Source organism: Ovis aries, chromosome 25, assembly GCF_016772045.2.
Source record: "Ovis aries strain OAR_USU_Benz2616 breed Rambouillet chromosome 25, ARS-UI_Ramb_v3.0, whole genome shotgun sequence".
NCBI classification, from domain to species: Eukaryota; Metazoa; Chordata; class Mammalia; order Artiodactyla; family Bovidae; genus Ovis; species Ovis aries.
In genome coordinates this window covers 26,562,307-26,686,554 of record NC_056078.1, presented here as the reverse complement: position 1 = coordinate 26,686,554, position 124,248 = coordinate 26,562,307, and the positions used below count along the sequence as shown (strand labels likewise).

Sequence of the window (124,248 nt, the reverse complement as noted above, 5' to 3'; positions counted from 1 at the left end):
GTAAAAGCATCCGCCTGCAATGCAGGAGACCTGGGTTTGATCCCTGGGTTGGGAAGATCCCCTGGAGAAGGGAAAGGCTACCTGCGCCAGTATTTTGGCCTGGAGAATTCCATGGACTTATAGTTCATGGGGTTGAAAAGAGTCAGACACGACTGAGCGACTTTCACCTTCACATGTGAGGAACCTGGGGTGCTGAGAGAGAGCTTTTCAGAGACACACAGCTGATAAACCACAGAGCCAAGGTTCAAATTGTCGCCTTTCTGCCTCCTGAGCTCAGTCAGGGGTTCCATCCAAGGTGGTTTGGAGTAGGGGCGGGGGGGTGGAGGAGTGGCTCACATAAACTCATTGCTCCAAAGCCTGCAAACCTGTAGGCAATTAAGCAATAAGAGCCTGCCCAGAAGGCGGGCCACCACTGGAGGCGGAAGCCTCATCGGGCTGATGCTGCCACCTTGTGGCCCTTCCCTGTCACTGCTGTTCTCGCGAGCTGGGCTGCCTCAGCGCACTTCCTGCTTTCTAGGATTTCCTGGGCCCCCAAGCAGGGCATGTGGCTCCTGGGAGATAAAGAATTATCCATAACTGCTGACCCATAACTCTCTGCGCCCACATCACTAGCTCAAGTCCTAACCATCTCTCTGACTTGAACCACCGCTCCTTTGCTTTGCCTAACTGCTCCCACTGAGGAACGTTCTGGACCTGCTGGAGACTCCAGCCCTGACCCGTCTCTTCCCTCCATGCATTGGGCATCTTCCTTCCACTTGGAGCCATCTTAGATTACATGGCTCATCATCTCAGTAACATCTTGATAACACTCTCAATTCTCACAGCCCTCGACTCCCAGTGGCACTCCCTACGCCCAAGTGGATGAGCCTTCCTGCAGAAAGTCCCCAGCAGGCCAGTGGCTCCACTTGGAATTCAAGTTACCATCTGGGCTGGGCATCCAGGATTCTGGTAGTCCCATGGCAGTCCTAGCTCCTGCTCTCCATAGAAACGGCTGCCATCTTCCTTCTCCACTCATCTCAAACATCTGAACACGTCCCACCCTGAGACGGCCTTGCCTCCTGCCTCCTACCTGGCAGATAAAACGGAAACCATCAGGGAGGAACTTCCTCATTTCTCAGCACCAAATATGCCCACCGTCTGCTCCTGTTTTTCTCTTTCCAGTTACAACAGGAAAGTTCTCCTCTTTGTCCTAGGTCTACCCTCTATGGCCCCAGATCCTAAACCCTCCGCTCCCCCCAGCTCAGGAGCCTTTCAGGATCCATCAACGCTTCTTTTTCTTACACCTTTAGTCTAACATTCCTTAATGCATTCTTTCCACTGCTTCTTTTGTTTCCTTGTTTGACGTTTTCTGATGGAAGTATAACCTACAAATTGTAAGTGTAGCGTTTATGAATGACCACACAATGGATGTATTTATGCCATCAGCACCTGGATCAAGAAATGGAACATTAGTAAGTGACACAGGCTGGAGCCTGGGACCCTCTGCTGCAGTGCTCGCACCTGGACAAATGTCTTCTTGTCTCCTCGAGCAACAGAACACCAAGAAACTACAAGGGGCTAAAAAGTAACTGCAGGCATGCACAATTGGGGCAAATCAAGAGCAACAAGATACAAAAAGGCCAAAACCCAACCGCCACTTCTGAGGTGCCCAGAGCAAAAGCAGGGTTCTGCACACAGCAGCTCCAAGGGGCCAGGCAGAACACCTAAGCCACCTCTTGGGCCCCACCTATTGATACACCCCTGCCCTCATCCCATTGAAGGAACCAGCTTGCCCTCCATGGAGAATGAGCAAGGGTGCCTGTTACTTGTTCTTGCTCTTTCATGCTCGCCTGAGTCCCAGTAAAGCCTCACTGGAATTCCTCACCTGGTCTCATCAACTGCTATTGTTTAAAGAGTCCGGCTTCCCTGGTAACTCAGCTGGTAAAGAATCTGCCTGCAATGCAGGAGACCCCAGTTCAATTCCTGCATTGGGAAGATCCCCTGGAGAAGGGATAGGCTACCCACTCCATTATTCTTGGGCTTCCCTTCTGGCTCAGCTGGTAAAGAATCTGCCTGTAATGCAGAAGACCTGGGTTCGACCCCTAGGTTGGGAAGATCCCCTGGAGGAGGGCATGGCAACCCACTCCAGTATTCTTGCCTGGAGAATCCCCATGACAGAGGAGCTTGGTGGGGTGCAGCCCATGGGACCGCAAAGTGTCAGACACAACTGAGCTACTAAGCACAGCACACAGCACAAAGAGTCCAAAGGTCTCAAAGAGTAGACACAGCTTAGCGACTAAACACCACCACCAACGAGTCTAAGAACCCAGGTCAGAACACTGGCAGCCGGGAAGCTCCTGTGTTCCAGTTACTATGGCTGCAAAATGAATGACCCCAAAATGTCATTAGAAAACAACTGTTTATTATATTACAGATTCTGTGGGTCAGGAATTTGGTTTAAGCAATTGGCTCAAGGTCACTTGGAAAGCAGATGATGGAGTCTGGGTTCAGACCTAGGACAGGCAGACCCCTGAACTTGTCCCCTTAAAGCCACAGCTGAGATGGGGCTATGGGTAAAATTAACTATTTCCTGAGCCTCCTCAGTGCCATCCCTCATGCTTGGCACCTCCCAGTTGGTGGCTTTTATGCCTCCTGCACCCTAGATGTGGGCACCATTGTCACTCCCTTGTGGGAGTCCAAGTAGCAGAGGCAGGTGAGCAGGAACCTAGGGAGCACAAACCACATGGGGACGCTGAGCTGCATCACGTGAGGGCCTGGGAGCATTTGGTTGGGGAGAAATGGCTCCAGGGTGGACCACGAGGGCTGTTTTCAAATGTTTGAGAAGTTTTTAGGGACTAGAAGACTTTAGACTTATTCTTATTGGTTCCTGAGGATAAAATCAGCCCCTTACAGTGAAAGGAAGTCAGCACTCAAATGCCAGCCATTATTACTGTTAGTAAGTGATAAGTTCACCAACTCTGAAAGTATTCAAGCAGAGATTGGTCAAGCCCATGTGTAGGCCATTGTGAAGGGAATGCTGGCATCGGGTGAGGGTAGATTAGCGAATGGTCAAGAACCCCAGCTCTGCCATCCTAGATGTCTGTGAAATGGATCCCAACGAACCCCTGCAGTCCGCAGGGACTGCCTCTGCCCAGTGTAACCCCCTTGGGTAGTCATGGTATTTACTGGTGTGAGTGCAGGGCATCTGTGCCTGAGTTCCTGGTCATGGGGGCATTGCTGGGACCTGAGGGCTGGCAGCTTAGCCCTGCCCTTCCTGGGGAGAGGAGCAGCTGAGGCCGCCATCTGGTGCAGGGATGCAGGAGGGGGGCTGGGACAGGGGCCACTGTCCCGCTGACACAACCTGAGGAAAGCAGCGCCCAGGCAGGGCCTCTGGCAGTCTGCAGAGAGGACCAGGGGCTCAGGAGCACGTCCTGGGTGCCCCTCTCAGCCTGGCTTCTGCCCGATCCTGGTGTACCCACTGTAAGAATTTGCTTTTCATTCTGTTGAGCTGTTTGAGGGCAGAGTCCAGGTCTGATTCACCCCTGTGTATTCCCTGTGCTGTGTCAGTCTATGGATCAGACCAATAAATATTGATTGAATTTCCAAATATCCAGACCTTCTCCTTGAGGAAGCTCCTTGGGCTGAAGAACTGGGATGGGCAGATTCAAATCCCCTGCAGTGTGGCCTGGGCTGGGCGAACCCTTCCCCACTGCAGGAATAGCAGACTCGCTGGTTCCCCCTCCCACGGACTCTCCCCCACCTCCCTCTCCCAGGTTAGGATCCTTAAGGGGACACCAGCCCACCCACACCCCTCACACTCACACACACACACACACACACACACACACACACACACACACACACACACACAGGGCCCTGAGGCCACCCCAGCACCTCTGGCAGACAGCAGCCTTCACATCTGGCCCATCACCTGCTAAAAGGACATCAGCACCTTCTCTTTGTAAGAAGTTTCATTAAAAAAAAAAAAAGTTGCTGCCGACTTTTGCCTAAAAGCATCTTCCACAAAATACATAATCAAGAAACTGATTCAGAGACACCAACCATAGCGTTCTAAAGCATCATCATTCCATAAAGTCTTTGTGGAAGCTCCAGGCTGAGTTGAAGCTTCTGTGGCCCCCTTGCCCATCTGTTTCCCTGTCTCCCCCTCGGCATGGCTCTGGGGGCAGTGTGTGCTGCCCGGACTGGTCCCCAGCAGTGATGGCCCCTGTACCCAGTGAGATGTGCAGCAGCATGGGGCCACTCCCTGCCCCACCAGCTTGTGTTTTGAAATATCAGGTCCTGGCGGTTCCTAATCTCGAATGCCTCCTGTCCCTGAAACGATGGTCCAGGGCAGGGATTATGGTTAGAAACGGCAACCTGTGGATAACGGTTGCTAGATCCGCCCCCGCGTCCACTTGGAGAAGGCTGGGGTTTTGGTGTGAGATTCGGGTACCTGGTGCAGGAGGCGGCAGCTGGTTTGATGGCAGCTTTTCGGATGAAGTGACACGGGTGGAGGTTGAGAGGAAGGAAGATATCCGGAAATTGGAAGCTGGGAGTGGTTGGCAGAGGCAGTAGAGAGGGGAGGGCGAGGGGAAGGCGCAGAGAGCTGGCAGCACAGCCCCCAGTGGCCTGTAGAGGGCGCTCCCAGGGACTTAGCTAAACGTGGTTGGAGTTCCAAGATGGACGGGTTGAGCCTTAGCAACCAAAATGAATCTGTCTTAATAACTGCAAGGGAGAGAAAAGTTAGGGACCTCCGTGGAGACATCGTTAAGGGAGTTTGCTATCCAGCGGGAAAGACGGTGTCAACAAAATGAATATCTGAGCAGTTATTGGAAAAATAAAACTAGTTCATGTTTATACCTTGAGGGGTTGAGACTCTTGGATCAAACCCATTATATTTAAATATTTACATGTACAAATATATGCGTGCATATGCATAGATCTTCCTGAGGGGATATATAAGAAAAGTAACAATTGTCTCTATGGGGGAAGGACTGGGAATGGGAAGGGTGGCAGGGGAGGGGCAAGACAGGAGGAGGTGGGGTACCTACTTTTCACCTATTCGTTTGTACCTTAATTTTTAAACCATAGGCATTATAGCATTTTTAATTAAAATGGGCAAAGTTTCAAAAATTTGCCAAACAGAGATGGATGAAGACTTCCTGAGTCTGGTCTTAAGCTGTCAGCTGGGGTTGCAATGGACTTTCTCTCCTTCTGGCCCCTAGGGAAGGAAGGGGCAGCTGGTGAAACCTGAACCCAGCAACCCTTCCAGGGCAACAGCAGGTGGCCTGAAGACCGTGGCTGTGCCAGGTTGGCTGGCATGTGCGGCAGCCTTGTCGCCTTGCTGCTCTGCTCTAGAGCGTCCCACTGGGGCCACCCGGTTACAAGGGCAGAACTGGCCCGTCTTCTGCCTGCTCCTGGTTTTCCATCATCCACCCTGGCACAGTGACAGAGGAGGGTCCAAGGGGTGCGGCTGGCACCTCCCTTCCCCCAGTTACAGAACCACACCAGCCAGGGAAGGCCTACAGAGCAGCAGGTCTAGGGCTGCCATTTCATTCACGGGGAAACTGAGGCTTGGGAAGGAAAAGTGACCCCCACAACATCAGGGCCAGAGTCCAGGGCCCCTGCCTCCCAGGCTGGAACTCTCTGCACCCCACCAAGGAGCAGGTGGCAATCAAGGCCTTCCTGCTTAGGTGATGGGCTAGATTTAGGGGTTTTAAATGGGTGACTCCTGGGGGGACTGCAGGTAACCTACCTGCCTATGGGGGCTACTTCCCACCCCCTCCCTGGGCTGCTGCCCACCTCAGGCTATACGCTCTTTCCCTTTGTATACACACACAGACACACACACACACGTGATGGCTCACAGTACTCCTGGACTCCAGGAAAGGATGACAGTCTGAGTCGGAGGTCTATGTGCGTTATGCATATGTGCCTTGTTTATCCCGCCCTCCCCACTAGGCCATAAGCTCCTGGAGGACCCAGCCCACAGGTGCTCCCAACCCCCAGGGGGACAGCCAGGCCATCCTTGGCACACACCCCAGAGCCACAGGTCCCTGCAAGTCAGAACTGTCAGGACCCTTCAGGGCATGAAAGGTTTAGAAAAGGGTCCCATAACAGAGAATAAATAAAGACCTACTGTATAGCACAGGGAACTCCACTCAATACTCTATAATGGCCTGTACAGGAAAAGATTCTGAAAAAGAATGGATATATGTATAGCTTATTCACTTTGCTGTATTCCTGAAATGAACACAACATTGTAAATCAACTATGCTACAATAAAAAATTTAAATATAAACATAAAAAGTATCCCATGGCCAAATACATGTGGTACACCCTATAAGACCAGCATCTTCACACAGGCCTTCTCAGAGCCTTCAATTGCTATGACTCTCTACCACGAAGCCAGAGGGCGCTCTCACCCCAGAATTCAGAGATCGCAGAATTCATCTGCACAATAGGCAATGCATGCTGGAAAATGCTGGGACCAGACTCAACTCACACAGGAGACCTGAAGCCTACAGGGCAGAGGGGTCAGGGCTGCTGTGGCTGTATGCCACCTTTGTGCAAATTAGAAAAAACATTCCCTTGAGACATTTTCGTCTGCAGGAAAATTAGTACCAACATACTGATGTTATTAGAACAGTGCCCTTTACTGCCCTCTGCTGGAAATATCTCATAGTATAATAAACACATAAATTTTCAATCTGAGTGGGAAAGGCACCACCTTCCCCCTTAGATACGGCTTTCTTGTTCAGTATGTAACCTGCCCAATGATCACGGCAGCCGTGGGTACAGTCACACAAGCCCAGCCTGCCCATCATTCCCTTTCTGCTGGCATGATTTTGTCTCAGGTGAGTGCTCTCAACTGACCTGAGCCTCGGCCCCAGTTGGAAAACACGCTTCTGAATGTCTTACAGGCAGACAAGAACGCTGAGGGCTTCACCTCTGTTGTTCCTCCCACTCATCACCTAGCCCATGACAGGCTCAAAAGACTGACCCCCTGACCACGTCCCGCACATGCTCACACACTGAGAGCGCTGGCTGGGGAGCAGGGACTGCGATCAGAGTCAGCGTGGGCTCTAGCTTGCTGCGTGACCATGGGGAAGTTCTCAGTCCTCTCTGGGCCACCTTTCCCTTGTATAAAATCAGGCAGTTGCACTTGACCATTTCCAGGAGCTCAGAGAGCTCTGGCAATGACCCCTTGGCCCCAAACTCATGGAATTTTGAGAAAAGCCGGAAAATCATTCCCAACTGCTGACAGAAAGGCAGTCAAAAAGACAGCAGACTACAACCTGAATTTTTTTATTAGACTAGGAAATATAATTTATTTCATAAAAATTAATTTTGTTACAATAGGAATGCTAAATGTTATTTACAGGTTGTAGCACAGAATAAACAGAGGTGGGACTGGGGCCAGCCCGGCAGCCCTCGGGCATATAACCATGTCCACTGCCCAGGCGCGTGGTACAGCCCTTGGCCCGCAGGAGAGCTGCTCCCTGCACCCAGGCTCCTGGTCACCTCTCCCCAGAGGGCCTGTTAAGGGAACTGGCTCAGCTGCCTGGTTGCTGGGGGAAGGAGACCAGAGGGCCTTGGAGCTTCCAGGAGAGGGGAGGGCCCCTCTGGAGCCCAGAACCCTACGAGAGAAGGCAGAGGGAGGGGCACGTAGAAGAGACACCTACTGACCCTGTGTACTCAGAGAGGGCAGCCTCCAGGCGGCCCAGCGGACGCGAGGAGGGCACACACGCACACACGGGTGGGGGCTCGTTCCCGGAGAGGCACGCGGATGTGCCCACAGATAAAAGCACACGCATACACGCACAGATGTGCAAGCACACCCCAGAGACGAGAGAGACGTCAACACAGCACGTAGGCCCTGCAGTGAATCTTAATCTGTGCCTCTCAAGGTACTCGGGCTGCGTGGGGCTGCCTCTCAGGCCTGAATAAGCCGAGAAACCTCCATGCCACCCTGAGGCGGGCAGTGTGCAGACACAGTCACAGGAGCCCAAGCAGATTGATGGAGCCAGCAAATCCTTTCCAGGCTTTCTTATAAAGCTGGACAGTTTGAGCCCTCCCAGGAGGCTTTAGCCAATTGGTTCTGTGCTCCAGGCCCTAGTACACAATTTCTGGAAATCAGGTCAGAAATGGCACCTGGATAGCTGGCCTGGCCTCATCTAACAAGAGCTCCCATACTGGGAGCTAAGGAAGCTCTCAGGGTGGGGCAGGGAGGAGGGGCAGGGAGGAGAGAGAGGGAGGAGAGGAGGGAAGGAAGGGGGGGCAGGGAGGAGGGGCAGGGAGGAGAGGAGGGAAGGAAGAGAGGAGGGGCAGGGAGGAGAGAAAGGGAGGAGAGGAGGCGCAGGGAGGAGAGAAAGGGAGGAGAGGAGGGAAGGAAGGGTGGGCAGGGAGGAGAGGAGGGAAGGAAGAGAGGAGAGGCAGGGAGGAGGGGCAGGGAGGAGAGGAGGGAAGGGAGGGAGGAGGGGCAGGGAAGGAGGGGCTGGGAGGAGGGACAGGGAGGGAGGAGAGGAAGGGAGGGAGGAGGGGCAGGGAGGAGGGCCATGGCAGACCACAGTCAACTTCAACCCACCAGGATTCACCTCAGAAGCCTAGAATGATGTATCAGAGACCAAAGGGCCTCAGACAGCAGCTGTGGAGCCTCCTAGGTCTAAAAAGGAAAAGAGGCCTTGAGAAGGCAGTCAGATGCCTGAAGTCACACAGAGGCCTCATAGCAAAGCTGGAGCTTGAACGCTGGTCCTTGGACTTCAGACTGCCCTTATGTGACCACACAGGTCCACAAGGCTCAGACTAGGAGTGGGCAGGGAGACTGAGCCCGAGGCGGACGGCACTTTTGGCAGGGAAGGCTCACCGCTTTTGTTGAGGCAACGTCCACACAGGCACTGGGGTAAAAGTAAAAGGCTGTGGTCTCAGCCTCAGGGGCTCAAGCCTGATGCACGCCTGGCCCCTTGAGCAGCCTTGATAAAAAGGAACCTCTCTCAAACCCAGCAGGCCCTCGATGGCCGGCTGGTAGCCCATTCCCCAGGGGGCTGTGGGGTGGTGAAAATCTCACTGTCTCCACATGCCCCCAAGTACATGGCTGGGACGCCAGTCTTAGGACCCTGGCTGGGACTACAGCCCCCTAACCTGCTCTTCTCCCAGGAGATCAGACTTTCAAAGGCCAGGATACGCCCAGGCTGGTCCCAGCAGCTGCTCCTGGACCTGCTGGGGCAAGCCCTGGGGTAAGTGCCCAGAGCTGGCACTTGCTTTGGCCTGGGTGCCAAGGAGGAGAGGCCTTTGATGTGGCCTCTGTGCCAGCTCATGAGTCTGGTTTCAGCTATCACCAGACAGCTAGAAAGTGACCTTGATGGCCCCTCGGAACCTCCTGGAATAGGCAGGCTGGAGAGGGGGTGCCACAACCCGCCTCCACCCTGCTGGTCAAAGCTTCCTTCAAATTCTCCCAGACAGCAGAAGCAGAGTGAGAAGAGGGTTGCAGGGAGGTGCCTGGGGAGATCAGAGCTGGGAAAACAGCCCTCCACCCCTCCTCCTCCACTCCAGGCAGGTGTGCAAAGCACAGCCAGACCAGCCGCCTCCCTGCCTCCCACGCCGCCCACAAGGCTGGCTGCTCACACGTTCCTCAAAGCCACACCACCCCCAGGAGCTCAGGCTTCTGAAGCAGGAGAGCCCGTCCTATCCTCCCTTTCTGTTTTACAGAAGGAGAAATGGAAGGGAATCTGCTAGGGAAGGGCAGATCCTGGATTCCTGGGCATAAGAGAAGGCCCACCTGCTCCAGCCCACCTGGTCTAGAGGCTGGGGTGTCCTAGCTGGCCCCGCCTTGGGGTAGGGGAAGAGAGGTGTCCACAGGGGATTCTCATCCCTGACTCCTTTCTCTGCAAGGACCCTCTCTGGGCCACGTCCCTTCTCCAGGAGCCCCCAGACCATAGTACTCCCTGGCTGGGCTGGCCCACCCACATTTTCCATCCCAGATCCTTTTAATCTGGATTCCTGGGAACCCGGAGGAGCCATGGGGGCACCTGCCTGGGGCTATGAGAGGGAGGCAGGACCCCACCCCAAACCAGACCTCAGGCCTCCTTGGCTTTACTGATTCAGCATCTGTTTAAGATTTCAGAAACACGGGACCACGGCTCAGACCTCATCTGACCCTGGAGAAGTGTGGAAGCTGAGGGCTTGTTAGAATTTAGCCTAAGATGGAATCATTAGCAGCAAAGGGTTCCTATTCAGTCTCTCTCTCTGATTCTCTCTCTCTCTCTTACACACGTACACACACACAGGCTGCTGGCCAGAATCACAAGCACACCCACACCCACACTCAAGAAAAGCGTTTTCTATTTTTGTGTGTTGTTTTTTCATTTTCTTTTTTTTTCTTAAAAAGAACTTATCCAAATATCTGGATAATAAATCATTTGCGTTTCCTAAGAAACTGGGTTTTCCTTTCCCTTGTGGTTTTGTTGTTTTTCTTTTTTTTTAAGCTTTCTTTCTTTCCTCTTCCTTTTCACGTATGGACAGGAGAAAGCAGTTTCTCTGAATTGTACTTGACTCTTCAAAGAGGAAAACGGTGTGAACAGAGAGGGAGGAGGGAGAATCAATAGCCGAGGAAGAGAATAAAGAACACAATTAAAACAGCTGCCCCGAGAGTTCCCGGGTCTGAGGGCGGGAGGGCCACCTCCTTGCTCCCCTAGCTGCCTCCAGAGGGCCTGGCCCCTCCCGCTTCCTGCACAGAGGTCTGAGGTCAGGAGAGACAGCATGGGGTGGAGAAGGACCGCCGAGTCCTCCCAACAACGAAGTCCATGGATCTCCTAAGGCTGGTTGTGGTCTGCAGGTGGGGCAAGGTGGGGGAGGAGGAGGAGGGGCGATTCTGGCTGTGAGCTCGGGGGCAGAGAAGGCCCAGCTGCCCCCCAGGAGGCTGCCCCGGGCCTGCCTGTGCCCGCCTCCTGCTGGTGCCTCCCAGCCTGCAGGTGCAGGCCAGCTCAGCACTCCCCATCGGTGGCCATAGCCACCAGCATCTCGCTCTTGCCCATCTCCTCCAAGGCACTCGCCAGGCTGTTGAGGTCCCCGTCGTCCTGCTGCAGAGCTTCCCAGAGGTCCAGGATCACACCCGTGGGGCTTGCTTTGGTGGCAAAGTAGTTCAGGTACCTGACGGAGGGAAGGAGAAGGACCCTGGGCTCCCCAGATGCTCAGCCCCTCCCAGGGGCCGCGGGTTGAGGGGCCCCTGGGAGGACTTCCCCAGAGCACCGGGACTGTGGGTCTGGACCCCCACAGTCCTGGGTCTGAGTCCCAGCCCCTCTGCTTGCAGGCTGTACGGCCCCAGGCTATACACTGCTCCTCTTTGAGCCCCACTGAGGATAACTATTGCCATTATATTTGTCCAGCATTTTAAGCTCTCCAGAAGAGTTCTGACACCTCGATGGATTCTGCCACCCAGCAAGCATTTCCAGAACACCTGATGTTCTGGGCACAGGGCTGCTGCTGCTGATCACATCTGGCTGGTATCCTGGCTTGACCTCATTCTCATGGGCTGGCACTCTGAGCATGATGCTCTTCAAGGAACCACTATCAGGCTGGTTACCCCATGCGGACACCGGGAGAGGGGCAGCTGTGGTCCCAGCCTGGCAGACCATCTTCACACTCACCGGTCCATGGAGAGCTTCTGTGCCAACAGCCGCCAGTCGTTGCCACGTGAGTTGGGGGCATCCAGGCTGTTGCATATCTTCTGGCGGATGGACAGGGGGATCTTGAAGGCATAGGGTCCCAGTTGGGTGGTGGCCACACTGCTGGGGGCAGAGCAGAGGGCATCTAGGGAGCCAGCGGGCGTCTGGAAGGACAGGAAGCAAGGGTGAGATGGGGAGAGGGCTCCCTGTGTGCAATGCCACTGGGCATCTGTCCCTCCAGCCTCCCTGCCCAGGGACTGTGAGCTCGGGGAGTCTCCGGCACCTCTCTGTGCTCTGGGTGGGCTCCAGCTGCTCAAAGGCCTCGTCGCCTGGAAGGTGAGCTCTCCAGGACAGGGGCGGGACATCCTTCCACAGCCTCAAGGCACGTGCTAATGCACGGCGGGCCAGTGCTGATGCGGTCTCGTGATTACAAAGCCACGAGGGCCTCAGCCACAGTCTCATCCACATGGACCCACTTTTACACAAGCAAAAATGAAGTCTAGAAAGGGGAAGTGACTATGGTCACACGGTGAGTCAGTGACAGGGCTGAGTCTAGACGGCTTCCAGCACTCTCTCCATTGCACGGCAGGGAGTGCCCAGCACTGTCCCCCGGGGTGCCTCAGGTTTTATAAGCCTCAGTCTGGGTTATAGTGCTGGAGAACTGCAATCTGGGTTATCATGGAGATACAAGAGCCACGATCCCTGCCCGCCACTAAATCTTTTCTCATCTCCCAGGTGGGAATCCTTGTATCTGTCTCCCTGGTGGTTGTGAAGATGTGGTGAGATTTGGTGCAGGTCACGCCCAGGCTTGCACTCAGTAAGTCACAGCTGTTGGCCAAGAGTGAGCACATCCCAGCTCAGACATGGGGGGTGAGGGCACAGTTCTGTGGGAGGTGGCTCTTCCCCCAGATGAGGGGGAGCCTCGGGTCTGCACCCTGTAGCGCCCATCCCCACGGGGTGTCTGCACTCTGGCCCTCACCTCTGCCAGCGTGGTATGAAGCTGGAATATCTGGCCCTCCCCCTCCACCTGCCGCACGCAGATCTTGCAGGTGAGCTCCGTGGAGGCCAGGCTGTGCCTCTCCAGCGTGAAGGTGCAGTGCAGGGCCTTCTGGCTGCCACTCCAAATGTGATAGAAGGGGATCTCCTGGGGGAGGCAGGCAGGGTTAAGGAGGTGAGGCCAGCTGGCCCTGCCCTCAGGGAACGGAGGCATGGGCAGGGGAGGGGGCCAGCCTCAGGGAAGGCTAGGACCTTCCCATCCAGGTAGGCAGAGGAAGAAGAGCTGAGCAAGGGCCCTCCAACTGAGAAAGAGAGTATACGGGCAAGAAGGCACGAGTCTGAATATATGACTCTATGTGTGTGTGTGTGTGTGCTTATGTGTGTGTGAGACTGTGGGACTGGGAAGCCTTGTGGACTCGATAGCTTCACACAGATGGGTATGGGCAGAGGAGTGCGACCATCGGAGATTAGTCTGGACAATCTGGCTGGCATGAATGCTCTTAGAGATGGTAAGACCTCTTTACAGATGAAGCATACAGACAGTGTGCGTGGCAGTGTATGACTGGGGTACCGGGGGAGAAAGAGGGAGACACCAGGGTGGGTGTGGGGACCAGGGCTGCAGGTCAGAGAGGGAAGGTGGGAGGAGGGATTGGTCTTCTCTGGGCAGCCCCTCCCCAGCTCCACCCCTCCCCCTCCTTAGGCCCAGCCCTCACCTGGTACTTGGCCAGCAGCTTGCTCCTCCAGTGGGCATGGGGGATGTCGTGGAGGGAGAGGCGCAGGTTATGGTAACTGTCCTTAAACAGCAAGGGTTTTGGCTCCTCCACTAGGTAGCCACCCAGCGTCCGTTCCAGCTCCAGAACCTCCTGTGGGCCAGGGAGCGATGAGAAAGGGGAGCCCATCACATTGGGCCAACAGGCTCTTTCTTGCTGCAGGTTTGAGACTTGGGGACACATGTGGGCAGAGGGAACCAGGCTGTAACATTGAGAGCAGGGTCCATCCAAGGCACAGGACTGGACATTTGGTAAGTACTCAAAGAAAACTTACTGTGTGGGTGGATATATGGGTGGATAGACAGATAAATGGATTAATGAATGGACAGATAGTGGGACAAGAGAGGATGGATGGATGGATTTATAGATGACCAAATAGACACATGGATGGCTCAATAGACAGGTTGACAAATAGATGGGTGGATAGATACAGACAGACAAAATGATGTGTAGATGAAAATACAAATGGATGGGTGTGTAAACAGAAGGAAGAAAAGATAAATGGATTGGTGAGTGATGGCTGGATGACTGGATGGATGGACAGAGACTGAATAAACAAAGGATGACATCAAACCAACATGTGGCAACTTCCCTCTTGATCTCCATTCCATTCTCTGACCATAACTGGATGTTAGCCAGTGCCCTAGTACCAAGAGATCCAGGCTGCAAGAACATTTCCCCAGAGTCTCTAACCCATTACAGGCCTCCTGGAATTTCAGGTCAGCCTGGTCTCAGGAGGAGACTCTCTCCCATGAGGCCTTTTCACCTGTGTTGCATCAGTCAGCAACTTGGAGTCTGAGACAAGTCACATGAGACCGGGAAGCAAAGGAGCTAGAAGAGCCCACAGCCCTTGGGTGGAAGAAGCCACAGGAGCCCTTCCCTGGAGCCACAGGAGCGGAGGAGGCTTCACAGAGCCGGGAGACGGAAAGATGGAAAAGGAAAAGGGGTTTAAACAGGGCCAAGGGTCTGTGCTCTCCCACTGTGGCAGGATGAGACTGAGGTCCTGGGAACCGCTGGGAGGGTGAGCAGAGAATGGACAGGGTCTTAGAGGCTAGGGAGACAGGGAGGTACTAACACCTGCTGTTATCAGGTTGCAGGTGCTGGAATCCTCTCTGCCTGCCCTGAACCCCTCCTCATCTGCCACGGCCCCCCTCACTTAGGGGCACTATCCACTGTTCTGCACACACTAGGAGCTTGGCTGTCAGTCCTGACCCTTCCTCACCTCCCCTTACTCTCTCCACTGATCACTGCTTCTGTCCATTCTACTAACTAAACAGAGCTCAGCCCCCTTGCCTGCCTGTTGTCCAGGGTCCAGCGGAAGGCCTGGCTGCAGCCTCCCAGTCTTTTGTCTATCCACCCCCACAATGTAGCTTTCAAGAGAGCACCTGTGAATAAGTGTCCACCAGGTTTCTGCCCTGACCCACTGGATGGCTTCCAAGTTCCTTGGCATGACCCCAAGGCTGTTGGGAGGCGGAGCCCTGCCATCTCTCGAGCCCCGGCTCTCATACCCCAGCACGCTTTGGCACACAGGACACCACACCTGCCTCTGCTTAAACTGTTCTGTCTGCCGGAATGCCCTTCTCCCTTCTCCGCCTGGAGTTCCCACCTGTCCTTGCGAGCTTAGGGCCAAGGTCAGCTCTGAGAAGGCTGTTGGGCAGACCCCCTCCCCAACAACCAAGCCCCGCCAGCCTGCATCCCCAGGCTGATGCTCCCGCAGCCCTGCATCAGTGATGCTCAGGTCTGGCTCCACCTCTAGCCCGCAGCTTGGTGAGGGCTAACTGTGCCCGACTCATCTCTGTATCACGAGGGTCTGATGCCATTTCAATGTTTGAGGAATGAAGGAATGACTGGATGAGGCTGAGGCTGGCAGAGGGTGCCTGGCAGGTGCCATGATCCTGGGGAGGGAGTACTGGAAGGTACCAGGCAGTGGGCTGGCTGTGGGCGAGGCACCTGCAGTGTGTGGGCCTGCGCGGGCGTCCATGGTCTGGCCTTACCTTCAGCGCTACAGGCGTGTCCTCCAGGCAGTAGACTCTGAGGCTGTACTCCAGGGAGGTGCAGAGGGCCGGGGCAAAGATGGCCAGCTGGAGCCGCTTGACTGCCGAGCGGGAGTAAGACTCACCCGTGAACACGTAGGTGCCCAGCTGGTCCAGCAGGATGTGGCAGGACCTGGCCTCCAGCTGGCAGTAGCAGGGAGTATTCAGGGTCTCCTCATCCAGGGTCACCACTTCCTGTAGGGTCACAGAGGGTGGGGGTGAAGTGGTCGGGCTCCCTCCAGCCAAGGCCCTGGAAGGGGTCCATCCAGGTTGGGCCAGGATGAAAGGGGCTTTCAGATCCCAAGGCCCCCCAGCCTTGCCTCCTCACCTCCCAGTGGCCCTGATGGGCCTGGGTCTTGAGCTGGAAAATCCAGTTGCCAGCACTGACTTCTGCACAGTGGGGCACTGTGAGGATGACGGGGCGGCACAGCAGGAGGCCCGTGGGCCCGCAGGTCACTGCAGGGCTCAATACTGTCTGGGTCCCTTCTGAAAGCGGGCTGGGGCGGGGTGGAGGGTGAGAGGGAGGCAGTGAGGAAGCGGGGCTGGGCTCCCCCCTGCCCTGGCTGCTGGGGTGAGAGAAGGCAGTTCTGTATCCCTGGGGCTCCCAGAGTTAAGGAAAAATGGCACAGGCCTTGAAATCGTTTCTAGATTTTTGCTATTACATTGCAACATTCTCATAGCCAAACCTTTGCTCCTATTTTCAAAGATTCTGCACTCTGCAGATGCTGTGGATAGGTACTGCTAAAGAGCCCTCTAGAAAACTGGTACCCATCCACACTCCCACCAACGTGCCATGGGAGGGCCGTGTTCCCACACTCTTGCCAGCATGAAGGTACTATGACATTTGAAAATATCTTTGCAAATTCACAAGCAGGGAAACTTCCAGTGCCTCATAGCTCTTTCTTTACCTCTTCATACAGTTAGGATATTAGCTCTTTGTCATACTGTAGCCAGCTGGTCATCTGGCTTTCAGTTTTATGATTTGTTGAGCTGGTTTTGCATGACTTAAATGGGAACAAACATCGAGCAATGTCTTCCTTGGAGAACTATCTCTGGTCTTGGCACTGGGTTTAGAAGGGGATATACTTGAGCCCAAGGTGGGCAAGCAGCAGGGAGACAGGCTGGGGCTGCGTCTCTCTACTCACAGGGTGTTTTCTGCCTTGTTGATGAGGAGGTACATCTCATAGAACTTGCCCTGGGGGATGGCTCCATTGGGCACCAGCAGGCTGACCCCTAGTGGGAGAGAGAGGTCAGTAGGGAGGGGCTAGAAGGAGTCCAGGACCTTAGCATAGGGGATGAGGGGTTGGCCTCCAGCTCGGAATAGAGAGAGAAAGACATCTTCTGAGATCCTGGTGGTTACCAGCAAGGCATGGGGAGAGTGGCTGGGTACCAGGAAAGGCCCCTGGCCTTTCACTGACCACAGTGGGGCTGTCCAGAGGGACCGCACAGGGGAGGCATTGCAGTGGGATATAGAGATAGGCCAGAGTCCTGGAGGCCGAAGGGGTGGTTCCAGCCCCAGCCTAGCTCAGGGTATGACACGGGGAAACTGTCAACTGCTGGCTGTGCAACCTGAGCTGGGCAGCCCTGTCTTTTTAACAGCACCCTGTGGTTTCTTGACTACATGGCAGTATTCTTTCCCACTTACTCGATAGTGAAATTGAGGTTTATCGAGATTGCCTCCCCTAGCGAGGCAGAGGCAGGCCTGGACCTCAGGTCTTCATTTATCATCACTTTATCCCCTTGGGCCTCACTTCTCATGTCTGTGAAATGGGACCAGGAAGTCCTATTTTTGGCTGGGTGAATGTTGGACTGTCTAGAGGGAAACATGCCAAGGCCAGGCTGACGGGCCAGCAGAGCGGGGACTCACCTGTGCCAGGGATGCTGAGCCTCCCGCCCAGGCAGCCAAAGGTGCTGCTGACACTGCTCCCCGGGTCACGGGGCAGACCCAGGAGCTGCTGGGAGCCGAGGCTGGCACTGCGCAGGTGCAGGAACTGGGTGTCCCGGGAAAAGTCACCAGGGTACGTGCCGGGTGGCAGGACTCCCAGCAGGTCGGCCCCGTCTGCCAGGCCTGGCCCAGAGCCGGTGGTGCTGGAGCTGTAGACCTTGATCTTGAGGTTGGGCAGCGGGTCCAGCAGCGGCGAGTTGGTCATGGGGATCTTGTCGGCTGAGTCCTGCAGGGCGTACTTTGGCCCGCGGTAGATGCTGGCGCTGGCAGTGAGGTCAGGAGGCACGGATGGGTGCAGGAGCTGTGGGTTGTCTGCAGGGCGGGGCCGCAGTCAGACTCAGCCTGAGGTGCCTCCCTGGCCCCATCCCACCCTCTGCTACGGTTGGGGGCCCTTCTTTCACAAAATCCCACCCAGATTCCAGCTCTGAAAGGTTCCACTGCCAGCTGAGGCAGGAAGCTTAGGGACTTGCCCCCTGAGTTATTTTTTCTCTTTCCTGCATCGCTCTTATCCATACTTGTCCAGTGATCTTTATTTAAAAAAACTCATGTACACCTGTGGTGGATTCATGTCAGTGTATGGCAAAACCAATACAGTATTGTCAAAAAATAAAATTTAAATAAAAAAATAAAATAAAAAAAAACTCTAGAGAAACCTCAGGAGGGAGTCAGGCGCCTCTGCTCTGGTCTGGCTCACCTGGCTGCCAAGCCCCCTGGGGACCCTGCCCGCACCCACCACCCCAGGTGTTCCCAGGTCCTCACTGGGCCTTGCAGTCTTGAAGTTGACTGGGTGGAAGCCGCCGGTGAGGGCGGCAGATGAGTCGGTGATGTCGGTGTCAAAGTCCCGGCAGTTGCGGCGGTACACCACCACCGCCACCACTATGAGGACAGCCACCACCACGAAGATGGACACCACGAGGCCTGCATACAGCGCCATGTCCCCCGAGGTCTCCAGGACTGTGGGGACAGGAGGGCTGAGTGAGGGGCAGGGGGCAGAGACCCAGGCCTTGGGGGAGCCAGAGATTCCCTTTGTCCCCGGGAAGAGGCAGGGCCTGGGACAGACTGGCGCTATCCTAGGTTTAAATCTGAGCCCTGCCAGACAGGCTGGTGACCTCAGGCAAGCCTTGAACCTCTCTGAGCATCAGTCTCTATAAGTGTACCAGTCTAAATGCCCCTGCCCCCATGCTCTGCTTCCTTCCCAGTGTAGTAAGGAGAGGCACAGGCACTCTTGGAGTGGATACTCCCAAGAGTGAAGTCACTGCTCTCTGCTCAGGAGGTGACAGGGCCTGTGGCTCAAAATCAGGGGGCCACAGAGTGAGAGTAAACCCAGGGCCTCAGTTGCAGCCTGCAGCAACCTCCGTAGGACCCAAGGTCCTGGTTCCCAGAAATCTCTACAAGTAGCCACTCTGAGCTCACTTCCATTCTGGGCCGAGGACGGGAGGGGGAGGGGAAGCAGGAGGAGAATGAGATGCATGGTGATGGATGGAGAGGAGGGAAGGGAAGGGAGAGCTGGAAGGGAAGGAAGGGGCTCAGGGAGGCAACCCCAGGTTATACTCCCCAACCCAGACAGGCTGCTAGGCTGGAGGACACCCCACTCTGGACGGTGGGCAGGGCAGGCTGCTGCACAGCTAGAATCAGCTCCACACAGCCAGGCAGAGAGGTGTTCTGTCCAACAGAACTTTCTAGGATGATGGCGTATCCCATGTCTACGCTGTTTCCCATGACAGCTGCCAGCCACGTGCGGTTATTAAACAACTAAAATGCGGCTGGCTTGGCTGAGGAAAAGAGTTTTTAGACATATTTATTTTCAGCTAAGATAAATAGAATTTTCAAGCCACACACGTCTAGCGGCTACTACACTGGACAGCGCAGCAGAGCCAAGACAGCTGCCCCCACCCTGCCCCATTTCCTCTGGGAGCTCTGGGAAGCCCCTGTCTACCCTCCCCCAATCCCCAGGGCCCTCAGAGAGGGAGGCCGGCTTTCCTGCCTGAACTGGGGGGAGGCCTGAGCTTCAGCAAGGTGGGGCAGGGCCCTCAGCCCTGAGGTTTGGCTGATTCCACCACCTATTGGACCTCCATCTCTCCTCATTCTTGGGCTCCCTGGGAGAGCTGCCAGAGAAGGTCCCCAGGGCTGGGCTCCCATTTTTCTGGGGGCTCTGCCTCATCACATCATCGCTATCATGGGGGTGGTCACTTGCCTGGTGATTTACAATATCTAATCAGTCACCCGTCTGCCCCCGCTGTGAGCTGCATTCAGGGCCTCACTACCGATTTTATAATTCTGGAATTATTTGGAAATTGTGGCTTAATTACTGCAGGCCAATCTGCCCAAGCTGCAGCACAGCCCCTGGGGGCTGACGCAGGGCAGCGGGTGTCCCAGGGACCTAGGAGGTGTCCGTCGGCTGCTGGAGGGAGCGGTGAGAGGCACTGGGAGGGGTAAGTGTGGGCCTGCCTGCCAGCCCCACCCCGGCAGAGGAGAACCGAGGGGTGGGGCTAGGAGCAGCTCTGGCCAAATATTTAGGTTCCAATCGTAACTGGATCCTCGGGTAAGTCCCTTCTCTCTGAGACTCAGTTTCCTCTCCTATAACGAGAGGGCAAGACAGTGCCTGGGGGCCCTCCTTTCAGCCAAGGGTCTGCCCGTCTGACGGTGATGGAGACCATGCCACATGCAGTGCTGGGCGCTGGGAGCCCCACAGAGCTTGTAGGGGGCACCCTCAACTCTCCCTGCCCCTTGCCCTGCCCTGCACTCCACCCCTTGAACAAGTCAGCCAAGGAAAACCCGGGGTCCCCCCAGAGGAAAGAGGACAGCCATGAAACGGGACTTACGGTGGCTTTTGGGGTCACTTAGAGTTTTCTTATCTGTTGAGGGAAATAAAGGGAAAGAAAGACAATGACACAGATGACAGGGAGAGGGTGGCAGAGAGGGTGATGGGGAGATGCGTGGGCGAGATGACAGCCGGGCAGGGCCCAAGGGACTGCTTCAGTGCAGGCCAGGCGGTGGGGGCTGCGTGGGGGGCTTATCTGGCTCCAGAGCCGCCACCCCGGGCCCCGCCCTCTGGAGACTCACTCTGCACGCACAGCCCATCAGTGCAGTTCTTGGAGTCGAGCAGTGTCCCGCTGCAGTCGCGGCCTCCGTTCTGGGGTGGGGGCGCCATGCACTCGCGGCTGCGCCAGTGCGCACACTCGGTGCTACAGGCTGACCACTTGCTCCACTCTGTCCACCCGCCGTCGACTGTGGGGACACAGCATGTGGTCCATGGGCACATGGGCACGCACAGGCGCCTGCACACACGGCCACATGTGCACAACAGCGGTGCACACACACACACAGCACAGAAGGCAGGGCCGGGCGCGAGTGCGGTGCCACCTGGCTTGCAGCCTTACCTGGGCACACGGTGGTGCAGGCAGTCTTCTGGAAGGCCTGGCCCTCGCAGAAGGCGCCTCCGTTGAGCGGGGCAGGGTTGGTGCAGGTCCGCGTGCGCTTCTGCCAGCCGCGGCCACAGCGGTTAGAGCAGGGCGACCAGTCTGCCCAGCTGGACCAGCCACCATTCACTGCGAGGGTAGTAGGTGTCACCCAGCTGGCCTGGCTCTTCACCCTGTGGGGCCCCCAGGCCCCATCCCACAGCCCTGAGGAGGCCCCTCTACTGAAGACTGGCCTTCTGGAGTTGGACCCTTCTGCCATCAAGGCTGGGGACTCAGACACCAGCGGGCAGACCTGGGTTGCACTCAGGACCAGAGGGGAACCAGTGACTCCCTGCCTTTCTGTACAATGGCAAGTAGAGGTCCAGAGAGGGCTGGCACCCAAGGTCTCCCTTTGAGGAATGGGGGTTGTCTGTAACTTGAACGCAGTACAGGGTTCTATCTACAACACTCATCTCAGCCATGGCTCCACCCTCCCACTCAAGGGGACAGCAAGGAATTACTGAGGGGCCCAAGCAGCAGTCCCGAACTCTGTGCTTGGGGATAGGGACCCCAAGTGGGCCCTGCCTCAGCCCTGACTCCCAGAGAACTGGGTCTTCTTCAGGGATAAGCAAAGGGCTTGAGAAGGGGCGAGTGACCCTGGCTGGGGGCTCAGGAGTGCCTGGCCTCACCGATAAATTTGCTGTGTGAGCTTGGAGAAGCTACCTCTCCTCTCTGGGGCCTCCTCCTCCCCACCTGTTCACCAGGGTCCTGCTGGCTTTTGGGTAGAACAGGGTCAGGTGGGCTATACAGCCCCCGGTTCCCGCCCACCTCCACCACGCGCCCTCTCCCCAGCGCCCACTCTGGGCCACACCGTAGACAATGACGGTGGCCGTGGTGCTGCGGCGCTTTGCCACGATGTTCTTGGCCACGCAGGTGTAGTTGGCCGTGTCCGACAGGCGGGCCTGGCGGATAATGAGGTTGTGGTCGATGGTGAGCAGGAAGTTGGTGTCCTGGGTGGGGTCGATGACGTCCTCATTCTTGAGCCATTCCACCTGCAAGGGAGAGGTTGGGGGTGTGAGGGCCAGTGCCTGATCCCTGCACCCCGGAGAGTGGGCCCTCTCTGCAGGGGGTAGGTGGGGAAGGCTGAACTAAATAGGCCAGCAGTTCTATCCCTGTCCAACCTTGGTGGTGACCCAGGAAGCAGGGCCTCTACAGGCCAGGCACTGTGCGGGACACTGCAGAACACAGTGGTTAAGAAGACCACCCACCAGCTGGCAGCCTTGGGAAGGGACTTCCGCTCAGCCTGTTTCATCAGCTATAAGTTGATATTCAGTAGCACTATCCAAAGGGCTACTGTGAGGATGAAATGAACCCATATATAGAAGTGTGGAGCACATGCCTGGCTCACAGTAAGTACTAAATAAATGCGTGTCTTCATCATTAACTCTGTAAACCGACTCCCTTAGTCGCAGTAAGAGGCCTGGCAGGTGATTAGAACCAGGGTCCCCATTTTAGCAGCTCTGGGTGCGCAAATCCCAGCTCCACCACTCACTAGCTGGGTGACCCTGGTTGACCGCTTCGCCCGTCCCAGTGCTGTGCTCCCAGCCGTAAGATGGGATGACGTGGGTTGCTATGAGGACCACTGTGCCAGGTGCTGGGCACATGTGGGAGCCCCACGACGGTACCTGTCATGAAGGGAGTCTGAGTTCATTTCCAGATGGTGGCCTGGGCTGGGGGGAGTGATTAGAGCCAAGATTCTGCTGTCTGATTCGGAGCTGGAAGCCCAGGGGTCCATCTTCCCCAACCCTGTGCTACTAAGGTCCCCGGCAGCAAAGCTGTTTCCCCACGCCCTACTCTGACTCCAGGACCACCGGTGCAGGCAGTGGGAGAGAGGGAGCAGGTCTGGAATACAAGCAGGGCAGTGAGGGGACAGGTGGGCATCACCCAGGGATGCACGTGTCACCAGAAGGTGTAATGAACTCAGACACGCGCGTCGTGAGACTCTTTGGTGTCCATAAAGCTGGGTTCTTGGCTTCTGGGAGATGGTGTGTGCAGCCACTTCCCTTGCAGGAGACCAAGCCTGGGGGTCAGCCCAAGGCGTCCTGGGGGTTCCTTCCCCAGTTCTGCCCCATCCATGAGGTTAGATTATGCCTATGGAGGGCCCAGCTGGGATCTGGGATGTGCCGAGTTCTAAAGAGATGGCAGTTCTTTCCTCTGTAAAACGGGAGGGCTCTGGGAGGCTGAGTTTCCGTGGCTGGCGGTAAACACCACACCTGGGTGGCCTCTGCCATGCCCAGTATTTCCCACGCCCTCACTCACCTCAGCCACAGGCACACCCTCTGGTGGGCGGCACTGCAGGAGAACTTCATGGTCCAGGGGCACTTCCTTGCCCAGAGGCTCCTGATCAAAGTTCTTGCGCAGGTCTGGGAGAAGGGAAAGGGTTCCAAGGCACCGTCAGGCCAGGGCAGGGGGGAGGCCAGTCAGGCAGAGCTGGATCCTGAAGTGCCCCCTTCTAGCCACGAGGTGGCAGTACACACCAAGGAAATTTCACCAGGACTCCCGGCCTTTACCAGGGGAATCTCTTCTCCAAGATAGGGGCCTTACCAGGTAGACTGAGGGGAACCAAGTTCCCGCCCTAACTCTGGGATCCTCTGCACATGATGACTAGGGAAGCTGATGGCTTTGTTATATAAATAAGTAGGCAAAAAAGGGTCATTAGAAATTCTGGCCAAAGGTGGCACAGGCTCTGGGTCTTGGAGCCTTCCTCTGAGCTGGTGGCCCCCGGGCCCTCATGTCTGTGTGTAGAACTCTCCCTCCAGGATCCACGGGGAAAGGGGAGAGGGCCCAAGGGAACAGGGTTGGGGCGTCTGGGCAGCGTACATGCGATGCGGACGTAGGCCCGGCGACTCTTGGTGGTGCCCGCAGAGCTCCAGGCTACACACTGGCACCAGTAGTCCTCCAGCCCGAACAGCTCCTCTACCTGCTGCCGCGACACCTCAATCTGCACCTCTCGCACCTGCAGGCCTTGGGGGAGGAGAGAGGTGTGGTGGGTGGGGGCAGGCCTGGGAGGAGGAGAGAGACGCGGGGGGCGGGGGCAGGTCTGAGGGCAGGAGACAGGCTGTGGGACCATGGCATCTCACTCCCCACCCTCCAGTCCTGGGGGCTCCTCTCCCACTGCCTCCTGTCTCCCTTTTTCTCGTCTCTTCTGCTTCGAGCCTGGCCCAAGCCACCACCACAGCTCACCTGGAAACTCAATAATGGCTAACCCAAGCCCTCTGCCCTCATCAGTCCACTTGCCATCCTGCAGACAGCGCGTGCTCTCTGAAAGGTCCAAGTGGCATGCCGCTCCCCTGCTATGTCCCTGCCATCCCAGTGTAAAGACTGAGACCCTCCATGCGGCCTCCAGGCCCTGTACGATCTATCCACTGCAGCCTCATTGGGCGTCTTTGAGGCCCTCATGCTCCCCCAGCCTCCCTAGTCACAGAGCCTTTGCTCATCTAGTCCCTTGCCTGGGACTCTTCCTCTGTCCTTTCTGTGTCCAGTGAACTCCCAGTGAGCATCTGCTTCGGGCTAGGTCTCACTTTGGAGGGAAGCCCCTCAATGCTGGCCCACCCCCACCAGCTCTCAGAGAACCACTCAGCACTCCCATGGGTGCACTGGACACTGGTCTCTGCAGTTACCATTCCCCACCCAGCCCGACTCCCTCATGGCGCTGCCATGGTCTGAAACTATACTATGTATTGCCATGTTCAGGTATTAACTGTAACTCCTGCAGGAGAATGAGGTGGGGCTTTGCCCTGTTCACTGCTATGGCCCAGGGTCTGGGACAGTCAGCGAGCTCAACCAATATGAGGTAAGCGTGTGGTCTCTGGTCACTGCTCAGGAGACTGCAGGGCTGAAGCTAAGAGGAGGCCCCTTTTCCTGGGAACCCTCCAACCTCTCAAAGGCTCCTTGTTGGGGCCCGAGGGGTTCCCTGGATAACTGGATCCATCAGCACACACAAAAGGAATCATTTACTCTTTTGCCATCGCTCCCTCAATGACAAAATGCTCTACGTTCAAGTAAGGGATGAAGCCTCCTGGATGAGGGTGTCCATCTGAAGCTCCTCCCAAAGCTTGTGAAAGAACTGAGACTGCCTCCTCCAGGAAGCCCTCCCTGACTGCCCTGTCTCTCCTCCTTGACATCAGGTATCTCAGTTCATCCTCTCCTGGTTGCACGTGGGTTCTGATAAGCCCCTCGAGGGCAGGAATGTTGAGTGTACACCTTGTGGAACTATGGCATGCTGGTTAGGTGGAGGACTGGATGGGTTCTTGACAGGTTTGAAGCCTAGCCCCACCCTCACTCCCCATCTGTGTGACCTTAGCTAAGTTATGGATACTTAGCCTCTCTGAACCTTGGTTCCCTCATCAGAGTAAAACACTCAAGGTAAATTCTAAATGAGTCATGGCAATTACAGCACCCAGACCAGGCTGGACACACATCTACTCTGGCAGCCCATATGGATCTCATTCAATTCTAGGGAGAAATTGAAACGCAGAGATGGTAGGTGGCAGGCCCAAAGTCCCACAGCAAGTTGCCAACAAAGCTGAGATCAGCTACTAGGCATCTTGCCCCAGTTAGAGCTCTGCCTGGTAATAAATGACACCTCTCTGGACCTCTCCCAATGAAATCATTGCCTTAACTCTCCTGCATCCTGAGGGAGGGGGGCCCTTATACTGGGAGCTGAGGCAGTAAGGAATCCCCTCCTGATGGCAGGGGATCTAAATTGGGGGTGGGGGCTGGGAGTTTGCTAGCAGGGAGCACCAGGAGGGGAGAGGCTTCTTGCAGAAGGTTTTCCGGGGGGTCAGGGGAAGCGGTGCCTGGTCCACAGGCAGCCGCTGCTGCCTAGAGTGCTTGCTCCCAAGAGATGCTGCGTGGTCTGGGGTAGGAGAGTGGGGCCCCGCCCTTTACTTACCAGGCTGGGAGCCTGGAGGAATGGCCTCTCTCAAGGGGGCCATCCATCCAGAAGGTTTCAGGAGCACCCAAGAATTGGACAGACAAACCACCACCCAGTAGGGCTGGACACCTTGGCAGTGGTCACCAGCAGGAAGACAGGAGGCCAGGGGCCTTCAGTCTTCTGGACTTGGGCCCCAGATGAGGTGTCCCCCAGCACGACAGGCAGTGCCTGACCTGACACCCAGGGTTGGGCTGCCTGCCTCGATCTGGCATGAGCTACTGGGTGGGCTTGCTCTGCCTCTCTTGGCCCCCTCTGTCATCCTCTGTGTTTCCAGGGCTTCAGAGAGGGCCAGGGAGGGCCAGGGGTGGGAGCAGGAGGAACCAGCCGCAGTGCTGCCAAGGGTGTGGCCTGCTGGACCATTGTCCATTCTTTGTAGCTAATGGGGACAACGGTGCCTTGATTTCTAGGATGGGCAGGGCTTGTGTGCCTGGTAGCAGAGGACTAAGAGCCACCCTGTTGCCAGTAGTCACAGGGTCTGTGAGGGGCCTTCAGGGCCAGAGGGGGTCAGGGGGACAGAGAAGGAACAACAAGTTTCCAGAGGAAAGAGGCAAACAAAAACCCAGAAGGAAGATGGAGGAAATGGGCACTTATTAAGCACCTGCCGAGTCCTGGCAGTGTGCTCAATGCTGTGTAGGCACCACCTTGCTCCGTCCTCACTAGGGCCTTCTGTTAATATCCCAGTTTATAAGGAGAGGAACCGAGGCATAGAGAGGTTGAATGACTTCCTCAGGGTCACACAACCAGAGCATGGAGGCAGCTGGGATACAGGTTATTTTTTCCTTTTAAAAATTCTTCTTTTAAGATTTTGGGTGAGAACGGGATTCCAAATCTAACTTTTTAAATTCTTGAGATTCTTTAAAAAATTTTGGTGAAATATACATAAACCTACAACTTACCATTTTAACCAATTTTTAGGATATAGTGTTGAGTGGCATGAAGTACCTTCTGGGGTATGATTTTAAACCTGAATGGTTCTGAAATCTGTCAGCTTTTCATAGAAAAATAGAAGTTGAAGAAGGAGAGAGAATGAAAGAGAGTATGTCAGGGGAGAGACACTAGAATGAAAAAGAGAGACACACAAAGAAAGAGAGACATAAAGAAAAAAGACAATGTATACAATAAAGAATCTACAGTATAGCTCAGGGAACTCTACTCAATGTTCTGTGGTGACCTAAATGGGAAGGAAATCCAAAAAAGAGGGGATATATGTATACATGTAACTATCCACTTTGCTATACAGCAGAAACTAACACGGCATTATAAAGCAACTATACTCCACTAAAAGTTAGTTAAAAGAAAAAAGGAGAAAAGGCAGACACAAAAAGGAGACAGGGATGAGAAGGGAGAGGCAGAGAGACAGCAGGAAGGAGGGAAGGGATGAATAAGGAGGAGAAAGAAAAGATCAGGGAAGAGAGGTTAAAAATGAAATCAAAGACAAGGCAGGCTCTGGGGTGAAGGAACCACCTGGAGGCTGGGGTTGGCTGGCATTGCATAAAGCTGGCCACCCACAGGCAACCAGAGTGGACGGCCCGCCTTGCTGGCCTGAGTCTGGGAAAGGCTTTCCACCCCCAAGGGTCCTGTACTGTAAACAGGGGCTGGGCTCATGAGATGAGAGGAGCCTGGGGCTCTGCCTCCTGCCCGGAGTGGGGGGTTGCCCAGGGAGCCGCACACACCTCACTCTTCCTCCTCGTTTCCCACGCTTCTGTAGCCCTCCTTTCCTGCAGGACTCGGGTGACATCCTAGCACCACCTCTATGGTTATTTACGTAGTATTATTAAGCTGGGTTTTTAAAAAATTTGTTTATTGAAGGATAATTGCTTTACAGAATTTTGTTCTTTTCTGTTGAACCTCACATGAATCAGCCATAGGTATACGTATATCTCCTCTCTTTTGAAGCTCCCTCCCATCTCCCGTCCCATCCCACCCCTCTAGGTTGATACACAGCCCCTGTTTGAGTTTGCTGAGCCATACAGCAAATTCCCGTGGCCATCTGTTTTACATATGGTAATGTAAATTTCCATGTTACTCTTTCCATACATCTCACCCTCTCCTCCCCTCTTTCCAATTCCATGAGTCTGTTCTCTATGTCTGTTTCTCCACTGCTGCCCTGTAAATAAATTCTTCAGTACCATGTTTCTAGATTCCATTTATATGCATTAGAATACGATATTTATCTTTCTCTTTCTGACTCACTTCACTCTATATAATAGGTTCTAGGTTCATCCACCTCATCAGAACTGACTCAAATGTGTTCCTTTGTATGACTGAGTAATATTCCACTGTGTATATATACCACAACTTCTTTATCCATTCATCTGTCGACGGACATCTAGGTTGTTCCCATGTTCTGGCTATTGTAAATAGTGCTGCAATGAACAATGGGATACATGTGTTTTTTTCAATTTTGGTTTCCTCAGGTACATGCCTAGGAGTGGGATTGCTGGGTCATATGGTGGTTTTATTCCTAGTTTTTTAAGGAATCTCCATACCGTCTTCCATAATGACTGTATCAATCTACATTCCCACCAACAGTGCAAGAGCGTTCCCTTTTCTCCACACCCTCTCCAGCATTTATTGTTTGTAGACTTTTTGATGATGGCCACTCTGACCAATGTGAGGTGATATCTGATTGTAGTTTTGATTTGCGTTTCTCTAATAATGAGGGATGTTGAGCATCTTTTCATGTGTTTGTTAGCCATCTGTAAGTCTTCTTTGGAGAAACGTCTGTTTAGGTCTTTTCCCCACTTTTTGATTGGGTTGTTTTGAATGGGGCAATATACAATTGCCCCATTGTATATTCTTGCCTCCTTTGTCGAAAATAAGGTACCCACAGGTGCATGGGTTCATTTCTGGGCTTTCTATCTTGTTCCATCTGTCTGTATTTCTGTTTTTGCCAGGACCATACTGTCTTGATGACTGTAGTTTTGTCCATTTCCTCACTGAGTTGTACAAGCTGCTTGTATATTTTGGAAATTAACCCTTTGTCAGCTGTTTCATTTGCTATTATTTTCTCCCATTCTGAGGGCTGTCTTTTCACCTTGCTTGTAGTTTCCTTTGCTGTGCAAAAGCTTTTAAGTTTAATCAGGTCCCGCTTGTTTACTTTTGTTTTTATTTCCGTTCCTCTAGGAGGTGGGTCATAGAGGCTCTTGCTTTATGTCATCGAGTGTTCTGCCTATGTTTCCCTCTAAGAGTTTTATAGTTCCTGGTCTTCCATTTAGGTCTTTAATCCATTTTGAGTTTACCTTTGTGTATGGTGTTAGGAAGGGTTCTAATTTTGTTCTTTTACATGTAGCTGTCCCGTTTTTCAGCACCATTTATTGACGAGGCTGTCTTTGCCCCATTGTATATTCCTCCCTCCTTTGTCGAAAATAAGGTACCCATAGGTGCGTGGGTTCATTTCTGGGCTTTCTATCTTGTTCCATTGGTCTATACTTCTGTTTTTGCGACGTACTGTCTTGATGACTGTAGTTTTGCCTGTTTCCCCTTCATTTATTTGGACGTGTGTGTTTCTAGTTTGTTCCTTTATTTATGTAGTATTTCTCTGCCTTTTCATCATTCTTTTTAAGTTATTGTATTTGAGGTCTCCTTTTCCCGGGCTTCAAGGTTGAATTCTTTCTTCCTTTTGGTTTCTGCCCTCCTAAGGTTGGTCCAGTGGTTTGTGTAAGCTTAGGGTGAGATTTGTGCTGAGTTTTTGTTTGTTTCCCTCTGATGGGCTAGGCTGAGTGAGGTGGTGATCCTGTCTGCTGATGGTTGGCTTTGCATTTTTGTTTTGTTTGTGGTTTAGCATCCTGGCCTCCTGCACAGGGTGCTCCGGGTGGTTGGGTGATGCCTGGTCTTGTATTCAAGTGGTTTCCTTTGTGTGAGTTCTCACTATTGGATACTCCCTAGGGTTAGTTCCGGAGAAGGTGATGGCACCCCACTCCAGGACTCTTGCCTGGAAAATCCCATGGATGGAGGGTCCTGGTGGGCTGCAATCCATGGGGTCGCTAAGGATCGGACACAACTGAACGACTTCCCTTTCACTTTTCACTTTCATGCATTGGAGAAGGACATGGCAACCCACTCCAGTGTTCTTGCCTGGAGAATCCCTGGGATGGGGGAGCCTGGTGGGTTGCCGTCTATGGGGTCGCACAGAGTCAGACACGACTGAAGCAACTTAGCAGCAGCGGCAGCAGCAGCAGGGTGAGTTCTCTGGCAGTCTAGGGTCTTGGGGTCAGTGCTCCCACTCCAAAGGCTCAGGGCTTGATCTCCTTCTTAATACTCTCTTCTCCTCCTCTTTCACTTCCTGCTACCCTTATCCAAGAACACCTGCACCACTGCACTTGCCGGGCCTCTCTGCGCCTAAGCTGGTTTGCTTTCTTTAAAAAAAAACCTAAACCAATTAATTTCTATGAATGAAGTGTTGCATCAGTATCGTGAACAGAAAGCAGTATCACTTCTCACAAACCCAGAGGACCTGGTCGAGAATTCTGGTTGGGGCTGGGGGCAGGGCTGTGAGACAGGACCAGCTCCTCTCTCTCAACAGGGAGCAGAGCAGGTGCTGGGGAGAGGGGGGAAAACCCTAGTGCCGGACTGGACCTGCTCTCTGATGCAAGCAGAGGCTGGAAGGGAACTGGAGCAGGGAGCAAGCACTCAGCAAGCGATGTGGTGCTGTTTCAGCTGGTCACCCAAAGTCAGACACTGATCCAGGGTGAACCCGAGGGGAACCCGAGGCCCTGGGGGGACTGTGGCTGTGTGAGGGCTCACACGGAGCCAGTGTGGAGCCAGGCCCAGAGCCCTCCGGGCTCGGAGTGGCCGGGGGGTGCCGGCGGGGGGTGGGGGAGGGTGGCGCAGGCTCACCGGTGGCCTCGTCCAGGCCCTCTTGGGTGACGTGGCCACTCTGGCTGACCCACTCGCCGTTGCACTTAAAGTAGATCTGTGTGGCAGGGAAGGCGCGGCAGCCCAGCTCCACGGGCTTGTTCTTCACGATGTAGGCGTCCTGCGGCTCCTGCAGGAAGTGGGGCAGCGTCTCTGCTGGCGCCGATGGGAAGGAGTCGGGGAGCTCTTCCCTGCCCGAGTCAGTGCCTGCGGAGAGTGGAGGGCTCTGTGAGGCTACAGGTGGGAGGTCCCAGGTCCCTTCCATCCCCTGGGGGCTGGGACAGAGAGAGGAGCTGGGGGGAGACAGAGGGGTGGGTAGCTGGAGGAGGCCTGCCAGGATGCCTGCTGTGACCTAGGCAAGGTCTGGCACTTCTGGGGCCTCAGTTTCCCCACTGTGCCCTGCTTTTAGGATTGTGTATTTTGGAGCCAGTCCCAGCTCTATGATGCTATGTGAGTCTATTTCTTTACAGATGGAGGAGGCAGGGGAGCCCAGGGAGGTGAGGCAATCCATCAGGGCAAGGACACCCCTCTCCGGTCCTCTCCAGGATCCCCTGCACTGGCCTTCCAGGGTCTTCCTCCAGTTTCCCATGGTGATGCCACAGCATGTGAAAAGCTGGAAACGGGCGTGAGGCTGGAGCGCAAACCCAGCCAGCTCTGCCCCGAGGCCACAGCTGCCCTTTGCAGCCCCAGCCAGGCAGGCTGATGGACATGGGAAGATGAGCCAAGTCCCGCAGGGGTGAGGGGAGGGGTGAGGTGAGGTGGCAGCGCCAGGCTGGGCTCCCCAGTGCTTGTTCCCAGAGTGCCTCCTCTTCCCGGAAGTCCAAGGCAGGCAGCAACGTGGAGGGGCAGACCACGTTCCTTGCAGCCTCCCCCCCACCCCCTCCCCTCCTCTGGTCTGTGGCTCTGATCCACCCGCTTCAGCCAAATCCACACCCTTGGCCTATGGATGAGGACACAGGGAGGCTGGGAAGTCACTGAGGCTGTGCCGGCAGCCATCTCCTCCCCCAAAGGGGCCAAATGGAAACCCTGGCCCTGCCCGCGTCCCTGGAAAGAACAGCACCTCGGGAGGTGAGACAAACAGGAAGGGAGAGGGGCCTGGCCACCACCAGCATAGGGAGGGAGGAAAACCAGGCTGGGCCAGGTGACTAGTTTACAATCCACTTAGGAAAATTGACTTTCCAGTGCCAAGCGCCAAACAATCAGTTGGCTGGGGACAAGCGGTGGGGGGCTTGTCCTCCTCTGCTAACTGCTCCCGAGGAAACAGCAAATTAAGCTGCAAGGGTGCGTGTCTGCCCAGCCCCTTGCCAGCCTTCTGCACGCCTGTCCCTGTCCCAGCGCTGCGTCCCTCAAGTGCAGCTGGGGTCCCAGGAGGCCAAGGGTGGGACACACTCTAGGGAGTCCCCTTGTGGGTAGAGCTGCCAAAGGGACACCTAGCTCTTCAAGAGCAGAATGAACAACATGTGCCCGCCATGTCTAAGCCATGTCATCTCCTGGGGGACCATGAGCTCCTGCTAAGATGTGGGCTCTGAGAAAACGCACAGGTTGTCACTGGCTCTCAGCTCTGGGGCCTGGGTGGGGTGTGTGTGCACGGTGGGGGAGTGAAGGCGAAGTCAGCAAGGAGGAGGAGGAATCCAGCTCCATCTGGCATGTACGGGACCCAAGGAGAGCCCGTACTCTGTCTCATTACTCCGACCTTATTTCTCTGTCTCTCAAGTGAACGGACAAATGAACACACTTCCTCTCTCTGGGCTCTTTTGAGGATCAGGTGAGATAAATGAGCATGAGTGCCTAGGAGAAGAGGTCTAGCACCATAGGTACAAATTGCTGCATCAAAATAGCAACGAATGCTTCCCTGGAATTAGCTGCTATGTTTTTAGTTACACAGTTAACTTACCGAATTCTTGCAACAACTTTGTAAGGTATGATATATTGGTCCCCAGTTTATTGATGGGGGAAGCTGAGGTTCAGAGCAGTTAAGCAACCTGCCCAAGGTCACACAGCTAGCGAGAGGCAGAGCCAAGGTCTGAACCCAGGAAATCAGATTTCAGTGTTTGGGATGCTGCCTGTCCCAAAGAGGACTCCACACTGCCTATCCCTGGAGTAGCTTCATAACACTGTGAGTGTCCCCGTACCTGAGAATCCTAATAGACCCTGACACTGGCCAGGTGTCTACAATTATGGGACTCTCTCACAAAAAGACTGGGCTTCTCCAGTGGCTCAGCGGTAAAGAATCCACCTACAATGCAGGAGACACAAGTTTGATGTCCGGGTCAGGAAGATCCCCTGGAGGAGGGCATGGCAACCCACTCCAGTATTCTCGCCTGGAGAAAGCCACGGACAGAGGAGCCTTGTGGGTGACAGTCCATAAGGTTGCACAGAGTCGGATGCAACTGGGCATGCACACATGTACACCAAAGGGCTAGCAAGGCCAGGACTTGTTTTTCTTGTTTCAAAGTTGGGGAAGTTGAAGTCCATCCAAACTAATGCACGGTCACCTGGTTAGTGGGCATCTAAGCTGCGGATTCCGAAGGCGAGGCCAGGACTCCCCCACACTTGCTTTCCTCTGCCAGACAGGGAGACACCTTCTCTGCAGGTAAACTGGCAGTCTAGGGTCTAGGAGTGTGGGCAGTTGATGGCGAGATGACACAGTGCCCAGGGAACTGGACACTGTGGCCTGAGAGCTGCTCACTGTGGCCCTCCCGCCAGGCCAGGCAGTTTTAGGGAGAGCAGGGTGGAGCCAAGAGGACTCCACACCCACCTCCTGCCACAGCATCCTGCATCAGTCTTGGGACCGAGGAGTGTTGGGCTCAGGCTTCAGACCCAGACACCCCTTGGTCGCAACCAGTCCTTACTGGCCTCAGGAGCGTCATCTGTGAAACGGGGGGAATGGGCCTCCCTCTGGGGATGGTGGCCACAAGGGCAGCTCATGGGTGCAGTTACAGACTTGCCCTGCCTCCTAACCATGCAGCCCCCAGCTGCCAGGTGACAGAGCCCTGGCTTTACGTGGCACTGCGGGGTGCGTTTATGACTTTGTCTTGTAACCCTAATGCAGCTCATTTGTAAAGCAGGTGCAGACTCGACTGAGGAAAGTAAACGTGAGAGATCTATTAGGGCAGCAGGCCTGAGTCTGGTGGCCCCGGGGCCCCCGCCCTGCCTACCCCACCCCTCCTCTCAACCCTGGCTCAAAGACTCTGCTCTAGTCTCGGCTGGAGGATGCCTGGGTTTTCTCGTCACGGCCTCCCCGTCATTCAGGGCAGTGCCAGTGGCTCTTGACGCAGCTGCCCACTCGTCAAGGTCCCTAGCTCCAGGCGTCCCAGAAGACAAAGAAGAAGAACCAAGGGCGACCTGAGGTTCCTATCCCCAGGGCCCCATCAGCAGACTAGGCGCTGGCTGGCACACAGCAGGTGCTCAGTGAACACAAATGAAAGGGGTGTGTGTGTTGGGGGGCGGTGCTGCCAGCCCCGGGTAGCGGTTGAGTTGGGCCCCAGTCCTGACCGGTGGACACATCACCCCCTCTAAGGGCTTGCTGGCCCTTAGTGGCTGAGGAAGGCTCCTCAGGGATCCTTGGGAGGGCTACCTGAGCCTGCCGTCTCCAGCTTAAGAGGGGAAAGAAGAATAAAGCCTTGGAGCTCCTGGGTGCTTCCTCTACCAGAGGCTTTTAGAAGGTATTTTCAATGAACTCACTGAGCCCCTCAACAATCCTAGACCAAACTTCCCAAACTTTTTTGGTCTTCAGTGTTTTGGTCATTTTTACCCAGTAATTTTACCCCAAAGCCAAAAGAAATTCCTAATGGTTCTGTTTATTAAGTAGTTAAATCCAACCAGCTTATGTGCCTGTGTGAGGGTGTGATCTCCTAATAACTCAGTAGCATTGGCAGGCAGATTCTTTACCACTAGTGCCACCTGGGAAGCCTATTAGAATAAACAATACTCATAAATTAAAAGAAAAAATAATATTAGTATTCCATTTCTAAATGGCCACACTGACTTATAATGAGGATGTATGTGTGCCTGTTGGACATGGCACAATACCTCAAATCTTAGAATCATAGCAGACACTGCTACCTCATAATTTGCCTTGGGGTACTCCCAAATGCCAAAATTCCCAGCTTTGCAAAGGCATGGTGCCATGTAAAGGAAAGAAGTGTGATGTGATGCTAAAACTGTAAGCCATCTTGAGCTAGTAGTCGTTGCAGTATCTGGCAGCTGTCCAGTATCGCTGTGTTTCTTTGAAGATTCAAAATAGCCCACAGTACCCCTGTGAGTTTGCTATACCACCCTAAGGTGCCTAAGCACACAGTTTGAGAACCACATCCCTCTGGTAACAACATCTCTATCAGATAGGTACTATAATTATCCCCATACTACAGATGAGGAAACTGAGACCAAGAGAGTTTATAAGTAACCGGCACAGGGCTGTAAAACTATATAGCAGAGTTGGGAAGCACATTCAGGCAGCTGGATGCCTGGATCTGACTTCTACACTGGGAACTGGCATTTGTGTCCACTGTTTGGGGGATGTTGCAAACAGTTCTCCTAGGTGAGCATTATCTTCCCATGTTACAGATGAAGACACGGGGCATCAAGGGACTTGCCTGAGTCACCTGGTCAGTGGGAGGAAGCCACTTCTGCAGGCTCAGAGTTGTAGCCCTTGGTCACCATCTCCCTGGCTTCTCTACCGCTCTCCGCACTGCCCCATCTTCACAGGGGAGAATAAAATACCTTTAAGAGAAGGTCCCTGAGGAGGAGGCTTTGCTACTGCCAGGCCAGATCTGGATTTCCTCCTGGTGGGAAAATGACTCACATAAAGTGTAGTTTTCCAGTAGCAGAATGCATTTGAACCTATAGTTGCAAAAATGCAACCTGCCTTTACAGCTGCATCCACAAATGGCCCAGCTAATTTGCCAACTAAGGTCCGTCTAGTCAGGGCTATGGTTTTTCCAGTGGTCATGTATGGATGTGAGAGTTGGACTGTGAAGAAGGCTGAGCACCGAAGAATTGATGCTTTTGAACTGTGGTGTTGAAGAAGACTCTTGAGAGTCCCTTGGACTGCAAGGAGATCCAACCAGTCCCTTCTGAAGGAAATCAACTCTGGGATTTCTTTGGAGAGAATGATGCTAAAGCTGAAACTCCAGTACTTTGGCCACCTCATGTGAAGAGTTGACTCATTGGAAAAAGACTCTGATGCTGGGAGGGATTGGGGGCAGGAGGGGAAGGGGACGACAGAGGATGAGATCACTGACTCGATGGACGTGAGTCTGAGTGAACTCCGGGAGTTGGTGATGGACAGGGAGGCCTGGCGTGCTGCGATTCATGGGGTCGCAAACAGTTGGACACAACTGATCGACTAAACTGAACTGAATCCAAAACGAAGGTATGAAAGAGGAAGCATCCTTACACAGATGTGACCAAAGACAGTCAAACACAGGAAAAGAAAAACCACTGAAGTCAGGAGCCCTGCGTTTGCAGCCTAGCTGGGGACTGGCACTGCCATGCGGCTTTCCTCTCAGGCCTCAGGAACCCCGTCTGTAAAATCAGGAAGTTGGTTGAGTCAACTTCCTGAGTGGCACTCTGGTTCCCACATTTTGATATTTGAAGATGGCCTGCTGGGGAATCTGTTAATGGAGGACATGGCCCTGTTGGGTAAAGTTTTTCTCATGAAGCAAATTTGCTTAAAGTGGGGTCAACTTTCTTGCTGTTGTTATTCTGGCTCAAAGACCCAGCACCTACTGGGGCCCTAAGGCACAATGTTGTGGGGAGGCCGGGGAGGGAGGAGGAGGAACTGTTTGTTGGTGGTGGGTTCCATTCAAACCCTCACTTCTCATTTACCTGTTCCTGCCTGTATGGGATCTCCTGTCAGTTAATCTCACTTGGATGCACAGATTCACAGGGATAGAGGTTACTCCAAGGGCTGTCTTGCACAACACCCACCCCGCCCCCATCAATTCTGTATCCAACCTTGACTCACATACCTCCAGGGACGGAGACCTCACCACGCCTTTCTCAGCCAGGTTCTCCTTTAGACAGATCTAACAGAAAAGTCTTCCTTACTGTCACCTGAAATTTGCTGTCGGAGGTTCCAGCCATCGCTATAATTTCAGCCTCTGAGGTCACGCAAAACAGTGCACTTCCTCTTCCCCAAGATGGCGTCCTAGCCTCTGCCTACTTGCCCTAGCCTTCTTGTCTTTCTCACCAACATTCACGAGGCACCATTCTGCATGCCCTTGTTACCAACCCGGCTTCCTCGTGGGCAAGTTCCTTTTTGCTCACAATCCGCTTAAAACGTAGGGAGAGGAGGTGACGAGGATGCAGGTCTGGTGGCGCCTGCTTGCTTTGGGCAGCTCGAAGCTTCCTTGGTAGAGTTGGATGGCTGCTTCTAGAACGCAGGGAGCACATCATACTGTTCTTGGGGTCCCCATGATGTTCAGGAGGGGCGTGGAGCTTGCAGGACACAGGGAGTCTGAGCTTGGTCTCTGCCTACCGGCAGGATCCATGCCAGGCTGCATGCTCCTTCCCAGGGCTGGGCCTGGGCAGTGCCCAGTGTGGAGACACACCTGGCAAGTGGGAGGTCTGATGGGGTGGAAGTCAAGGTGCTGGGCTTATTTAAGAGGTACCAGAATCTAAGCTATTAGAATAAACAAAGTCCGGGGGCCTTAAAGATGAAGGAAGGTACTTTAGGACAAAGGTAAATTAAAGACCCTGATGCCGGAAAAGATCGAGGGCAGGAGGAGAAGAAGGTGACAGAGGATGAGATGGTTGGATAGCATCACCAACTCAATGGACATGAGTTTGTGCAAACTCCAGGAGATAGTGAAGGACAGAGAAGCCTGGCGTGCTGGAGTCCATGGGGTCGCAAAGTGTCGGACGTGACTTAGTGACTGAACAATAACAAAGAAACCATATTTACCAGAGCTACAACTGGGAGGAGGGGGTAAGGGACTAAAACCAGTGCTCAGACATCCCTGGAGGGGAGACTGCCACCAGTTGCTAGGGGAGACCAGAGGGGTTGCGATTCCCTTATGGTGACCCTGAGCATGGGGTCCAGCTTGGACAGGCACACATTGGAATGGGTTGGCCTGACAGCCAGCAGACCAGTTCAAACACTCACTCTGCTGCCGAGACCTTGGGAAGGCCTGTTTCTCCACTGATGAGAAAAGGACCAACAAGTGCTGCCCTGTCAGTTTTGAGGTGTGGTGGGGAAGGTCAGCTGAGCATACAGATGCAAATGTGCCGTATTAACTGGGAAGAGCTCATGCCAGCCACATGGAAAAGTGCCAGGCAGGAAGGATTCTCCAGCTGAGCCCTGTACGGGGAGTCCTGAAACCTGTTCTACCAGCTCAGAGAGGGGAAGTGACCAATGCCACATCACGCAGCAAATTAACAGCCAAGCTGGACCAGAGCCCCATTTCTGATTCAGGGCTGAGGGAGACAGCACAGCATGGCATGGCTATGGGTCAGAGTTCGGGTTCTGTATGTCCCATGCCTGGGATGGAAACTCACTATGTCCATCTTAGCCAGGTCCATCACTGCCCAATAGCACTGAGACCTCAGAGGCGGCAGTGATTTAGTATAGGGGGCCTTGATGCCTCCGTCCCCTGGTTTCTGTGCCCATATGGATGACAAGGTCTGGCCTGGGTCCCTCAGGCTCAACTGCAGGGGACAGGCATCTGTAGCTGAGCAGGGCTGGCTGGTGCAGGATGGTGCCCACAATGGGGGGCAGGACTGGGAAGGGAGAATAGGGGGCAGGCGGGAGGTGAAGGAGAAAGAAACACTCCATGCTGGGCACATTTATCATCAGCAATCACAGTCTTTCTCTAGCCCCTGGACACCGGCTAATTCTCGCCAGACTTGACCTCCCACTGCATGGAAAATCTCTCCCATTCAGTGCGAGGTGGATGTGCTCAGTGGGGTATGGGGAGAGTTGTGGGGGGAGAGGAGCTCGCTTATTATTATGTTTTAAAACACACAAACCCCATATGCAAGGACCCCTCCCTGGACACAAAGCCCTTCTTCCATCTGGCCCTGGCCTCTGGCGGCTGTGGGGTTCAGGCCGGGGCTCCCCTCAGAGGTGGCTACAATGGCTGTTACTGATGACGGATGGGGGCTGGTGGGCTTGGGGGGCGCCAAGTTCTTCCTAACAAAGGAGGCCGCTTGCACAGTCCTTTTCCCATACTCTCTGCAGACCTGCCTGTGCCCATGACATCATTTCCTCTGCTGGCTACAGGAAATAGCCTCACCAAGATGGCCATCTGGGGCAGGAGCCTGCATCCAAAAGGGGTGTCTGGCTGATCCTGAGAAATCTTTCCCCTGGAAGGACTTGGGGCAAGTAAAGGATCTCAGGGAGGCTGGGGACAAGCCCCAGGGCAGGCACAGACTCCTGGCATGAAGCCAAGGGCCACACAGCTTCCAAAACAGAGAGAGGACACGTCAGCTCCCGGGCCCCGCTGGTCTGCCCTAGACTCTCAGTGGTGCCTGGGAAGCTGTAATCCACACCCATGGGCCCAGAATCCCCCCCTCCCTCAGACCCTTCCTCTGGCTCCTGGGTTCCCCCAGCCTGAGCCTTGGTCCCTCTGGGGCTAATTTTCAGTTCCCCTTCCAAGTCCTGGACTTCCCTGGTGGCTCAGATGGTAAATTGTCTGTCTACAATGCGAGAGACCTGGGTTCGATCCCAGGGTTGGGAAGATTCCCTGGAGAAGGAAATGGCAACCCACTCCAGTACTCTTGCCTTGAAAATCCCATGGACGGAGCAGCTTGGTGCAGGCTACTGTCCATGGGGTCACAGAGTCGGGCACGACTGAGCAACTTCACTTTCACTTCCAAGTCTAGTCACTGCGCCTAGAGGTCTGGGCCCTGAGCAGGGGGCATTCTGCTTCCACTTCCTCTCTTAGACAAGGAACGCAAAGCTCTCTCATCCATCACCCTCCAGATAATAACCACTTATCCAGTACACAATGGGATAATAAACACCATCAATATAATAATCCTGTGAAGCAGGCATTCCATTTCACAGAGGAAACTGAGGCTCATCACTTCTCATCACTGAGAAGTGAAAAGGCAAGCTCAGGCTCTCAGCTACCAAGATACAAAAGTTCTTCCCATTAAATCACAGGTGTACTCTGGCTGACAATACCGCCTGAGGGACCCTTGGGCAGCAGCTGAGTCCACGAGCTTGCTGGAAGGGAAGAGGGCCTCAACTTCCTAACTCCAGCACTTGGTCCCCTTTCCTGTCTGGGCCTGACAAGTTTTGGACTTGTATGGGGTGCCCCAACCAGACATTTAGCCTAGCCTGGGAAGGGCCCGCTGATAGCCTGGTGCCAGCCCCCAGGATGTCACACTCAGACACACATGCTCACACCAGCAGAACTACCCATGCCTCACCCAGGGTCACAAGCCTCAACCACCTCCCCTGGACACCCAGAGAGCCCCAGCCAGGCTGGGACCATGGCTCCTTTCTTAGGGCTGCTGACATCTACTTTAAGGCAATGACAGTGACTTTGGCCTGTGAGGAACCTGCTATCTTATTTGGTCATCTCTCCCCCATCCAGAGTTAGATGCTGTGAGTTTGAGCTGCATACCAGGTTCCATCAAACACCCACTAGCTTGGGTCCCACATAGGGAGTCCCCTCCTTCTCCGGGATGGATATGTGCACACTGCTATATTTTAAATAGGCAACCAACATGGACCTAATGCATAGCGCAGGGAGTTCTGCTCAATGTTACGCGGCAGCCTGGATAGGAAGGGGGTTAGGGGAGAATGGATACATGTATATGTACGGCTAAGTCCCTTCACTGTTCGCTTGAAACCACCACAACATTGTTAATTGGCTATATCCCAACACAAAATAAAGTTCGTTTTTTTAAAAAAAGAAAAAGATTTGCTTCAAACTGTATGACCAACCTCCTACAGTCTCCAAGCCCACATCTTCCAGCCCAGACCCTGCCGCACTGTGTTCCCCCTTTTCCCCTCTTGCTCCCTCAAATCCACTCTCCTCACAACAGCTGGGGCAATCTTACAAAATGCAAACAGATCACTCCGCTGCTCACACCCTCCAATGGCTTCCGTTTGCACCTGGAATGAAGTCTGAACCTCTACCAAACCCCCAGACTTCAAAGGTTCCAGGCCACCCAAGGGTGCTTCCTGCCATCAAACATGCCTGGTTAATGTCATGGCAGGACCTTCGCTGCTCGCTCCTTCTGAAAAGTACCCCTCCCCTCCTGTCTCCCAATATTCCTGGGGCTAACTCCTGTCACTGACATCTCAGCTCAAGTGCCACCTCCCCAGTGAGGCCTTCCCTGATCACCCAATGCAAATTCATTCTCTCCCCTCCCTGATGCTATCTCCACACTGTCCTGTTTGTTTTTCTTGACAGTATTCATCTCTCTCTGGAATTACCTTCTCTGTCTATTTGATTGTTTGATGTCTGTCTGGACAGGTCTACTCTCTGAAAGGCAAGCTTCTTGAGAGCCTGGAAATCCTGTTTGCTTGTTTAGCTGGGTTCGCTGAGGATACAAGCTGGCCAGCTACACTGCCCAGCCTCTCCGGAGATACCTACGGTAGCAGGTGGGGGTGGGAGGGAGCAGCCAGAGGTGGTGGACACAGGCGGGGCTAACCTGGGGCCTGGGAGCCAGTCCCTCTGGAAACTCCATCCTGTAGGATGCCACCAACTGATAGAACCTCAGAGACCATCTAATTACTGTTCTCCAGGACAGAAACCAGGAGGGCATGTGCTAGTCTTAGATCACACAGCATCTGAGCAGCAGAACTCGTCAAAGAAACTGGGCTCTAGATTCCTGAGGGAGTAGGACTCTATTTTATAAATACTCTTTTTTTTTTTCCTGATGAAAGTACTTTTCTTGGCCTTTTCTGACTACAATTTGGGAAAAAATGATGATGAAGATAAAAATCACCCATTCCCAGCTCCAGCTGAGCAGAATTAACACTGGACATTGGTCTTAACATGTTTTCTTAGATGTGCCCATGTTCTGTGACCTGCAGGGTCTCACCATACACAGTCTGTATCCTACACTTTCTTTCAAGGCTGTTAACTAAAGACTTTTAAACCTTTTAAACAAGCAAAGTGCACGAGGCATCCCTCTCTCCCTCTCCCAGTCACATACATCACACGGGGTGCTTGCCAGCTGGGCTGACTGCCCCTGTGCGGCATTCCAGGTAGCTGGAGAAGCCACAGGATGCAGAGCTGGTGCAGACAGCCACTGGACAGTGGACGTCAGGAGCTCTTTGCATGCTTGGGCGCTGGGAAGAAGGACGCCAGTATCCTGTACCCATGTCCCAGAAAAGTCAAAACACCCAGGCGTATAGCCTCTGGCCCTGGGGCTGCCTGATGGGTTATGTCCACGTTGTCCTTCCAGGCAAAGTGTCCCCATGCTGCCCTGGAAAGCTCAGAGTCGGGACTGTTCTTGGAGTGCTCCAAGGCACAAAGTTCCCCTGCCTTCCCAGCGTCTTGCTCTAGCTGCCAAAACGTTGCAAAGTGGAAAAACTGTGGAACTGTCGCCCGCTGCCGTCAGCACCATCACCACGCCTGGCCAGACCCCACCCCAGGGCTGGCTGTGGGCACCCAGGCGGTACTAGGAGGTGGCTCAGACCCCTGGGCTGTGGGGCCCTTAGAACTTCCAAGGGCTTGGAATCCAAGCCCTTCACTTCCACAGAGGGGCCTGAGGCCAGAGGGGAGCTATGGATTGTCCCAGTGCAAAAGGCCCGTCAGTGGCTGTGGCACGACTGGCACCTCGGCATCACACTGGCATAAAGAGAATTGCAACCAGGAGAGACAAAGAGGGTTGCCTGGGTTCTGGCCTTCGTCAGTCTGTGAGATGGGGTGTCGGACAAGCCGGGCGAGGTGAAGAGAGAGGTAGAGACGGAGTCACAGTGACAGGGACAGAGAGAGAGAAGTTTGAGAGCACCCAGCAGCTGGGGGTGGGGGTGGGGGTGGGGGTGGGAGAGGCTCTGTGGGCGCTTCTTGTGCTTTTCTGAACCTGGAATCCGCTTGGGCTCCTAATGGGCCCCAGGGACAAGGGAGGAAGGTGGCTCCCCATCTCCAGCCTTCCACCACACTCTGCTCTGCCTCTTCCACAAGGCTGGCACTGAGCTAAGGCTCCATGGGCCCCAGGGGAGGTGCCCCTTATGGACTAGGCTCCTGGGAATTCCCTGCGGACCAGAGGAGGGGAGCTTCTGGTCTCAGGCCACACAGAGGGTTGAAAGCAAAGCTAGGACTGGAATGTGGGTACCTGGGCACTCAGCCAAAAGTTATTGCCCTGGCCTCCCTCTGGTTCCGACACTCTAGCCCTGAGATCGGGTGAGCAGCTGAGCTGTCAGGGATGGAGACGTGGGAAGATGGGTGCCACTGGCCCAGAGGAAGGCCTAGATGGCCGTGCAGGTGCACTTTGAAGCGGGCAAGGCAACAGGTAGGGACTCACCTCCATTCTTCCATTCATTCATCAGGTATTTCCTGAGTGCGTCCCCTCCATCATGCCTATCGCAGGGTGTGGAGAGCAATGACCAAGCTTCACCTCCGCCAACAGGGAGCTCACAATAAAGGGTCAAGGTTAAGGACCCAGACATCCCGACTCAGGCTCCTGCTCAGTCCACTTCCAGCCTGGCCCCCCAGTCATGTGGTGGCCCTTCTGCCTGCTGACCCACCGTCAGTGCAGAAGTCAGTCTACAGCTTTGTCTGTAGCTCTCTCCTTCTACAAAGGAGTCGGGCCCCCTCCTCCAGGAAGTAGGCTTGGACTACTTCTGCCTTGGTGACTATAGAGATTTCTCATCCTCCAGGCTCCTAAAATCCTTCGTATTTCTTGGGCTGAAGCACACAGGTGCTTCCACTGGCTCATGAGGTGATACTGGGTAAACCACTTCCCTCTAGACCATAATCTCTCCTTCTGGGAAATGGGGCCACTTTGACTTGCTTTACCCTTCAGGGTTGTTGGAAACATCAAGGTCAGAAGTGTGACTCTGTTTTACTAGCTGGGCTGCCTTGTGTGTTTGCTAATTTTTATGATTTCTCTGTGTAGTGAAAAACAATAGCTTTCTCAGGGCTGGCAGGGGCACTGGCTGACATCTTGAACAACAGCTCCAGGGTCTTCCTTTACCTTCCAGGCGCTGGCTAGGTGTCCTCCTCCTCACCCCCTACCTTGCTTGCCCTCCCAGCTGCTGCCCAGCCCACTCAGTGATGACACGGAGCTGCAAAAGGCTGATGCAAGCTGGAAGGAGGGAATGAAACAGACTTGAGTCGGGCGGACAGAGCTCCACCCCCAGCCCCACGGGATGCTGGGCCCGGCCCCTGCCTGCTTGTTTGCACCTGCTGATGTAATTGCTGGGCCTCCTTGGCTCAGGGCTCGGCCTGCTCGCCTCGGCTTTCGGAGCCAGAGGAAGGGTGTAAGGTCACAGCCGCGTGTATCACGAAAGGGCCCTTCTCTAGGGAGGGGTGGCTGTGCCCCAGAGAGGGGAGGGTGAGGAAAGAGCTAGAAGAACAGCATGAAAAAGAGCATGGTCCAGAGGTAAACAGGATCTCGGTCAACCCAGCTTTGTTACTCTGTCACTTCAAGGGAGGGAGGGGTCTCATGTCTCTGAGTCTGAACAGGCACTCAGCTTGTCACTTTTTTCCAGGGATGTCTCAAGGGGGATGAAGAAGTCTGAGAAGGGAAAAGAGAAAGGATGGAAGCGTGGCTCTGTTGAATGAAAACACTGGAACAGTCCAGGACTGGCCACCAGCTCATTTCCTGGGGCCTCAAGCTTGTTGATCTGTAAAATGGGCACAACATCTCTGTGGGCCACCTCACAGACACAGCTGGGGCCAAAGGTATGAAAGTGTGAGATGACACTAAAGTCTATGGATAGCTCGGTGGTGGTAGGGGGCTGGGGATAGTTGAGGGAGGTTCTTGCCAGGAGCCTGGGGTGCCCAGAGGCTGGGTAAGGGAGGAAAGAGCCGCACATGATTCACGAGTCTTTTTGGTTGACACTGAGGCAAAAAGACAGGGACCAGCCAGGTGGGGAGGAGACGTCCATCTCAGCCGTGCCTACCTCCTCAGTCTGGGAGAGGATTGCCTTTCCTAACTGGGCCCTCAGTTCTGCCTGATTGCGCTGGACAGGGGAGCTGCACTCCAGCTGGAACTCACGCACTTCCCTGGCCACAGAGACCCACCTTCCCTTTGACCAGAGACAGCTACTGTTTTCAGACTAACCCACTCCCAGGCACTGCACAAATCACTTGGTGTGCGTACATCACCTACCTGAATCCTTCCAAGAACCATCAAGGCAGGTACTCTAAATCTGATCCCCAGATTGCAGATAAGGAGACTTCGAGAGAGAGAGGTTAAGTAACTTGCCCAAGGTCACAGAACAGGGTTGTCAGCACTTCAACCTGGATCTCCCTGACCCTAAGACCATACTTGTTAACCTCTGTACCAGTGGTTCTGAAACGGCAGCATGTCCCAGGATTAGCTGGAGGCTTGGTAAAAACCTCTGCCTCCACCCGGAGGTTTGCACTTAGCAGGTCTTGAGGATGTATCCCGTCTAACAAGTTCCTAGGTGCCGCCGCTGCTCCGCTTCTCGTTGCTCCCGTGCCTCCCGACAGAAACATACGACACCAGCACACATAATGCTGCTTAATGCAAGTCAGCTCCTTCCCCGGATCACATCTGCAATTCAGCTGGAGACCTTTCAAGAGGAACAGTGGAATTACATGGCAGCGCGGTGCCGGCTGCTTTTGCTTGAGTCAGGCCCCAGCGTGTGGTAATCAAGATTACGATAGCCATCACCTGCTCCTCTGTTCTTGCAAATTACTTAGACTCTGGGCCTCAGTTTTTTTATCTGCAAAATGGGAGTAATAATACTTCTAGGAAATACACTATCCATGCAAGTTGCTTAGTGCCTGGCACATCCAAAGGGTTTATTGAGTACAGGCTGTATTATAGTTTTTCTTTTTAATTACCATTGTTACTATCTACTTCATCTATGTTATATTTCCAACAACCCTATCCACCTCCACTGTTTACACACAGTCGCTCGGGGGATAAGCAACTGGCCCAACTCACACAGTCGCTAAGTGGCAGAGGGAAGATTCTAAGCCAGGTTTGGGACTTGAGTGGTAGAAACCGTCTACCATGAGCAAAGACAGAAGCCTATTCTGGCTGCTTTCCTTCCAGAAAGGATGAAGAGTTATTTTCTTATGTTTCCTGTGCTTTCTTCTAGACCCCTGAGCTTAGCTCAGGGTTCCATCAGGTCACCAGCAGGGGAGCAGAGGCTGTCAGCCACCCACACTTGGTGACCTTGGATGGCCAGACTCCTGCCCCCTATGTCTGTCCATCTACCCCCTGCCTGCTCCTCCTTACTGGGCACCCTCGAGGTGTGAGGGCTGGCCAGGCCTTGGCTAGTCCAGATCCTGGGAGTGGAGACACTTACTTGCTTATCTGGAGACTCCCTGCCCCCACACCCCCTGGGATCCCCAGTTCAAAACAATGGAGGCTTCAGGGTTCCCTTGATGTAAAGGTTCAGTAGGTGGCTAATTTTAGCTGAAAAATACTCGGCATTTTCCCAGCAGCCGTCACTGCCGCACTCTGTGCTGGACAAATGGCCTAGGTTTTCCTCCCCAATTGTTCTCGGCTGGGGGGCTAGGGGCTGACTCCAGCTCAGGACAATGCCCTTTGTGTCTGCTTCCGGGTGGCTCTTAATAACTCGTGGGGACAGCCTGGAGCTCTCAGGCCCCCACCCCCATCCAGGCTGCAGGGCCCCTGGCTTCACCATCAGGGCATCTCAAAACATAGCACTGAAATAGGACCACCTCCTCAGGGGTGGAGGCAGAGAGGACTTGTGGTCTGATTCAGGGGCCTCGTGTGGACAGATGGGGAAGCCAAGGCGCAAAGAGGGTGTAACGGGCCTAAAGTCACACGGCACTCTGGCAGACTGAGGCCTGGCCTGCAAGTCTACAGACACAGAGTCCAGCGCTCTCAGCACCATGTGCAGGGGAAATCCCTGCTTTGTCCAGGCTGCCCCCCAGCGTGGGCGCACCTCAGAGGATGAGGTCCCAGACTGCAGGCCTCCATGCTCCTGGCCTCCAGTGGACACACCTACCCTCTCCTCCACCCCCAGTGGCTGAATCCCTCCATCCTCAGGTCTTACATTGAAGGTCACCTCAGAGAGCCTGGCCCTGTCTGCACCCTCCCAACCACACTGGGGCCCTGGCTCTTCATCTGGTATTTCTTTTCCTTATTGCCCTCATCACCTTTTTAAGTTATATACTCATTTTAAAGTTATATTTCCTTATTTAATGCCAGGTCGCCACCAGACTCTGGGGTCTCAGGGGCAGACACATATAACCACCTTTGTGGGCCTTGGGCCAGGGTCTCGGAGCTTCTGCTGTACTAAGGGAGGCTGGGGGTCCCAGGAGAGTGACTAGGGGCATTCAAGGCTCAGGATAGGTAGTATATTCAGCTGTTCCTGGCAGCAGGACAGCACTTTCTGCTGGATGCCATCCCTGGCTGGACCGCACCTGTGCACCCACTGATGACCCCCAGTACCAGCCCAGCACACAGCAGGTGGTCAATAAATGCTTCTTACATGAATGAATGAACCTTGTGGGCTCCTTTGGTTCCTCTTCTCCCTGAAAGAGGACCCCAGATTCAACCTATGCCCCACCCTTCCCATGGACGACTCTGGAAGCAAGAGAAATGAGGAGACTTAGGGAAGGCACCCAGGGCCCAGGGTGGCTCCACCCACAAGGGCTGTTTGTTGGTCTCGCAGCCCCCAGCTCTGCATAGCCCCCCACCGCCCCAGCCGGGACCCAGCATGCTATAATTAGAGTCCTCCTTCCAGGCTCCAGTAATGAGGGGTGTTGGGTGCCAGCTGTAATTACAGCCTGGTTAAAACGAACAGGAGCCGCCCCCAAGCCAAATTACAAAGTCTGCAGCCGGACTCCCTCCTGCCCTGCTCCCTTTTTATGGGGCTGGTTACAGGGAGGGACTGGGAGTTTACAGAGAAGCCAGCTCGCGCTGGAGCTGCGGTTTCAGAAGAGTGGAGAGCCGAGGAGAGCCGAAAGTCTGGCCTGCGCTGCTTTGAAACTGTCCTCAAACCTCCTTTGGCCCCACCCTCATCAGAAATGCCCATCCAAAGCCGAGGTCAGGAATGGGCAAAGAAACCAGCTGAGGTTGCTTCTGCAGTCCTTTCATCAGCAACCCCATCTCGGCACTGAGCTCTCTGCCAGGCCCAGCTAATGGCTCTGCACAGTCGTATTTCATGGGCATAGCCAACATCAACCCTGTGATACTAACTGAGGTTTGGTGCTCAACTAACTGCCCCAGATCACACAGCCAGTAAGAGGCAGACCCAGGCTTGAGCCAGGCCCACACAGGGAGAAGGTTCTGGAGTGTGGGTACATTCCATCTTGTGCCCCTCATTGCACTGGGCACAGGGTAGAGGACAAAGAAGGGCTCAGCGAATCCCGAGAACGATGTGTCTTTCAGATCAAGGCGTGAGAGGTCCAGCTGAGTCCTCTTCTCCCTTGTAGAGATGGAGAAATCAGTGATTCTGATTTTCACTGGCATCTCAGGATCCAGAGGCAGAGCTAGGATGTCGGTGGCCTTATTAGTCTCAGATTAACCAGTGAGACCTCTAGAGAAAATCTCATTCAGGGGCAAACACACAGCAGCCTGGCCCACCTCAAGGCTGTGGCAGATATCACTAATTGATCATCATGGCAGGTCTGGACGAGGCCTCAGATTCCTTCTCAGCCCAGGACCACACAGCCATTACCAATCAAGCAATGAAGACGATTCCATCGTCCCTGATCTGATTAATTTCCACTCACTCTCACTTACCCCAGGGGAAAATGAAGCCCAGAGAGTTGGGGTGACTTGCCCCAGTAATGGAGTGGCTCTTAATCCTCAATGGCCCAGCCTCTGTGGATGCCAACACACCATTCCCACTGCACCCTCAGCCCAGCCCTGTTAACTCAGGGCTTCCTGTGTGGAAAAGACTTCCTTAAGGCTCCCTGCAGGCCCTGCAGTATTGACCCAGCTGGCTGATCTGCAGCCCTGACCAGAAGGAGGGTTTCATGGGGGCTGTGGGGAGGCAGGCTTGCTCACTGGGGGTGGGGGGGGAGGGCCAGCAGCAGCAACCCCCCCACACGCCCCTCAGCTGCCCATATGCCCCTTCCTGGGCCTCTTGGCTGGGCTCGCCTCCCAGCCCAAAAAGCTGGCTCCAGCCACCCGCTGCCCACTCACCGCAACTGGCCTGCGGTGATTCAGTCTCTTCATTACGCACCCCCTCCTCCCCACGTCTTCTGCCCTCGGCGGCCCCGCTCTGACAAGCCTCTTCAATAGCGCCTTTGATCCAGGCTCTCCAGCCTCTTAAACCAGGATGGCGTGCAGCCTTCAGCGAGGGGTGTTGGAAAGAGGTGGTTCTGGGAGGACAGGGATCATGACAGGACAGGCACCACCGGGAGGTCTCGCTTTCACGTGACCCCGCCCCCCGACCCCCATCCCGAGCCTCACTAGGATGACCAAAGGCCCTGAGCTCAGGGGCCCTCCAGGGAAGGTGTGAAAGCCGCTGAGCTTTCTGGGAGGTGCCTCTCCCTCACCCAGCAGTTCCAGGCCTGGACCGGAGGGCATTTTCAAAAGGACACTTTAATTAGGGAACAGGGCGGCCAGCCAGCGGGATTATAGGCCACACCCGGAGCCGTCCGAGGCCTCTCAACTCCCAGGCCCAGCCTTCTGCTCCAGCCTCCATCTATTGCCACCTCCTCCCCGGGACTATGGGAGGGGAGAGCCCTGAACACCCCTGTATGCTGCCCCCATGGTGGGTCCCCGAGAAAGGAACACTGGATGTGTCAGGGGTGGCTTCTTGAGCTGAGGTTTGGGTCTCAGGCATGAAAACAAGGGCAGTGAAGACTGGCATGACTGGAGAAGCCATCCTCAGGCAGGAAGAGGGAGCAGTGACCGCCCCTATGCTGGGCCACAAAAAGGACAGGGTACGGGAGAGCCCACCCCTGGCCCTCCGTGCCCTCACCTCTCTCCACCAGTACAGACAGTGACAAAGGTCTGTCTGTCTCCTAGCAGCTCTGGCTTAAACCCAAACCGTGCTGTTCCAGGCGTCCTCCCCAGCAGACAGCGTTCTCCCACATCGAAGGTGGGCAGCCTTGGAGCTGCCCAGGGCTGTCTGCCCCTAAAGGTCAGGAGTGGGACAGAGGGCCCAGGCCCACTGCCCTGGCTGAGTTTGGCTGTGGCTGAGGCCCAGTGCCCACAGGTTTTTCTACATGCCCTAAGTTCTTTCTCTATAAAATGGGGCGAGCCACAGAAATCACCTAGGCCCATAGTTCACGTAAACAGTCATGAATGTGAAAGAAATCAGCACAGGATCTGGCTGGGCTGCTCAGAAAACTCATGTCCAATTTGGTTTACGTTGAAGTCCTGTCCATATACTAAATTCACCTCTCTGGGCCTCGGTTTCTTAATCTTCAGATAGGGTGAACAGTGAATTCTTCTTAGAGATATGAGAAGTGCTTTATAACCTATAAAAGGCTGTCCAAGGCTAAGATTACTCATTGTGATTTTTCTAACAAACAGCTACACTTACCCTCCCTCCACCCTGCCCACAAGGTAAGGCTAGCCCATTCTAACCCAGGTCGCCTGTGCGAATCTGGTGACATCTGGCTCACCTGGCCCCACGCAGCCACCTGCCCTGAGGCTCAGGCTGTTGAGCCTTGGACAGGGAGGTGACCGGGGGGTCCTGGGCAGGGAGTATGGATAGAGGCTTTGGATACTCGGTTCTCAGGGGAAGAAGTCTTCAACCATCAGGCGAATCCTCTGCCCAGCTGGGCATCAACTCCGAGAGAAAAGGCAATGTTGGGCCCGGATTGGGGTGGGGACCCTCAGGGCAGACGGGCATGGGTGGGAGCCTGCTGGGCAAAGCCCATCCTTGGTTCTTCCTGCTCTTTCTCTGAGGGAGCTTCAGAAAGATTCCTGGAATGCCCCTGCTGTGTAACCCTAGACAAGTTTCTCCTCTTTCTGGAATTACTTCCTCTGAAAGGAGACCTGTCAAGTACATGGCTTGTCCTGCTGCTCTTGGGTTGGCAGGAGGCGGGGGGGAGGGCTGCGGCGGAGGAGGGGTCCTGGGAAAGGCACGAGGGAAGCCAGCCCTTCCTCACAGCTCAGTGAGGGGCCAGGCGTCCTGGAAGGGCCTGGTCTGGAGGGACATGGGGTGGCTTCTGGACACTCTGGAAGCAAGAGTGGTTGAGACCACGAGGGCTGCACTCCCGCCCTGCTGGTGTCCAGACACCAGCATGAAAGAGCGCACAGGTTCCTCCAGCCTAGATGGAGAAGTGGGGAGCCCTGGCTGGAGCTGAGGCATGGGGAAGGTGAATGGGAAGAGCCAGACACACTCAGGAGAGACTCAGCATCAGCAGCTGTGGGATTTCAGGTGTAAGACTTTACCTCTCTGGGCCTTGATTTCTTCACCTGTGTCAGCCCCAGCCTAGAGGATAACTGGGAGGAATGAGTGGGGCCACATGTGGAATACTTAGCACAACAACAGCTCCCAGTGAAGCAGTCCTTGGACATGTCGCTTCAAGCCCCCAGGCCTCTGCTTTTTGGTCTGTTAATTGGGTATCAGGATCTTGCCAGCCTTCGATGGATCACACGTATGAGAGGCTCTAGCAGAGGCCTGGTGCACAGTAGGCTTGCTAGGTGTCTGGTGAAAGCTGCCATAGCCAGGTGACCTGGCAGACTCTCCCAAACACCTGGCCACACAGCCCATCCTAGTTCCAGGGAGGGGACCAAACGTCATCCCAGCCCTGCAACAGGCGTGGGTTGTTTTCTCAGCCTTGGTTGTCAAGTCCTAGATGGCTGCTGGGCCCCCAGCCAGGGGCAACACCTTCCAAACCCACGCACCCCTCTGTGAAGCACCTGGCATGAGGAGGCGGGAGCTCACCTCTCAGCCGGGGATGCTTTCCTGCCAGGGGCTGGAGGGGAGCCGGGAGCCCAGGTAGGTGGCTTGATTCTGCCCATTTCACAGATGGGACCCATTTCACAGAGTCACTCACCACTAGGAGACTGGTCCGGGTGAGCCTGGAAGGGGATGGGGTCCAAGGGGGCACTGAGGGTCCTTAGACCCCTGACATGAGGCCAGCACTCTCTTTTCGCTTAGACTTCCTCTTAGCCCAAACTGCTCAATTCACTCTCTCCTTGGGCAGAATGGTCCCATTTAACAGATAAGGAAACAGAGGCTCAAGAGAGGTGAATGGTGGGCCTGGCTCACAGAATGAGCTGGTCGCAAAACTCGGGCTCAACCTCAGGGCTTTTCTCTGCCCACCAGGAGGGCAAGCGCATTGGCTGGCAGATGCCAGCAGAAACAAGGCAAGATCTAGAGGTACCACTGCCTCTCGCCCCTCAGTGCTAGGCAAAGAACCTCAGGGACACTTGCTAATTAACAGAGGGGTCTAGCAGGGTGTGGCTTTCCAGGGTCCTTAGACTTGCCCAGGATGGAGGACACTAGCCCCCCGTCCCCTCCCACTGATGTGGCTGTCCCAATCGTCCTTCTTAGTAAACTTGCTCAGCACACCTCCTTCTCCCTGGACCCTGACTGCCCCCTACCAACTCCACAATCTCTGCTTCACCTCACCCTCTCTGCCTTCTTCATGGTCTTCCTTTCTACCCCACGAGGCTCCACACTGGCTGGAGTGTTCTTGTGACATCCCAAGGAGGCGGGGAGCCTGGGTTCTTGTCTCAGCTCAGCAATCGACTGCTGCCCTGACCCTCTCTGGGCCCCTGCTTGTCCCTCTGTCACTGAGAGGTTAGGTGAGAAGTTCTGATGCTCTATGAATATCAAAACCCACCAAATGTTCAGACTGATGTGCTGGTGGGCATCTGGGATCTTGGGCTCCTGGATCACCTCTTGGCTCCCCGCTTGGGGGCTTGGAGAAGCTGGTCCAGGCACTGGGCTGCCAGACAGTACCACCCTCTGCATCCCCGAGTCCCTGTCTGGCTCCATTTGTTTTCTCAGAGTCTTCAATGTGCCTCTGTCTCTGGCCTCTGCCTGAGTTTCCTCTGTTCCCTGACCAGTCCTCACCCCATGGCAATGGTGGTTGCCCCTGTCACTGGACTCAGCTCCTGGCAGAATTATTTCCTTCTGGGCTGGGCTTCCATTAGTCAGTAAGTACACCGGCCTGAGCGGGGCACTGGGGGATGAGGTGGCTGTAAATTACCGTGGCTCCCTCTCTCCCGGCCTGGCTGCTGACAACCTGGAAGCTCTGCTGGCTCAGCTGAGTCTCCCTTCCTAGAGGGGCTGGGGCCAGGCCGGAGGGGCTGTGTGAGGGGCAGTGGCACGGGGTGCGGCCATCACACAGCCGTTCATGCTGTCCCCTCTGAGGCATGACACTGTGAGCAGGAACCACAGGCGCCTGCACAGAGTGTCATCCGGGGACCTCTCAAGGAAAGGGACATGGCAGGGACCTCGGCAAGTCATTGTGACCCTGAGCCTCAGTTTCTTGGTCTGTAAAATGCAGTGATAATATACCAACTCCACAGACTTCATGGGAGGATTACCTGAGACCCATTACCTGAGACCCATCCACATATAACGTAAAAATGCCAGAGAGTATGACTCAGTAAATAATCACCTGCCTTCCCACTATGGGGGCTCAGAGTTGGGAGTGCTTGCCCACCTTTAGCGGAGAAGGTGATGGCACCCCACTCCAGTACTCTTGCCTGGAAAATCCCATGGACGGAGGAGCCTGGTAGGCTGCAGTCCATGGGGTCGCAAATAGTCAGACACGACTGAGAGACTTCCCTTTCACTTTTCACTTTCATGCATTGGAGAAGGAAATGGCAACCCACTCCAGTGTTCTTGCCTGGAGAATCCCAGGGATAGGGGAGCCTGGTGGGCTGCCATCTATGGGGTCACACAGAGTCAGACACGACTGAAGCAACTTAGCAGCAGCAGCAGCAGCAGCCCACCTTTAGAGCCAACATCTTTAACACTGTACTCTTCCCTCTTGTAGCTGGACAGGGACAGCGCTTTTGCTTGAAATCTAGTCTGCCAGAGGCAAAACAATGTTCTGCAGAGCTGCTGGAATCAGACCCACTGTTTGGAAAGGGTGAGAACCCAGCCCAGGCTGGGAGAGCACAGGAGCCTCTGGCATCCGGTGAACAAAGTTTGGTTGAGAAAATTAAATGAGATCACAGGGGTGATATTAAAAGAGCAAATTACTTTAAAGGGTTTCCGCTCACTGCAGATCTGACTGCAGATGGATGGCGTTAATTACCAACGAGGAGTGGCCCGCTCCGTAAGACAGGTCCCTGGGGGCCCTGTGTTTCTAAGTTAGGGACTCTGGAAGCGGGAGCCCTGAACTTCTTGTGTCTCCGATTCGCCTTCCCTGCCCCCATAACTAGGAGCACCTGGTGAAGTCTGGGAGTCTGTGCTGCCTGGGAAACACCTGTTACCACCTCCTGTGCCCATGCACATCTGCCGGGACTTTTAGGTCGAACTGAGGATAAACTTGCTTCACATCTACTGGCCAATACAGACAAATTCCACTTCTGGGATGCATAGAGATGTTCACTGCAGTGTTATTTCAGTTCAGTTCAGTTGCTCAGTCGTGTCCGACTCTTTGCGACCCCAGGAATCATAGCACGCCAGGCCTCCCTGTCCATCACCAACTCCCGGAGTTCACTCAGACTCACATCCATCGAGTTAGAGATGCCATCCAGCCATCTCATCCTCGGTCATCCCCTTCTCCTCCTGCCCCCAATCCCTCCCAGCATCAGAGTCTTTTCCAATGAGTCAACTCTTTGCATGAGGTGGCCAAAGTACTGGAGTTTCAGCTTCAGCATCATTCCCTCCAAAGAAATCCCAGGGTTGATCTCCTTCAGAATAGACTGGTTGGATCTCCTTGCAGTCCAAGGGACTCTCAAGAGTCTTCTCCAACACCACAGTTCAAAAGCATCAATTCTTCGGCGCTCAGCTTTCTTCACAGTCCAACTCTCACATCCATACATGACCACAGGAAAAACAACAGCCTTCACTAGACGGACCTTAGTCGGCAAAGTAATGTCCCTGCTTTTGAATATGCTATCTAGGTTGGTCATAACTTTTCTTCCAAGGAGTAAGTGTCTTTTAATTTCATGGCTGCAGTCACCATCTGTGGTGATTTTGGAGCCCCCCAAAATAAAGTCTGACACTGTTTCAACTGTTTCCCCATCTATTTCCCATGAAGTGATGGGACCGGATGCCATGATCTTCGTTTTCTGAATGTTGAGCTTGAAGCCAACTTTTTCACTCTCCTCTTTCACTTTCATCAAGAGGCTTTTTAGTTCCTCTTCATTTTCTGCCATAAGGGTGGTGTCATCTGTATATCTGATTTACCAGGCTAAAATATTCAACAGAGGGGGAGGGATGTGAATAAATTAAAGATGGGAGGGGTGAACAAAGTACATCAGCAATGTGAATGATCCTCAGGCATCACAATGCTATGTGTGAAGTCTATGTAACGGCACAAGATCCATGGAACCATGCTAAATAAGGAGGTCAGGTGTGAAGGGAAGCATTAACTTGTATTACACCATGAAACAAACCTGGACAAACCTGGGCCTGAGCCTAAAAGGAAACATCCTAATGTGCAAACAGCAATTGAGTCTGGGTGGTGATATTATGCCAGATTATTTTTCAGACCTTTGTTTCCCATTATCTGGGGCAACAGGCAACACTATTTGGACTTATAAACAAACAAATGCTTCTCAGAACCAGAGGTACTGGAGAGAGGGCCAGAGAGCCCCTGGTGTTCTTTCAAAGGGCCCCAGGAATTCTAGCAAGCGACCTTCAGACTGCATTCTGGAAGCAGAACTAGGATCATCAAATACCTAAAAGCCGAGGGGCTGAGAGCTTATGGAGGCCAGTGGTCATTCTCCCTACCCTCTGCACCTGTCTCCCCAGGAAGGCCTCTTAGGGATGCCCCATTGTTCTCTGGCTAGGAAGGTGGGGGCAGGGAGAATGGCTGGCTCCAAAGCCAGGAAATAAATCTTCTCCCGCAACCCAGCCTCTCCATTCAGGCTGGCTTATTGATGGGGACCCAGGGGGCCTGGGGAGAACAAGCTGCCTTCCCAGGATGCGTGAGAAAACTTCCCTGTGCTGAGCCCACGGCGTCTTGCAGACTCTGGGGGCCCATCCTGGAGGCTTCCTCTGGCTGTTTCCTGGCGTCACTGGACTCACGGCCAGAGAATGCCAGGTACTCACAGTCCCAGAGCTAGAGCTGACTTGTACTTCTCTCCTATCACCACAGTCTGCTGAGACCCTTGCCTTGGGGTTGAGTAGGATGATCCACTTGCCTTATCAGATCTGATAGTCTATGAAGGGAGAAGATCCCCATCACCCCCTAGGAAGCGCACCCCCCACTCCTGCTCCTAGGTGTAGAGAGCCACAGCTATTTACATATAATTTACATTGATTTGCATAACCACCTGCTATAGTGGAAAGAACATTGAACTGAAGAGTCAGAAACCCTGGAGTCTAGTCCCAACACCACTGCTTACTCAATGTGACCTTGAGCAAATCCCGTCCTCTCTTGGCACTAGTCTCCCATCTGCTGAACTACGGATGGCACTGTACAGTGGGCAGGAAGAACCTACATGGTGTAGGGAGGAGGTCCCAGGCACCGCCCCTCCCAGCCAGAGACCCCTACCTAGGACAGGTGCTCCCTAAACACTTCCTGAAAGACATCCCTGAGCCATCACTCTGACCACCTGGGCCACCCCTGGAGAATCCCCAGACTGAGATGTCCCTGGGGAGGGGGAGTGCTCATGGCCCTGCCCAGCTCTCCTGCCCCCTCCTCCCTTTGGCAGCCTTTGGGAACCCAACAGCTCCGACACCCTAGAAATGCTTTGAGCCAGGTGCCAAGGAGATTGGCAGGGCCCCAGCAAGAGGGAGGCAAGCCCCAGGCTGTCCAGGGAAAGACTCAAACAGTGCCACTCCTGACACATGCCACCTTGACCTTCTCCACAAGCCTGCCCACCTGTTGCAGGGGAAATGGAAAAGCAGGTGGTGGAAGGAAAACCTCATTCCTGGGAAGCTCAGCCATTGCTTCACCTTGCATCAGGATCTCTGGGGCATGGTGCTGGAGAAAGGGCAGGCAGAATGCCAACACTCAGGGAACTGTCTATTCTGGCACTTGTGCCGTGCTGATGGGGTGCCTAGTATGGCCGCCTTGGGGCTGTGGCCCTTCTGATACTCAGTGCTGGGGAGGGCTGGGCCTTTGGGGGGTCCCCTAAGGCTGGAGGAGCTGTAAGAGATGCGGGTTTGATCCCTGGGTTGGGAAGGTCTTCTGGAGGAGGGCATGGCATCCCACTCCAGTATTCTTGCCTGGAGAATCCCATGGATTGAGGAGCCTGGCAGGCTACAGTCCACAGGGTCACACAGAGCTGGACACAACTAGAGTGACATAGCATTTAGCACAAGGCTGGAGTCTACAGTGAGCAAGTGTTGGGGACAGAGGGCACAGGTTCAGAGCCCATAGTCGATGAGAGATTGGGGGCGGCGGGACAGGATGAGGAGTTAAAGGTCTGAGCCTCCAAGAGGCAAAGAACTAAGAGGGACAGGGTGGGCTGAGCTTAGACCCTGGGGCTCTGGCACTTATGCCTTGCTATCCTCCTACTCTTTAACTTCTCCAGGAAAGCCTTCTCTGCTCCCTTGACCCCCACTGCCTTCCCCGCCACTTCCTCCCCCGTCTCTGGGTGTCACTTTAAGGCCTCAAGCACCACTGCTGCTGCTGCTACTAAGTCGCTTCAGTCGTGTCTGATTCTGTGTGACCCCATAGACGGAAGCCCACCAGGCTCCCCCGCCCCTGGGATTCTCCAGGCAAGAACACTGGAGTGGGTTGCCATTTTCTTCTCCAATGCATGAAAGTGAAAAGTGAAAGGAAAGTGGCTCAGTCGTGTCCGACTCTCAGCGACCCCGTGGACTGCGGCTCCTCTGTCCGTGTGATTTGGTGCTGTCTACTGAGGCAAGTCCCATGAAATGGTCTGGCCTTGGGCAAATCACTTCACCACTCTGAACCCATTTCTTCCACTGCAAAATGGGAAAAATGACGCCTACCTCTTGCATTGTTCTGAGGACTAAATGAAGGCAATTTAATACAAGCTTAGCACAGTGCCAGGCACATAATAAAAGCTGGAAAACTACTAGTGGCTTTTATTATTAGCAACCTCTTGGAGCCTTGGTTTCCTCTTTACTACAATGTGACACAAGTCCCACCTTCACAGGGTGACTGAGAGATTAGAACGAGATGAGAGAGGTGAACGCACTCTGTAAACACAAGCAGGTGAGGCTGCGGGCGTGAGGTTGCTGTTATCAGCGCTCTGGGACTGATGCTGGGCCCCTAATAGGCAGCAGGTCAAACCCTGCCCTGGCCCGATACACAGCCACAGAAGGGAGCTGCCTGCTGAGGCCTGTTGTTCTGTCATTGACGGCCCAAAGTCATCCCACTTGATGGGTGAAAAACTGAGGACCAGAGAAGACTCTTGAGAGTCCCTTGAAGAGCAAGGAGATCAAACCAGTCAATCTTAAAGCAAATCAACCCTAAATACTAATTGCAAGGGCTGATGTTGAAGCTGAAGCTCCAATACTTTGGCCACCTGATGTGAACAGCCGACTCACTGGAAAAGACCCTGATGCTGGGAAAGACTGAGGGCAGGAGAACAGGGTGACAGAGGATGAGATGGCTGGATGGCATCACTGATTCAGTGGACATGAACTTGAAACGTTCTCCCATGAAACTCTGGGAGGTGGTGGGGAACAGGGAGGCCGTGTGCTGCGGGTGTGCTGCAGTCCATGGCATCTCAAAGAGTCAGACATGACTCAACAACAACAGAGAGGGCAACAGACCAGCCTACAGTCACACAGCACAGTGAGCAAGCAACTCTGAAGGAACCAGACCCAGAGAGATGGAACTCAAGATTCAGACCCGCTGGAGACAACACTGGACAGAGAGTACAGACACTAGGGGAATATTGTAATATACATGGTCATTATTTTAACCCAGATCTCAAGTCACTTTTTGTTGTTGTTGAGGGAGAAAAAAAAGCACTATATCTCACTTCCTTTACTTATAAAAACTGGCATATCTGATATGCCTGAAGTTGCAAAGCCCCAGAAAAGTAAGGTCAATATGAGGGCAAATGAAATGACTGGCTTGAAATACCCATTCCCAGCCTATGGAGTTTTTCAAAAAAAAGAAATTAAAAACTTGAAGAAATATAAATAATCCCCACTTCTTCCCCACCTGTGAACCACTCTGCAACTGTGAGATTCTCCCGGGACAGGAGTTATTCCTTGGTTCATTCCTTCCGTTTTTTGCCCAGGACTGACGGTGTGGCAGGAGGTTCAGAGAGGGATGGAGCTGACAGGGGGACCATGCAACTGCCATCACTTGGTGGGCACAAGCAAAAGAATCTGGAGAGACAGTATTTAAAAGCGAACTTATTGAAGTGCATGCCACCCTCACCATGCGCCAGCACACGATGGATTCTCGTTTCCCATTGACGGGCAAATGGAAAATCGCTCTTGCACATAAGGAGGGGCTCTGCGGCCTGCGAGTCTGACGTCCAGGACAGAGGCCAGAAGAAAACTCAATTCATCTTTAAATGCTGTTCACAGAGTGTTTCTATCATACCAACCACCCACGATATCAAAGGGAAAAAGGGAAAAGTGTAAAAACTGCAGGAAGTCTTACGAAGACTGCAGCTGTCGGGACCAGCCTCAGACACACACTGTTGATGCGTCTGTCCTGGCTTCCTTGGGCTGTTGCTGTGTCCTGCCCACCAGCTGAGAAAGGATGAGGTTTGCCAGGCGATAAGGCAGAATGTGTGTGTGTGTGTATATGTGAATGTATACGTGTATGTTTTGTGTACATGTGTATGTAAGGTGTATGTTAATGTGCGTGGATACATGTGGGAGTAGTGCACACGAGTGTATGTGTTTCTGGGAGAAGGTGAGTGTGTAAGCGCAAGTGGAAATTTGTGAGCATGTGCTGGAAAATTTCCTTTCCTTACCTTGACTCCCTTGGCAGGAGCCAGGATTCTCTAATCATTCAACCAAGCAAAGGGATGACCTCTGACAGATTACCCCTTCCTGGGTCCTAGTTTCCTCATCAGTATATCTGGAAGACTGAAATACAACAGAGACAGCAATACTGTGGGCTTCCCTGGTAGCTCAGCTGGTAAAGAATCTGCCTGTAATGCAGGAGACCCCAGTTTGATTCCTGGGTCAGGAAGATCCCCTGGAGAAGGGAGAGGCTGCCCACCCCAATATTCCTGGGTTCCCTGGTGGCTCAGAAGGTAAAGAATCCACCTGCAATCCAGGAGTCCTCAGTTCAATCCCTGGGTTAGGAAGATCTCCTGGAGGAGGGCATGGCTATCCACTCCAGTAATCTTGCTGGGAAAATCCTATGGACAGAGGAACCTGGTGGACTACAGTCCATGGGGTTGCAAAGAGTCAGACATGACTGAGCGACTTAGCACAGCACAGCACAGCAATACTATAGTACTACTACTGTCATGGCTGAGCCCATGGCAGGCATCACTAATCAACTGTGACACTTTCTGATGGAGCCTGATCTTAGCCTCGGAATAAGCCCAGCTCCTGGAAATCATTATTGCTTGTTCACAGTTGGTAGGCAAGAGGAAACCTATTTGATATCCCTGAACTCGATCGTCTCTGGAGTTCCTTCCACCTCTAGAATGTTATAGGTATTGCTGTCTTCAATTTCTTCGTGTATCTGGACCTGTGTTAGAATCTGTGGGAAACAGAGATGTATGCTCTGCTCACATGAAAAGTTATCCTCTACACTGGGGTGCTGGGAGTCAGGAGGGAGATAGGATAACCCTTCATGAAAACACTAGAGTGATAATGAGACTTTGGGATTTAGCCCTGATCAGTGATGGCAAATACCTGGCATTAGTACCACCACATTCCAATCCTGGGCCCACAGCAGACATTGCCAACTGATGATGACCTTTACAAATAAGTCTGGATGTGATCCTGGAATTCGCCTCAGTATAACACACCACATAGTCACCCTAAGGTTTTCAAAACAGCCATCTGAGATGCACCATTTTTGGGGGGCCACTGCAGCCCTAGATTTTGAGAAATGGGCTAAACAGGTTCAGGGAAGCTGGGGTTATCAAGAAAGACTTCTTGGGAGAGGCAGGAATTAAACTGGGACTTGAGGAAGCACCCAAATACCCAAGCAAGACTAGAGGGATGAGAGAGAGGGAGGCTGGGACTGGGGCGGGGCCATGGCAGGGATTCCCAGGAAGATCTGAGGGCATGCCAACCAAGGAAGGGCATCCTGTTTGGATCCAATAGAACCACTGGAGGGTCAGGGTCATTCCTGGGGACCAGGTAAAACGGGCTCTGAAGTCTGCCCCACTGGCACTGCCCCCTGACTAAAGACATCCTGGGGAGCAGGGCCTGGGGTCCCCACAGGGTAAAGGGCCTTCAGCAGCCAGGAGGTCCAGGTCCAGCAGGCCCACAGATTCCCAGCGGCCCTGCCCTACTCAGAAGTGCCAGGAGCTTTTGCCTTGATAGACCTGGAGAGGGGCAAGGAGATGGGCACCTCTGGCTCACACATTTTTTCCACCTGGCTCCCCTGGGCTGCTCTCCTGGGCCTGGACAGGTGCTTAGGAAGGAACTACATCCCTACCCCATCCCAAGCAGCAGGGCCACAGCCTGAGTACCAGTATGACAAGAAAGAAATCTGGGCTCCAAAAGGCCCCACTGACACTGGGATATGTGGCCAGAATCCTAAAAGGGACCTTTTGAGGGGCCTCTCTAAGTACTCTGTCCTGTGGCCTCACCTCCTATAGCCTTGGTTTTTCCCTCTGTATAATGGGTCATCTCACCAATTGTATGTGTGAAAAGCCCACTGGGCTACCTGGCTCCTTGCCATCATGCACTTTGGGGACCATGGGGGAGGCATGGGGGATGATGTGAGGGAGGGGCCAGGAGCCACACCGGGGGGCTCTCCTGAAGTTAGGGATGAGAGCTGGAAAGCCAACCTCGAGGACAGCTGTGGATCCTAAGAGCCTGGCCCGGAGAGCATGGTCTCAGCAGAGGTACAAGGTGCCCTCCCACAGGGCTCAGGGCCCACCTCATCTGCCACCGAGCTGGGAAACACACACACGCGCGTGCACACACACACACATAAGGGACGTTATTCTCTGTCACTGCTGTCATCACTCCCTGAGGAGCCCCCAGCCCTTGCACGCTGGCACTGGCGCAGCCAGGCCGGGCCTTGAGGGCAGTCGGGAGCTGGCAATCCTGAAAGCACTCCCCTTGGCAGCTTGGCTGTGTCAGGGCAAGAGCTCAGGCTGCCGGAGCCCAGGCTGCAAGGCTCTGCTGCCAAGGCCAGGTGGGCAGCATGCCTCAGATGCCCAGGGGAGTTTGGAGCTCGTGCCAGCCCACGACACGTGAGCGGGCTGGGGACATGGCCACGATCGTGTTCTCACCTGTGCATCCTGCCCTGGGGTCACTCAAGGAGGGATGGAAAACCAGCATATAGGATGGCCCACCTGAACGCCATCTGGGCACTGCCACCCCCCCACCGCCCAGCCTCTTTGCCAGAAGGAGCTATGTTTGGGACCACCTGGCCAACTCCACTGATGGATATCCAGGCCTATGTGTACATCACTGCCTGGAGGAGAAAGGAAGAATGCACAGGTGGAGTGGAGACGGCAGGGCATTGGGTTCTGTGTTTTATTTCTTTGTGTGTGTGTGTGTGTGTGTGTGTGTATGTATAAAACCTGTATCCTCTGCCTCAGTGTGTGTGTGTGTGCAAGAGGGTGTATGTTCATACTGGCTGTGAGTTCAGGCCTCCTCCTGTGTGCACCTGTGAACACGTGCACAGGCCTGTATAAACGTGCATGTATAGGAGCCGCTTTTAAAACAAAGACCCTGGGCTGCAAAGGAAAATGATGAGATTCTTAAGAACAGCCAGTACAGCAGATACTAGCCGGTCTACTGGGGGCTGTTAGACTAACTGCGTGTCCATTCTGCCTAATACATGAATTACTAATGTAAATTAAAGGATAATTGAAGCCCTTTAGGCCCAAATATTTAACAGGCAGTCAGGAATGGGAGGAAAAAGGGAGGAAGAGCTTGAGTTTAACACCCAGAGGAAAAACTGCCAACTCAGGGAAAGAAGAGGGGGATGGGCCTCCCCACTGGTTCATTTCTCTGGGATGGGGTGAGGATGCGCTGGCTCCCAGTGGAGCCGAGGGAGGGGAGGGCCGCTGCTGCTCCAGGACGCCGCTCCCTGGGCTCTATCTGTACTGTCTGCCTCCCTTTGTTCCCTCCTCCCCTTTGGCTGTAGCCTCCCGGGGCATTCCTGCTTCGGTAAGCACTGCTGAGGCCAGAGGCAAGGCTGCCCACCCAGGGCAGTGGTTGGGGAAACCTGTCTTCTGCTTCTCAAAGTCTCTGTTACGAGGAGCTGTGAGCTTGTCCAGGGGCCCAGGGCCCACAGAGAAGTCCTCAGGGTGGAGCCGGATCTTTATCCCTGAGACACCCCAATGCAGCAAGCCAATCTTGGAAGAGGGGTTTAGGGGCCGCTGAGTCCACCTCTTATCTCAGAGGAGGACAAAGGCATGCAGCAAGAAGGCGATCACAGCAAGCTAATGGCACGTGTGATATTCCCCATCTCTTAGCCTATTCTTGGAGGTCTCAAGAGAGGTCTCCCAGAAACAAGCTGTCTCCAAATCACAAAGGGGAGCCTTACTTCCTTTGGCATCAGACCCCAGGGCAAACCAAAGGAAGCATGTCTTTCTTCAGGCCCTCTGTCTAATGCCTATGGACCTTGCTGCCTGGCTTCTCATAGACCCTGGTGGCACAAAACTCCCAAGCTTGCAAGGGTTCCAGTTTGGGGAATATAGGTACTGCTCACAATTGCCAGGGCAGGGGAGCTAGGGATGCAGAGAGAGGCCTGGACGTGGGTCTCTGAAACACTTACACTGGGCTGGGGAGTGAGTATCATGTTAGACATGCAAAGGTCAGGGATAGGAAGCTCACAGAGGGCAAGGTCCCCAGCTGACAGCATCTGCAACGTATGGGAGCTCATCCAAGAGCAGAGCCCTCAGTGGACGCGACAGAAACAAGACAGGCCTGCTGACTGACCTCTTCTCTCTTCTCCGGCACGATACCCAGCCAGGGTGGTGGGGAACTGCTGGCCAGGCTGGCCAGATGGGACAGCACCTTCTACAGATCCTCCCCAGGCTCAGCTCCAATGGCATCTGCCCCAAAGCCTTTCCTACATGCCAGGGACCTTCACGCCACAGCCCGAGCTGCTGTGGGCACACCTCTGTGTGACCTCTCTGTTCCCAGATATCATATGCGCCTTTGCCGCAGGAACAGGCCTTTACTGTCCTTCCTGTCTCAATGAACCACCACAACAGCTGGTGCTCAATAAATGTTCAGTGATGAGCTTCCTGGATAGCTCTGCTGGACCCCGACCTGCCTCAGGTGGACAGTCAGGGCCATGGACTTTTTCACTGGGTTTGCACTGGCATCTGGGGAAAGGCTGGTATCGGCACACTCCAAGCAGCAGGAACAGGACCAGACAGACGGGCTGTGGGTGGCCTGCAGGCTGGGGCCCTGGTCTTACAGGGAACAGGCAAGGGAGTGTGGACGAGTCAGTGCCAAGCCCGCCTTGCAGCGGGGAGCACAAGGAAACTCTTCACGGGAGGCTGCTGCTGGTCAGGTGGCTGCCGGCTTCCCCTTCCTGGGTCCAGGTCTTAGTCTTATTGATCCTGTCTGTGGAGAAATACGGTGGCTTGTTCTCCCTCAGAGGGCAAGTGTGGGGTCAAAAGGATGGCGGATGTGAAGGGGCTGTGATAGATGCAGGTTAGGACAGCCAGCCTTCTCTTCCCTCCCTTCCTTCCTGCCTCCCGCCTCCCTCCCATCCATTCATCCAGCCACTCCCCCCTCTCTCCCTCCTGTCACTCACCTACTCATTTATCTTCCGATTATCAATGAAGAAATATTTACTGTGTGCCTACTCTGACGTGTGACTTGGTCACCTTCTGTAGTGAAAGATCTTAAGAGTGCACACAAGGGCATTCCCTGTCGGGACTCCGCTACCGTCAAGCGAGGACTCCTCGACCATCCTGACCCCCACCCCATGAGGACCTCACCTTCCTGGGCTTGGAGAACCACAAAGCCACCCCTCTGGAAGAAGCCCTCTGGGATCCTCTCCCTCTGGGGTCTCCACCTTTCTGAGAGCTCACCACATCCCTCGCTCCCCTCAGAATCTCACCCCTCCCAGCCTGCAGCAACCCCTTCCCACCTTATCCATGAAGGAACTCCTGTCAGCTCTATCCTTGCTTGAGGGCGCAGCCTTTGCTCTCTGGGAGTCTCCTGCACTGGGGTTCTGATTTTTCCTTAACCTTCCAAAGGTAAGAGTCTTGTTTCCCTGGTTAAGCTACCAGCTTTACCAGCTGAGGTCAAGCCCAAGCCTGGGTCTCAGGCCTCTCCGAACATCTCCTGTGTCCATCCTGAGCCAGTCATGCCATGCCTCTGCAAACCCTTACTGAGAGATGGAGAGGAGGGGAGACAGAAGCACAGGGCAGGTGTCAGGTCTGACAGTTTATGGGGCAGTCACAGACACAAGGTCCCCAGGTCTCCGTGAGGCAAGTGAAGTCTATCGTGAGTGCGTGCTCAGTCACTCAGTCATGTCCAACTCTTTGTGACCCTATGGACTGTAACCTGCAGGCTCCTCTGTCCATGGAATTTTCTAGGCAAGAATAGGTTGCCATTTCCTCCTCCAGGGGATCTTCCCAACCCAGGGATGGAACTTGTGTATCCTGCGTCTCTTGCATTGGCAGATGGGTTCTTAAACACTGTGCCACCTGGGAAGCTCGGAGCTGACCTTACTCTCTCTGTTTTCACAGAAGGCAGGACCACAGGCCAGGCCACACAGGGACAGGAGAATACAAATCATGTGGCATCCCACCTGAGATGGGGGGGGCAGTGATCCCACAGGTCACTTGGGGACAGAGCAGGGACAAACAGAGCCCAATAAACAGAGGGCAGGGCTGGCCGGAAACCACTCTTCCATGCTGCATGGCTGGAGCAGCGTTTAGCCTGCTGCCCTCCTGGCTGCCAGGGCTGGGATGACATTTGGGAGAAGAATCTGCCTGCCTGGCTCCCCTGACCAGGGGCTCCCTGGGCTGCCTCTGCCCTTGGCCCACCCAGGCTCCAACTGCTGGGGGCTCAGAGCCTATTAGTCTGTACCACCAGACCCTAAGTGGGTTGTGCTAAGGAAGGCCTGATATCAGGGCCCTCCACCCCTAGAGTCAGCCCCCATTCCTCATCAACAAGGCTTGGGCCCAGATCACCACTTCTTGAACTTGAAGTAGGTATGGATCAGCTGAGACCTTGTGGAAAGGTAGACTCTGATGCAGGAGATCTGGGGTAGGGCTGAGACTTTACTTTTCTACCAAGCTCCCAGGGGACGTGGGTCCAGGGACCACACTTTGAGTAGCAGAGTTCTAACAGGTTTCCTCTCTGCTCCAGCTTCCCCCGACTCTTCATCCAGCCCCAGCTTCCCAGAGAACCAGCATCACAGAGAGGAGATACGTCATGCAGAATAAAAAGAAATCTTTTCAAAAGTGGTCCCGGAGAGGGGGGGCGGTGGAGGGGGGAGTAGAGGTCAAAAAGAAGAGAGCCTGGGGACAATAGTGAATAGAGTTGGGATTATTTCCTGAACTCTGACTCCTCGTGGGAACGGGGTTATGAAAAGCTTTTCTTAAAATGGTTATTATTTAGTGGGCTGTCCAAAATAAACACACAGGCACTGCACGGAGCCAGGCAGGAAGTGAGAAACATCTGGGAGACATCTGTCTCCTGGAGCCCAGGGAGGAGGGCTGGGGAGGGCAAGAGGGAGCTGGAGACAGTGTGTGTGCCGCGGTCACCCACAGGCACACGCTGCCACGGCAGCAAGCCCCGAGTCGGCTGGCCAACGCAGAGCGTCACACGCACGCGCATGCGGGGCAGTCCCAGTGACCCGCAGGATCCTGAGTCACAGCGGGACTGAGAACACACGCTCTCGGAAGCGGACATCCTTGCTCTCAGCATCCGGCTGCCCTCCTCCCCACTCTGGGAGGTTATTATATTGATGACTTGCCCCTCTGAGTATGTAAGCTGAGTGTTTTCCTTCCACCTGCTCCCTGGTTATCCTAGAAAAGCAGCCGCAGGAGTCAGACAGAGCCTGGCGATGGCGTCAGGAAAGTGGGAGGCCACCCTGCTCTGCTTTGAGCAGGGGTATGAACAGGGGTGACCCTCGAGGCTCCTCCAGGTCTCAGTTTCCCCTGGAAAATGAGAGATGTGATTCTCCCACCTGGCTCACTGGAGAGAGAACATTAGAGAACATCCATCCAGCTATTTACTTTGAGCCAGAAAACTGCCCAGTGCTGGGTATCATTTTAAGAGATTAAGATTCAAACTTCAGCATCCAGGTTTAGGGTGTAGCCATAATGCCTGCGTGGTCCCAGGGCAGGAAGCCAGGCTACAGGGACGGACCTGCCACACTCTGTGAAGGCTGGGCTCAGATACTCCTGCTGATGGGACACTGGGCCCCCCTTTACTGTTTCTGTACAGAGAGAGATGTGTGAAGGAGACTTGGAGGGCAGGGACCTTGCCTGTGCAATTTCTTGTCCCCAAAGATGCCTGGCCTAGTGCTGGCCACAGCAGAATAGCGGAGGGTAAACAAACATGGAATTGTGAAAAGAACACAGACTCTGGAGACAGACACACCCAAGGGCAGATCCTGATCACACTAGCTGTGTGACCTTGGGAAAGCTGCTTCACCTCTCTGGGCTTCCGTGTCCTCAACTACAAATTGGGAAGAGCAATGCTTAGCTCCAAGGGCCAAGCAGCATGACATGTCCAGCAACTGGCACAGTATCTGGTGCTTGATTCGCACCCAACAAACATTACGATTATAAGGCACAGGAGAAGTTGCCCCACGTGATCAGCACTGCCATGGTTATTATTTCCCTCTCTGTTGCAGAAAGCTCTGAGATAAGCAGGGAACCTTCCAGTCCACCCCAGACTCTGGTCCTCTTGCCTTGGCCATTCAGGTGGAGTGGTCTGTGAGGAGCCCCTCAGCGGAGCAGGGAAGGGGACCAGCCCTGAGTGAGTGCCTACTGGACAAATGGATCTTCCCAGAACCTTCAGAGCTGCGCTATCCAACACGGCTGCCTCATGTGGCTTTTTAATCTTGAATTAATTAAAATGAAAAATCCAGTTCCTAAGTTGCACAGCCATAATTCCAGTGCTCAACAGCCACCTGCAGCTGTGCTACTGTCCTGGACAGTAGAGAACATCCCCACCCAGCAGGAAGGTCCGCTGGACAGCGCTGGTCTAGAGGAGGGTGTGAGGGTGCCCTGCACAGACAGGGAAGCCCAGCCTGAAGCCCAGGCCCTTCCTGCTCGGCCGAGGGCTGTCTCCCCAGGCTCCTCAGTGGAAGGGCTGTGTCCTCACGAGGTGCTCCACAGTCCCATCCGCTGCTCTGCTGCCGGTAGGGCCAAGCCCAGGACAGAGCGGTTAGCACACATGGCCAGCTCTCCCTCCCCCAGGCCTCCCTGAGGCGCTGTGTGTGTGTCTGTGTGTAAAGGCGGGGGGTGGTTCTGGGAGCCCCGAAGAGCTCAGACCCAGGGGTCTGCAGGGAACAGACATGGCAGGAGGGGGCCGTGGGTGCTCGCGACCTGTAGGCTAAAGCCCCAGCCCTCTTCTGGGGGCAGAGGTCTCATGGGAGACAATGGATATACAAGGGCCTGAGAGGCATTCTCGCCGTGTCCCAGCAGCAAAGCTGGTGCCCGCATGTTTTGCCTGTCACTCTCAGGGGGCGGGCCGGGCAGATAGCAGGCCCTCTGCACTCACCCCTAGCACCCCAGGCAGAAGAGGGGGTCTCCCGACCGGATGATGCAGGAACCAGATGAAGATACTATCGCCCCTCAGAAGCCCAGGGTGGTCTCCCCTCTCCCTCAGCAGGCTTCCTCTTGAGGGGCCTCACAGCACCTCTGTGTCAATTTCACTTGTCTCTGGCCTTGTCACGTGGGGCACACTGGGCCTCTGTGCCCTCACGGGCATCAAGGTGATTATCTCGTCTGTAGCAGGATCAGATGAGCTCCTGTGTGTGAGCACCAAGCACAGGGCCTGGCACATGGTCAGGGAGGCCATACGGGATGAGAGACAGGGAGGGACAAGGCCAAACTGGCCCCCTGAATTGGGCCCTCCCCATTCTATTCTACGGGGATGGTGCTGGCTGTGCTTAGTCCAGGAAGAAGGTGCTTGAGACCTCAGCAAAGCAGATAAGCGTGATGGGCTACTCTGCAGCCTCCTGGAGCACCAGACTGCATGTGAGCATTCCACTAGTGCCAGGGACTCCCAGGCACTTCTCCCTGGGCTGTGACCCAGGCCAGTCCCACATCCTCTCTGGGCTGTAATCTCACAGGAGGTGAGGTACAGGATAACAGGGCAGTGCCCTGGGCTCTGATTATGCCCATTGTTAGAAGTTTGCTATTAAGACTAACTTGGCTTTAACCCACTCTAATGGCCCAGGAGCACCATGATGATGTTGTGTCCTTGGTCGGCACTTGAAGGCTCTGGGCCTGGACTTGGGCAATGGTAATGGGAGGTTCCTTCCAGCTCTGACAGCCTGTGATTTAAAGATAGAGATCTCCTGGGGAGGTGCTAGGCTAAGAAGAAGATGGGCCTCTGGCTTGGTGCCAGTTACTACTGTTACTGTTCAGGTCCGGCCCATGCTCTAGGGACAAAGCCAGATATACCCAGTAAGCATACTTCCCCTCTCTCCCGGCCTTCCCCCTACTCAGATAATACGGGGCTCCCTGCAAGGTGCTCAGCAGGAGGCAGTCAGGGTGGGGAAGGACGGCAAGGCCACCCTCAAGGGCACCTCTAGGGCTCACATGCTCTGTGCGGCCTCCGGCTCATTTCCTGCGCAGATCAGATCACTGGGGCCAGCACAAACCTTGGCCATGGTCAGCCACCAGGTTCCATGCCACAGCTGGTTCTCTGACTCCAGAGGGCTGAGCTGTAGTACAGATGTGGAATGTCTAAGGAAGGCTTTGAGGAAGGCTTCAAAGGCCTTTGCAACAAGCCAAGGCAACGTGGAGGATATGTGGGGGGGACCTCTCGCTGCTGCCATGCAGTCGGTAAGTCTCTCTAGGGGGTCCCTTGGGCCTCTGTGACCCCTCAGGCTTCTTGGGGAGGCCTGGGAAGCCTCTCCCCAGAGCTCCAAGACATAGGCTTTGAGATCTGTAGAAGGCAGCTGGAGGCAATGGTGGAGTGTGGTGATTATGGGGATGGGGTCTGCAGGTGTGCTGCCAGAGTATGAGATGCTCTGCTTCTCTGAAGATGGAGACAGAGTTCCCACCTAAGGAGGCTTTCAGAAGCAATGGGGTCATTGTACACAGAGAGCACAGAACTGTTACTGCCACACATGGAAGCTACCAAGATGATGGACTCTTAGAAACATCAAGCCTTGAAGCAAAAAAAAAAAAAAAAAAAAGTCATAGAATCCCGGACTCCCAGGCTGCTAAGTGAAAAGAAGCCAAGCAAGCCATCCTGAACTCTGCTCCCGGCAGGAATTCCGTCAAAGGCTTCCCTGACCCTTGGGGCCTGGTTCCAAGGAGCTGCTCCTCTTACTTCTAAGGGCTGTCCAAGGACCCTGCTTCCGTTTCCTCAGCCACAGGTGTCCTCAGGATGGAAGAGGAGCCAGAAATATCAAATATGCCTTCTGCTTTCTCCTGCCGCTAGAGGGGCACTGGGGGACGTACAGGGGCAGGCAGGGGCACAGAGGGTGGGTCTTTGTCTTGGTCAGAGAGGAGACAGCTGTCCACCAGGCAAAGAGGAAATCATTGCTGCTGGTCTCTGCTTGGCCGTGACCCTAACAGGAAGTGATGGTGTGGGCCCCTCGGAAAGCTGGAGTCTGAGGACACAAAATGCAGGACAAGGGATGGAGGCTGGACCTTCCAGCCCCGACTGTACCGGCCCTGCTCCCATGCTGGAGCCTAGCAGAGGAGGACCACAGGTATTACCATCCCCTCCACGGCTGGGTCACTGGTTCTCGTGGGCACTGCCCACACCCTGGGAGCCTTCACTCCTTTCTAGGGTTACAGGGGTCCGGGGGGAAGGTAAGACTCAGGGACTCAGGAGGTTACATCCGCAGAGGAACTATTGCTTCCTTAGTGGCAAGTGGCTGGCCCAGGGCCAGAGAGTGGAAGCCAAAGGAGGCAGATTTAGGCTTGATATCAACAGCTGCTCAAGCCATCCCCAAACGTAGCAGGGCACCGGCAGAAGAGCAACAGTGTCACTCGGGGTGAGAAACAGAGGTTGGCACATGAGAAGTACTGTTCATAATTCTGGGGCTCTTTGCAGGGGGTGGGGGGTGGGACAGGGTCAGAGCCTCTGCCAGGGAGGAGAGATGAAGGGGTAGGGTCACAGGCTCAGAAGGGATAGAATCTCATGTGCCACCTTCTTGCCCTGTCTGAAGTCCCCGGAGCCCAGCTGCTCCCACCTCCAAGCAGCTCACATGGGACAGCTGTTCATTTCTTTAGGAGTCCAAGGTCGGTCTCCCACCTTGAAGCAGGCAACCCCTGGACGGCAGCCCTATGTACAGGGTGCGCCTGCGAAAACAGGGCAGAACCCTGTGAAGCTGACCTGAGAAATCTGGGCTTTGGGCTCACCCAGGAACTGTCTGGCACTCGCGACCACCCATAGCCCAGAAGCCTGCTGCCCACCACCCACCTGAGGAGCCCTGCTCTTGTGCTGCTGAACAGAGAGCGGGGTGGGATGGGGTGGAGTCCAGCTTTGCACCAAATACTAGTGTGAGCACTGGGAGAGGCAGGCGTGCACTTCTGAGCACTAACAATGAATTACCAGCCCTGAGCTCGACACTTCTCGGGGATCCTCAGTCACTCTCAGGCTCCTATGTGGTAGCAACAAGGACAGTGGGGGTGCAAATGAAGTGACTGGGCAGCCTGGTGACTCACAGTGGATGGAGGGAGGAGCTCCTCACTGCTCAGCAGGATGGGGACTCTCGGTCTGCTGTCCCTTGTCCCACTGCCCTGCTGACCAGACGGCTACAGTCAGCCTCAGTCAAGCTGCTGCTGCTTCAGCACCCCTCCCCCATGACTAGGCTCAGCTGGGGGGAGGGTCTCTGTTGACCCTGCCAAGGGGTTTCCCTTCCCAAGATGCAGCTAAAACCCACCCTGGTGGTGGTGGTTTAGTCGCTCAGGCATGTATGCCTCTTTGCAACCCCATGGACTCACCAGGTTCCTCTGTCCATGGGATTTCCCAGGGAAGAATGCTAGAGTGGGCTGCCATTCCCTTCTCCAGGGGATTTTCCCAACCCACGGATCAAACCCAGGTCTCCGGCACTGCAGGCAGATTCGTTACCACTGAGCCACCAGGGAAGCCCAAAGCCTACGCTGCTCCCCCTGAAGTCATCACTGCCCTGTGAACCCCGGACTGCTAGGTGTCTGCAAGTTGAGAGGACGCTCCTCCTGGGTTATAGCCACCCTGGGAACAGAGAATGGGGTTTGGGGTGCCTGGCGGACAGGCCACTCAAATTTGAATCCGCCCTCTCCCCTACCAGCGACCATCCCGGGCAGCTCAAGGGCAGGGAAACAAGCTTTCAGGTCTCAGTTTCTAAGTCTGAGCTGGAGGAGGCCCAGCTGGAGACCGAAGATGCTGGGGAGGGGAGAGGTGGAGCTGGCAAGGTCAAGGTGGGTAGGGAGGGGCGGCAGGGAAAGAGTGTAGATGCAAAGCCTGGCGTCACTGGAAGCCCAGGGAAGACAAAAGCAGCTTGGAAGTGACCCACCAACAGTTTTGCCCCCCTGCTCCCCGGGCAGGCACGAGGAGGGTGTCTGCACCTTTCTGTAGTAGTCAGAACTCTCCACAAGTCTACCCCTCAGCTTCCTGAGCAGTCCCTTCCCAGGACTCCAAATGGCCCCAAGACTGGGGTTTCCAGCAGGAAGCAGGTTTTCCACCTGGGGTGGGGGTCACCAGTGCCGTCTTATTTTTAATGATCACTCTCCTATTTATTTAGTTTCTGAACAGCCCCTGATTTCTGCCTGAGGGAGTTACAGGGCAGTTGGGCTATTTGTGGTGAAGTTAATGAGGCGAGGAAGCAGTGGAAGCCAGGTCTCTCCCAGCCCGCTGTGGGAAAAGACAGGAGGCCCCTCCATCCCCAATTACCTGCCCAACAGGGGCCTCTCCCCACCTTCCCCAGCCTAACCAGCTCAGGTTACCATCCCTCCTCCCCCAGTCCCCTTGCCACAAACCAGGGAAGTGGACTGGCTGGTGTTTTAGTTTTCACCTTGCCTTAGGGTAAGCATTAAATGTTTCTTAAGAAAGAGAAAAGGACTTAAGAAGCCCTGGTAAAGATCATTCCTGCTCCGGATAAAGCTGTCCCTTCCTGAACCATAGGCTGAGTGAGGCTGGAGGCAGGGGCTCCCAACACACACTTGACCCTGCATCTACTCTGCGCCAGCCCCTGTGGACATACTGTGCCTGTTAACAGCTAACATCAAATCTTCACTACTCTCACCCCCGTTTCACAAATGGAAGAACTGGGGCCTCGAGAGGTGAACTAACCACCAAGGTTACATGGTTGGTAAGAGGCAGAACTGAGTTTGGGATCCAGTCTACCAGACTCCAAAGACCCCTGACCACTGAGACAAGATTCCTCTTCTATAAGCTCTCATTTAAATGTTAGGACGACGGTCATGATGGAGTGGATCGCTCTTAATTCCATTTCAAGGTTGAAGATGAGTCTCAGATAAGCTGACTGTTTCAGGACACACGGCTAAGGAGTGAAGGTGGCATTTGAGCCTAGTCTGTTGCCAGAACCCATCCACACAAGCACAAGTTGACAGGGGATCCTCAGGGGATGTGTTCACAAAGCTCCCCGTAGCCCCCAAGTTCAGATGCTGGCTACTTGGCCTCTGCCTCGACTCTGAGCTGTGTTCCACCCCATTTGCCCCCCCTTTGCTTCCTCAAGGAAGCCTTCCTGCATCCCAGCCTTGGAGACATTCTTCCTCTGAGCTACAGAAAATGTGAGCTCTCTCTTCCTAGGCATTCACCTTCTCTCCCTAACTGCAATTTTGAGAGGTCCTTGGGGCAGGTTCTGGATCCACTTAGGCTAGGCATTCACCTTCTCTCCCTAACTGCAATTTTGAGAGGTCCTTGGGGCAGGTTCTGGATCCACTTAGGCTAGGCACAGAGAAGGGAATTAGAAATAATGGGGGTTTCCCTGTTCTCAGGAAGAGAAATGCAGGAGCAGAACCCTCTACGACCTCTTGAAATCTCCACTGAACTTCAAAGAGCCCCCAGGGACCCCTGAGCCTGGGCCTCCCCATCCATCTCCCCAGACTTCCTGTGCACAGAGGAAAAACCAAGGCAAGGCTAGTGGTGGGAGTGACTGGCGAGTTTAAACGGGGATTTGGGCAGAGGGAGCCCAGCACACTCAGAAGAGGAGACCACTGCCCATCAGGGCGAGGTGGGAGAGACCTGGGCCAGCTCCCAGGAGCTCCGAGAAATGCTTTACGACTTTCTAAGTGGGCAATTCGCTGACAGCTTAACAGCCAGCTCCTCCCAGCCCTGGGCTTCATATTTATGAGCTGAAGGCTCCGAGGGGGAGGCTCAGGAATCCAGTCCACACCACCAGATCCTCAGCCCTCTGGCTCTGGGGCCAGGAAGCCATAAAAAATGATCTTGCATTGCTTCCCCTCCCCCAAATGGTTTTAGGGGTGTGGGGGAGGGGATGGCGAGTGGAGGCCGGGGGCAGGGAAGGTGTGGGGCCTTTTCCAAAGCCTGCACAAGCAAATACTCATGGAGAGAGAGGGCTGGCCCCTCAGCCTCCTGACACTCTACAGCCCAGGCTCCTGCAGCAGCTGTGCCAGCCCTGGGTTTCCCAGCCTGTGCTGCTAACAGCTGGCCATCCTTGTATTTAGGGAGCACCTACTCCAAGCCAGGGTATCACCTCCTACATCTAATTCGCTCTTCACAAGAACCCTTGGAGGTCTGACAAAGAGGCGAGGTCTGTGAACCCAGGCCTCTGCTGTCCTCTCCCGTTCCCACTGAGAGAAGGCTGTGTGTCCTCATTCCACATAGGCTGCCTCCCCAGTTTATAGCGGAAGAATGTGAAGGCCCAGAAAGGGAAAGGAACTTGCCCAAGATCACACAGTATGTTAGCAGTAAAGTGTAGGCTCCCAAGTCCCAGTAAGTGGGGCCCGCAATGCAGACTCCTGACTCCTGGAAGATGGAATCGCATCTGACTTGCTAGAGGGTGAGATGAGCCCAATCCCTTCTCTTTCTGAACGGTCTCCTTGTCTGGACACTGCTTGATATAACCGGATGCTCTCCAGGGAAGCCCTGGCCTGAGAAGGCTGGGCTTCTGTGATGATGCTCAGTCATGTCCAACTCTTGGCGACCCCATGTTCTATAGCTAGACAGGCTCCTCTGTCCACAGAATGCTCTATGTAAGAATACTGGAGTGGGTTGCCATTTCCAGGGGATCTTCCTGACCCAGGGGTCGAACCTGGATCTCCTTCATTGTAGGCAGATTCTTTACCGTCTGAGCCACCAGGGAAGCGGGACGCCTTTCCTCTTCAGGCTGAGGCCGGGGGGCCATGCTAGCCTGGCTGCTCTCTGACACTAGTCCCCGGAGCTGGAGGCCGGGCTCTGGGAGCCCTCCAGCACCCTCCCTCTCCTGTCCCTAAGTGTCCTTAGACCCTGTCTGGCCTGGGAAGGGCCAGCGTCTCCCACAGGATGTGGCCGTCTGGCTGGCTGCAGCCTCCACCACATCCCCTCTGGGTATTGTCCAGGCCCAATGCTGAGGAACACTGACCACGGCAGTGACCCCACCCTCTGTCCCTATCCCGGGCCCTAGCTCGCATACCCCTTCTTTCCACTCAAGCGGGTCACTCCACCCAGAAAAAGCAGTCCTAAGCTCTCCCCTGAGCTGGGTGCTCAGGTCACAGTGGGGGCTTAGTCAATGGCTGCCACGACCCCAGATGGGTGGCTGCAGGCCTCCTGGTTCCCTCCTCCCCCATGCCTTTCTCTCTGCTCTGAGCCCCCTCCCAGGTGGCCCCCCTAGTGAGGGGCTGTCTGCAGATAATCAGGGAACAGATTCGGAAAGCAGGAGAAAAAAAGCACTCAGGCGCCAGACAGGATCCTTATCTTCTGGGGCGGAATGTCAGAGGCAGCGGCAGCAGCAGGGCAGGAGTCCTGCAGCAGAGGGGCCCTGCGGCTGCAGCAGGAGGGGGAGGGGTGGGCACCCTGGGCACTGGGGAGGAAGGGGGCTGCGCAGGTCTGGTCTGGGCCAGCAGAGACGGAATCAATGGGACTCTGGCCTTGCCTGGGAGGAGGTCTAGAAGCAAGTCTTCCCCCCTCTAGCCTGGCTCTTAAAGCCCCACTTGTTCAGACTGGCCCTGGGACCTCCCCGAGAGAACAGGGAAGGGGCACTGAGGTGAGTCTCTAGACCCTGCAGCCCAGAGCTGGCTGGATCGTAAGACTCCCACCAAGTTCCTGACTGGCCGTGCCTCGGTGCTCTCGCCTGTAGAATGGGGATTGAAAGCCCCACCGGCTCTTGCACTGCCCTACGGGCATCCTCCGTAGACATGCCTGTGGAAACCCGCAAGGGGGCTCTGTTCTATCCGGTCTCTCCACCCAGGAGGCTTCCCCACTGGTTCTCACACAGCTTGGAAGCCAAAGAAACCCCATGCAAGAGGTTTCGCTTCTTAGCACTGGCTCCCCACATGCAGCAGCCGCTCTGCTAGAATGGAAAGCAGGTTTTCTGATGATGCAATGTTTTCCCAGAGTAGGCCATAAACCAAGCACACAGCACCAAGGAGCCCTGACGGCCTGGCCTGGACTTTCTCCTCTGGGGCTGGGCTAAACCCCAAGGATGAGGCGTCATCTTTGTGGGGCCCCAACGAAGGCCCCCGGAGAAGGGCAGTCAGTGGGGTTAAGGGCAGAGACCCTAGCTGTGGGTTCAAATCCAGGCTTTCATTTGTCTGGGCAGGTGTGACCCTGGGTAGGTGTCCTCACCATCCCGTCACTACCTTGAGGCCTCAGTTTCTTTCTCTGTAAAATGAGGGAGACGTCTTTTTTGCTCTAATATGCCGTAACTTGACACTTGATCCAACAGGTAGGGGACAGGAAACACTCATATACATATCAGAGAAACATCAAACCAAGTGTGAGCCATCTATCTGGAAACACCCCGGGGTCACCTATGTGCGCTCTGGTCCTAATATCCTGGTGGCCTCAGCCATAAGTTGTGAGTGGACCAGCCTCCTATTGGGTTCTGGCTACTCCATCTCCCAGGGTGGGGGCCAGATATGCCAGGGGGTATCCACAAAGAAAGGCTGCTGGCTGGCACTGGGGATTAAAGGCATGCTCCCCTGTGTACTCCTGACCCCAGCCCCATGAGGGCCTGGCTGGCCTGTCCCCCAGCTGTCATCTTCAGGACCTGGTCCTCATTAGCTGCTGTGGCAGCTGGGGGTGGGGCGGGGTAGGGGGCAGGCCATGAGCTAAAGCCAGTTTGGGACAATGCCCGCCTTTGGGGCTGGAGTGAGTGATGGACGAGGGAGGGGGAAGGGGAGGCACAAAGGCACAGCCAGTGGGAGGGGAGAAGGTGAGAGCTGGCTGGAGCCCCAGCATTTTCCGGGCTGTTATTCTGAGCAACTTTTTATTTATTCAGAGGCTGGGGATACGGCTTAGCATCTGTCAGCTCAATATTTATTGCCAGCACACTGGCCTTGTACCACGGACCCTGCGACAGGGCCACCGCAGGACCCTCTCCCCCATCTCCCCCCTGCCAGGGCACATGAACACCTGCAAGGGAAAGCTGAAGGGCAGCACCTTCCCAAGAGACTACCTTTTCCAATTCTTTCGGTTCACTTTTGGGGAAACTGAGGCCCAGAGGGAAAAGCAGCCTTGCTCAAGGGCACAGGGCACTCTGGTACCTGATCCTTGGTCTGTCAGCTCTCACGCCACCAGAACAAGCAAACGCCACTGGATTAAAAACACCACGGACCACTGAGATGTGACAGCGCCCTGCCCTGCTTTCCAGTCCCCTCCAGGTGCAGGCAGAGCAGAGAAGGATCTTCGGCACAAGGTCACAGCTTTGCTTTTTAGAGGTACTCAAACCCCCCGCCCCCGCCTCAGTTTCTTCCCCTGCGTAAGCAAGGTGATCACATCCACCTCACAGAGCAGCTGGGAAGACTGCATGGAAAAAACCCCGGAAATGTTTAAGTGCTGTGCAACTGGAATTTGTTTATTGATTTAGATGCTGCATAGTCTGGGCTGAGAAGAAGGGAGGCGGGATGGCCATGGGGGAGGGGTGGTGTCTGTCTGTGGCCACCAAACCCCTTCCTTATCCCAGTCTTTGAGGCAAGATGGGAGGCGGCTGACACGTCAACAGCAAGCAACCAACGGAAGACACATAAATGACCCAGAGCAGACCTGTGGGCACCAGTTGGCAGAGCGGGTGTGGGCATGACATTCCCTCCCCACCCCCAGCAGCCATGAGGTCAGCTTGCAGAGTGGTGGCACCTCCCCCACCCATTGCACGGAGCCCAGAGGAGCATGGCACTGCCAGGGCTGGGGCGGGCGCCAGCTCGGATTCCCTGGGTTCCTCCTCCCTCCTGCACCCCCTCTGCAGTAGCTCTCCTCCTCCAGCCCCTCTTGATCGCGTCCCAGAGCATTTCCCCACGAACACAAGATTGCTGCTTCTCATATAACACATAAGCTGTGGTGTGAACTTCTGGTAAATGAAGATCTTATTTAAAACTGTGTGCTATCAGGGGAGAGGAAGAGACAGGTTCCAACACAGCTCAGCCGAAATCTTGCCAGGAAAAGGAGGTGGGACAGTGCAGAGAGCCACCAGTCACTCCTAGGAAGTCACTGAAGAGGGACTGTGGGGTCCCCAGCAACGCTCCCAACTCATCCACGAGGGTCAAGCAGGGTTATCACTTTCTTTATCTGTGCAGGAGGGTAGGACAAGGAGCTGACCCCCACTGGAGGTTTGGAAGAAAGTGCGGCTTAACCTTGCAGGGCTTTCCAAGAATCGCGGACCTTTGGATCCAAGAGGCCTCGGAGAAAATAGGGTTCTGAGGCCTTTACATTAGCAGTACAACAGAACCAATGGAATTGCTTTTAAAGCACAGAATGGCCAGGCCAGATTCTCAGTCCAGGTAAGCCAGAATCTCTGGGTGAGAACCAGGCAGCCGTGATCCCACTGATCAGCCAAGGCTAAGAACCAAGCAAGGGGCGTGCATCTGAATCCCCTGGGGTGCTCTGTCTAAATTCATATGCCCAGACTTCCTGAGCCAGCGTCGCTAGGGGCAAAGGCCGCACATGTAAATTTTGGAAAAAACCTTGAGGCGATTCTTAGGTACAACCCCAGCTATTCATTCACATCAAGGGTCCAGTCTGTGCCGGGCACTGTGTCTGTGCCGGGCACTGTCCTGGATCTGGAGGGCACAGTACTGAGAGTGGCATGGCCCTACCCTCATGGAGTTGACATGCTGGAGGGATGCCAGGTGATGAACCAGCAAGCACATAAGTACATGCACAAAACGTAATTCCCAGTGGTAATAAGCACTAAGAAAAAAGTAAACGAGGCAGAGCGGTGGCAGTGTGGAAGGACCCTCTGAGCAAGGGACATCCCAGCTGGGACCCAGACGACAGGAAGGAGCACACCACGTGGACGTCAGTGGTGAGAGCATCCTGTACAAGGCATGTTTACTGACGTGGGAGCTGCGTCTCCTGTCAGCTGCAGACCCACACTCTCACCAAACCCCCTGCTTACATGACCTGTTCAGGCAGGAAATGCTGAGGGGAGGCTAGTGGTGCCACAGCCGCCCTCCTTGGGTTCTCGGGAAATTCAGCAGGTGGCTGGAACGCGCAGATTTTAGAAAACGTACACCTGAAAGCTGACAGGGTCCTCTGAGTTCCCTGGTCCAGCCCCCTTAGGTAGCAGATGGGGGAACTCTGGCTTTAGCCAGAGGTAGCAACTGGTGTGGTATCTCAGTTCACAAAGGGTTAAACAGGACCATGACTCCAACATGAGTCACTGTCAGGCCCAGCGTCCACCCTTCCCCCCAATTCCCTGCTGCTCTTTTTCTCTGTTATCAACAACCTGTGTGTTCCAGCCACAGTACAAGGTCATGACACACTGTGGGGTGGCGGGGAGAGGGTCGGGTAGGTGGGGTGGGCTTGGGTGGCAGGAAAGTAGACCCCCCATTGTCTCTCTGAGGGTGGGGAGGTCCTTCCTCCCATACCAGGAAGCCCATCAAAGGTCAGAAAGAATGGTGCCAGATAAGGCGGTGGAATTTGGAATTTAGAATTTAGTGAGATCTGGAATTTCCCTTATGTGGAAGGCTGATCTGTGCTGTCCACCACTGGTGAACCTACAAGGGAAGATACGGTATATCCCGGGCAGGGGGTGGGTAGCCCAGGCACTCAGGATCAGAGGCGAGATGTCGAGGAGGGGGCAGTGTGGGCAGAGAGAAGGTGGCTGGCTGTTTCTGGAACATCCCTGCCTGGAGAGGCAAGCTGGGTCACTGAGTCACTCTGTGGACACACCACTGAAAGCAGCCACTGCTTGTTCTTGCTCAGCCCTCATTCCCACCTTTGAAAGGCCAGGGCCTGTGTCAGCAGCTTCCCTCCCAGGCCGTGCAGTGAGGCGTGAGGAGAGTTCCTGTTTCCTGAACAGCATGTGCCCACTACCCTCTTGGGCCAACAAGAGCTAAAGCACTGATGTTATTTAGTCGCTAAGTCATATCCGACTCTTTGCGACTCCATGGACTGCAATGGTTAGATAGCATCACCGACTCAATGGACATGCCCAAACTCTGGGAGATAGTGAAGGACCAGGGAAGCCTGGCATGCTTCTAAAGCCCTGATAGCTCCTCTTGATCTCCTGCTGAATTTCCTGGGCTAAACCCTGGAGGTAAGACAGGTTTTTGCCCTGGAAGGACAATCTAGAAGAATCTAGAATGCCTGTTAATCTTTCTCAGCCACGTTAAGAGTGGAGAAGGGCTGGTAAGGGTGGAAAATCAGGCAGCAACCAAGCCAGTCCAGAGATGACATGGGCATGTCAACCCCCTCCCTCTGCCTCAGATCCCCCAGCTGTAAGCCGGAGGTGCAAGCGCTCAGCCGGATGACATCCTGAGGTTGTTGAGAAGCTCAGCTTCATTTGTGAAGGTGCTTTCTGCATGCAGTACTCCACACCTATGGGCAATGGACACCATATTGACATGTGGTGGGCCGGAGAGCCGAAAATAGCATGTGCCTGATTCACACCACCAGCTCCTGCTCAAGCTAAGGGGACACTGGGCCCTCATGAGACCCTTTCTAAGCTCTACCAGGCTGTGGTTCCTAGGACTGCACCCTCCCTGAAAGCACTACAATTCCTGGAAAGGAGCCTTGGAAAGGAAGTCCAGGGCAGTGAGACGGAGATGCCCAAGTACCTGGGAACTTCTGTTCAGCCAGCTTTCTTCAGCAGTGATCAGGATGCCTGAGGGCTTGGGCAGCTGCTCTGGTCCAGTGGGCTGTGATGAGGAGATGGGAGGATGGTTTACTTCTGGCTCCCAGCAGCCCCTCTCCCTGGAGAGGCCAGACTCTCTGCTGGCCTTGCCCTTCCCTCTGCAAGCTGCAAGAACCCAGGGTGGGGCAGAGGAACATGCTGTCAAGGGCATAATAAATGACTTATTGATTGGCAAGCAGAGTTCTCAGGGCTCGGACCATGACCTTCCGGCAATTACACCCTCCACTGCCTGCCCAAAGCCCCTCCTGCTCTGCAGAGACTGACGTCTGGCTTGGCCCCTTCCCCCCAGACCACTGGACCTGCAGGGGGCCTTAGGAGCACAGACAGCCCCCTGCAGGCTCCTCCCCATGCTCCCATATGAACATATGACTATATGGGTGCATGGGGAGGAACATGTGAGAAAAGCCCTTTTAGTGAGGCCAGAATCCCATGGCTGGAAGATTCTGCATTTCACAAAGCAGCTCCAAGTTCTGTCCACTCACCAATCACTCCATGAATTATCATTAAGCAGCCAGTGCTCATTGGGACATCCGGGGAAGTACACAGAGGATAAAACCTGGTCCCAGCCCTGGAGAGTGGATGCAGAGAGGGATCCTGGAAGAAGCACTAGATTTGGAGTCCAGAGGCTAAGGTTAGATCTAGACTAGACTCTGACACCAAAGCTGGGAGATTAGCAGGGATCACTTCACTTCTCCAAGCCCTATTTTGCTCCTTTGCTAGGGTCTTCCTCCCAGAGATGTTCAGTTCAGTTCAGTCACTCAGTCGTGTCCAACTCTTTACAACCCCATGAACCGCAGCATACCAGGCTTCCCTGTCCATCACCATCTCCTGGAGCTTGCTCAAACTCATGTCCATCGAGTCGGTGATGCCATCCAACTATCTCATCCTCTGTCATCCCCTTTTCCTCCTGCCTTCAAGCTTTAAGAACTAAATAGCACAATGGGTTCAAACTGGCCAATATGGACGAAAGAGCAGGCCCAAGAGCAGGAGGGAGGCTGGGGGCCCAGAGGGCCTGAAACACACATGATGGGCAGTGGAGAGTATGTGGATGGGACCCTCACAGGTAAAGGAAACAACAAATTAAGCAACCACCTCCGCATCTTCCGCAGCTCTGAGTGGGGGTGTACAGTACAGAACGGAGTGTGTGTGCACGCACATGTATGCCACAAGGGACTGGAAAGGAGGATCTAATACCCGCCTGAGCCCCAAGGAGCAAGGTACAGAGCCTTATGGAAGCAGATAATAACTAACATATTCCACATCATGCAAAGCCCTTTGCATACATGAATAATTATGTTGGTCCCACCTCCTGCCTGTGTAGCCAATGGTGTAGGATTCATTATCCCCCATTCAGTGGAAGAGGAAAGTGAGTCCCAGGGGGCTGCAGGACCACATAGAGCCAGGAGTCACAATTCAGGCGGCTTGTGGGTCCTGCCCCTCTTCTCTCTATCTTCCTCGAGGACAGCACAGGAAATCTGTCTCCCCATGCAGGGATCACTGCCCAGATATTTAAGCAGACCGGAACTGGGCATTTGATGAGCAAACAGAACGCTGTCAAGAAGGCATGAAAAAAGGTGGAGAAAAGAGGTATGGGTCCAGCCTGGTCTTATACCTACTTCTTTCTTACATGAAAGGCAGCAGCCTTTAGATGCTATTGTGTGGTTTGCTTTTTTTACCTTTACTTGTCAGTATGTCCTAGGAATCTCACCATATCAGTTCTTAGAGAGGTTTAGGATCATTTTTTATAGCTGCATAGTACTCCAATAAGTGGTTGTATCATAGTTTATTCAGCTCCTCTACCAGGGTGTTCAGGTTACTTCCAACATTTTGGAATTACAAATAATGCTGTAATCATTCACCACGAGCGTAAGTATTTTTATATTGATAAAAGTGTACTTTAAGGGTAGATTTCTAGAAGTAGGACTGTTTGGCCGAAAAATAAAGCATATATGAAGTTTGTCAAGTATTGCTGTATTAGCTCTCTAGAGGACAATACCAATTTGCATTTCCAACAGCAGTGTCTGAAAGTGCCTGTTCCCCACTGCCTCCCCAGTGGAATGTTTGGTCACAATTTTTAATTTTTTCTAGTCTTGGAAGAAGTGGTATCTCAGAGTTGTTTTAATTTGCTTCTAAATATGAATGAGTTGTAACATCTTTTTTCAAGTGTTTGAGTGTCACTGTTAATATCTTATTTTGTGAATTATTTGTTCATGTCTTTTCCCACTTAAAAAAAATTTTTTTTTTTTTATTGCACCTGGTCTTAGTTACGGGATCTTTAGTTGTAGAATGTGGGATCTAGTTCCCTGACCATGGATCAAACCTGTGCCCCCAATGTTGGGAGTGTGGAGTCAGCCACTGGAATACCAGGAAGTCCCCTTTTCCTACTTTATAATCAAGTTTTTTGATCCTCAATATTTAAGAGTGTTTTATGTATTAGGGATATTAGTGTTTTGTCTGTAGCATATATTATGAACATTTCCTCCTCATTTGTCAAATATTTGTATTTGACTTTCCTTAGGGTGCTTAATTGTAAATTTTTAAAAAATTTTATCTAATAAAAATTAGCAAGTTTTAATTTTATTGTCTCTGGATTTTGAGTCATAGAAAGCCTTCCCCTACCCCAACACTGGGCTTCCCGGGTGGCTCAGTAGTAAAGAATCTGCCTGCCAACACAGGAGATGCAGTTTCAATCCCTGGGTGGGGAAAATCCCCTGGAGGAGGGCGTGGCAACCCATTCCAGTATTCTTGCCTGGAGAATCCCCATGGGTAGAGGAGCCTGGCAGGCTACAGTCCATGGGGTCAAAAAGAGTCGGACACAACTGAGTATGCACGCATCCGTACACCCCAACGTTAAAGAGAATTCACTTGAATTTCCATCTAGTACTACCTGTGTGATACCTCTGTTTACATTTAGATTCCTAATCCATCTAGAGTTTGTTTTTCTCTTTGGTGTAAAACGTGGATCGAAGATTATCATTTGCTAAACGGCAACTGAGTTGTCCAAGCAGCATTTATTTAAAAGTCTGTCTTTACCCCGGTGATCCACCTCTGTATATACCATATTTTCATATGCATACGGGTCTAATTCTGGGTTTTCTCTCATTTTCGACTGGTTTATCTGCCAATTCAGGCAACAAGTTTCACATTATTTTAATTATACAGGGATTACAGTATGTTTTAATATCAGTAGAGATAGTTTTACTTCTTTATCCATTCTTGGGCCTCTAATTGATCTCTCTTGTTTAATTACATTGGCTAATACTTCAAGCAGTGTTGGATGTAAGAAGAATGGTGGGTGTCCATGCTTTATACTGATCTTAATCAAAGTGGTTTTAGTGTTTTCTCATTAAACAAGATACTGGCTTTAGGATCAGGATATATATATGGGTCTTCCCTGGTGGCTCAGTGGTAAAGAATCCACCTGCAACGCAAGAGACATGGGTTTGATCCCTGGGTGGGGAAGATCCCCTGGAGAAGGGACTAGCAACCTACTCCAGTATTCTTGCCTGGGAAATCCCACGGACAGAAGCCTGGCAGGCCACAGTCCATGAGGCTGCAAAAGAGTAGGATACAACTTAGCAACTAAACAGCAACAACATATCAGTACATCAGTCCAGTTCAGTTCAGTTCAGTTGCTCAGTTGTGTCCGACTCTTTGCAACCCCATGAATCGCAGCACGCCAGGCCTCCCTGTCCATCACCAACTCCCGGAGTTCACTCAGACTCGCGTCCATCGAGTCAGTGATGCCATCCAGCCATCTCATCCTCGGTCATCCCCTTCTTCTCCTGCCCAAACTATTCTTTCATTCCTATTTTCTTGAATGTTTATATCATGAATAAGTGTTGAATTTTGTCCAAGGCATTTTCAGCATTTATAGATATAATCACATGATTTTGTTTCCTTAGATTTATTAATATGGTATACGATACTAATTTGGCACATGTTATTAATATTAATGGATTAGTCTTGAACCAACTTTGCTTTTCTAGAATAAAAAAGATTTAGTCATTATGTATCATTTTCTTGAAAAAGGCTGGAATTGGATACCAATGACGACAGCTACCACTTATTGAATGCTCTCTCTGTCCTCTACATGCATTATTGTCTGATTTGATCCTCAGGATACTGATATGAACCCCTTTATCATTCAGTGATAAGTGAATGAATTGCTTTATCATTCCCATTTCATAGATAAGGAAACTGAGGCCAACATTGGTGAAGCTGCCTTACCAATATCACACAGCTAGCAAATAAAAGAGACAGGATTGAATTTTGGGTCTCAATGATTACAAAGGCCATAGCAATACATGGGTAGCATTATCTAGCTGTTATTTAGATACAATTAAAATGCTTAATATTTGATAAGGTGTTAGAAGAGGAACACCTCTGTAGGAACTGGGGGGAGGGTCTGCCCCTACTTTCCTGAACCCTGAGCTGCCTTCCTCAGTTCATTCCGCCTGAGCTCAGCAGAGGAAAGATGTGAGAGGCTGCAAGGACTGCTCCAGCAGGCTGCCCCCAGGCCAGGCAGCAAGCAGCCCTCAAGGACTGCCTCATCCCCCTCCAACCTCAGCCTGGCTCAGTCCCAGCATTTATGTCTCAGGCTCTGGACAGTATGAAAACAACTCGGAGAATGAAGATGGGCCCAGGAAGGTGGTGGGCTGTGAGGGAACAAAGTGTAGGGAAGAAAACTAACCTCCACTCTCTGCTGGTCCTGCCTGCCCTGTTTTCTAAGAACAGGCAGTCGGCCGAGGGATTACGTAACTTCTGGTGGGCATGGCAGATGGCGTGCTGGCTCGGACACATCAAACCCAGCCTGACACTAACCTTCCCTGACGTGGTACCCCAGCCTCCCCAGCTCTGGAATATGGAGGAGAGAGGGATGGGAAGCGACCCAAACTCTTGTCATCCAGCTCAATAGCCAGGGCCCACCCGCAGTGGGAGTTTCCAGCCAGGGAAGTGGAAACGCGGGCCCTCTCCTACCTGCCCCACAGTAAGCAGCTCCCAGGACGTACTGCACAGTCCCTGGGGATAGACCTTGCTGTGTGGACCTCGTTCCCAGTCAGATCAGCAGCCCCTGGGGTTTGGAGAAGTTTCCAAAGCACCTGTCCAGGCATTTTCTCCCTGAGCCCTGCCTAGCATTCGGCTTCTTTTATTCCTTTTGCTGATGGGTAAACTGAGGCTCAGAGTGGGCAAATGATTTGGTTGTCACACAAAGACAGAGTTGGTCTCAGGGCTGTAGCTTCCAGACTCCTAGTCCAGTGCTCTTTCCAAATGCATATGACAGTGCAGGCTTCCCCTCTTGATGTAACCCCCAGGAAGATCATCAGGTCAACCCCGTGGGCCATCCTGAACCTTAGGTCTAATACTCGATGTGTCAATAGGGTAATATTGGAAATAAAGGAGGCGTGTATTCAGTGGTTTGCAGATTGATTTCCTCCCAGGTAGAAACAAAAAGGAGCTGACCTTTACTGGCCATGCCCTGTCTCATTTCATCCCCCCAACAACAACCAATCAGGCCCCAATTCACAGTGAGGCAATGCAGGCTCGGGGAGTGAGTGAGTTGTTGGAGCCAGGACTTGAACTCAGTTTACTGATTCTAGGGCAGACCATCTTCCACTGGACAGATGAAGACACTGAAGCCCAGAGAGGGAAGGGATTAGCTCAATGACACACAGCAGATTAGCTGCATGGCTAGGATTAGAATCCAGGTTTCCTGATCCTCAACTTGGAGTTCTTTTTGTATGTGTGCGTCTGCACAGAGTGGGGTTGCACCAGCAGGAAAAAGTGGAGCCGGATCAGATGTGTGGATCGGCTCTGGCTACCTCGTGATGCCAGGCAGGAGTTCCAGATCAATGCTGGGGACTCCTGGCAAGAGCCAGCAGGTGCCCAGCTGTGAGGGTGGCAGTGGGGCTCGGACTACTGCTGCCTCGGCTAAGCGCCTGGGGGTATTTAATCTCCCAGGGATGCTCTCTGAATGTTAACATCGGATGTAGTGCTGGGGGAGCCTGCCTTAGCCAGACTCTGCAGCCAAAACTGCTTCCCTGCATCAAACCCAGCTCCTGCCAAGATGCTGGTGGCAGCTCTTCTGGAGGGCTGAGGTCTTCGGGCAGACCCTGCCAACGAACTTTCAGATATACTGTCTCAGCCCTTGCCTACTCCCAGGTCTCAGGACCAGTGTATCTGCAACGGACATTGTCTTGAGCCACTAGACAGCAAGGTAGAGGGGAATGTTCAATGGGCTTGGGGCTGCAAACTGGAAACAAACATCTTTAAAGGGCTAGACCAGCCAGATGGGCCTTGTGAAGGCCACCTTGCAGGTAAGTACAACGTTCACCAGCCTAGCAAATGTCTGCCAGTCTGCTTCCTCTGAACGCTGGCACCAAGGGCACTTGACTGCAGTCCTTGATCAATTCTTTGTGGCTCCCCTGGATTTCATGAATAAATTCTTTCCTACCTCAGGGTTCTGACCACTGAAGACTTGGCTCTGATTTCCATGATACCCCATGCACAGTAAGTGATCAAAGATGGAAAGCAGGAGAAAATGAAGGGAGAGAAGCAGGCAAAGCGGGGGTGGGGTGGGGGCTACAAGCAAAGCAGCGAGACTCTTCTAAAACAGTAGCAAGTCCAAAGTGTGGCAGGGAGTGAGTCACAGCAACCTCCTGAGTGAGGAAGGCCTGCATGAATTCCTCATTCATCTGCCCTACAAGTGTTTATCAAGCTCTCTCTTTGTGCCTGGGATGGTGCTGTGTACCAGGGACACGTGATTGAGCAAAATCAGCCAAATCATACCCAGTCTCCCTAGGCATGGCGTGTCGCAGCGGCTCTCCCATCATCTAGTTGTTTCAACCTCATCCTGCCTCCACTCACTGACCCTGCCTCCTCACCCCCAGGGCCCTGGCTTGAATGACAAGGAAAACGAAGGGTGGGAAGCTGCTCCATAAGGCATTCCCTACATGTCACACCTGAGTCCCATCTCTGGGTCTCACTCTGTCCTGCAGAGTGTCACAGAATGAGCAAAGGTGGGATGGGGAGGGAGCCAGGAACAGCATTCCTAGAATCCCCGCTCAACTTCTTGTAAGCTCTTCATCCTCCATGGGTGCCCAGACCCAGGCTGGGCAGGTGGGCACCTCTGATCGCATTACAGAGCTGCTTGCCTTCAGCTCTGTCTCCTGACACCAGTAATGCTACTCAAGGCCTCTGGGGGTTGCAGGCTCCTGGGTGATCTCAGCAGATGTTCCTCCCAGATCTTAGGTATATTTCTTGATATCCTCTCTGGTAAACCAGGAAGCTACCACCAGGAACTCTCTGACCCCTGCCCAGAGATGTACAGGGAGAGAACCAGGGCCCAGGCCCAGCCAGGGGGAGACCAGACTGGGGGTGGGGGGTAGGCAAGCAGGAGGGAGGCCACGGGAAATCAGCGGAACCTGCTCTGTGCCAGGACCGCGTGTCTATCTCACGTCACATCACCATCCCAGGAAGGCGGGGGGGTCATCCCCACCCCACACATGGGGATGCTAGGGTACACGGAGGTTCAGCCACACAGGCCTGCCACTCGGTAAGAGTCAAATCCTTCTAATTCCAAAGCCTTGGCTCTTTCCACCAGGAAGGGACCCCTGGCTCCCGAAGTCTTGTTTTGTCAGCTGATCAGGTGGCTGAACTCAAAATCCATCTCATGGGTGGATACGTCAGACGTTCCCACCCCACACTTTAATATACACACCCCGTACCAAGAATGCCCTTTTTGTTCACCTGAGCTCTGCTTATCCTTCAAGGCCAGTTAAGTCCCATCCTTCCCTCCTCCAGGAAGCCTTCCTTAACCAACCACCTGGGTCCACAAGAGCCTTCTGTCAACACCTGAAGGACCTCCTGTTGCATCACTCGATACTTGGCACCAACAACAATGAGGAGGAGGAGGACAGCGAGTGTTACTGAGTGCTTTAGAATGTGCAAAGCACTTGCATACATTATTTCATTCATCCGCACAAGGATCTGATGGGATTGGCACTGTTATCACTCTTCCTTTACAAATGAAGAGACTAAAGCTCAGAGAGGGTAGGTGCCTTGCTCCAGGATACACAGCCAAATGCTGGAATAGCCAGGATTTGAACCCAAGTAATCTGACTGCACAGCCCACCCTCTAAACATCATGCCAGACCCCACTCCAGCACCACAAGCCTGGCACATGACTCATGATTCAAGAAGCAACACAAACCAATCCAAGGGTCAGGCCAGGGCTTTGCCCACCTCTGACCCAGTACTTCCTCCTATCAAATGAACCTCCATGTGTACCAAGTTTTAGGGCTGAGTGTATTTGTGTTCCAATACCTGGTGTGGGGACAGGATTCTTAATCCCCCAATCCTGAGTTCAACTACACTCCACCCCTGGAAATGAAACAGTGAGTGCGATGGCCAGGTCTGGACAGTGCCTTCCTACCACAGCCCCACACAGGGCCTCCCTGGCCTTGGTGGGGGTGGCAGGGTTGGGGGAGCAAGTACCTCTTTGTTCACATGCTCAGGGTGCTTTTGACAGTGGGGGCCTTCTCTGTCTCCCCAACCCTGCGTAGCATCTGAGGTTCTCCGTCTATGAGGCAGGAGATGCTTATGAAACAGGAAAAAGGGACTGAGGTCCCAGAGGGTGATTTATAGCTTTAGAGAGAGAGAGACCCAGGGCCGCATAATGCTCACAAGGGCATTCTAGTCAATATATTGACTTTCGAGAGAGGCCTCTGTAAACACAGTGGTTCTGGGCCTTGGTTACCTCTGTCTCTTGCTGGGGCCTCTTCAGATGGAACCAGACCAAAAATCCTAGAGCCCTTAAGGATGGATTATTCTTCCACCTTTCCCCCATCCTGAATTTACAGAGGGGACCCAGAGAAGGAAATCACTTGCCTAAGGTCACACAGCAGAGAAAGAGCAAAAGCCAGAACCTCCCAACTCCTAGGGCAGGAATTGCCGGGACGCCAGGCCCTGAACCTCCTGGCCTGGAGGCGGTCGTCTCGGGCATCACAGGGCTGTGCCGGAGTGTTCCCTGAGCTCATTGTGTGCCAGGCCCTGGGCTAAGTGCTTTATCATATATCAGGTCATGTGAGCCCTAAAACAACCCTGTGAGAACAAAACTAGCATTACCCCCATTTTATAGGTGAGGAAACTGAGGCAAAGAAGAGTTAGGTGAGCTGCCCGAAGCCATGGGGTTAGTGAGTGGCAATGCTGGCAATATTAATCTCCTCAGAACCTCAGTTGGCCACACCATGCACCTGCAGCTGAGGTCCTGAGGGTCCTCTGTGAGGAGAGGGGTTGGAGGGGCTGGGGGTTCCTAGAGGTGTTGACAGTTGAGCTTGTCCTCTCCAACTAGCTCACAGCAGTAGCTGGGCTGAGGATTCTGTCCTTCGCTTGTACTCCACTCTGTGTCCTCTGGTGGGGGCCTGGCAGAAGGCAACACAGTACACCTTCCCACACCTCCATCCCCAACGTAATTCCTATCATTGCTTAAAAAGTGTTTTCTGGGCTCACTCCATCTTCAAGAACCACAGACAGCAAATCAAAGAATAAGAAATCTTTTCCTCTCAAGTGCCAGCCCCAAGCTGCAAGTACTCAGAGGTAGTTGAGAGAGGCACCACCCCTTCAGCTGAACCTGGGAGGGCCAGGATGGAAGTCTGGCTCACCAAGAACTGGTGTCCACACAGGATGGGGCCCTTGCAGATGCTGGCAGGGCCAACTTCTCAAGATTTGGGGACATCTCAGGTGGGCACCCCTGTCCCCACTTGTCTCCTCTTCAGCAATGCTCTTAGAAAGACCCGAAAAAGAGAGTCAAGGTCTGGCTCACACCACCCTCTCCAGGAAGCCCCAAGGCTCTCTTCCTAGAATAGACAGTTGACCCTTGAACAACAAGGCCTTGAACTGTGTGGGTCCACATAAAAGTAGATATTTTTTCAATGAACGTGGTACCCGTATTTTCATTTTATAGATGTTTAAGCTTGGGGATGACTTTACGTTTGATTAGAGATTACAATATGTGGAATCAAAAGAACTGTTTTGAGTCCTGATTCTATCCAAACCATTTCAGCTTCCTGCTCTTGGGTGAGTCATTTGTCAATTTCTTTATTTTTGAGGCTGATGTAGCAAAGATATTTTCAACTGCTGGGGAGTCAGCGCCCCGACCCCCACATTATTCAAAGGTCAGCTGCAGTGTCATTGGCCTCAGTTGCCACAGAGGCTGTTGGAATGTCACTTACCAATCTTTGGAGTGGACATCAGCATCCCTCACACACAGCAACCACCTTGCGGGCTGGTGCCAGGGCTGCTCTGGTTCTGAGCCAGGTCTGAAGTGCGCATCCTAAGTGGCACCCGCCTCCCCAGTGGGGTTCTTACAAGGACAAACTGAGGTCTTACCTATGAGAGGGTTTATACTGTTAAACAATAAGTTTATCGGGGGGACTATGATTTTCCTAAAGGTCTCTCTAGTCTGCAACAGCACACCTTATCCTAGAGTTAAGGATGGCAGGGGAGCCCTTTGTGACCAAGGAAACGAAGAACAGTGGAGTCCAGGGCTCACGTATGTGTCTGTATGTGCCTGCATGCTCTTTTACATCCACGGAGAGTCCCAGACCCAGCCATGCCTGCCCATGCTGCTCTCCATGGACGATGCCACTCATCCGAGTTCGGCTTGCTTCTTCCCTGGCAAATTCCCGAGGACCCCACTCCTCCTGGAGGGCTGAAGCAGGAACCTGACCCAGAGCAGAGAGCAGACCTTCAAACCACAGGACCTGCCACTGTTTTCAGGAAGCAGACTGCAGGAGACCCCAGGACTTGGACTCCTGTCCTCCTGGGGGGAGTCACCCAAGCTCCTGGTCTAGCTAGCTATAGGGGCTGTGGTCAATCCATTCCAGCTGCCCTCAAGTGAGGGAGCTTCTTGCCCTTCCAAGTCCACAACCTGGCATGCAGACCAAATGGATCAAATCTCACTCACCTGGGTTCCCACCTCCTAAGAACACTGGAGCTTCCCTAGTATGGTGGTGACTCACCGTCCGCATGCTACACACACCTGTTTACACACAAACGCACCACAGCTGCACCCACTTGCATTACCCACCCCAACCCAAACACACGCACCGCCATCCCGAATGTAAAAGGCACAACGCAAGACACGCCCCCTATCCCTGCTGCACGCTTCACCCCCCACACAACACCCAGCACCCAACGCAACACCACAGCTACCCTCACCTCCCCCTGCACACTCCCACCTCCGCCCACCTCCTTCATATACATTTTCACCCCCACCCCGACCCACTCTTCCACGCACACTTTCACACCGCAGCCTGCCTTTCTCGAAAAGAGCCGCGCAGCAGCAGGCGGGGAAGCTGCGAGACGCTGGGGTCAGCCTGTTCTGGGAGGTGAGAAGGAAGCTCCGCGAGCTCACTCCTTAGCCGTGGCCCGAGGGCTGCCCCGGCTCCTCGGCAGGGAACGGGGTAGAGGCGGTGGTAAGGGGGCCGAGGAGGACCAGGGAGTACGCAGGAGAGGAAGCGAAGGGGGAGCGGTTGGTGTCGGTGCCGAGATACGTGCGTCCCCCAGGTACCCGCGAGCTGAATCAGCCCCGCCAGCGCCAGCCTCGGAGATGCTAACCGGGCCGCTTTGTCCGCAAGGGTAAATTCGGGAGCTTCCAGCAACCCAGGGCTTCGGAAGATAAAGAGGGAACAAAGCGGGTAGGGTCGCGGGAGCGGGGAGGCGGCTGATTTATGCCTTCACTTCAGCAAATGTTTTCGCTGCCATTAGCCTCGCCGAAGTGGAGGGTCAGAGAGCCAAGGGCGCGGCGAGGACTCGCCTGCCCTGAGGGGGCGCAGTGACTGGAGCGGTCCGTGCTGGCCGCCGGAGTTCGAATCCAGCGCAATCCAGCCGCCCGCCCAACTCCCAAAGGGAAGCCAGGCTTCTCTGAAAAAACACAGAGGAGGGGCTCACCTGGCCCTCGGTCACCCGGTCAGGTTGGGGGTAAACTCCCTAAGCTCCAGCGGCACCCGGCTGAGCGCAGGCCCATGGTGGGGCAGGAGGTGGCGCCCCATCCCCAACTTCAGGAGCAAAGCCCTTCCTCATATTATTCTAATTACGGTATTTTAGGTTTTCCTTTAAAAAAAGGAAAGTAACAGAAAAGCACAGAACACACTTGTTTGGTTTCATTTTGCCTTCACAGCTTTGACGATTCCATTTGTGGAAGCTGTTTAGGAAACTGGAGAGGAGGAAGAAGAAGAGGCCAGAAGCGCCAGCCCTGGTCTTAGTGTCTGAATCCTTCTCTCCCTGCCTTGAGAGTAGTTTCTCCCTACAACCAACCCCACAGGCAACCCCTAAATCCCAACCTATGACCCCCTGCTCCTTAACCCTTTCCTCCAGGCCTCAGGGGGCTCCAAGATAGTTCCTTGCTACCCTAATCCCAGCCATAAGGTTCAAATGACCATATGTTTGGCCAGCGGGCCCGGGAGGAGGCTCTAGGATGGGGCATTCAGAAATACCAACCAAGCACTTGGAATGTAAGAGATCCACCTCCCCTTCAGCCTCATCGCCAAAGTCCAAACCCTCCTTAGAAGATACTGCTGGTAAGGAAGTGGGAGGCAGACCTGCCAGCCTGCTCTGACAGCCAGGAACAGGTCACAGTACCTCAGTGCAGGAAAAATTCAACAACAAAATGGGTGCAGGAGATGAGCCCCTAAAGCTTCAAAATAAAAATGTAAAAACGTATTTTGCCTCCAGCTATACAAATGAGTGTCCAACACCTTGTGACGCCATGGACTGTAGCCTGCCAGGCTCCTCTGTCCATGGGATTTTCCAGGCAAGGATACTGGAGTGAGTTGCCATTTCCTTCTCCAGGGGTTCTTTCCCACCCAGGGATCGAACCTCCGCTCCTGAATTGCAGACAGATTCTTTACCATTGAGCCATCAGGGAAGCCTCCATATAAATCAGTACAGAGCTTTAAAATGCTCATATGTAGTCCTGCAGACCAAGGGAGCCTGGATTGTGATTTATCTCACTGGGGCAGGTGGGGGCTTTTACTGAGAGGATCAGTGTTGGAAGACCAGGGATGAAGCTACTTTTGGGCACTTGCCTGGTCTCAGGGTCTCACCTTGACCTTTGGCCCAGCCCTCTCCCAGGTCCATGCTCCCTGCAAATCTTGCCCCTGCAAGTCCCAGTCCAACTCAGTTACCAAACCGACTCCATCTTTAGCTGCTTGCCTTAGCCAGGCCTTGATTTCAAAATCTCAGTCCCAGACCCACGCGGACAGTCTGCAGCCCAAGTGGAATAAAGGAGCCCTGACAAGAATGAGGTTTATGAGGCCTGAGTGCAAATCTCAGATCTCTTCCTGAGTCCAAGTGTAGTCCTGGGCAGGTCAGGGCCTGTCCCAAAGCTTCAGCAGTTAAATAAGTGGATTGGAAGAGAGGGGAATTAATTTGTCCTATGGAATTCCCAGCTTGTGGGGTGGGGAGAGAAATTACATACAGAATTCCTCCCCTGCAGTGGTACTCTCACTTTAATGAGAAAAAGAAGACACTCTTGATTTTCCATTTGTTTAAGTGAACTTGGCATTTAGTATAGTGTACTGTGCTGTTGGAGAAGATTCTTGAGAGTCCCTTGGACTGCAAGGAGATCCAACCAGTCCATTCTAAAGGAGAACAGTCCTGGGTGTTCTTTGGAAGGAATGATACTAAAGCCGAAACTCCAGTACTTTGGCCACTTCATTCGAAGAGTTGACTCATTGGAAAAGACCCTGATGCTGGGAGGGATTAGAGGCAGGAGGAGGAGATGACAGAGGATGAGATGGCTGGATGGCATCACCGACTTGATGGACATGAGTTTGGGTGAACTCCGGGAGCTGGTGATGGACAGGGAGGCCTGGTGTGCTGCGATTCATGGGGTCGCAAAGAGTCAGACACGACTGAGCTGAACAGGAAGACAAGGACAGGCCACTACCAACACACACACACACACACACACACACACACACACACACAGCAAGAACACTAGGAAAACTCTGATTTTAACTGCACCTTAAAAAGAAGCGTTATCATGACACCGTGGTTCCTTCTCAACCATCCTAGCCAGAGGCCAAGGAAAGGCTGAGGGATAGGTGGCCGGAGATTCTCAGGGTTAACCTCAGCTTTTAAAGTGTCCTCTCCGGCCAGTCACTTGCTGACATCTCCTTCTAAGAGTCTGGGGCTTATGGTTCTGGGTTTGATTTCTCCACCATCAAATTTTATGGCTTAAAAAAAAATTCTCAGCGCTGTAAAGGGAACTCATTTCCAGATCCACTGGGAATAGGAGTAGGGGAAAGGACAGAGAGGTGCCTGCCCAGTCTCCCAAGAAAGACCATGGATGGGACCATAAGCACGAATTCAAAGTGGACTGAATCAGCCTGGCTATTAACAGGAGCCTTGGATACAAATCTGCAATCTGTGGTCAAGTGAAGGTAAGATTTGAGGAAAGGCAACATCTTGGCCTTTTTTCCCCCATCTGTGCAATGGAGCTCACAGGGGACGCTGGGAAGACCTAATGAATATTCTGAAAGTTGCTCTGTACATTAGAGTACAAGGGCTGTGTAGGAGGAAGGGGCATGTTCTCTGTCTTAAAGGCAGGCTTCTAAGGGCAAAGGGAAGGCAGCAGGCTGATCCCACTGGCTGGCCCCTCTCCAGGCTGGTGGGCAGGCAACCCCTGCTGTGCTAAGTAATGAGCACAATTCCAACGCCAGTTCTACTCTGCTAGTGAGAAATCAAAGCCCAGTATTATAGGCCATTTCTGGCTGGGCACCGATTGTGCCCAAATCCATCAAAGCCCTGGGCCTGGGGTTTCTTTGGGGGAAGGTGGAGGCCGGATGCTTTGTTAAGCAGGCAAGGCGGACCACCCCCAGCCTCCCAAGGGAGCCTACTCTGCAGCTCTGGAGAACTCCAGGCCAATCAGTCTTGTCTTTCTCCTGCCTACCCAGCCCCTCACCCTCAGTAATCTCGGTATTTATTCCTTATATCCTTGCCCTGCTGGTCAAAGACAGCTTCCCAAGACCCAGTCCTGCCCGTGTGCCATTTACAGAGACTTCACCCAACCCTTCAATCACGTCCCCTCAAACACCCCAAAATCAGAAACCAACACCCCAGCCCAGCACCTCCCACATCCAACTGTACTCTTTAAAACAAAGTTGGTCATTCAGCAGCCTGCCCCCTCCCCCATCATTACCTTCCAACTTCAAAACACTGCTTTAAATACCAGAGTCTGCCCAAATCATAATTAACGTGGATCAAATGATTATGTCGTAACTTTACAACATAGGGCTAGGGGAAAAAAGGAGAGGGGCGGGATGTGCTAAAACCAAGTCCTCACTTGGGCTTGGGCCGTGGGAATCATTAATTCCAGAGTGAAGAATCTCTGACTGCAAGTTGGGGGGGGGGGGCGGGGGTGGGAAGGTCGCCGGGGGAGGGGGGCCGGACAGGAGGGCGGCGGACGTCAACACCTCAGCGGAAGGTTGGTGGTGGTGGTGGGGGGCGGGCGGATGCGTCATCTGTCCACTTTATGCACCAATTTTCCTGCCCCATTCTCAGCAGCAACTCAGAGGACTCTGCAGGATGCGGCCCTTCCCCACCCTACCTCGAAAGCCCGGTGCTTCGGTTCCGGAAAGAGGGCGAGAGAGGTGGATGGCTCCCATGCGTCCACCCTGCTCCCCAGTCAGCCGCGCCGGACCCAGCTACAGACCAGCGAGACGTGTACACATCCACCGCGGAAGAGGCGGAATAGAGGCTTTAATTTTTAGTAGCCCAACGACTCCCTTAAGGCACCTTGGTGGGTCCAGAGTAGGAGTCTGGCAAGCGCACCCAGTCGACCCCCCATCTGGGGAGAATGTCAGTGATTAATTTAAAAAGAAATTAGGCAGATCGCTACGTACTCCTCCCGTCAACCACCAACACACAGAGAAAAAAAAAAATCTTCTAGACCCGCGAATCCCAAGATCTCGGGGAAAACTGTACGTGCAAGACTCAGCCCTATTCTCATCGGTAACCAACCCCCTGCAAGCTGGTCTCATTCGGCTGGTGGAGCGGACCAGCGCTTCCCGTGCTCCCCAGGTTTCTCGCTCCCTCCTTCTAGTCTGCGGATTCCGGTCGGTGCCGCGCTAGGAGCTTGGGCGAGCCGGGACCTGGACTAGGAAGTTGCCAGCGAACTGGGAGCGAGCGCACACCTGGCCTGTGCAGCGACTGTGTGTGTTCGTTTTTTTTTTATGAGCCGCTGCCAAGCACGCGCGGAACCAGGGGTCCCCTGGAGGCCGGTCCTCCAGGAGGCGCAGACCCCGAATCGGATACTATTCCAGGGAAAAGAAGTGACCCCTCCCTTCCAGGCAGGAGCTGGAGGGCCTGCGCACCCCCCGCGAGATGGCTGCACCAATCGCCCACTTTGGTGGGGCAGAGAAATCTACCTTCGAACTTGGGCGCCCTTGCACCCACTAACAGAGCACTAACTGCGCGCACTAACAGAGCGATGGACCACCTCAACTTCGGGGCAGAGTGAGGCGCCAGGGTTCCCTTGCCCCACTCCCCCATGCCCGATCGCTCCCTACCTGCTTGGCTCAGCCTCAGGTCCCAGCAGAGCAGCAGCGCCAGCAGCAGCGCGCCCCGCGCTCCGCTCCGGGCCCACATGCTCCCTCGGCCCGGCTCGGGCGCCTCTCCCCCGGGGCTCTCTCCCTGGCCCCAGCCTCGCCGCCGCCGTCTCCGCCGCCGCCGCCTCCTCCTCGCCGTCCTCCCCGGCGCCCGGTCGCGCCAGCTCGTGCCCTCCGTTGGGGCAGAGGCAGCCACGCTTCGCGGAGGGCTGCCGGGCGCTCGGAGCGCGACGGGTGCCTGGCGTCCGCTCTCCGGTCAGGCTCCGGCGCGCCCCTCTCTGCACTCCGGCTCCGACACTCGAGCGCTCTCCGGGTTCTCACGTCCTGGCTACGAAGTTGCACGACTGAAGGTTAGAGCGCTCAGCGGCGCTCGCAGCGGCTGAAGCCGCGCGGTCCGAACCCCAGTCAGCGCCTCCCTGCGCCCAGTTGCTCCCCGCGGCTCCGGCGTCTTCGCCGGCCCCAGCCTCCTGCCACAACGCCGAGCGCTGCCGCTCGCTCTCCCTAGTGAGTCTTTGAGCTGCGGAGGACCAAGCACAGCCGGGGCGGGGCGGGGCGGAGCCTTGGGTGGGCAGGGGCGGAGCCGGCGGGGGGCCTTTCGAGGGGGTGGCCGACGGCCTCTTGGGCGCGGCCTCAGCGAAGCTGGGGGCTCTTCAGGGAGGTCCTCGAGAGACGCTGGGCCCGGAGCATTGGAAAACTCGGCCTCTGGATCGAAACTGGAAGCGGAGTCTGCCCAGTTTTCCTTCCCAGAAACTAAGGAAATGTATTTTTGCTCTTCCATTTGGCTTGGCTGTGTCAGCTTTCTCCTCTGATTAAACTCAGGACTCCGTCGTTTTTGGCTCCGTGGTCTGTACTGTGTAAAATCTATGTCTTCTACATGGGAAGGGGGTGGCGGTGGGGGTTCTTTCCCAGAAGACGCTCCTGAAATGAGAAAAATCTCAAGCCCTCAAGTCCCGGGTTAAGTTGGAACTTGCAGCTCTGTGAATTTGACTGTGGATCTGGTTCATCCTGGTTAGCCCTACTTGTTGGCATGACCCTGGGCAGAACTGTTTGACCAGACCCGGCTGACCCTCCTGTAGCACCCGGGCCGAGGATGTTACCCCCATCCCAATTGACAGTGAGGCACGGGGAGCCATTTTTGGCTTGGTGTAAATCTGGGCTCTGCCCCTTGCCTGCTGTGTGACCTTGAACAAGTTACTTAACCATTCTGATACTTCATCATCTCCAAAATGGAGAAAAATGATAATAACAATTTTAATAAGAGGGTGTAGAACTGTAGGGCTTCCCAGGTAGTGCTAGTGGTAAAGAACCCGCTTGCCAAGGCAGGAAACAAAAGAGACACGGGTTTGATCCCTTGGTCAGGAAGATCCCCTGGAGGAGGGCATGACAACCCACTCCAGTATTCTTGCCTGGAGAATCCCATGGACAGAGGAGCCTGGTGGGCTACAGTCCACGGGGTCGCCAGGAGTCGGACACACTGAGATGGCAAGGCACTGCAGAACTGAATTTTTAAAATACGTGCGGAGGGAATTTCCACCTGGCAGTTCAGTGGTTAGGACTCTGTGCTTCCACAGCAGGGTACATGGGTTCAATCCCTGGTATGGGGAGCTAAGACCCTACATGCAGTGCAGCGTGCCTCCCAGGCCAACGTACAGAAACTGCAGTACAAATGTCAATAATCTCTCAATCTTTCTTTCCAAGATCTCTCCTCTCAGTCAAGCTGATTCCTGGTGGAAAATCCTGACCACCCAAGAGTGAGCCAAAGAACATGAGGGGCCAGGTGGAGTTTGAGGGTTAGGCAGTATCTTGGGATTGAAACCCAGTGACATTAGAAGGGGTGGATCAGGTAATGCCGCCAAGGTCCTTGTATGTGCCAGGCACCAGGTTAAGCTCTTTATATGCATCACTTCAGTTAATCCTCACAAGTCTGGGAGGTAAGTACCATTTGTAATCTCATTTTACCTGTGAAGAAATGGAGGCACAGAGACATGAAGGCATTTGCCTAAGATCACACAGCTTTGAGTGAATGAGTGGATGAATCAAAGTGCAAGAGAGACAGGACTGGAAAGAAATGCTGAGCCGGGGATCCTCCACCCTCCTGCCTCTTCTGGGGCTGGTGGGTGAGAAAGGACTGGCAGCCAGCAGGAATGCCCCTTCCTCCAGTCCTGGTCTGTTCACTACTTGGGGTTTTTCCAGAGCTGGGACCTGGAATCACTCCTCCAATACAGAGGCAATGGCTGCTTCAAGAAGGGGGAAAGGAAGGCAGAGGGAGGTCCAGCCAGGCCAGTAGAGAGTAGACTGGAATATGGTCAGTGCTCCCAGGATCGATTCCTAGATTGGCAGCGAAAGAACTTGGAGGCCAGAACTACAGGTTGGAAAGGGATTTTTTTGGGTGCAGGCAGTTAGAGAAGAAACAAGGGCCTGCCTCAACTGTTTCGCCAGAGAACAGAGAAGGGCAGGACTGCCCAGGACTCCCGTCCATACAAACTTGCCTCCACAGCTTGGGTCTGGAACATGTAGGGAAGAGGGTCTGTAGATCAGTTCACCTCCCCGGCCCCTCCTGGCCCGGCAGCCAGGATCAGGAGGGTGGATATAGGGGAGTAGGACTCCCTGGGAAGAACTTAGGCCAACTAAGAAAGGCCCCCATGTGCAAAGACAGATAGGTTATTTTTAGCTTGGCCCAGGCAAGGGCAGTAGGTGAGGGAGTCAATAGCTCCTCACACCCAGCCAGCCCCGCCTAACAACAGAAGTACAAGCACACGCACACACACCCACCCCTAGACAGTTATAGGCACACCTACAAAGATACACACACAAGCAAACATGACCCAGAAACATCACAAAGGCAGCCACCTGCACAGAGGCCCACATACTTAAAACATAGGATTTTAAAAAGTACACACATACACCTTGTCACGGACACACACACAGGCATGCAAATCCAAAAGAACGAATACATCCTTAGGCAGATGACACTAAAGACAAATAGATATTTAGGTACTTAACTTTCACAGGGCAACACATATAGGTACATGTACTGAGGCCCAGCATCTGACTGTCAACCCCTGGCACAGGCACAAGGTCAAGTGCATTTTGCTAGATAACTCAGCGGGGACCTTAGTAGAGCCTTGGCAGGCAAGGACCACAGGACAGGCATGCTCTCTCTCTTAACCAGAAGACCAATATGATATTGGACATTTTTCAAAAAAGTTCCAGTGCACAGGACTTTGCTGTTTAGATAGTAATTGCACCAGGCAGGCCCTTCTAGACCTGGTGTCAGATTTCATGACTTTAATTTCTAACTGGAGAGAAGGGGTCTCGGGGATGGGGGTTGGGCAAGCAAAAGGAGAGCAGTCCATTCCTCTTATTCTGCTGATCCTCATCCCATTTCCCCTGATCCTGGAAATATGCCCACTGGAGGTCCGGGACCCTTCTTTGCCTCCAGGACTCCTGCATCGGGGTAGGAGACTTAGCACATTGGGATTCCTCCATAACTCCTCTGCACCCGCTCCCCTGCCATTCCAGTGTCTGGGAGAATGTCCCTTTCCCAGACACCTGCAGTTACATAACCACTGGGGGTGTGGCTGTCCCCCAGCCTGGGCATCTTCAAGTGCCAGCCCTCAACTGGGGGGCAGCAAAAGGACTTCAGAGGGAATCACACTACCCTGAGCTCACACCTTTCCCCAGAATGGGTGAAGAATGGGCAAGGTCCTGGCCCTGGGATGACACATTGGAATATCTGGATTAACACCAGGGTGTTCCCAAACCCAGTGCCGTCAGACTCACAGTGAAGAGGTCTTGCTGTGAGTTAAGAAAGAGGGTGAGGGACTTCCCTGGTGGTCCAGTGGTTAAGACTCTATGCTTTCAATGCATGGGGCCTGGGTTGGACCCCTGGCCGGGGAAATAAAATCCCACATGCATGACCAATAAATAAATAAATAAAAGAGGCTTGGAGGCCAGGGCCCCCTTTTCTTGCTCACCATGATATATCCAGCACCTCAGACTGTCCGGCACCTATATGAGCATACATAAATATTGGTTGAGTGGACGCATCAGTGAGGCTGGGGAAGGGTTACTGGTTAAAGGGCCTACAGCTTTGCCAGATGAGCCCTGGAAGGAGCCTCCCACCTCCCCTCCATTTCCTAGGGAGTTCTACAGGGCCTGAGGTTGGAGGTGAGGCAGACTTTGTGCAATGCAGTTGCTTTGAAATCAGTCTCAGAGCTAGCTTTGACCCTTAGTGGGGTCTGTAGTGCTTCCTTGGGTTACCCTCATTTATCCCAAATCAGGAGAGAGCATCAGAGACAGTTCTGGAATCTGAATCTGAGCAGACACGGGGCTGCTCTTCTTACCTGCTGGGAGAACTGGGGTTGGCTGCTGAGCCTTTCGAAGCATCAGTTCCATCAGTTGTAAAATGGGAACAATAACTAGCTCGTGGGATTAAAAAGAATATGCAGAAAGCCCCTAATCTGGCTGAATACACGCCACCTATTTTATAATAAGGAGCAGCTGTCCGGGGTTCCCTGCAGGCGTGGCTAGTGGCTTTGGTTGGCGGCTTCCCCAGGCGGCCGGTACCGCTGTGCTCCAGGGCGCCACTAGGCGGCGCGCTGCAGCTCATACCTCCTCCGTGGCTGCTTCGGCTTGCTTCCTAAAGCGGTGGGTCTGGAATGGTGATGCGCTCTGGCTTTCACCCTGGGGCCGCCCAAGAGTGGGTTTCCACTCCAGGTTGTCTGGGCAGGCGGCTCTCAGACCACTCTGTTTGCAAAATTTTAGGTGGGAAGTCTTGGGGATGAGTTCATAATCCCTCCCCTGACCCTTCAAGGCCGGGATGGACTCCAAACGCCTGAATCCTGCTGACAACACCCTTATGAGCTAGGGACTGTTACTACCTCGTTTACCGGATGAGGGAAATGAGGCACAGAGAGGTAATTTGCCCGAGGTAGCAGACAGCTAGTAAACGGGACCCTGGAGATTCAAATCCAGACAGACTGGATCTCAAGCTTGCACTATATTTTTTTAATCAAGGTAACATAACATTTACAATTTTAACTATTTAAAGCCTACAATGTAGTATCTTTTAGTATCTTCACATTGTTGTGCAGCGATCACCACCATTTCATCACCCCAAAAAGAAACCACATACCATTAAGCAGTCACTCCCTACGCTCCCCCTCCCTTTCCCCTGCCCCTGGCAACCAGTCAACCAGACTTTCTGGCAACCAGACTTTCTGTCTCTATGGATTTTCCTGTTCTGGGAATTTCATATAAATGCAATCACACACGATACAGGACTTCCCTGTAGTTCAAATGGTAATGAATCTGCCTACAATGCAGGAGATCTGGGTTCAATTCCTGCGTCAGGAAGATCCCCTGGAGAAATGGCAACCCACTCCAGTATTCTTGCCTGGAGAATCCCATGGACAGAGGAGCCTGGTGGGCTACAGTCCATGGGGTTGCAAAGAGTCAGACACGACTGAGCGACTAACACACACTATGTGGCCTGAGTCATCAAGACTGGGCTCCTAACCTCTCTACTAAATACTGTGATAACCCTCCACCTCCTCCCCAACTCCATACATCTTTTCTCTTACCTCTAGGAGAGGGCCTTCTCCCTGGAGTTCAAGCAGTGTAAGCAGTCATTCACAAAAGCTTTAGGGTCAGACAGATTCGGAGTCAAATCCTGGCTCTGTCTTGCACAATTTTCTCCACTATTGCCTTCTCAAAATTCTTTGTTGTTGTTACTTAAAAAAAAAAAAAAGTTTTAGAACAGTTTTAGATTTATGAAAAAATTACATAGCACAGAAAGTTCCCATAGTCCTTCATCCCTCTTTCCCCTAATATTAATAACTTATGTTAGTGTGGTGGATTTGCTATAATTAATGAATCAATATTGAAATACTATTATGAACTAAGATTCATTTAGATTTCCTTAGCGTTGACCTAATGTCCGTTTTCTGTTCTAGGATCCCACATTACACATAGTAGTCAGGACTCTAAGGGCTCCTCTAAGAGTTTCTCAGGTTTTCTTTGTTTTTGATCATCTTGACAGTTTTGAGTATTATTCATCAGGTATTTTGCAGAATATCCCTCAGTTGGGATTTGTCTATCTTGAAGTTCTTAATAATTTTTGAATGAGGAGCCCTGTTCCAAATAACTTTGCACTGGGTTCAGTAAATTGTACAGTATGTCTGCTTGTGGGTTATGGGGCATAGAAAACGCAGGTGAAGACAGAGCCGGAACAGGTTGCCGATTGAGGCTACATGCCTGGGGCCTGCTTGCAGGGGTGAAGGGGGTTTCCTTAGTGTTCTGAAGGGGTCGTGTTGGGGATTAGACCCGGGGGTGAGGAGGAAAAAGCAAACATGAAAGATGACTGCATTCTAGGCGGAGGGAGCCCGGTGAGCAAGGCCCAGGATCAGGAATGTGGACGGTGTGATTGGGAGTAGCTGGGTCCAGGTGCTGACGTGGTGAGTCAGAGGTGCCTGTGGACTTCCCCGTGCAGAGCTGTGACCGCAGCACCAACCAGTCCTTACAGGAGGGGCTGCCGTCAAGGGTGCTGCGTGAATTGGTTCCTTCAATCTCCATGATAACCAGTGAGGCTGATGCAATGATCATCCCCGTTTTAATAGGAAAAGTGTGACAGGTTTTCCTGCTTAGCTAGAGATGGAGGCCAGATTCAAACCCAGGAAGCCTGGTTGTAGTTATTTGTTTGTTTTTAAATCTTAACAACGTAGTTTTTCATTGTTCATTTCCATTTTTCTTGGAGATAGGTGTTACACATGGGCCCATGAAATGGAAACTGGGGCTCTGAAAGGGAAAGGGACACGTCTAAGGTCAGCTGGTAAAGTACTGACTCTGAGCTTTGAACCCACATTATTATGACCAGGCCATGCTACCAGCCTCTTCCAGTTCTTCTCTGGAATTCAGTAGGAAATTATCCATACAGAGGGAAGAGGGTACAGTCTAACAGGGCATAGTCTAAATGAGCAAGATAGACCTTTTAAACTTTCTCATACTCTGTTTTTTTATAAACATTCCAATTTAAATGTATTCAGGTAAGCACCAAGGTACTTTGCCTAAGAAAAACATCAAGACACTTCATATTTGTTTGAAAACTATGAAATATAGCCCTTGGCATATAAAAATGCCTTTTGCCACTTCAAAGATGTCTAATTTCCCATACAGATGGCCAACAGGCAAATGAAAAGATGCCTAACATCGCTGATTACCAGGGAAATGCAAATCAAAACTGCAGTGATGTACTGTCTCATACTCGCCAGAATGGCCATTATCGAAAAGTCTGCAAATAACTAATGCTGCAGAGGGTGTGGAGAAAAGGGAACCCTCCCACACTGTTGGTAGCCGTGTAAACTGGTGCAGCCACTATGGAAAAGAGTATGGAGGTTCTTCAAAAAACAAAAATAGAGCTACCATACGATCCAACAATCCTAATCCTGGACATATATCCAGACAAAACTGTAACTTAAAAAGATACATGTACTCCTCTGTGCATAGCAGCACAATTTACAATAGCTAAGACAAGGAAACAACATAAAGGTCCAACAAGAGATGAATGGATAAAGAGGATAGGGAATATATATACAGTGGAATATTATGCAGCCAAAAAAAGAATGAAATAATGCCATTTGCAGCAACATGGATGGACCTAGAATTTACAATACTAAGTGATGTAAGTCAGAAAGAGAAAGATAAATACCATATGATATCACTTATATGTGGAACCTAAAATATGACACAAATGAACACATCTATGAAACAGAAACTCACAGACAAAGAGAACAGACTTGTGGGTGCCAAGGGGGAGCGTGCCGGGAGAGGGGAGGACTGGGAGTCTGGATTAGCAGCAGCAAACTATTATATACAGGATGGATCAGCAACTAGGTCCTACTGTATAGCACAGGAAACTATATTCAATAGCCTGTGATACGCCATAATGGAAAAGAATATGTAAAAGAATGTATGTGTATAACTGAATCACTTTGCTGTACAGCAGAAATGAGCACATTATAAATCAACTATATTTCACTAAACATTAAAAAAATAAGAAACCCCAAATAGTCTAATTTCAGAATTGCTCATATAATAAAGAGAATTAACCAAATTAAACACAATATTTAAACTATCTAGAAATTACAATATAATGTAAATAATTCACTCACTGAGATTAATATTCCAGAGAATAGCAAGGAGAGATAAGAAGGCCTTCTTAAACGAACAATGCAAATAAATAGAGGAAAACAATAGAATGGAAAAGACTAGAATCTCTTCAAGAAAATTGGAGATATTGAGGGAATATTTCATGAAAGGATGGGCATGATAAAGGATAGAAATGGTAAGGACCTAAAAGGTGCAGAAAAGATTAAGCAGAAGTGGCAAGAATACACAGAAGAACTGTACAAAAAAGGCCTAAATGACCAAGATAACCACAATGGTGTGATCACTCACCTAGAGCCAGACATCCTGGAATGCAAAGTCAAGTGGGCCTTACGAAGCATTACTACAGACAAAGCTAGTGGAGGTGATAGCATTCCAGTGGAGCTATTTCAAATCCTAAAAGATGATGCTGCTAAAGTGCTACACTCAATATGCCAGCAAGTTTGGAAAACTCAGCAGTGGCCACAGGACTGGAAAAGGTCAGTTTTTATTCCAATCCCAGAGAAAGACAATGCCAAAGAATGTTCCAACTACTGTACGATTGTGCTCATTTCATATGAAAATCCTTCAAGTTAGGCTTCAGCAGTACATGAACTGGAAAATTCCAGATATACAAGCTGGATTTAGAAAGGGCAGAGGAACCAGAGGTTAAATTGCCAACATTCATTGGATCATAGGGAAAACAAGGGAATTTCGGAAAAAAAAAAAAAAAAAAAAACCTACTTCTACTTCATTGACTACGCTAAAGCCTTTGACTGCGTGAATCACAATGAACTGTGGAAAATCCTTAGAGATGGGAATACCAGACCACCTGACCTGGCTCCTGAGAAACCTGTATGCTGGTCAAGAGGCAACAATTAGAATTGGACATGGAACAATGGACTGGTTCAACACTGGGAAAGGAGTACAACAGAGCTGTATATTGTCACCCTGCTTATTTAACTTCCATGCAGAGTACATCATGCAAAATGCTGGGCTAGATGAATCACAAACTGGAATCAAGATTCCCGGGAGAAATATCAACAACCTCAGATATGCAGATGATACCACACTCATGGCAGAAAATGAAGAGGAACTAAAGAGCCTCTTGATGAAAGTGAAAGAAGGGAGTGAAAAAGCTGGCTTAAAGCTCAACATTCAAAACCCTAAGATCATGACATCCGGTTCCCTCACTTCATGGCAAATAGATGGAGAAAAACAGAAACAGTGACAGATTTTACTTTCTTGGGTCCCAAGGTCACTGTGGATGGTGACTGCAGCCATGAAATTTAAAGATACTTGCTCTTTGGAAGAAAAGCTATGACAAACCTAGACAGTGTGCTAAGAAGCAGAGACATCACTTTACAAAGGTCGGTATAGTCAAAGCTATGGTTTTCCCAGTAGTCTGGTACACATGTGAGAGTTGCAATATAAAGAAGGCTGAGCGCTGGAGAACTGACGCTTTCAAATTATGGTGCTGGAGAAGTCCTGTGGGCAGCAAGGAGATCAAACCAGTCAACCCTAAAGGAAATCAACCCTGAATATTCATTGGAAGGACTGTTGCTAAAGCTTTAATATTAATACTTTGGCCACCTGATGTGAAGAGCTGACTAATTGGAAAAGACCCTAATGCAGGGAAGGATTGAAGGCAAAAGGAGAAGGGAGTGGCAGAGGATGAGATGGTCAGATAGCATCACCGACTCAAGAGACATGAGTTTGAGCAAACTCTGGGAGATAATGAAGGACAGGGAAGCCTGGCATGCTACAGTCCATGGGGTCACAAAGAGCTGGCCATGACTTAGTGACTGAATGAAAACAACTTTATTTACAACACACTGTCTTGATACTTGTAATTCTGTAAAGCTTTCATTTGGGCAAAAGTATGACCACTTAAGTTATAGCAGTTTCTTAAACTAAGACTGAGGGAGAATTGAAAGTGAACTTGGAAGAGAGACAAAAATCCCTGTGTTTCTTGCTGTGGTTTTGAATTTTTAGGAGCAGTTTCCTTTGAAACCTGAAGATAACTCACTATTGTTTTCAGGACATACACCAAAGAAACTCTTCAGTGGAAAGGATTCTTGAGGTTTAGTATACAAGCTTCCCCAGGAGTGGGAAGAAGAGGTACCTGAGTTGTGAACTCTGTCCCCTGGGATGTATTGGCAAGAAAGATCTTAATTGGAGGGAGAAGCAAAGAAAGGAAAGCCCATAGGAAAGGAGAGGGTGTGTAAAAGGGAAGGGGTAGTGAAAATCTTTCCTTATGAGGAGCATTCCTTGTCAGATCCTCTGAGCCTCTGCTCTTCTTGCAATATCAGCCGTCAACTCTTCTGGTCCCCTCTGTTCTGCATTTTTGCTATAAAATCGATTTCACTCGGAACTATGAAGTTAGACCTATTAGCTTTTCATTGTTTGCTTCTAGAGTTGCTGTTCCTGATTTTTTTAAATTTAAATTTATTTATTTTAATTGGAGGCTAATTACTTTACAATATTGTATTGGTTTTGCCATACATCAACATGGTTCCTGATGATTCTTCATCATTGCTGACATCTTTTAGCAGGACTTGAAGCTGTCAGTGTGAAGGCCTACACATATGCTATCTCAACATGGCTAAGCTTTTTGAGAATTTTCCCTTTTCTTTCTCACAGCATAATGACTGAGATTCATTCCAGGGTGCTGTGGTGTTGTAGTAATGGAAGTTCATTCCCTGTGATTGTTGAAGAGGATTAATTATTTGAACACTCTGTAATTTGTCTATTCAATTATGATGTACATTTGGATTGTTTCCCATTTTAGTCTAGTATGAATAATGCTGCTAAAAATATTCTCGAGCAATTATTTTGTGGACATATATTTTTATTTTTCAGCAGGAAATGTATAGGAGTGAAATTGTTGGATCATCAGGTAAGTATATGTATAGTTGTATACAAAACTGCCAAAGCGGTTTTCCAAAATTATAACATTTTAAATTCCTCCTTTCGATGGATAAGAGTTCCAGCTGTTCTTCACCAGCATTTGATATTGTCTGGCTTTCTAGTGTTAGCCAGTGGGTGTGAAGTGGCGTTCCAGTTTAGTTTTAACTGGCGCTTTCCTGATGATTAGTGATGCTAATCACTTTTTTATGTGCTTATTAACTCTTTGTATATTTCCTTTCATGAAGGATCTGTTCAAACTGATTGCTCAAGTTTTATTGAGATGTTTATCTTTTTATTACTGATTTGTAGGAGTTCTTTAAACATTCTCAATACACATCTTTTGTCAGGCATATGTGTTCTGAATACTTTTTCCCAGCCTATAGCTGCTTTCTCATTTTGTGAAATGTGTTTCAAAGAGCCAATGTTTTAAATTCATAAATTTTATACTTTTTGTTTTCTTTTATGGTTACTGCCTTTTGTGTCATAAAGATATTCTGTTTCCTTTCAGAAATTTTATCCCTTTTTGTTTAAGTCTGTCCGTATCCAATTTTTAAAAATGTATAATGTGAGGTAGCGGTTGAGGTTCACTTTTTTTCCCTGTATGATTATACAGTTGTGCCAGCACTATCCTTTTGAAAAGACTTTCCTTTTCCCATTGAATTGCTTTGCCCCTTTTATCAAAATCAAGGGACTGTATAAATGTGAATCTATTTCTAGATCCTTTATTCTGTTTCATTAATCCATTTGTCTATCCTTACCCTAATATCACACCATCTTTAGCACTATAAGCTTACAGTTAATCTTTAAGCTCTCTAGCCCTGTTCACATTTTTCAATTTGATTTTGGTCTTCTAGATCTTTAGCATTTCATTTAGAGTCACCTTGCTAATTTCTGTACCAAAGCCATTGGGATTTTGAATATATAGATCAATTTAGGGCACTGACTATATAAATCAATTTAAGGGGAACTGATATCTTGATACTGAGTTTTCAAATCCACAAACAGGCATATCTCTCCATTTTCTTAATTTCTTTCAGCATTGTTTTATTAGTTTTCAGTGTAGAGGCTTTGTACATTTTTATTAAATATCTTCCTATATATTTTATGGATTTTTGGCTATTCAGTTCAGCTCAGTCGCTCAGTCATGTCCGACTCTTTGCGACCCCATGAATCGCAGCACGCCAGGCCCCCTGCCCATCACTAATTCCTGGAGTTCACTCAGATTCACGTCCATCGAGTTAGTGATGCCATCCAGCCATCTCATCCTCTGTCGTCCCCTTCTCCTCCTGCCCCCAATCCCTCCCAGCATCAGAGTCTTTTCCAATGAGTCAACTCTTCGCATGAGGTGGCCAAAGTACTGGAGTTTCAGCTTTAGCATCATTCCTTCCAAAGAAATCCCAGGGCTGATCTCCTTCAGAATGGACTGGTTGGATCTCCTTGCAGTCCAAGGGACTCTCAAGAGTCTTCTCCAACACCACAGTTCAAAAGCATCAATTCTTCGGCACTCAGCCTTCTTCACAGTCCAACTCTCACATCCATACATGACCACAGGAAAAACCATAGCCTTGACTAGACGGACCTTAGTCGGCAAAGTAATGTCTCTGCTTTTGAATATGCTATCGAGGTTGGTCATAACTTTCCTTCCAAGGAGCAAGCGTCTTTTAATTTCATGGCTGCAATCACCATCTGCAGTGATTTTGGAGCCCAAGAAAATAAAGTCTGACACTGTTTCCACTGTTTCCCCATCTATTTCCCATGAAGTGATGGGACCAGATGCCATGATCTTCGTTTTCTGAATGTTGAGCTTTAAGCCAACTTTTTCACTCCCCTCTTTCACTTTCATCAGGAGGCTTTTTAGTTCCTCTTCACTTTCTGCCATAAGGGTGGTATCATCAGCATATCTGAGGTTATTGATATTTCTCCCGGCAATCTTGATTCCAGCTTGTGTTTCTTCCAGTCCAACGTTTCTCATGATGTACTCTGCACAGAAGTTAAATAAGCAGGGTGACAATATACAGCCTTGATGTACTCCTTTTCCTATTTGGAAAAAGTCTGTTGTTCCATGTCCAGATCTAACTGTTGCTTCCTGACCTGCATACAGCTATTAAAATATTTAAATTTCATTTTTATCTCATTTTCTAATTGTTTGGTTAAAAATACCATTGACTGGATAACCACAATGGTGTGACCACTCACCTAGAGCCAGACATCCTGGAGTATGAAGTCAAGTGGGCCTTAAAAAGCATTACTATGAATAAAGCTAGTGGAGGTGATGGAATTCCAGCGGAACTATTTCACATCCTGAAAGATGATGCTATTAAAGTGCTGCACATAATATGCCGGCAAGTTTGGAAAATTCAGCAATGACCACAGGACTGGAAAAGGTCTATTTTCATTCCAATCCCAAAGAAAGGCAATGCCAAAGAAAGTTCAAACTACTGCACAATTGTACTCATTTCACATGCTAGCAAGATAATGCTCAAAATCCTTCAAGCTGGGTTTCAGCAGTACATGAACTGAGGATTTCCAGATGTACAAGCTAGACTTAGAAAAGGCAGAGGAAGCAGAGATCAAATTGCCAGGATCATAGAAAAAGCAAGGGGATTCCAGAAAAGCATCTACTTCTGCTTCATTGACTATGCTAAGGCCTTGACTGTGTGGATCTGAACAAGCTGTGGAAAATTCTTAAAGAGATGGAAATACCAGATCACCTTACCTGCCTCCTGAGAAACCTGTATGCAGGACCAGAAGCAACAGTTACAACTGAACATGGAACAACAGACTGGTTCAAAATTGGGAAAGAAGTGCGTCAAGGCTGCATACTGTCACCATGCTTATTTAACTTCTATGCAGAGTACATCATGTGAAATGCCAGAATAGATGAATCACAGGCTGGAATCAAGATTTCTGGGAGAAATATCAGTAACCTCAGATACGCAGGTGACACCACCCTAATAGCAGAAAGCGAAAGGGAACTAAAGAGCTTCTTGATGAAGGTGAAAAGAGGAGTGAAAAAGCTGGCTTAAAACTCAACGTTCAAAAAACTAAGATCATGGCATCCAGTCCCATCACTTCATGGCAAATAGGTGGGGGATAAAAGGAAACAGTGACAGACTTGATTTTCTTGGGCGCTGAAATCATTAAGGATGGTGACTGCAGCCATGAATTAAAAGATACTTGCTCCTTGGAAGAAAAACTATGACAAACCTAGACAGTGTATTAAAAAGCACAGATATCACTTTGCCAACAAAAGTCCATATAGTCAAAGCTATGGTTTTCCCAATAGTTTTGTACAGATGTGAGAATTGGACCATAAAGAAAGCTGATCCCTGAAGAATTGACACTTTCGAACTGTGGTCTAGAGAAGACTCTTGAGAGTCCCTTGGACAGCAAGGAGATAAAACTAGTCAATCCTAAAGGAAATCAACCCTGAATATTTATTGGAAGGACTGATGCTGAGGCTGAAGCGCCAATATTTTGGCCACCTATGTGAAGAGCCAACTCATTGGAAAAGACCCTGATGCTGGGAAGGATTGAAGGCAGGAGGAGAAGGGTATGACAGAGGATGAGATGGTTGGATGGCATCACTGATTCAATGGACATGAGTGAGCAAACTCAGGGTGATAGTGAAGTGAAGGGAAGCCTGGCATGCTGCAGTCCATGGGGTTGCAGAGTTGAACACGACTGAGCATCTGAACAATAACAACCATTGACTTTGTATGTTGATTTGTGACTTACTAAATTAACTCATTTGTACTAGTTGTTTTATTCTCAATTTCTTTGTATTCTGTACACACACACACTGTATACGTGCTAAGTCACTTCAGTCGTGTCCAACTCTTTACAACTCTATGGACTGTAGCACACCAGGCTCCTCTGTTCATGGGTTTCTCCAGGCAAGAATACTGTAGTGGGTTGCCATATGCTTCTCAGGGGGATCTTCTGAACCCAGGGATCAAACCCATGTCTCTCTCTTTTTTTTTTTTTTTAGTTTTTATTTATTTTTTTTAGTTTTTTATTTTTTAAATTTTAAAATCTTTAATTCTTACATGCGTTCCCAAACATGAACCCCCCTCCCACCTCCCTCCCCATAACATCTCTCTGGGTCATCCCCATGCACCAGCCCCAAGCATGCTGTATCCTGCGTCAGACCAAACCCATGTCTTTTATGTCTCCTGCATTGGAAGGTGGGGTCTTTACCTCTACCGCCACCTGGGAAGCCCACGCAAACATATTTATTATCTATGAATAAAAAACATTTTATTCATTCCTTTCCAGTATTTATGAATTGTATTTATTTCTCTTGTCTTATTGAACTGGCTAAAATCTACAGTACAATGTTAAGCAGAAGCGGTGTGAAGGACAAGTTTACAGAGGAACTGAGCATTGCATCAGCCAATAGGATCTGATAGATACTGTGAAACACTAGCATATTATCTAGATAGATGGTAAAACACTCCATCTCAAACAGTAAAATGCACATTCTTTGAAAAGTTCACAGAAAATTCACAAAAATATACCATATCCTAGACTATAAAATTAATCTCAATGAAAAGAATTGAAATCATAAAGAGTCTGAAATCTGACCACAATGGAATCAAACTAGAAATCAATAACAGGAAAAAAAAAAACAAACAAACAGGAAAACCTCCTAACACTTGCAAATTAAATAATTACATAATATGTGGTTCAGTCAGGAAGTTTCAAAATAAATTTAAAAAATACTTAGAACTGTGATAATGAAAATACACAATATCAAAATTTCTGAAATGCATCTTAGTGTTGAGAAGGAAATTCATCATACTGAATACTTACGTTGGTAGAAAGAAAAGGTTCTCAAATCAATTTCATTCAGTTCAAAACATTGTCTAATTTCCCATGGGATTATTCTTTGACCCATGAATTATTTATGTGTGCTGTTTAATTTCCAAATATGCAGTGTTTTCCAGATTCCTTTTGTCATTAATGTTTAATTTACTCAAATGTGGTCACAGAGCAAACTTTTCATGGTTTCAATCCTTTAAAACTTATTAGAATTTGTTTTCCAGATGATCTATCGTGATGAATATGCTATATGCATTTGTAAATAATGTGCATTCTGCAATTGTTAACCGTAATATTCTAAAAATGTCAATTAGGTAGTGTTAGTTGAAAACAACTAACAAATTTATAATTTTGTTTGAATCTATATCCTTACAAAACTTTTAATTTCATTATTCCATCAAGTGGTGAAATAATAGTGTTAAAATATTCTTATATGATTTCTCTACTGTGTCCTTTAATTTTGTGAATATTTGCTTCATGTCTCTTGAAGCTCTATTATTAAGAACTTAGACATTTAGTAGTATCATGCCTTCTTGATGACTGACCATTTATCTTGATGCAATACCTCTTTTTATTGCTGATAATAGTTTTTGTTTTGAAGGCTATTTATCCGATATGAATATCAGTTCAGTTCAGTCGCTCAGTTGTGTCCGACTCTTTGCGACACCATGAATCGCAGCACGCCAAGCCTCCCTGTCCATCACCAACTCCTGGAGTTTACCCAAACTCATGTCCATTGAGTCGGTGATGCCATCCAGCCATCTCATCTTCTGTCGTCCCCTTCTCCTCCTGCCTCCAATCCCTCCCAGAATCAGAGGCTTTTCCAATGAGTCAACTCTTCGCATGAGGTGGCCAAAGTACTGGAGTTTCAGCTTTAGCATCATTCCTTCCAATGAACACCCAGGACTGCTCTCCTTTAGGATGGACTGGTTGGATCTCCTTGCAGTCCAAGGGACTCTCAAGAGTCTTCTCCAACACCACAGTTCAAAAGCATCAATTCTTCGGCACTCAGCTTTCTTCACAGTCCAACTCTCACATCCATACATGACCACTGGAAAAACCATAGCCTTGACTAGACGGACTTTTGTTGGCAAACTAATGTCTCTGCTTCTGAATATGCTATCTAGGTTGGTCATAACTTTCCTTCCAAGGAGTAAGCATCTTTTAATTTCATGGCTGCAATCATCATCTACAGTGATTTTGGAGCCCCCCAAAATAAAGTCTGACACTGTTTCTACTGTTTCCCATCTATTTCCCATGAAGTGATGGGACCGGATGCCATGATCTTCGTTTTCTGAATGTTGAGCTTTAAGCCAACTTTTTCACTCTCCTCTTTCACTTTCATCAGGAGGCTTTTTAGTTCCTCTTCACTTTCTGCCATAAGGGTGGTGTCATCTGCATAGCAACAATAATTTTTCTACATGTTAAGAAAACTTGTTTTATATGGTAGGGTACAAAATTGATAATACAAGATAGTTACATTTGAGCAATAAGGGAAGAGACAAATAAATCAATGTGAATTTAGATTCATTGTACATATGGATCATAGCATATAGTTAAAAAATTTAGATGGCTTTACTGAAATATGATTGACATATAATAAACTTCATTTTTAAAAAGTGCATATGTTTGACACATAGAAACGTATTCATTCTGGAGATATATATGTGAAGCCTACACTATAATCAAGATTGTGACTCTATCCATCACTCCTGAAAGTTTCCTCGTGTGACTTTGTAATCTTCTCCGTCTACCCTACTCAGTCCTCTCTATCACTGCCAAGCAAACACCAATTTGTTTCTGTCACTGCATGTTAGTGTGAAGCTTCTACAGTTTTATAAACATGGAATCATACAATATATACTCTTCTTTTGTCTGGTTTCTTTCATTCTGCAATACTTATTTTGAGATTCATCCATGTTGTTGAATATATCAATTGCGTATTCCTTTTTATTTCTGAGTAGTATTATGTTGTATGGATTTACCACAATTTATTTATCCAATCACCTGTTGATGGGCACTTGGGCTGTTTCCAATTTGGGGCTATTACAAATAAAATTTCCATTAGCATTTGTGTCCAAGTCTTCATATTTAATATATGCTTTCATTTTCTCTTGGGTAAATATCTTGGAATGGAATACCTGGATTATACTATTGGTGTATATTAAACTTTTAAGATATCAACAAACTGTTAGTTTTCCAAAGTGGTTGCACCGTTTTATATTCCCATCAGTAGTGCATGAGTGTTCCAGTTCCTTCACATTCTTGCCAATGTTTGGTATGGTCGGCTTTTTGAAGTTTAGCCATTTTAACAGGTATGTAGTAATATGTCACCCCACTCCAATACTCTTGCCTGGGAAATCCCATGGACGGAGGAGCCTGGTGGGCTTCCGTCTGTGTGGTCGCACAGAGTCGGACACGACTGAAGCGACTTAGCAGCAGCAGCACTAATATGTCATTGTGATTTTAATTTTTATTTCTCTAATAACTAATGATATTGAGCATCTTTTCATGTACTTTTTGTATCATCTTTGATGAAAGATCTTTTATAAATCTTTTGTCCATTTTTCAGTTGGTTATTTCTTTTTTTTTATTGTTGAGATTTGATATTCTGTGTATTAAGTCCTTTATCAGGCATAAACTTGAAAATATTTTCCCCCAGTCTGTGGCTTGTCTTTTCAGTCTCTTAATAGTGCCTTTTAAAGACTGGAAGCTTTTTATTTTGATGAAATCCAGTGTATTGATTTGTTCTTTTATAGATTGTTTCTTGTGGTATATCTAGGAAATTTCTCTTCTCTTACAAAAATTTTTCTCTATGTTTTCTTCTATAAGTTTCATATTTTATGTTTGTCTATGATTCATTTTGAGATACTTTTTTGTATATGGTACAAGGTAGTGAATGGCACTCCACTCCAGTACTCTTACATAGGAAATCTCATGGACGGAGGAGCCTGGTAGGCTGTAGTCCATGGGGTCGCTAAGAATCGGACACGACTGAGCAACTTCACTTTCACTTTTCACTTTCATGCATTGGAAAAGGAAATGGCAACCCACTCCCGTGTTCTTGCCTGGAGAATCCCAGGGGCGGCGGAGCCTGGTGGGCTGCCATCTATGGGGTCGCACAGAGTCGGACACGACTGAAGCGACTTAGTAGCAGCAGCAGCAGTGATCCAACTCCATTTTTTTCTTTTCTCTTTCATTTGTTTTTTGCATATGGACATCCAGTTTTTCTAACACCATTTGTTGAATAGACTAACTTGTATCTGTTGATTTGCCTTTGCACTTTAGTAAAAAAACATCCTTTATCCATCTATGTGTGGGCTTAGTTCTGGATTCTTCATTCTGTTCCATTTATCTATTTGTCTATCTTTGTATCAGTACCACACTGTTTTGATTGCCCTAGCTTTAAAGTAAGCCTCGAAATCAAGTAGTGTTAGTTCTCCACTTTTTTTCTTCTTTTTCAAAGTAATTCTGACTATTCTAACTCCTTTGAATTTCTGTATAAATTTTGGAATCAACTTGTGAATTTCAACTAAAAACCTGCTGGGATTTTGATTAGAATTGTATTGAATCTACACGCCAATTTTGGGAGAATTTATATCTTAACAATATTAGCTTTTCTTTAATTTCTCTTGGCAATGTTTTACAGTTTTTGATGTTCAGGTATTTACACATTTCATCATATTTATCCCTGAATATTCTATATTTTTACACTATTGCAACTTATATTTTTTTAATTTCAATTTACAATTGTTTCTTGTCAGTATATAGAAGTACTGCATAACTGATTTTTAAATATATTGATCCTGTATTCTGCAACCTTGCTAAACTCATTAAATCTTCTAGCTTTTTGTAGATTCCATCAGATTTTTTACCTAGACCATCAGCTTATTTGCAAATAAACAGTTTTATTTATTTCTTGCTGATTTGGTTGCCTTTTGTTTCTTCTTACGTGATTTTACTGGAAAGAACCTGTATAATGTTTTTCTCCAACAAGCTTTATTGAGATATCATTGATACAAAACATCCTGTACATTTAAGGTGTATAACATATTGATTGATACTTTTATGTATTGATTACCACCTCCATCATGTCACATAGTTACCACTTCTTTTTGTAGTGAGAACATTTAAGAGCTACTGAGAAATTTTTAAGTATATGATACTGTATTAGGAACTATAATCACCATGTTAGACATTAGATCCCCAGAACTTATTTATCTCATAACTGGAAGATTACACCCTTTGACCAACATCTGTCCATTCCCTCCACCCCACATCCCCTGGCAACCACCAGGCTGCTTTGTTTCTATGAGTTTGGCTTAATTAGTTTCCACATACAAGTGAGGTCAGACTGACATTTCACTTAGCATAATACCCTTAAGATTCATGCACATTGTCACAAATGGCAGGATTTCCTTTTTCTCGTGACTGAATAACATTCCATCATATATACGTACAGACTTCCCTGGTGGCTCAGACGGTAAAGCGTCTGTCTACAATGCAGGAGACCCAGGTTTGATCCCTGGGTTGGGAAGATCCTTTGGAGAAGGAAATGGTAATCCACTCCAGTACTATTGCCTGGAAAATCCCATGGACAGAGGAGCCTGGTAGGATACAGTCCCTGGGGTCGCAAAGAGTCGGACACGACTGAGAGACTTCACACATTCATTCACATTCATATATACGTACGAGGGTTCCCTTTTCTCCACATTATTGTCAGTACTTGTTTTCTTGTCTTTTTGGCAATAGCCATTCTAACAGGTGTGGGGTGATAGCTCACTGTGATTTTGATTTGCATTTCTTTCATAATCAGTAATGCTGAACACCTTTTTAGGTACTGATTGACCATCTACACCCTTCTTTAGGGGCTCTCCTGGTGGATCAATTGTAAAGAATCTGCCTGCAATGCCAGAGACTGCCTGTAATGCAGGAGATCCAGGTTTGATTCGTGGGTCGGGAAGGTCCTCTAGAGAAAGACATGACAACCCACTCCAATATTCTTGCCTGGGAAATACCATGGGCAGAGGAGCTTGGTGGGCTACAGTCCATGGGGTCTCAAGAGTCGGACACAATTTAACAACTAAACCCATCACCACCCCCACCACCAAGTCTTCTTAAAAAACTGTCTATTCAGTTTCTCTGCCCATTTTTAAATTGTGTGTGTGGTTTTTTTTTTTTTTTTTTTGCTATTGAGTTATATGAGTTCTTTTTGTATTTAGCCATTAGCCTCTTCTCAGATATGATTTTCAAATATTTTCTCACATTTCGTAAGTTGTCTTTTCATTCTGTTGATTTTTTTCTTTTGCTGTGCAGAAGCTTTTTAGTTTGATGCACTTAATGTAGTCACACTTTTGCTTTTGTTGCTTGTGCTTTTGGTCTCACACCATAAAAATCACTGCCTGGCCTGTGTCGAGGAGCTCTTCTCCTGAGTTTCCTTCTAGGAGTTTCACAGCTTGGCTTCTTATGTTCAAGTCTTAATGCATTTTGAGTTAATTTTTGTGAGTGGTATAAGATAGGGGTCTAATTGCATTCTTCTGCATGCAGCTACCTAGTTTTCCTAACACCTTATTTATCACTCACAACTCTATTTCCTTTACAGACGCATTTCTCATACAATCGTCTTTCCTTCTACCATCATTCCTATTAGTCTGAAGAGTATCCTCTCATTATTTCTCTTAATGTGCATAAAATGACTATGAAAAATGCTTTGTTGTAATTTTTTAAAGACTGTTTTTGCTGAGTAGTGACTTGTAGGTTGACAGGATTCTTTTCCCCCAGTTCAGTTCAGTTCAGTTCAGTTGCTCAGTCATGTCTGACTCTTTGGGACCCCATGAATTGCAGCACACCAGGCCTCCCTGTCCAATACCAACTCCTGGAGTTTACTCAAACTCATGTCCATCGAGTCGGTGATGCCATCTAGCCATCTCATCCTCTGTCGTCCCCTTCTCCTCCTGTCCCCAATCCCTCCCAGAATCAGACTCTTTTCCAATGAGTCAGCTCTTCGCATGAGGTGACCTAAGTACTGGAGTTTCAGCTTCAGCATCAGTCCTTCCAATGAACACCTAGGACTGATCTCTTTAGAATGGACTAGTTGGATCTCCTTGCAGTGCAAGGGACTCTCAAGAGTCTTCTCCAACACCGCAGTTCAAAAGCATCAATTCTTCAGCGCTCAGCTTTCTTCACAGTCCAACTCTCACATCCATACATGACTACTGGAAAAACCATAGCCTTGACTAGATGGACCTTTGTTGGTAAAGTATGTCTCTGCTTCTGAATATGCTATCTAGGTTGGTCATAACTAGGTAGGTCATTCTTTCCAAGGATAGGCATCTTTTAATTTCATGGCTGCAATCACCATCTGCAGTGATTTTGGAGCCCAAGAAAATAAAGTCTGACACTGTTTCCACTGTTTCCCTATCCATTTCCCATGAAGTGATGGGACCAGATGCCATGATCTTCATTTTCTGAATGTTGAGCTTTAAGCCAACTTTTTCACTCTCCTCTTTCACTTTCATCAAGAGGCTTTTAGCTCCTCTTCACTTTCTGCTATAAGGGTGGTGTCATCTGCATATCTGAGGTTATTGATATTTCTCCCGGCAATCTTGATTCCAGCTTGTGATTCTTCCAGCCCAGTGTTTCTCATGATGTACTCTTCATATAAGTTAAATAAGCAGGGTGACAATATACAGCCTTGATGCAACCACTGTAAAAATCTTGTTCCATTATCCTCTAGCTTTCATTGTTTCTTTTTAGAAGTCAGTGTTCCTATTGTTCCTCTGAATATAATGTGTCATTTTTCTCTATCTGCTCTAAGACTTTCTTTTTGCATTCATTATTTATTGCTATGTAACAAATTACCCCCAAACTTGGTGTTTTATAACACTGAACATTAATTTTTTCATAATTTCTGTGGGCCAGGAATTTGGGAGCAACTTCATTCATGTTTTTTGCTTCATATCTTTCATGAGATTGCTGTCAGGATGTTGCCTGGAACTACAGTTTATCTAAAGGTTTGACAGATCAGAGGACACACTTCCAAGATGCTTCACCCACATGTCATGAGCAGGAGCGACTATACTGCTATTTGGTAGAAGGCCCCAGCTTCTCACCATGTGGACCTCTCCATGGGTCTGCTGCAGTCTCCTCGGAGCGTGGCATCTGACTTCCCCCAGAGCGAGTGATCCAATAGTGAGCATCACCTCTCATGACCTAGTCTTGACAGACACACTCTCCCTTCTGGCATAGTATTTATTAGAAGGGTGGCACTAAGCCAGTCAGTTTTTCTTTCTTTTTTCTTTCGCCTGATTGCTCTGGCTAGGTCTTACTACCATGCTGAACGAGAGTGGTGAGAGTGGGCACCCTCGTCTTGTTCCTGATCTCAGCCCTGTGTGACATTTAGGCACTGTTCCTTCAAATCATGTTGGTTGGTTCCTACCCTGGCCTCGGGTACTTTCCTCAGATGAATTTGCTGATCGGTACTCTGCTGAATACTCAAAGGGCAACATCTGCAGATCTCTCGAGTTCTTTTTCTGTACCATCTTCTTCTCTCTAGTGCTAACGCTCTGTCTTGTGAATTCTAGATGACTTAATCTCTCTGGACTCACAGCTCTGTGTCCTCAACTTAGGATATCTTCCAGGCTTTACCTGAAATACCCCTCCTTGCACTGTAGCCTAGAAGTATTTTCAAGACAGTAAGCTTCACTTTCACTTTTCACTTTCCTGCACTGGAGAAGGAAATGGCAACCCACTCCAGTGTTCTTGCCTGGAGAATCCCAGGGATGGGGTAGCCTGGCAGGCTGCCATCTATGGGGTCACACAGAGTCAGACACGACTGATGTGACTTAGCAGCAGCAAGCTGAGGAAATCATCAGATATACCTCATTTATTTCCCATATCTCAAGAATCACTGTCTGTCTTCTTTTAATTATTTATTATTATTTTTTCTTTTATTATTTATTATTATTATTATTTTACTTTACAATATTGTATTGGTTTTTAATTGCAACATGTGGGATCTTTTAGCTGCAGTGCATGGAATCTTTAGTTGTGGCATGCAAACTCCTAGTTAGGCATGTGTGAACTAGCTCCCTGACCAGAGATTGAACCTGGACTCCCTGTATCAGGAGTGCGGAGTCTTAGCCACTGAAACACCAGTGAACCCAGGTTCTTCATTTTTTTTTTTTTTTTTTGATGTCTGGTGTCTTGAAAACCATATTTCATGTATTTTCTCATTGTCAACATTCAAGGGGTAAGAAATTAGGCATAATTCCTGCAGGGAAGGACTTCCCTGTTGGCTCAGATGGTAAAGCATCGGCCTACAATGCAGGACACCTGGGTTCAATCCCTGGGTTGGGAAGATCTCCTGGAGAAGGAAATGGCTATCCACTCCAGTATTCTTGCCTGGAAAATCCCATGGATTGAGGAGCCCTACAGTTGCAAAGAGTCAGACACGAATGAGTGACTTCACTTTCACTTTCCTGCAGGGAAAGGCATCAAAGATTTGTAGACATGTTATAAAACTACCATACTATTCATTTTTAACTTTCATCAATTTGACTATGATATACCTAGGCTGTGTGAGTCTTTTTGTTTGGTTGGTTTTTTTCTCCTTGTTTATTTGCTTGTTCCACTTAGGATTCATTGAGCACCTTAGACCTCTGAGTTAATATTTCTCATCATTTAATCATTATTTTTTCAAACAAAATGTTTTTTGTCCCATTATCTATCTTTTCCCTATGAGACTCCAAACACATATCAGACAGCTTAATATTGTCTCACAGGTTATTGAGGCTCCATTCATTATTTTTATATCAGTTTTATTTCTCTGTTCTTATTTGGATAATTGTCACCTAACTTCAAGTTTCGCTTATCTCTTCTTTTGCAGTGTTTAAGTCTATAAGTGAATTCTTTCCTTTACATTTTTTTCTATTATTTCTGTTTTAGAGTTACCGTTTCTTTCCTGGAATATTCCATCTATTCACCTGCAATGCCCATCTTTCCCTATACATAGTCTCTAAAGTGAATTTGTAACAATTCTGTTAACATCCTATTCCTCTGATTCCAATAACTAGGTCATCTGTGGATCTGCTTGCAGTGACTGTTTTCTTCTTGCTTACAGATCATATTTGCAGTGGTATAAGTGTTAAACAACCAGCTCTCTGAAGAAGGAGAAGGAAGAGGAGGGTGGGGACGTGGAAAAAAAGACACAGCAGCAGCAGTCGTTATTTGTGGGGTTTGCCGGTTTTCATTGTGTCAATACTCCCATTAGACCTGAGTTCAAGTTACCAACATATCAGAACTGAACACAGTTATTAAAAAAAAATGTGCACAATAGGCTCTCAAGAGCAGAGCTAGCTCCAGCACCCCACTGCAGATTTTCTTATGTCCTCATATGTACAATTGTTCTAATGACTACTATCTAGAAAAAATAAATGTGGGACTGAAACGTAATTTTGCTTTCTTGGCTTATGGTTTTCACACAGAGTATAAACTCTTTCCTCTGTCTGTGGCAAGCAGCAGATCAATCAGATTCTTCCTGGGTTGAGTTGATTGGTGTTGGGCTTCAGCTTTAATTAGTTCGAGTCACCTATAATTAGCTCTGTTGGCAACCTCAAGTGGCAAGAGCAGGTTTTCAGTCTCGTTACTGAGCTGGGAATGGGTTTGGCTGCAGCTTCAGGCAGTCTTTTGGTTTACCTTTGGATCCAATTCTGGCAGGACCTTGGAATTCAAGGGCTTGAGGAAGGCAGAAGCACCATGTGATTCTCTCTCTCAGAGCAAACGTAACTTAGTGGTGGGACCCTGAGGTGGTGGAGTCAGACTGCTTGGATTGGTATCTAAGCTCCTGTCCTTGACAGTTGTGTGCATTTGAACACGACCCCTTACTTGTCTCAATCTCAGTTTCCTAACAGGGAAATAGGCATGATTCCTACCTGGGAAAGAGTTCTCGTGGGGCAACTGGGAGGAGCAAGTAAGATGAGATATGTGACTTGACTAGTACAGTGCCTGACACCCAGTCCTTCCCCTTCAGCACTATTATTCCAGTCTGAGGTCACAATACTCACCTCTCCTGGAGGGGCTACCTTAGACCTCTCTCTTACCAGTGGTAACAACAAAAGGGGCCTGGTAGGAGCTTTAGTCCCTTCATGATGCTATTCCGTCTTTCCTTCACGCCATCACTTAAAATAATACTGCTTGATATGGGTGGGCCCTAATCCAATAAGACTGGTGTGGTTACAAGAAAGGGACATTTATAGATGACATGAAGATACACAGGGAGAAGGCCACGTGAAGACGCAGGATTGGACTGATGCAGCTGTGAGTCAAGAAGCTCCAAGGACTGCCAACCAAGAAGCTAAGAAAAGGCGAGGAGGGATTCTGTCCAGCGTCAGAGGGAGTACAGCCCTGCTGACACCTCATTTTAGACTTCTAGCCTCCAGACTGTGAGACAATAAATGTCTACTGTTTTAAGCCACCTAGTTTGTGACATTTTGTT

At 51.5% G+C, this 124,248-nt stretch overlaps 1 protein-coding gene and 2 long non-coding RNA genes across 4 annotated transcripts; 2 read left to right on the top strand and 1 right to left on the bottom strand.

The window, feature by feature from the left end:
- Positions 1-7,271: 7,271 nt before the first annotated feature.
- UNC5B (unc-5 netrin receptor B) lies at positions 7,272-98,377 on the bottom strand. Of its 2 annotated transcripts, XM_027962422.3 has the most exons (17): positions 97,836-98,377; positions 30,620-30,844; positions 23,665-23,808; positions 23,104-23,207; positions 21,656-21,836; positions 20,767-20,934; positions 20,450-20,614; positions 20,209-20,241; positions 18,146-18,340; positions 17,309-17,698; positions 16,587-16,674; positions 15,770-15,938; positions 15,403-15,636; positions 13,352-13,501; positions 12,622-12,786; positions 11,625-11,806; positions 7,272-11,127 (listed from the first exon to the last, which is right to left on the bottom strand). In XM_027962422.3, the coding sequence occupies exons 1-17, from the start codon at positions 97,912-97,914 to the stop codon at positions 10,962-10,964; spliced, it is 2,838 nt and encodes a 945-aa protein (XP_027818223.1). In that variant the 5' UTR covers positions 97,915-98,377; the 3' UTR covers positions 7,272-10,961. The 2 variants fall into 2 exon arrangements, with proteins under 2 accessions (XP_027818223.1, XP_027818224.1); XM_027962423.3 differs by lacking the exon at positions 20,209-20,241.
- On the top strand, positions 10,964-15,408 carry LOC132658640 (uncharacterized). Its single transcript, XR_009598528.1, has 3 exons — positions 10,964-12,459; positions 13,571-13,659; positions 14,128-15,408. It is a non-coding gene; the product is annotated as an uncharacterized LOC132658640 (long non-coding RNA).
- LOC121817992 (uncharacterized) lies at positions 92,393-95,702 on the top strand. Its single transcript, XR_006058104.2, has 3 exons — positions 92,393-92,651; positions 92,830-92,901; positions 93,443-95,702. It is a non-coding gene; the product is annotated as an uncharacterized LOC121817992 (long non-coding RNA).
- Positions 98,378-124,248: the final 25,871 nt, after the last annotated feature.

Coding starts and splice junctions, on each gene's coding strand:
- UNC5B (XM_027962422.3), bottom strand. CDS start 97,914: ATGTGGGCCCGGAGCGGAGCGCGGGGCGCGCTGCTGCTGGCGCTGCTG. Junction 23,809..30,619: donor GGGCCTGGACGAGGCCACCG/GTGAGCCTGCGC, acceptor TCCTCCCCCAAG/GCCTGCAGGTGCGAGAGGTG. Junction 20,615..20,766: donor CTGCACCACCGTGTGCCCAG/GTAAGGCTGCAA, acceptor GTGTCCCCACAG/TCGACGGCGGGTGGACAGAG.